Source organism: Hypomesus transpacificus, chromosome 19, assembly GCF_021917145.1.
Source record: "Hypomesus transpacificus isolate Combined female chromosome 19, fHypTra1, whole genome shotgun sequence".
In the NCBI taxonomy this organism is placed as follows: Eukaryota; Metazoa; Chordata; class Actinopteri; order Osmeriformes; family Osmeridae; genus Hypomesus; species Hypomesus transpacificus.
Window position 1 is genome coordinate 4,909,817 of NC_061078.1, and position 109,159 is coordinate 5,018,975.

Here is a 109,159-nt window from a genome sequence, read left to right on the forward strand (position 1 = left end):
ACTCGTTAGTGTAGCATGCAAGTATATGACTACAATCCCACAATTCAGTTTAAACCACAGCCAGCACACAGACGACATCTCCACCATGCAAATTTCAACGATAATATCCGTCCTTCTCCAAAGTCTATTTGGGACCAGGTGTTAGAGCTACGATCTAGGAGCCAGGGGCTAGGAGCCAGGGGCTAGGATCTAGGAGCTAGGAGGGGGTAGGAAGAGTCAGTGTGTCCTACCTGTGACCACGGCTTCCCCTGCGCACGCACGTGGAGGCAGATGAGCAGCAGCACAGCCAGACCTGGTAGCATTCTCTCATGAAGGCCAACGCCAACGAACCAAGCACTCAGTCAGTCAAGCATTCACACGCTCCACACTCATATCACAGCGCCACACACTGTCACACGCACACGCACAAAAACCTCCAGGAGCGGCTTTGTTGAGCTCAGATCCCCTGGCTGCTGCTGCTCCTCTCTCCTCTGTCGCTGAAGAGCAGTGAACGCCTGCTCTGCCTGATCTGGGAGAGAACTGTCTTGTAAAATGAGCTGGAGGAGGTGCAGCTGGGGGAAGGGGGCATGTACGGGTGTGTGTTGTGGGGGGGGGGGTTGTTGAGGAGGGAGAGAAGAGGTGGGAAGAGAGGGGTTTAAACAGACAGAGAGAGAGATTGGTAGAGAGAGACAACGGTAGGGAGACAAATAAAGAGTGAGAGAGATACTGAAAAGTACAAAAAGATAAAGTACTGTATATAACTTGAAAGTGAAACTTGTTGGCAAGGGGGAAAGGGCTTATAGTTTAAATATCATATCTTCAGAAATCAAATCAAATAGCTTCTATATGGTCAATACAGAGTATCGAGTGGGGGATGGATGAGGCCCCTCAGGATGTGACAAAAGGTCACGTTTAAGGTCACCAAAAATTATAATAATAATAAAAGGGAGTGAAGACTTTTAGATACCCACTAAGGAAAACATATTCTTGAGATCCAAGAGGACATAGAGACTGAAGTCAGCATATGGTTTTCCTATAGCTGTTTCATTGTTTCCAGAACATTACATCCTACTTCATCAAGACACTGAAGTAAGGAGTGTGCTATCTGACAGTTGGTTTTCTCCTAAAGTTTTATAGTCCTACTGAGAGCATGGGGCATTGTAGCTGGATTCGCATGAAGACAAAAGAGAGTTTTTCGACCACGCGCCTGGAGACCCCACAAGATCATATTGTGCTGTTGTCAACAGTGCAGAGAAACCACAATACATTAGACAAAGAGAGAAAGAGAAAGAAAAAGAGAGAAAAAGAAAAGAGAAACAGAGAAAAGAGACAAAGTGACAGTAAGAGTGAGCTTAAATTTGCAAGAGAGTCAATAATGAATATAGGAGGTCTCCAGTACAGTAGATAGTGTTGCTGAACCCATCCCCTCCCTTGGGCTACAGGTGCCTGACTTCACACTGTTGAGTGAATTCATATATTTTCATCAAAAAGTGTGCTCCAGTTTAGTGAAACCATCAGTGTTCTGAATGAGGCCTGGGGTTACGTAGCTTGTCTACATGAATTCAATCATTTCACCAAACACAAACTAAAAAACCATCAGGGCAAGCCAAGCCCGTCAGAAGACGAAAACTGAACAGTGAGCGTTTTCCACAGTAAACTAGTAAAGACATTATTAAATGAGAGAGCAGTCTCTCCACACCTGGAAATGGCTTGGCTTCTGCTGGCACTCGCTCCCCTCAAAACACACACACACACCCCGGGGCACATGCAATGATAGCTAGTAGCTTTCGCACCATGAAGACACCTACACAGACACACAAAACAGCTGCACACATGTCGAGTTGAAGTATTTTCAACAGCATACCCATCTCCATAGAGTCAAAGACACCAGCTAATGCACCCCCAAATTGAGGACAAAGCTCCTAATCTGAGAGTTGGCTGGGGTACCGGCCTGCAAGCTACACTGGATCAACACACACACACACACACACACTTGGGTGGGGCTGCAAGCTACACTGGAGAAACGATGTCCTCCTGTAGCGTTGTTTCCTTTAACATGGGGGTCAGCACAGCAGGCTGGGCTCCAAATGTCTGATTCCTGAAGTCTTGTCTGTCCATGCACACACACACACACACCCACGCGTGCACACACATGATATCCATGCACCACAGCAGGTGGTCTTACCATTACTGTAAAGTATGAGGATGTGTTACAAAGAGAGTCATACAATGGCTGACTGTATTCATGTTTTGCCTCTAGAAAGATTTCCAGACCATTTTGCAGACTGTGAGAGCCACACTCAGACGCCTCGTTCCGCTTCCTGTCCACTGAGATTTCTGTGTACTCCACCTGTCAAAATGTTCAACTACCATTATTTTCTTGACATACAGTACAATACATACATATCAACCCTCATTCTACCAGCATGCACATTTGGGGAAAAAAGTAATTTGAACGCTCATTGGAGTGGATTGAACATAAAGCTCCACAGGGATGGAGGAAGGAGAGTGAGTTGGGAGAAAGGAGCAAAGGCTTGATTTGAGGATCATCTGGGATACATGTTAGCATCTGCAAGGCCGGGCATGTACAGTATGGCCCATGATTGTTTCCTTGCAGGTATGTATCTGACTGGAAAGGGAGGAGCCGGAGTGGTTAATGCAGAAACCAGGGTGGGGGGGAGGGGGTTTGTGAGGGTGGGGGGCGGAGCCTGGGGAGCTGTTGAAGCCAGCTGACAGGGTGAGTGACAGGGTCATGTTAAGGGCCAGTGATACAGAGACCATAGTGGACCGTACTACACGTTTTACGGCTGGTTCATTGTGAGCCATGGGACTGTGGCTGACGACACAAGGACAGATTACGCCTCTTTGTTGGTGAACTGAAGTCCACTAGGTGCTTTGTTATAGTGAGGCTTCTTTACACACCTTCTAATGGACTGTTGTTTATGAAAGCGTTAGGAACACAGATAACGGTTTAATTTATGACTGTTTGACCCTGGGGAGCAGACCACCAACTGCTCTGACACAGTCACTTAGGCATTGACAATCTTATCTGTCACTCGCAACTAACCATAAATTCCTGACACATAGTGACCACTGACCACACAGTAAGTAGCCTTTCCTTTAGTCAACACAAACACACAGGTGATAACCTGCTCCAGCACCTTGCCCTCTGGTGAGCTGACTGACACAGAGATATTGTAGTAACCAACATATTTTGCCGTGTTCTGGGTGCGTGTCTGCTGATTGCTATTAATACCGCTGCCTGGCCCCGTACAGAGTCTCCACGTAAATCAGTCAGAGACCTGGGATACCACCGCCCTCTGACCTACAAACACTGTCTGTCTGCTGCCTGGCTCCAGAGGCAGGGGCCAGTCCTATCCCCTGCACTTCTGTATTCCTTGTTTAACATCGCTGAAAATGACAGCTCCCATCATACAAAGGAGCCCTCATTTAGCTTATCACCATCCACAGGAAACCAGCGGGTAGGTCCATGTACCGTGGAGACCCTAAGACACACAATGTGGACAGCCTACATCTTCATTTAGAAGTCTCACGGCTACCCGCACTGCAGCAGCAGCAGCTGTCCAACAGGCAGGATTATTTCAAATCGAGTTAAGCCTGCCAAGTAGTGCAAAACTAAATTGTAATACTCATGGCCATTAGTTGTACAAGGCCTCACACACCAGACAGTGTCAAACTAGAATAGACATCAGACCTTTGAGAATCCTCCAGACTATTTACATCACAATCAAAGGAAGTAAGTCACAGAGGAAGGGGAAAGCAGGAAAACTGTTCCTGTTGAAAGCGGACACTTAGACATTTTTGGCAGCATGAAAGAATCGCACGTCTCCAAAGATGGTCCAATCAGTGTGAACAGACACCTTGGATGACAAGTCCCTGGTCATCCACAGAGATTGGTGGACACCATGCTGCATGCCTCCAGCTGGGGCCTGTCGTGAGAGGAGGCCAGGTTGGGATCTCTTCGCCAGTCTGTGCCAGCCGTATTTCAGAGCTTTCATCCCTCCTTAAACCAGTCAGTCCTTCCCAACACGAGAATGCCTAAAACAGATGCAGCTGTCAAAGGAGGGGAACGGGAAAGAAAGGCGGGAGAGAAACAGTGGCTAGGAGAGAGAGGTGTGGGCGTTTGTTGGCTGTGTTAGGTTGGACTTGGGTCTGGGCCTGTGCTGAGGACTGGCAGAGGGTGGTAGGGAGCAGGCTAGCGGTCAAGCCCTGACACGAGCAGAGGGGGGACATTGTTTAGCCAACATAGCTGCCAAACCTGGCCCCTCATCCCTCACAGGAGAACAGAGAGTGGAGAGGGGGGGGGGGGGGGGGGGTGGAAAGCCGGCAGACAAACAAATGAAGGAGCTAAGGGGACTGGAAGCACATGTTACTAGCAGAGTTTTGACAGTTACTGACAGTTAATGAAATACATTCCCGGAGAAACGTTAACAGTCGTGAAGTAACTTTAATAGCTAAAGCATGGAGTGAAACTGTTCACCACGGTCCCATCAGTGTTCTTTAAAATCCAGGCATAAATTAAAGTGTGTCACGCGTTGACCACCAGGGGATATTGAGATTTTAGGGGGAATTGGTTTACCTCTACAGTAGCGCTACTGAAGCAAAGCCTTCCACCTTATCCATTCGCAGAATGCTAAGAGATCACCCTCCAGGAAGTAAACCTGGAGTCACGCACATCCAGCCCAGATACATTTCTCCAGATCTCATCCCACCATAGCCAGCAGAAAAGTGTGTGGTCAGAGATCAGGCTTTAAAAACACACACACACCCTTCTCCAGCGCACCTCCCTGGCAGAGAGCGAGCGCTCGCTGAGTCTAAATAGAACTCCCTCCATAAAGGGAGCTTTCTTTTCCGTGTCCGTCTAAGATGTGTAACAGCACTCACCATTTTTTTGGAGCCGGCTTCGGACTTTTCACTCTTTCAGTGTTACGTCTGGCACGGGGTGGGAAGCACTGCAGTCCCACAGACCGGATCCAAGCTCCTTACATTAAGTGCATGATTCATAGGTAGGACTCAGTCTGTCCACGGCTAAGACAAGAGGTAATTACGGAGAACCCTTACTGGCTTCTATCCATCAGTCACACAAAGTACAGAGTAGCTATTGGTGGACTATGGTGAAGACACATTATAGACACACATCTGCTACCAAATATCTTGAAGAGCAGAAGAATATAGAAAGGCTGCAGATAAAGACAAAGTCATACTTTCTTTCTGTTGTGTCAGTGCATATACATGGAGTCATATTGACATAACACCAAAATAACATAAACGATGCTTTCAGATATTGCTCTGTATGCCGGGCTGCCCTGTGCTTGACCTCCGCCCACATCCGCTCGGCCTTGCAGTCCAGTGTACAGCAACAGAAGAGCTGGAGCCACCAGACAAAACCACAGCTTTAAGGATTTGTCCCCTGGATATGTCTCAGATTTGTAGGGGGCCCTACAGAATTCCAGGAACTCTACACACACGGCCATCACTTACAGAGAGCAATGAGGAATGTAGAATACCATGGGTTAGGTCGAATTTTCCATTAAAAGTGGTTAAACATATCTCTTGTCTAACAATAAGTATATCCCTGTAAGACCTGGTTTAAAATTAAAATAAATACATTGAAAGACCACATTTACATTGCCAATGGATCTTAATGTCTTGCCTTGCAATGCTATTGGATAAATGTGGTCTTTCAAAAAAAGGAATTAGCAATTAAAGAGCTAAAATTGACGTAATTTTACAACAAGGGGTCTTACAATATACTACGCCTCAATGGCTCCAGAATTGTGTAATATACTGTGGCACCAGTTGCTACTGGACTGTAACATCACAGGCCATAAACGCTGGACCTGAACCAATTAATTTCATCAGTTGTGTCAAGCTAGCTAATGAAGTGTGCTAAGCTAGCTATGTCACAGTACTGAATAAGCTCATGGAGCCAAAACAGCACAGCTGGAGACAGAAAAATCTTAAAAGAGAGTACAGTCTTTGAGTGCAGAGGGAATGGGGTGCCCCTAACAGTGACCAACTGTTTAGCCCAACTACCGGTAAGCTCTAGATCACTCAGGATATAGGCTGCCTGTCTCACAGTAAGCCCAACGACTCAGCAGGTCATCCAAATATGAGAGGGCTAACTGAAATTCCAAAACCCACACCCGTGTATCTACCAAATCCTTTTTTACACACAATCTAGGGCCGCTTGTAAATGAGACGTTAAGTATTTTTTTCTTGTAATTCGATTAATTTCAACAACTCACTACTGTTTCACTTAATAAGGCCATAAACCCTGGCCGAGACTAGTAAGCCTTGAATGTCTGCATCCTTGTGGAACCATAAAAACTGAGTGACGTGTGCTGGTACTCCGGTATTGAGTTGAGGCTCTGTGTGCGTCAGAATCAGAAAGGAGAGAGGCACGCGGTGGTATCCCAGGTCAAAGGTCAAACTGGCAGTGGCTGGCTGATCAGCAAATGAAGCTCAGGGAACTAGCAGCCTTTGCCTGGTTAAGCGTGGTAGTGTGTCCGGGGCCTATGGTGAGCATAGAATAGAGCTACAGATGTAAGGTTGGGCAATATGCCAGGTGTGTGTGTGTGTGTGTTCCTAAATAAACACACCTCCTCCTACATTATACGGGCCATTTGCATGAAGGTTATGATTGCTTCCAGCACCACATCTCTTCACTCTTACACACATACACTCTTACACACATACACTCTTAAACACATACACTCTTACACACATACACTCTACCATGATGAAGCCCATGTGCTTACTTACACAGCCCACTCAGTGCAAGTCTGATTTGTGTATTGCAGGACCCAGTCACAGGAAACAGGCATGGCCTGGCCAGGCAGAACCACACTGCAGCTCCACAGTACAATACACACACAGCTACAGTAAATACATACAGTACTACAGTCCACGTTTCTGCAGAACACATATCTACAGTACAGCTCGGAGTCAGCTCACGAGGCTTCACAGAAAAAAACAGCAACACAACAGATTCAACATCGAACAAACACAGGAACTGTGTTCAGGCACTGTCCGCAAAAGCTTAGATAACAATAAAAGTTAGATTTATTTTTCCTTTCACAGCAAATGAGGGGCCAAGGTATGAGAAGCAGATGTTTCGGAGAGAGCATCCAGTCAGTTTGTGTTTTCCAGCATACTTTCTGACACAATCTCCCTGCTAGTCTGCTACTATGGGATGTGCCCCGACCTGTAGGATTTCCCTGAGAGAACACCTAGACATGAGGACTGAGGTCGTCTGTTGTCTTGGTGATGTCTCTTGTGCTGAAGCTCAGCTTCTGGGACGTGGTCAAACCAGGTTAGGGAGCTGCAGGAGACATAAGGACAAACACACGTTGGCTGCTCCAGTTCCTCCCACCTACAGGGTTAGAGTCCAATGAGAACACCCCCCCCCCCCCCCCCCCCCCCACCCCCCCCCCCCCCCCCCCCCCCCCCGCCCATGACAAATCATAATTTCAACGGTATTAGCAGTGGAAATTTAAAAAAGGCTAATATGAGATCAGAGGGAACTCTATCTTGATTAAATCTTAATATGGACTAAATCTCTGGTAGATTACAATGCATGGGAAACAAGAGTGGCAAGCAGAGGAAGATCAGTACAATCAACTGGGAGGAAAAGGGGGCTCGAAAACGTTCTTAGCGCATACTTGGACAGAGTTCATTCACAATCATGGCACTGAATCAAAAGAGAAAAAAAAACACAGTCAAATGTCTAAGATTCAAATCCAACTGAAAATACCACCATACTGTATTCCCCTCACTAATCACTTATCCAGTCAACAGCAATGTACTGGGTCACAGAAGGACTCATGTCTTTCCAAGTCTGGATACGGGTGAGGGTTTAGTGTTGTGCATCAAATATGAGGTCAAAACATACATACATCTGGCTGTCTGTCTAGCACAAATATTTTATGTCATAGAGATCCTATGTCTCAAAGAAAGAGATCCTATGTCTCAAAGAAAGAGATCCTGTCAACTTGGCACGCTGGCCTGGACACACTCTATACACTGCTGCCCCCTGCAGTACATGACCAGAACTGCATTTCTAACAAGCATCTTCCAGCATCAGTTGATATCAATGGTAAAAAGCATTGAAAACTAGAAAGTTACATGTAATGATGGTTTGGATGCCCTCAGGTGGTGAGTCCTACCTGGCACAGCCCTGCCACACACAAGGATGAGTCGTTCTGGCCACATGGGGTCCCGTCAATGACCCGGTCCGACTGCCGCACATAGAATCGAAACCCAATGGCCCGACAGTTGAGTTCACAGTGCTGGTCTCCAGGAACTGTGACATAAGGATGGAAGATAAACAGAAATCAAGAGTTTAGAGCAAGGGTGAGAAAACCCTGTTTGAATCAAGTATATTTCACATACTGTACAGAGAGAGGGAATACTGTAGGTCAAGCCATTTATCAACAACCACACATCCTCCACGCCATGAGGGGGCAGCACAGAACAAATGTCACATTCAAGAGAAAAAGTCGGTCTGAGGCCATGTCACACCATGAGACTAGGAACTGTGTAGTAGTGAGGGAAGTTTTTACCATTCTCTAAAATAAATTAATCTTCGAGTGCTTCTTTTCTTCAATTTAGTACAAAGCTGCTTCATAACCGTGCTCTGTAAAGAGCCAAACTCATGTTGTGTTTACATAACAGCAGGTTGCCCTGAGATTAGCTGTGGTGGCTAAATCACTTGTCTGAGTATATTTGCGGTATGCCATGTAATGACTTGTGGTAAAAGGTAATGCCTGTGGATAGGCAATCTTAGGGGAGCTGCACTTGCCAGAGCTAAGATAATACCTTGTAAATCCTCACAGAGCGAGGGAAGAAGGTTGCTCTGCTCCTCCAAAGTCATCAATTAGTGCCTATTAGAGCCCCTCATCTCAGTGGTGTGTAAGAGACAACAATATCCTCCAGGAATGTGTGTCTGTAGGAGTTGGCATGTCACAGAGTGAATTTCTTGTACAGTCAATCAGCTCAGATGTCCAGACATTGCTTAAACACTTGTAATTCCATTTTTGAGAGTTTGAGATAGGTATCACTGAACTGTCGCTGACCTCATAAATAAAGGCAGAGGTATTTTAACTTCATTAACTTGATGTGTTGATCTGTACATGCCAGCAACCCATGACTACAGACGGGATCAAAAAGTCAAATCTTCTGACAGACATTCATATTGGCAAACATTTCTTTTTGGGCAAAGCATCATTGAAAAGAAACAATATGGTCATTGTGTGTTTTGACTGTTGCTTGGATACCCGAGACACCTAAATCTCTCGACAGAACCCTGGCAGGTCAATAAGACAGGGATACATCACGGTGCCTCCGACAGGTGACATAGTATGGTGCTTACGTCACCACACCTAGGTGGGATGAGTTGAACGGAGGCAAGGGTAGTCACTGTCAGAGAAGACTGGGAGGGAGACAGGAGAGTAGCCCTACCTTCGTTGAAGGGTTCCCATTCGTACAGGCGCCCCATGAATGGCTGGCTGTTGTAGGAGGGAACACTGCACAGCCCGGATGTGTCTGCTCGCTGGGGGGCAGGCCTGGGATGGACACACACAAAAACACGGTGTGTGGGCGTTGAACAGACAGATAGACAGACAGGACACAGACGCACGCATAGGGAGAAAGCTAAGTAAGTCCCAGAGAAAGGGTTGTGTTTCCAGATCATGTCGAGTTGTGACTAATCAGTTGAAATGAGTCATGAGGTCATGTCTTACATTGGTGTTGCAAATCCTGTACTGGCTGTGCTCCCCAATGCAGGAGGAGGTGGGAAGGGGGTTGTAGGGTCTATCTGGGGGTGTCAGAGGTGCTGGGGCCTGGCTGGCTGGGTACCGACCCTGCCCGGCCTGGGGCTGCTGGGGCTGCTGGGGCTGCTGGGGCTGCTGGGGCTGCTGGGGGCTGCTGGGGATGGTGTGCGGAGCCCGGCTGGTACAATGGGGCCAGACTGGGTTGGTTCTGGGCTGGGGGGGCTGGGGGCTGATGGTGGGTTGGGCTGTGGATGTTGGGGTTGTTGTAGTGCTGCCAATTGGAGGACCTGTGGCCTGTGTGTCGGGAAGTGGGGTAGTTGGGGTCAGGGAGCGGAGCGCGTCTTTGTCGAGTGTGAGCGTGCCCCCCTCGGACGCCTGGCCTGTGTCCCGTCTGAAGGGAAAACTACATATGGCATCCTGCCATATCCGTACCTCCCTGGAACGATTGGCTGTCACTGCCCCTCCTAAACAAACAAGCAAAACACACACACACAAACGCTCTATGAAAGAGATATTTCTTTTTAAAGTCTTTCAGCACCATTACAAATCCTCTCCAGGAACATGACTCCTTAGAAGCGGTTGGGAGTCTGTGGCAAAAAGCACTGAGCTTTGTTGTTGTTTAGCTGCTTGGATTCCAGTACCAACATCCCCCATTACTCAACTGTCAGCGCTATTTATTTAAAGTCTTTTTAGTAGGAAGGAGGTCACAAACCTGCCAAACACAAGTCAGACTATTGACTCCATATATAACAGAATAGCGTTACCCCTATAGGGCAGTCAAACAGACCATGGGGTTCCACTGAACCACTTTTAAACTGCTCAGCATGCAGGGCCCTCAAACCAGGCCCAGACCCAGCCCACCACGTGAGGGGTACAGTACCTGCGACCAGGCGAGCTTCCCTCTCTCTCTGTGGACTCCTAAGCTCCCCTCGTCTGCTACTGTTGGAGCTGGGGGGTCTCCCTGCCTCACGATGCAGGGGAACGGAGGGGCGCAAGGCGGACACCACATGTCCCGGGGTGCTGTGGGTAGACCCCAGGTCTGGAGGGGTAGGGAGGAGGCCAGCGAGTGGGGTGTACAAGGGCAGGCATGGCCGTGTCTGCTCCTGCACCCCTCCTCCACAAGTCCGTGAGCAGGAGGTCCACGACCCCCATGCCCCCCAGGAGCCCCCGGACCCCTCCCTGCCGGCTACAGCTCCTTGGTGGGTCTCTGCCCTCTGAGGGACCTGCATCGACACACAATGTCCTGAGTTAGCATCCTAAAACACACACAGCGTGGAAAGAGGTCTCAGACACAACAGGGAAGGCAGGGATAACATCCATTGCTCAGTCAGAGGCTACCTAGACCTAACCCGCTAAAAGGACTAGAGCCAATGACCTCATGTGTTTGGAAATAGTTTTTCACCCCCCTGAGAATGAGATGGGCCTGTATTCAAGGGGGATAAAGCCCAGATTTGGCTGATAGTAGCAGTCTGTTTCTTCCAACACCCCCTATTGGCTACCTGCATTCCCCACTGTTGACTTTATCCCTCTTTGTGACTTTGAGCCAGAAACATATTAGCGGCGATCACTGCTCTCTCTGTCTGAGGACCCAGCAAGTGCCAGCCCGGTGCCAACCCACCTCCTGTGCCAAATGGCTTTGCCCGTGGACCCTCATGGAAATCCTACACTTTAAGAAGCACTTTGTCTCCATTGATGCCAACCTCTTTGAGGCTAAACACACGAAACACACCAAAGGCTTAGCTCAGCTGTCTTTGGCTTTTAGAAGATGGTAAGAGAATACATAAGCGGTGGGGGAGAGTTGGCAGAGCGCCCCCCTTCCTGTCACTCAGCAGCATGGGTCTATTCAGAGAGCCCTCAGGGCCCCGCCCCCCCACCTCCTACTGCGGCCTTTGTAACTCAACTCCACTGTCATTCCGGGGTCAGTCGAGGGTCAAACAGCTGGACTCCTGGAAACGCACGAGGCCAACCCTGACAAACTCTCTCTGAAGTGGAATGCCCATAGCCATGCCCGCCTCCGACCCTCAGTTCAACCCACAAGCTATGGTTGTAAATGTTTGGTTAATCGTTCATCTGTCTGTCCTCTGTTTTCGGTCTGCCCCCGCCCTCCCTCCCGGCCCTGCTCCTCCTCATAGCTCCGGGGATCATGGGGAGGCTTACTGACAGCTGGCATGACCCCTGTGTCTTCCCCTCTGCTACCCAGAGGGCTTTTCACTGCTGTTCCCTCGCCAGCCAACAGATTTACACTCAGGTCACATTTCCCTCAGGCATCCTCACTGACTGATTGCTTGTTAACATGCATACAGGGATAGGCTGTGTTGTACAGTACTTAGCGGCTTTGTGGTTTAACAATAACACTGTCGCTAGCAGACCCTATAAACTTTTCCGCAAAGTTAAAAAGGATTATGCTCCCTCTGGGAGCTGAGCGCTCTAACTGTCAGAGTTCAAATCGGAAGGCGCGATTATGCCTAGTTTGGGTTCGAGTTCAGTGAGCCTTGTGTCTGTGCCAACCACTGGATGAAGCTGAAAGTAGAAGTGACACTCAGCCTGCAAACACTCTGGGGAGGTCTCTCCCAGTGAGCCCAAGGACATCAAACAGACCCCACATGCTAGAACATAGACAATGTGCCCCCTGCAACCCCAACTGTCGCTCAATTCCCAGGAAAACACACATACACACACTCACACACACTAAATCAAATCATCAACTCACCTTTCTGTGGTCTGTTGCAAGCTGGCAGTCCAGTGTGTATAGCCTAAAGAGCAGGAGTATGGAGACTCTGTGTGGAGCAGAGAGAACCAGCTCTAATACACAAGGGGTTTACTCTGACATTTAAATGCAATATATAAATATGCATCTTGGGCAACATAATGAACACTTAGTAAACTGTTGTACAAACATATACTATTGAGATAATGTGTTGTGGGGTAGGATATATTGACTGTACCTGAGGCTCCAGACACACACTCCACACATGCTCCTAATGCTTCTCTAGCTTCTGCAGGGAAGATAAAAGTTGTATTTGCAGCATAAAGCATAAGTAAGCTGAGCCATGAATGATCAGCTCACAGCTACAACTAGAGCCTTAGCCCATATTAGAGTGTATCCCCACGACCCTGACTGCTGTCGACTTGACCATGTGAGTTGACCCCTGACCCCCAGGCTCGAATAAACGACTGAACTGTCCCCCCTGCCGAAACGTTACACCGCTCAGAGACAGCAGGTCTGCAGCCTCCTCCCTCACCGGTAAAATCCTCGATCTTGCGTTCTCTCTCACAAAAAAAAACCTGATGGAAACATAGGCAAGCCTTTTAAAACGCGCATCCTGACATTAAAACCAATCATTGGCACTAAGTTAGCCGCGTTCCGAGTTGTTCCGAATAGATTAATCATAAATTAAGTTAGCAATTTTCTAACTTATTAATTATAGATTGAATAATATTTTTTATGTAGATGGAAAAACCAAACTCATTCCACTCTCTACTATGGAAATGCAGTACAATTAGGAAGCAATCTTTGACGTTGTTGGGCTTGCCAACAACATTTGTTGAACATTTCTGAAGCTTATCACAACCTGGCCTGCCGGACAGATAAACAACTGTAGTGAAAAGTGAAATAAAATATTGCTGGTCGATACAATTCTGAGTAAAGGATCTTGTACCGCCACCTGTATGAAAGGGCGAACGGCTCGATTAACATTTGCTAACATTGTTAAGGGTTTGGCCGCTATTTTTTTTTACTAAGGGCTAAAGACGCAGTTGAATGAAGAATAAATAAGTGTTTTTGCTATATAGTCAATAACTGTAAATGTGTTTTTTTTATCTATTATTTTTTGCCCATGCAAATATTGGGGAAATAATGATTTATTTCCTACCTTGAAAAACTAAATGCGTATGTCAACCTGTTACTTTTTATCAAGTGTGCGATGCAATATGTCTCCTCAAAGGTATTAAGACTTCAGCCCCGTGAGATTCATAAACAAACGCACAAGGTATCCTCATAATCCGAAAGTAACTTGAAGTCCTTGAGTTAAAATGAACTCCCACCGAAACAATGAATCCGTATCAAAACTTCTGTTCATGTCCACATGCTTGACTGCCTCTGCAGAAACTGCTCACTGGTCATCATGGAAGTTATCCTATACACCGTCCACTCGACCGTCCTGCAACACAGTAACACTGGTGAATGAAGTCCATGGGAACGTCATAGAGGTAGACAGCTTGCTGCGCCCCCTGTTGTCCCTATGCCATATGCATGATATACCATGCAGCAGGGACAATGTCTGGAAGTAATGTCTTTAAGTAAGTGTGTGTGTATGTGTGTGTGTAATCCAGAGAACAGTAAACAGGCAGATGGTGGAATGTAAAGAGTAAAATAGACAAAGAAATAGTGAGAGAGAGAGAGAGAGAGAGAGGGATTGAGGTATACAGAGAGAGAGAAAAGAGAGAGCTAGAGAGTGGGACAGTAAGTGAGTGACAGAGAAAGAGAGTTATAGATAGAGTAGTGTAGGGGCTGATTTAATAAACCAAATAGACTACAGTAGCCCTACCCTGGTCTGGGACCTTCCTGTATTCAAGTTGTCCTATATAACCTCTGAAAAGCTTTGTCCTGGGTGGTCACTACCGTCCTCACCCTTCTGAAATATGGACCATGACATTTCACCATGACTACAGAGGAGGCATGCTGTTACATGCTTCCCAGCCACAAGGCTTTTTACTGCCGTCACTGAAGAGTGCCATAGGCTTAGCAACCGCAACCAACACATGCTAACACATTATCTACACAGGCTAATGATTTGTCACAGCTTAAACCATTACCAACGTCAAAGACAAAACCCAACTGCACCGGTCCATCACTCACAAGGAGTAAGGCCAGGGAATAGAAGAATAGTGTATTTACAACTTTTAACAATTATTCATTCAAATGGTTGTGTCATCATAAATAATGAACTGCAGTACAAACGAAAAAAGACTAGTTGTAATAAAGTTAAAATACTGGTCTAAAATGGGTATTCTAATTCTGGTCAGGCCTGATTTTGTGAGAGGAGAGCTGTGTGTGTCAATCAGAAGTCTCGCTCCATAAAGTAAATAAAACATATCGTCAGGAAAACCCATCCCATTTTTGTCTTTGGTTTGTACATTTGCCCAATTTGAAGGGATTCATTGGTGTTCTGCTTGGTTGGGCAAGCATACAAAGCTTGTTCATAGGCTGGTACTGTGTGTGTGTGTGTACTGTATGACACACACATCTCTTTGTGGTTGTATGTGTGTGTGTAAAGGTGCTGGCCCCCATAATCATTTCCATCGTAGCGCTTCCTTCACTGTGTCATTGTTGTCAGTCCTGTGGATGGTAATCAATGGTGGGACCATGTTGAGGTTGTCAGGATTCTGCCTTTAACCCCCATGTTTCCACAACCAAGTTCACGGGTGACCGCACTCCAATTAAAGCATCTTAATGAACTATTGTTCCGGATGACCCATTCAAACCCTACAAGACCAGGTCTGGAAAAATGAACCGCCTTGAACCGGCTCCGGGTCATCACACAAAAATGTGCATGGTCCTGTCATCAGACGACAGCTCACAATAAACAATGTGCTGAGCTCGTTCAGAAGAGAAAGCAACACTCTGCCCTGTGAGGTGGAGCCGACAGAGCCTGAGGTCCAGACTGGTGGACTGTTCAGTGGTGGCAGGTGTTTTCCTAAGCCAGCACACAGGCATGCACACAATCACAATCACTCACATTCACAAACACACACAAGCAACACTACTTATCCCCTCGGTCAACAGCTGCTTCCTAAGCTTTACACCACTTTATGGAACACCAACATTTTGTCCATCTGCTATCACTTACTCTGTTAAACACTTCACCGTAACGTCTTACGATAACCATAAACAAAAACAACATTACAGTAAAAACCTACATTACATTGAGATGTCACTGAGTGAACCTATATGGTAACCATAGCGTCTTTGCTTCTTTGGCCTAACAGCCAAACGAGTATGTTTGTTTACCGTTCTGTCACGTTGTATCTGTGTCATGCTTGCAAGTAAACAACAACACAAACCAGACTATGTGCTAGTGCTGTGGTCCATCAATACATGGAATTCTATATGAAAACCAGCACAATGGGGGACTTGCATAAGCCTTTCTGTGTATCACTCAAATGATATCATTCTGTCAGTAAGAGAACAGAACATAAATATTGCCATGGAAATGTAAAGCCTGGTGACATTTCTTTGATTAATTGAGTTCATGAATGAATGAATTGGCTGTCATAGGGTTTATTTGCTTTAAAGTATCTACAAAAGCGACTTAAATACCACATACATTGCTAGTCTTGTACTTCTCTTTGGTCTTTAGTAGAATAAAGCCTTTGTCATTAGTCTACAGTGATATTCAGGACATGTTTGAGTCATAAGTATTGCCCGACCACCCGAAGACAGAGTGTGTGTTAACTCTTGGTGATCACAATTTACATTTACATTTATGCATTTAGCAGACACTTTTACCCAAAGCGACTTCAAGAGAGAGCTTTACAAAAGAGCATAGGTCACTGATCATAACAACGAGGTAGTCCCAAACATTGCAAGCAGCCAAAACATGAAGCATACATTGTGAAAACTAAACAAGTGCCAAAGGAAGACCCATAAGAGCATGCAGTTATACAAGTTACAAATTAAAACAACATGAGCCTCAAAAAGTGCAAGACTGTACTTGTAGAAGAACAATCAACAGTAAAAAAAAACACAATTGCGTCTTCAGCACCCCTCGGCCTTTTCTAACGGCTCCTCAGAGGCTGAATCATTATTTGTGAGTGTAATAATCATTCAAAAGTGCTCCCAACTCCCGTTGATTTGAGCAGTTGGTGTTCCTTGGGGCTTTCTCTTCTCTAGCCGGTATGAAGGGATCAAGCAGATTAGAGGGCATATTCTTCCCTGACGGTTGTCCCTACATGGAATGATATTCTCAGGTCACAACATTAATTAAACCTTTTGACATGACAGATACTATGTAGGTCTGCGATACTGCAAACACCCCTGCTGTTTTGCTTGTATCCTGCAGTGTTAACAGGGAACCTTACAGAAATAGAAACTTTGTAAGAGTTTGCTTCGCGAGGACGCTCCAGTTCCCAATGTGTCTTTTCAAGATGTTTCTTGGTAGATTTCTCTGTGGTCATCCTTTGTTTTATTTTCTGAATTCAGCCGGGTCCGTCTGTCCCAGAGTTCTGAACTCTCAGAACGGACTTCACGTTAGGAATTGTAGTTCTCACGCCCTTCTGGTCTTTACGGTTGGCAGGGAACAAGTACTCTGTCAGAGTAAAAAGTCTGTCCAGCATTCAGACACAGTTACTAGTTGTAACTCATTAAGTCGTATGGGCCTCATGATGGACTTCTGCTGGTTGGTCCCTTCCCAGCTCCAGCCCTGGGAACACGGGCCCTGGCAGCATCTCTTAACACCCCACACGCCAAGAGATACTTCCTTCTTTTCTCTCTTCTTCTTCTTCTTCTCTCTCTTCTGAGCGTGCTGTCACTTGTCATGCCGATGTGTTTGTTTGCATGTCTCAGACAAGAGCTTTGGGGCGACAACCAACCTCCTGCCATTTGAGTGATTGCAAGTTGGTATGGTATTGAAATAGTTGCGCATTTTTCAGTCATTATCACGCTACCTTATCATTACCACATCTTTACTTCGCTGAGATGTGATTATTTTGCACTGTGCCTGGTAAATACAGACTGTTCCTTGACTTTTATCACTGAAATACTATTAGAACTGCGCACTTCTGATCTTTGATTTGCAACTGTACATTCTATCCGCACGATTGTATGTCACTCTGGATAACAGCGTCTGCACAATGAATGACATGTAATTAATGTCAAAATGTAAACGTACCCGTCGATAAGGGAAACAAACAAGGCACTGCCCTTTCTTGCTCTTATTAGAACTTAGCAGATATAAATCGCTCTGTACTGTGTAAATATGCAATAACAGCAAATGTCAAAAGTGTTTGACAGCTCCAGTTACTAACTGCGTTTTTACCTCTGAGTAAGGCAGTTATGGAGGAGCCAGGGCTGTGGAGAAATGACTGGGTGCCTGGAGCTTACAGTGCACTTTGAGTCCCAGTTGGGCATTTAGCATTCCAGGGAAAACCTTTGGGGTACCTCTAATACTGACCCGTCACTATTCTCTTAGACACATCCAGATTCCCTTTTCACCACTCCTCCTTAAGGCTACAGAAGGCTGCAGTTGATGTTGGACATCTTGGTAATTCTTGACTGACTGTGTGTGTGCTAGTTGGGGCCTCTTTTTTTGGGGGGGGGGTGGTGAGAGAGGGGGTGTGAGGTGAGCAGGGAGAGCTGGATGAGTGAGGTGCAGCAAGTACAGTACAGGGCTGAATTCCATTCCTAAACAAACCCTTGTTCAATATCCTTCCCAGACCTCAGACATGGCTCTGCCCACCTACTCCTTGGTGTATCTACCATGGCAATTACCCAATCCCAATCCCTATAATCAGATCTGGGAAGGGATCTGAAAAAGAGCACTTACTGTACAAGGAAATTCCTCTCCGGAATGGAACGGGCCCCAGGTACTGTATGCTCTCACTATGCCTACAGGGACATTCCAGCCCACAGGACCCTGAGCAAGCCCTGGACCTTCCTGAGCATGGCACAACATGCAGAGGGGAGAGCTCCTGTCTCATAGCATAAGCTCAGCTCCAGATCACCTGTGATGTTGTGCAGAGCTGGGAGGGAACATCAAAAGATAATGTCAAAGATAATCAAAGGAGTCGAGAGGTAGCAAGAGGGGTTAAACTGGAGGTGCTACAGTGTACTCGAGAGGTGGACCCAAATATAACTGCGCCTCCGGTTGGACTGTCAGCCTGGATAAGTGTTAGATAAGATAGCATCCTTCCCTGGGAGCACCAGAAGACTTAACATAGATGTTGTGTATTGATGCTTATTTTTTTATGAGAAAAACAAACCAAAAGATGAAAGACACCTCTGGGAGCCTCTTCCTTTGCTGTGTCGAGATAATTGCTCTTTTCCCCCTGCAGAGTCAATAAACAGCCAAATCATATATAGAAAACATTAGCGTTAGGGAATATTTTAATACTAAGGACGTTACAGAAAATAAACGGTCCTCAAAGAAAACGTGTCATTTGTGCCCTTCGTGTCACGCCAGCTTCGCACCACGCCCGCCCAGGCAAGAGAGTGTGACAGAGAGTGACATGGGAGAGGATAACGTAAGACCAAAACAAACATTCTAGTCTCAATGAGAGACCAGTTACAGTCACCTTCTGCTGGAGATGATGGTGAGGAGAGTCTTTCGTTTTGAAAGCTAACAGAAGTCATCTTAAAGTGCAGAGAGTGTTCCTTAAGGGTGGCGATTGCGCGCGCACACACACACACACACAATGGCCAGTCACAAAGTCTTTCAGCCGGTCGGGACCATTCTGAACTGCAAGACAGTTTACATGGGAACAAACTAAGAACAGACATTGATATAGTAGTCACTTCTGTGAACATGTACATTCAACCGTGAGGTTTCTGTCACGAGGGGCCTCAACGACAAGTCCATCTCCAGAAGTCCATCTCAGAAGACAGAAGTTCAGTTTCGGAAAAAACCTTCAAGACATTTCTAAAGACTTGATCGGGGAATATTGAAGTTAGAGGGGTTAACGAGAGGTTAGACGTAGTACAACGGAGGGGGAGAGTGAGACTGCGCTAGAGTTAAGTGCTCCAGATGGATCTGTATGCGGGACAGCTGTGGGTCTGCATGGAAGAGGCCTGTCTTCCTGGGCGCCCTAATCCCACCCTCCCCTACACTTGCTCTGGGAGAGCCTAGCGAGGGAGGCCTGGCGGAAGGCTGGCTGGTCCTTCATCTCCAGCACGCAGTCCCTCACCATGTCTGTGAACATTGAGGGCCACAGCTTGTGGAGGGCCTCGCCCTTCAGGTTGGTGTCAGAGGCCCTCTGGACCAGCTCACGCAGGTACTGCTCCGCCACAGCGCTGCGCTCCGATGACTCCACACCGCCCTCCTGAGGAGAGGGGAGGGCAGCGGGTGGTTACATCTCCTCCACCACGTCACACACGGTAAACCCGTTACTTTATACTACTGCTGTGTGTACTAGTGTGTGTGTGTGTGTCTGGACTGACCTCGGGACTCTCTGCGCTGCAATCTCGGCTGGGGTAGTTGAAGAGCGCTCTGCTCAGGCCCTCCCCCAGAAGCCTGCCGTTCTCTCTCAGCTCCTCAGGGCTGAGGCCCGCCCGGCGCCCACGGCCGTCCAGCAGGAACTGCAGCTGACGCTTCCTACGGAGGGGGTTGAGAGGGAGATGGAAAGAGAGAGAGAGAGAGAGAGAGAGAGAGAGAGAGAGAGGAGAGAGAGAGAGAGAGAGAGAGTGAGAGAGAGAGAGAGAGGAGGGAGAGAGAGAGAGAGGCAGGCCAAGGGTTGGGGAGAGGGAGAAATGGGGAAGGATGCAGAGATAGTAAGTAAGACGGAGGGAAAGTGGAACTGTGGGTGGTGGAGTGAACACATGGGGATTACCAGTTTCAGCTAGACCATCTAGACATCTGATAACCATGCCGAGAGCAGTGCCATTGCTCATGTAGGCATCAATATTACTTTTAACAAAGTACCACACTTCAAGCTCAGAGGCATGATAATTGCACTGACTCATGCTGCATTAAGACATTTGTCAAAACTGGATACTAAATACGATTCCAAGGAAGCCCATAAAGTAACACCTACAGAAATGACTTGGGAGTGATAAAACTGTCACAAGAACAATATCTTGATAAAAACCAGATTAGTTAGTGCCCTCGGACCCCCACCCCCACACAGCCCATGTGTTAAGCTTCATCCTTGGGAGGAGGGAAAGGTTGATACAGATGTACAGGAGAGGAGAAACATTATTAAAGGATGTTTTTACATCAGACGCTACTATCTTGTCTTTCATTATTAATCTCCTGGATTACAGCACTGCTCCAACATGTAGCTGCTGCTGCAGCCTGAACTCTAAAACAGGCATTTTGGGAGGCTGGAGGCTAAAATACCTGTTTGTGGTGAGAGAGAGAGAGAAAGAGAGAGATAGGAATAGTATGCCCAAGATGAATCCACTGACTAGGGTGTGTATCCACCAAACAGACCTGTCTTGCTATCAGTGAGAGCAAGTAAATTAAACCGAACTCATGCGGAGGTGGTTTCAGTCCTGTGTACAGTCAAAGTTAGGACCATGTGATTACATGGTCCCTTGTGGAAGTGTCCACACCTAAACACGACGGTTCCATCCATAACTCAGGGTTCTACATGTCTGGACTAGATCTTCAACCTCCCTCAGAGAACTACAATATCACATCCAAAAACGACATTCTCCAGCTCTCAGGAGGTTCTCCTGACTTCTGTGGCTGCAGTGGGAGTTTGTCAGAGAGTACTTTTTTTTTTTTTTACGAAGGGGGAAGAGTTGATACAGGCTTCATACACTGACAGATGTTTCTGAATCAAATCAACATGGAAGGGGTGGCTACTCAGTCTGGACGACATCAATACATTTGAGAAGTCTGCTCAAGGAGAAACTAGGGTTTTCATTGATCCGAAATGTCCTATTCAAAAACAGAAAGAAATGTTAAGTGCATTCCAGCCACCTGGGTGAACAACTACAGAACAATCTGCACGAATGGAGCTGAGTCATCAGATTCATGCTGAAGCCTGCGATACAGCACCTGTCCATACCCATATCGAAAATCAACACGGGGTCACGTTCATATGCAACAAACCCTTCCTGAGAGGGCAAAGCTATTTTCTTGAAACAAACAGGGATCGGACAAAATTATCTGAAGTCACTGTGATTTCACTACTGATCTGAAAACAATCATCCCCTCAGAGCTGTTGTGTGTTCTTCATCGCCGAGTGGGAGGACAGGAAGTGAACGCCAGGGCTGAGGGGCGGCGCAGGGGGGACAGGAAGTGAACGCCAGGGCTGAGGGGCGGCGCAGGGAGGACAGGAAGTGAACGCCAGGGGCTGAGGGGCGGCGCAGGGAGGACAGGAAGTGAACGCCAGGGCTGAGGGGCGGCGCAGGGAGGCAGGAGTGAACGCCAGGGCTGAGGGGCGCCGCAGGGGGACAGGAAGTGAACGCCAGGGCTGAGGGGCGGCGCAGGAGGGGGACAGGAAGTGAACGCCAGGGCTGAGGGGCGGCGCAGGGGGGACAGGAAGTGAACACCAGGGCTGAGTGGCAGCGTGTTTGCCAGTTGTCAACGTTGTTCACTCAGTGTTCTGTTAGAGCACTGGGGGCAGCCAGTCTGCAACTAGGTGGTCTCTGAGCTGCTTCAACTGCATGTTTCACTTTGCTTGGTTGTGCTTCAGTGACCATGAGCAATTTTTAGCGAAGAGCTTTTGGCTACAGGGAGGATTGTGTACAGTGTGTGTGTGTTTGTGCCAGGTATCCACCCTAACTCCCCTGGCTCCTGCATACCCGGCTTCTCTCACATACACACACACCCTCAGGCACACAAACAAATCACACACACACTTAGGCACACTTATATAGTTACACTGGCACCTTCACAAACAAATACACACACAGGCCTCGGGCACAATGTTCTGTGTGTGTCTATAGAGGTGTGTGTCGCTCACCTGGACTCCTCCAGCAGTAGAAGCAGACGACAGCGAGGGGTCTCTGTGGCAGCGATGTGGCCTAACGTCCCAAACAAACGTTCGGCAGTGATGACGTCATTCATGGTCACCTGGAGCAGACACACAAATAAATATGTTATTAAAATAAAACCAATCAAAGCATCACACATCAACTGCAACTTACGGTATGCGCTCAGTACTGGCCCCTGGCCCCTTGTCCAGCCGGACCCCCCGGACCCCAGACTGACGGCTCGCAACTAACTTTTTTCGTCACTGTCCCAGCACCGTCCCGGAGTGCCCAATTCACCATCACAAACTGAACTTGACCTCCCTTGTCCCAAAATTTTAATTCTTGTGTTTTTGCATTTTGACATTCTGACATGGGTCTAGGTTACTTGCAACACTATTTAAGTAAGCCATACAGCTTTGGGGCTCAAGTCAATGTCTGAATTTCAATGTGAATATATACACAATAGAATACACCATTTTCTTGCTTGTTAAAAAACAAAAACATTTTTGAAAATCCCCCCCCCCCCCCCGGTCCCTATACCTCCAGCCCGTTGACCCTCTGCAAGTTGAAGTGGTGCAGGCGGTAGATGAGGAAGGAGCGCCACAGCGCTAGGCTGACCACGGGGTTGCCCTCGGGGTGGATGGTCAGCTGGTCCAGACGCCTCACCTGGGCCAGCGCTGCCAGCTGGGGCAGACGGCTGAGGTTGCTCTCTAGGAAGACGAGATGCTGCAAGGAGAGGGAGGAGCACACCATCAGTCACTCCTCCTTATGAACGGTCCCAAAGGGACAAATCTCACTGGTTGTGTTCTGTGTCTCACCGCTAAATTGGGGAACTTGACTCTTATGCGTGGCAGTGTTGGCACGATGGCGTCAAAGTGGATGTAGCGGAAGGTTATGACCGTGACGGCCCCAGCTGTCTGGACCCCCCAGCCTCTCTCCAGGGCCTCCAGAGCCCCGGGGCCAAACAGGCGCAGCGTGTCACCGTCCAGCTCTGCCAGGTGGCTGTCGGAGAGAGACAGGCTCTGTACGCTGGAGCCCCCGGCCTCCAGGAGCCTGGAACACACACACACACACACACTGTCAGTTATCAAGGTAAGTGATGCCAACCATTCCAACTTATCTCCCCCTCCTGGCCGGCATTTATACCAAGCTTCACGGATGATCTGACCTCCCTAAACACGAAACCACCTTTGTTTACACACAATTGGGAAAAAAAGTGGGACATTAGGCAGACCAGATAACGGTTTAATCACCAGCAAGGCCAGTCTGAATGTCCCATTGATGTTCCAGCCCGGCCTAATTGCTTTCTATTCTCCCTGATCAGGGGTGGAAGTGCCCTTCCCTGATAAGGGAGCCGTGAGAGTGGGGAGAGGGGGCCAGTCACAGGGAGACACGATCCCCCCTCCTGAAGACCCCGGGCAGGGCCAGGCCGCTCGGCTGACACCCCGGGGGCCTGGGCATACCGGGGATCAGGTGGCTCCAGGTCGACTGCTACTCCACGCCGACCGGGGAAGTTCATAACAAACTAATCAGGGTATTCATATTTCACACCCTTTAGAATCAGGCTCTGGTTGTGCAGGGAGGAGGGGGGGGGGGGGGGGGGGTTAGGAGAAGAGAAGGAGCCAGGGGAGTGCCTCGACTAAGGACCGCAAAGTAGGTAACCCTAGAGTCTTTTTGGATGGTTACAGAGAAGAGTGAGTTATACAAGGATGAAACTAATGCTACCTTAAAGGCCACATACCAAACCTTATCCCCTCGAGGTGGTCTGTCTCTCACTATCCTGAGAGCCTTTCTGTCTCCCTGTCTCACTCTCTGCAGTACATCCTTGTGAATGGAAGCCCTCTCCTGAATGAGCTGAAAACACTCATTCACTTTACCCTCTGGGTCTCTTCGGCTGTTCCACCAGGACTGGGAGTGTGTGTGCGTCTGCACACGTGTGTGTGTGCACATACACCATCATCTGACAGTGAACGGCCCCAGTCTGCTCGGGGTTCAGCCATTAGTGGCTGTAAGTCTGGACTGTTATACAAATCTATTTCCCCTCCAGAGTTTTTAATAAGCACAGGGAGAACCTAACCCTAACCCAAATAACCCAGGCCAATAAACCCAGTTCCCAGGATAACGACGACATACAGTATCAACCTCTTCCAGGAAACGAGTGACTGACAAGAGTCCATCTCCATCAGGAGTGAAGCATCGGTCTGCCTTGGTACGGCTGCTACGTGTTGATCCAGCCTACGACCTCCGCGAGGCTTGTAAAGAACTCAACCCAACCAGACCGTGTCGCCTTTCAGCGCAGCTCACCGTCTGACACTGGGAGGGGCCAGAGTGGAATGTCAGAGTTGATCTTAGGATGTAAGGGGTTCATGTGGGGGGGCAGAGATTGGAGACTGGCATCGGGGTCTCCTCACACACACACACACACACACTCTGGGAGCCCAAGGTCGAGTGGAGGTCCTGGCCAGACAGGCAGGCGCCAGTCACTGACAGACAGGCCTAATCCCCAGGGACGACACGCCACACCTTCAAGATGGTGGCTCTGCCAATGCTGCATCAGAGACAGTCAACAGGAAAGGAGGGGATGGAGGGAGGAACCTGAGTTGCTAACTCTAGTTAAGAGTTTTGCTCTTTCTGAGATCTGGAAGCAGGCCACCACATGTCATATATTGTTTCCCCCTCATCACACGTCAGAATAGACAACCTGTGACCCCTGCCTTATCCTTGAAAGCCATGCAGGTACGATAACATGGCAAAGGAGAGAAAACCCGAGAGAGAGAGAGAGAGAGAGAGGGGGGGGGGGGGGAGAGAGAGAGAGAGAGAGAGAGAGAGAGAGAGGAGAGAGAGAGAGAGAGAGAGGGGGGGGAGGAGAGGGGGAGAGAGAGAGAGGGGGGAGATAGAGAGAGATAGGAGAAAGAGAGAGAGAGAGAGAGAGAGAGAGAGAGAGAGAGAGAGAGAGAGAGAGAAAGAGAGAGAGAGAGAGAGAGAGAGAGAGAGAGAGAGAGAGGGGGGAGGGGGGGTTTCCAAGGACCACCATGTTGAAAAATGCTCTGCCTGCAAATATGTAATGATCTGGACCCGATCCAGCCATGTCTGTCACCTCTGAAAACAGCTTAATCTTCTGGATATACAGCCTGGCGTGTATTATATGAGCCTGCACATGTCGTGCTGCAATACCTGCCACATGAACAACAAATTTATCAAGGCTGTGATGTGGGAAAAATCAAACCTATCAAAACCAGTTTTCAACCCCTTCATTTGAGTTAAGCTCTTTAGAATGACGCTGGTGTTAGGCATACTGAATTATGTCTTGTGGGTTCTTGAAATGTGTCTTCATGATGGCCTCATTCCAAAGGCTTCCACATATCTGCTTGGTGAGGATAACTTGAAGATTGATGCCTCCGCCAGTCCACCTGCTTGGCACCCCAGTATGGCTCTGGATTAAATGGATGTTATATATAGACTGTGGGCATTGCTGTCTCCACATAGTGCCCTGCCCCAATATTGGATTTCTAGGCCATAACTCTTTTCGTCTCCTGCCTCCTCCCTCATCCTCCCGATAAACAACATCAAGTAAATCCTCCATTGCTCACAAAATAAATCAAATGTGCACACACATCCCCAACCCCCCCCCCCCTGAGATTCTGAAGGACATCTCTCATGCTAGCCCAGTACAGACGTTCAGCATCCACCATGCCGAACACACTGTCAACATTCCCTCCTGTCTTTATGCTTCACTTAGTCACACCACTAACTCCAAACAGAGAAGGCATCATCTCCTTTCCCTCACCTGAGGCATGAAGTGCTTTTACCAGTCAGCCCACAGTGAAAACCCCCACTCTGAAAACAAATGAAATCCAGAACTTGAATAGGACACTGTCTTAACAGACTGCCTCAGAGCACTAATACATCAATTCTAAACTCAGGATAATTGCGTTTCAGAAGGGAGGTTTCTACCTGAGTGTACTCTTCTCCCCTGACAAGGGTTCGGAAATGATGAGGTGTATGACTTTCACAGGGCACATTCCACCAAGTTACTCTTCAATTACTCCAAAAATAGATCGATTTAATTAAAACGACAGACCTCCCTATTCATTCCCATCACAGGGAAGCAGACCAGACCAAACCCTCCAACAAACTGTTACCCAGAACATGTGTTTGGTTTGGGGCTAGCCTTCCAACAGGTGTTGTTCCTCCCATACACAGAGGACATCGTGTTGACACAACAGTGGTGTGACTATGAACCCCAGTCTCACGCTGCTGATGTTGTGCATCCATCTATCATGGGAGGTCAGCCCCAAAGAACAAGGACAAGCAGAACCAGACCCAATTGGTCGTAAGCCTGTGGAGCGAAGGCCTGAGGTTGTGTTAGGGGTACTCTCTCAGCAGGGTTAGAGATGAGGGGAGGATCAGAGGGCAGAGTGCAGTTCCTCTCACAGGGTAAACCTCCTGACCAGGGGGTCCCCTGCTGCCCCCCCCCCCCAGAGCCAGATGTGGGGGTAAAAAAAACCCAGACCCAGGACTGCCCAGGATGTGGGAACATACATAAGCCTCCGAACACCCTCTCAATCACCCTCTCTCTCTCCCTTTGTCTCTCTCTCCTTGAGGATTAAGGATGAACCGGTAGTGCACAGGAGCAGGACTATCAATTCAGCCCTTGTGAGACGTCCTGGTCCTTCACACTGGCATTGGTGAGGAGCTGAACTTCATAGGGCCTTCACACCCGGGGCAGACACCTCTAATACCCCACGTCATGGTACAGGGTGGGGACATCAATCACCTGTCCGTTCATCTATCACCTGGCCTCTCCCCACTCCCAGTGGGAGGAGGGCAACCACCTCTCTACTACTACAGTCACCAACCAGAGAAGCAGGATGGGAAGCAAAACTAAAAGAAATTCAGAACATTTTCAGAACACACACACGCACAAAGATAAAACGCTTAATTTTCAGCATATTTACTGCATCTTCAGATAAGATGCAGTAAGATAATAAGATAATACACCCAAAACGGTATATACAGGTAAATGGGTCAATCCTGTTAACCGGTGCCTTTTAATGTCCCCAGGAAAATCCTACTTCATAATTGCTGTAAAATGTTACAAATGTTTATTCTAAAAGGCTTTAATTATAGGTGTAGGTCTTCCTTATCATATAAATAACCAAAAAGTGTCTTTAAGACAATTAGTTTGTATTTTAAACCACTTTTGTATTTTGTACACATGTTAATTTTGCCATGTTTTGCCATGTCCCCATCACAAATGATCAACTCTTACAATAAATATCAGTCATTAAATAATAAAATATTCAAATTATTTGCTCATTATGTTGTAGACCAAGTTAAAATCTTTCTACTTAGACATATTTTTTATTAAAAAAAAAAAAATTTTAACCCTATTTGGGGGGATTTACTTTGTGTCCCCCAAAAAAAGTTCCACCCTGTTAGGTTGTAGTTTTTCCCTCTTAAGAAAATAGCCTACACTTCCCATGACACAAAGTTCAAGAAATTATATCATTTTCCTGTGTCAGGAATTCAACTTGGCCAACTGAAGTTAGTATGAACTTTCAGATTCATCTTTTTTTCCAAGTTTCATAATGTCAACCTGTTCGTCACAACCTTAAATTTCCACCCTGTTAGGCTACTTTGTTAAGAAAATAAATAACATTTTACAATTTCAAATATGGTTTTATATAAGAATTAAAAGGCTGTATACATGTAGGGTCTCATGCTAGCTAGATCATGATCACTCACAGAGCTAGGGCTAACATAGTTAACAAAATTCCCCCCTCTTAGGTTCCACCCTGTTAGGTGTGTACAGCTAACAGGGTGGAAAATATTGTTAGAAAATGTAGTAACATAATAAGTTGCATACAATATTTGTCATGTATTTGCAACAAGGGACATATAATGGACAAGAAAAGGTAAATATTGTTATGCCTTTACATTTTTTTAAACTTTGTGATTGTTATTCATATGTCTTAACAGGGTGGAATAATGTAATGGTCCATGTCTGAACGAAATGCCCATAATTATAGGATTTAAGTGCATGAGCTTGGCCAATATGTTTTCCAACAGTTAAACATATCTCTTTCCTGATTAAATGTTAAAAACATGAAAAATAAATAATTTTGTTTTCAGAAGTTACCAGGGTCCAAAAGGGCACCGGTTTAACAGGATTGACCCAAATGAGTTATGGGAGAGCGCATGTCTTTTTGTATTGGATCCACTGTTCAATCCACTGTCAGGTCCTAGGAGCATGGTAAATCACTTGAGTCCTCCTGGCCATGGTCTCTGTTGTGACACACCAGGTTTTAAGGGGGACCCTGTGAGGGAACGGGCATCTGACAGATTGGGCTTTCGGGACATTTTCATATCCTGGACCAGGAAGCAGCAGGGGGCGCTCATTGAAACGGGTAATCATAGCCCTGGACACGACTCCCGCTTTCATCTCAGACTGCTGCCCAATAACTCTTGGAGTTGCCTGGGCAAGACAGTCCCTCTAGTAGGTCTGGTCTGTGTAAATGTATTTTGCTTGTTAACCAACTTAAATGTGCAAACACACATGGTCACTGTGATGTCCACTCGGACATTCTAATCGGCATGCGATGCAGACTACGCACACAGACACAAAGCCTTTGGACGATCAACGGCCTGTAGAACCCATCAGTTGAACATGTGTGGAAGCAGTCAGGTATGCCCTTTGATAACAGAGTACAGAGTACCTCGGCCCTGATCTGTCTGACAGATATGAGGCCTGGGAGATTGAAACTCGATCCACAATGTGCTCCAACAGGACAGCTCTGCACAGCTCGAACGTGGTGAGAAAGAGGAAGGGACAATGAGGGGGGGGGGGGGGGGGGGGGAAGAGGGGGGGGGGAGTGTGAATTGCCTGGGATCTCGTGGGCTGGTTGGGGCGACTGGTGGAGCGCAGCCTGTTCCTCGCTGCCCCCTGTTGGTCGATCCGGGGCTGACACTGGGCTCACTCGCCTGACAACACACAACAAACAACCCTTCAGTCACAGTCAGCAACTACATTTCCCATTGTCCTTTTGGGCAATGAGGCCCAATAGCATAGTGCCTCTTACCTGGGCTCATCTGGGGAGGGCTCCAGTGCGAGGCCATTGGTCTGTGGCCGGGCTGTGGGCGGGGCTGTTCTCTGGGCTGACCTCGTCCTTGGCTCCGTTCTGGGACGGCAGCTCCAGACAGGCCCGTAGACCCTCCCACTGCTGCGCTGCATTACGAATGGCCAGACGCCTCTTCTCCTGGACGCACGCACACGCAACACGCACACACACACACACACACAGGACAGAGCAGCAGAGTAGGAGTCAGATGATAGTGCTCCTCTGCAGTCCCACAGAGGACATCTTAGGATACTGACTAGCTGTCTCCTCTCCTGGACCACAGACAAAGAGAAGCCACCTGCCTTGCTTGTGTCTGATGTGTCCTGAGACCTGAGTCCTCGTGAGGGAGACACTGCACGGTCAATGTGTTTGCAGGGCTCTACAAAAACAAATGCACAAGGACTCTGTAACGTCACAAACACTCACAAGTGTTTGCTTACTGGGAAGTCTTATTGGCAACAACAAAAGGTTGCTGTTTGGACTTCTTGTTGACTACAGCAGTGCAGGGCCATGTCCACCCTGCAGCACAGAAGAATGCTGCTCACTTCCTCGGTCTCTCTCTCTCTCTCTCTCCCCTCCCTCCCTCCCTCCCTCCCCTCCCTCCCTCCCTCTCTCTCCCCTCTGTCTCTCCCTCTCTTTCCCTGTCTCTCTCCCCTGTCTCTCTCCCCTCCTTCTCTCCACTCTCTCTCTCTCCCCCTCTCTCTCTCTCACTCTCTCTCTTTCTCTCTCACTCCTCCCTCTGTCTCCCCCTCTCTCACCCCCCTCTCTCTCCCTTCCCTCTCTCTCCCCTCCTTCTCTCCACTCTCTCTCTTCTCCCCCTCTCTCTCAACTCTCTCTCTTTCTCTCTCTCTCTCTCTCCCCCTCTCTCTCTCTCTCTCTCTCTCTCTCTCTCTCTCTCTCTTCTCCCCCTCTCTCTCTCTCCCTCTCTCTCTTTCTCTCTCCCTCTCTCTCCTCCCCCTCTCTCTCTCTCTCTCTCCCCTCTCCCCCCCCCCTCTCTCTCTCTCTCTCTCTCTCTCTCTCTCCCCTCCCCCCCCCCCCTCTCTCTCTCTCTCTCTCTCTCTCTCTCCCCTCTCCCCTCTCCCCCCCCCCCCCCCCCTCTCTCTCTCTTTGTATGTGTTTCCTTTCATCCCAGATCATCCTCCTCCCAACATCCTTCTCTCATTTCTCTCCCTCTCTATAACAGAGTTCAGTTTCGATCAGAGAAGGTATGGAATGTTGCCACTCCCAGCACACGAGAGGGGTGAAGCTGGTGTTCATGGTGCAGGATCAGCCTGTGACAGCAGCTCTCATTGAGAGCTCCATTTATCATTTCCTCAACAGGGATTAGTAAGGAGGGGGTTGCATTACACAGAGACAATGAGCTCCCAGCAGACCTCCGGCACCAGCCAGTCCACTGCTGCACTGGACAAACACGCACACGCACAGAACACACATGTGGTTTGCGGTTGTCTAGAATTAGATTAGGAACGGAATTATAATCTCTACATCACTTAGTATTCAACCATGTGAGATATTGGGTTGTTCCTGAATTGCAGTTGGTTTACAAAAAAAAACACAAAAGAAGTAATTGCAAAGTATGAGGAACTCACAGGGAGAAAAATTGAATGATGCTGATATGAATAGATCAACTGACCCTGACAAATGAGGCCATTGTTACATTATTCTTCCTGAAACTGAACTTCATAAAGACTAAAAACATTTCGGAGGTTTTGAACACCATGGACCCAGATCCGAGCCAGTGTGTGTATGGAGGCGAGGATGGTTGTCCTAGCTACTGTTCATCTAGCTGGGGGAAACCAACACTATAATACCCTCATTGATCAACACAGGCTTTGATTGTCTAATGCAGAGCAGAAGAATGAATGGCTAAATGTTAAATAGCTGAACCACCACAGTGCATTTCAAGTAGTGAAATCAACATGCGGGTGGGCCCGTGTCTAATAACCCCTCCACAAATACAGCCAGATTTGATTTGTGGAAACAGTGAAAGACCACAGCAAAGTGCTACACAGGGATGCAACTGATTTCATAAACAGCAGGAACAGTTACAGTCTCTATTGACAAGGGGTCAGTAGGGTGGAACATTATATGTGTCTGAAGTTTAGTATTTCAGCCGTATGGCCAAGCTAAGTATTTAGTGAAATACTGAATAAAAGACAGCATGATATTAGGTTTTTAATAATCGGGTTATTGGTAAAGGACAATGAACTTGGCTCATCTGTTGAATATTGTTTGGAAGTAAAGGATGTAATTAACACAAACTAAGTGAGCCAAATAGATTAGTTATATCATCCAAATAAACATGTTTCCATTTGTATGGGCTCATTAGAATGGTCCTGCAAAGGGCTAATACATATCCCAGGCTGGAAAATTACAAATAATGTCAAACATTCTAGATCTCTAAACAGTCATTTCTAATGACCGACCTGGGAGTTCCTGTCAGTGCCAGATGACTGTTTGACTATGTGATAATATACTAGCTATTAGCAATGACTTGTAACATAATATCAGATGGCCCACCAAGGGTAAAGAAAGAGATGTTTGCTTGTCTCAAAAACAAAGCATCCTGAAAGATAATTATGAGTAAATGAGACTCAAACACGGCAACCAGAGAACCGAAGCGAAAGCTCTGCATTGATGCTTGCACAGATGCTGTGAGTGTGTTGTACCTTTTGAGAGAGCTGCTTGGAATTCTCCTTTTTCTTCTCCTCCTCCTTCCGGGTCCAGCACAAACGCCATGCGTCTCTCCTCCTCCTGCAGAGCACAAGCGCCAGGCCAATCAGGGCGGGGCCCCTCTGTTCAGCACCTTTGAATTATTCAGTTTGCTGCCACCCAGCCTCTGATAATATCTGTCATGTCGTCAAGTCCTCCTCTCCTCTTTGCGGAGGATCAGCAAAAGGGGGAGAGAGAGAGAGGGAGTGAGATGCAGAGAGGGAGAGAGAGTGGACAGAGGAGAGAGAGAGAGAGAGAGAGAGAGAGAGAGAGAGAGAGAGAGAGAGAGAGAGAGAGAGAGAGAGAGAGAGAGAGAGAGAGAGAGAGAGAGAGAGAGATAGAGATCTCTCATGCCGTATCACAGGATTATCATTCTGATTCCCAGTTGCAATCTAGCAGAGCCCAGCTGTTTAGAGAAGCCAGGGTTCCCAGAATGCACTGGTGTTGCAGACATTATTTGAGGCTGGCAGTCTAGCACTAGGGGGTGTGGAGGAGGGAGGGGGGGGTCAGTCATGACTGTGAAGCCAGGCAGCAACAAATGCTTTCCCCTAACCAGTACACTCACTGACTGTTGTCATTCCCTCCACAATTCAACTTCTGTAAAGTAAAATACAAATTCAGATAATAAACAAGATACAAAATACCACAATCCAAATAATATGGTAAATAAACATTTCCAGCAAATTGAATGTTTGTTCTCTTGCTTTGTTTTCTTTCACTGTATTTAGCTGACTATAGTCTTAGCAAGAGCAGCTCTGAATATCAAGTTATTAATGCTGTTGACACATTCCCACTGTTGACACAAACCTCCCAGGAGGATCTATTGATTTCTGCCCGGAATCCTGGGTGGAGCTCCTCCACATCTGCAGTCTCTACACACACACACACACTTTCTCTTCATTCATTAATCAGATCGGACCAGCCCCAACGACAGCTGGCCGACTTACAGTCCATCTCTGAATATCTCACTACTAGTCATACGATGAGGGTGTTCATGCCCAGTCCCACATAGCACATGGAGATGGAACTACTCACATCAACCTTGCCCTACTTTACTCGCCGAAAGGGAAATTCCTCTCTAGTACAGGGAGCTAAGCTTTTGAATGCAGTGCTGGATATGTTTGGAGGGCAAGGTGTGTGGTGGGATTCCTGCTACATGCTCAGACCTGGGAGAAGCCAGCGTGGGAGCTTTTAGAAGGAGCGCACCGTGAACGGAGAGGGGGGAACGCAATGACATCATGTGACACGGACCATTAGGATTTGCCCGCATGTGAATTTCAAAGGTGGGCGTAAATGTTCCAAGTGCTGTGTGTTGTCGTGGGCACTCAGGAATGGACGTGCGGCGGTTTACAATAGGGCGTCAAATCTTTGCCTGACTACCAGGAGCCACTAAAGTCCTGAACAACATCAGGTCGGATGTCTGTCATCTGTGGAACGGAGGTCTGTAGGAAAAACATTTAGTGTCTCCCCTCTCTAACCTAGTATATTTGGCTGTGCCTACAACAGCGACAGAGAGGCAGGGCAGTCTTACGGTGATGCGCTTCATGTCCAGCTGTCGGAGTTGAAGAAGGCAGCGCAGGGTAGCCTGCTTGTACCATGTCTCCTGGGCTACGGGGGTTCCCATCCAGGGTGAGTTCAGACAGGGGAGCACGACTCTCCCAGGCAGCCTAGGTCGTCAAAACTATGCACACACGCACACACACAAACATCCACAGAAAGAAAACGGAGAACATCATCACATAGTTACTAAATGCTATCAAACTTGAGTACTTAGATGCAAGTCAACTGGGTCAACAAGTCTTGACCTGACTTTTGACTGAATTTAACCTCATAATCAAGTAGAGTATTAAAAAGGGAATAACTGACCACCAGGCTGTCTGGCAGGCATGCACGGCAAGGAGACAGGCAGGCGAGCAAGAGAGCGAGCAGGGGAAAGGGGAGTTTCTAAAGCCCACTCACCCCACTAACAAAACATGCCCATGGCTAAAGAGGCTGTAGACACAGATATTAAGCCATTGTATCTCTAGTGGTCTGAGACAGCAAGGAAGACTGTGGACTTTCTATCATGCTAATTTGCGATAATGATCGCTGGGCTGAATGATTAGCCTAGGACGTGTTATATTCTGCTGGTCTGACTTAACAATAAAAAAAATCAAACTGCTACCGTAGCCATAGCAACCATGTTGGCACCCCCACTAAGACCAATCACTGCATCATCATAAAGCTTGTTTTCATTTCTTCAAAATATGAAGGAAAAATCTGTATCAAGAAACCTGTATTTTATCGTTTGCTAGCATACCAGATAACAGGTTGGGACTTTGGGAAAGTCAAACATTGAATGATTTAAAGCTGAAACAGTGGGCTGGCAAGACCTGCCATGAGAGATCCATCCTTGAAGAGACAACAGGAGGCCTGTGGCCAAGCAGCATCACACTCAATCTCTGGACGTCACGGAACATCAACCAGGGAACTTAAAACTCAGCGCTAACTTGATTGTTTAGCTTAGCTTTACAGAGGCACAGAGGCAAAACCACACAGCACATTAGGAGAGAAGAAAGAACTCTCCAGCAACAATACAGACCCTCTACACAGTGACACACCTTTGCTTAGCAACGCTGCCATAATACTCCGGTGCAGTGCATAAAAAAAAAAATTTTTGCGTATGAGAAAGAGTAGGCCAGCCTGCTTCACCTCCCTATTATACAGAGACATCTGTCCTGTTCCTGTGGCAACAGCAGTCGCGGCAACCACAGACAGCCTAACTGAGAGAGGCAAACCTGCAGTACAGCTCACCTGCCGCTCAGAGCCAGAGGACTGCCTAGCTCAGCACTCCTTCACCCCATAGTGTGAGTGCGTGAGCTCGGATACGGAAGGCAAGGTAGGGTAGGTTCTCTGCAGAATGGAGCTCAGGCCAAGCCCGAAATGAAGCTAAGGGCGGCTGAGGCCGGTTGGGGGAGGCCGGGGGGGGGGGGGGGGGGAGGCAGGGCTCTAACCAGTCCTGTCCTACCCTGCCAGGTCCTGTTCTGTGCTGTGGAGAGGAAGGGGTTAAGCAGCCAACGCCGCTCTCTTACCTGCTGATGCTGTTGCAGCTGAGAAAGAGGCGCTGTAGGCAGGGCAGCTGATCCACCTCTGTCTGAGAGAGAGAGAGAGAGAGGGGGGGGAGAGAAAGAGAGAGAGAGAGAGGGAGAGAGAAAGAGAAGAGGGGGGGGGGGGGGGGGGGATGAAGAGGAGAGGAGTCGATGCCGAGGCAGAGAGGGAGAAAGAGGGGGCTTGAGCAGGGACAGTGTAGAGAAACAGCTAGGACGCAGACCTTCCCATCCCTCAGTCACCTTGCAGCCTCCCAGCTCCGGCACACATCCTCATCCGCCCTGCGCGCGCACACAGACACAGACAGACACACGCACACAGACAGACACACACACACTGCCGCGGCTGCACAGGGAGGGGAGGGGTGAGCCAGCAGGAGGGGAGAGGGGAAGGTAGGGAGGGAGAGAGAGAGGGCTGCGCTAATGCAGAGATCCCCATGCAGCAGAAGCTTGCTAGCTCTGCTGCTGACACACACACACACACCCAGAGACAGAGAGACTCAGCAGCAACCCCCGCAAATACAAAAGGAGGAGAACTAACGTGGGATGATGAGGATTTCAACTAGAAGATCGTTTCTCCAGCAGGGAGAAATCTGTTTTTCAACATTGGAGCGAATCAGAAGGCAGATCAATGGAGTTGCTCTGGGGCTGAGCGAGAGGGGGAGCAGCTGGCATCCTGACGAGGACACACACACACACAGAGGCAATGTCACAGCCTCGCCTGAGAGGGATGCTAGTGGAGACGCCGGGTTAAGCTTGTCTGTGTGTGTGTGTGTGTGTGTGTGTGTGTGGAGGGGGGGGTGGAGGGGGGTGGATGCAAGGGTTAGGTGTGTGTGTGTGTGTGTGTGTGTGTGTGTGTGTGTGTGTGTGTGTGAGGGCGTTAAGGGGAGTGGACAGTCCCGGGAGGGCTCTGAAAGCGCTGCGACAGTGTGAGTCTACACTGCAGCTCCCAGCTCCTCCCCGCCTCACTCACCGAGCAAGACTACACTGTCTCCGGCACACCTCAAACCCACAGAGAACTAGCTAATACAGACACTCCCATGTTTAGCTATCCATATCAGTATCTTTTGGGCCAGTCCCAAATGAGCAATGAGAGAGAGAGAGAGAGAGAGAGAGAGAGAGAGAGAGAGAGAGAGAGAGAGAGAGAGAGAGAGAGAGAGAGAAAGAGAGAGAGAGAGCTTCTGTGTGTAAAAAAAATGCATCAGGCAAATGAGGAATCTGTGTCAACCGTCAACAAATGCATATTGGGAAATATTGGGAAAATTCTGATCAACTTTTATTTCATTCAGTTCAAATACCTCGGCTGCCCTTCCCACTTCTAGAATAGCACTGCTGTGCTATTACAGTGTTGCTGCTATAGATACTTATTCGGTGTAGGTGGTGTGTGAACGTAATTGCGTCAAATTGAAAAACATTGTCGTCATTATGAAGTGAGCTAAAGATTCCTAGCCTGTTCACCCTCTCATAGCCTGTTCACCCTCTCATGGCCTGTTCACCCTCTCTTAGCCTTTTCACCCTCTCCTAGCCTGTTCACCCTCTCCTAGCCTGTTTACCCTCTCCTAGCCTGTTCACCCTCTCATAGCCTGTCTCCTCCTCTCCTAGCCTGTTCACCCTCTCCTAGCCTGTTCAACCTCTCCTAGCCTGTTTCTCCCTCTCCTAGCCTGTTCACCCTCTCCTAGCCTGTTCACCCTCTCATAGCCTGTCTCCTCCTCTCCTAGCCTGTCTCCTCCTCTCCTAGCCTGTTCTCCCTCTCCTAGCCTGTTCTCCCTCTCCTAGCCTGTTCTCCCTCTCCTAGCCTGTCTCCTCCTCTCCTAGCCTGTTCACCCTCTCATGGCCTGTTCACCCTCTCCTAGCCTGTCTCCTCCTCTCCTAGCCTGTTCTCCCTCTCCTAGCCTGTCTCCTCCTCTCCTAGCCTGTCTCCTCCTCTCCTAGCCTGTCTCCTCCTCTCCTAGCCTGTTCTCCCTCTCCTAGCCTGTTCTCCCTCTCCTAGCCTGTCTCCTCCTCTCCTAGCCTGTCTACCCTCTCTGTGGTGTTCCTGTACCCTGGTATCCAGCGACAGCCGAGTCTAAATTTAGCACCCTGTGTTCCAGACAATGATGTCATCACTGGGCTGATGTGGCGCATAAAAAAAAGCCCACCATTGTGCCATTCTCAGTCTCATTCTCATTGTTTTACTGCTGGAACCACAGCCTCAGAGCTGTCGCTCCCTTCTCCATCAGTTAGTCTGTGTCACTGCCTCCATCCCCCTGTCTGTGTGTGTGTGTGTCCTAGGGTTCACCTTTACATCACAGCGGCATCACAGCCATGCTGGTAGCTCGAGTGTACACTATTTACACACACATACACACACACAAATACACCCACACAAACACATACATGCTGAGACATGACCCTGATGCAAGTATAAGTTGGCCAACGCTCCTCTCATCACTTCTCTCAATGTTGCACGCAACAACACTACACAAAGAGAAGAAAACATTCTTCAATTCACAGGTGTAAGTGTGTGTGAGCGTGTGTTTGTGTAAGGGTGTGTGTGTGTGTGCGTGTGTGTGTGTGTGTGTCGGCTATTGCTTTGAAGAATGACCTTGAGTAAGGACAGGGGCTTTACCATGTTACGCAACATACAAAAGACACTGTCTTTATCTACAATGCAATACCGTTTCTAGATATGGAGCTGAAAGGCTTAGAACAGATCTAAAATAGAGTAATTCTACGTCATTGAGCCAAATGTTTAAGCATGTGTTAGAACTTGCTTTAAAACTGTACATCACTATATTTGTCTTTGGAAGTCCCTTCCAAAAACCCACTTTACATCCCCTGGAATGAAAACGCAAACCTTTTAAAGACACCTGAAATTGTCTTGTGTCTAGTTTGTGCCTGCAATAAGGACTTGACAGCAAATTCATTTTAATGACAGAGACTGGAGAAAAAAAGAGTCTCTGAAAAAGGACATATTTTCAACTCCTATGCCACCAATAAAACATGACATCCAATAATCAACAGTGGAAGACATCCCAAGCGTCTGAAGTGGTAACCAGAGAGATGGTGGGGGGTGTTAGATTTTCTTTGGAATAATTATGCAGTAGAGTTCTGGCAAGGAAGCTGTGTGTGTGTGCATGTATGGGGGGGTGTGCGGGGAGGGGGGGATTTGCATACAAATGAAGAACCAGTTTAGACTTGTTCATCTATTTATAACATTAACTCAAGGGGGTAAAATATCACATTTCTCTACCTCGGAGTGATAAACAAATAAGTGTGGAAGTAGGACAATGGGCTACCTTTCTCCCACTGGTGTCAACAGAAGATGAAAGAACATGTCGGAGGCTTTAATTGATGTGTTTTGCAGTGAAACACAAGACCGAAAAAATGCTAAATGATATACCAAAGCAAACATTAGAATACGGTAACAAAGCAACGGTTGTTGGTGTGTACGTGTGACAGCTAAATACGAACACAGAACACACACGGCTCTCTCGGAGAAGAACACACAGACACACACAGAGGGAGCCGTCTTCAGAGCCCACTGGTTACAGAGCCGGCAGAGCTGTTTACCATCTCAGTCCAGGTCTGAGTTAGTCCAGGCCTGAGCCGTGACATCTGCACGCTCCGTTAGAGTAAAGCCCAGAGGATCAGAACCAGTCCAGCTGCTCCTGTCCAGCCTGGATTCTCCCATGGGCCCCCTCAGACACACACACACACAACACACACACTTACCACGGCAGATATAGTGACACAATCGTCCCAGTACAACACAAACCTCTCACACACACACACACAGCACACACACACTTACCACGGCAGATATAGTGACACAATCGTCCCAGTACAACACAAACCTCTCACACACACACACACAGCACACACACACGTACCACGGCAGATGTAGTGACACAATCGTCCCAGTACAACACAAACCTCACACACCCACACACACACACTCACCACAGCAGAGATGCAGTTGCGACGCAGGTTAAGCTCCGTCAGAGAGTCCAGGCCTCGCAGATTGTCCACCCTGGAGATGTTGTTGCTGGCCAGGTTCAACACACGCAGCTCACTCAGGTGGGACACGTTCTCTATGCGGGAGATCTGGGGGAGAAGAGGAGGACACACACAGGAACAGGACTATAAACATCAGCTCTAAATATATGGCCACGACAAGGCCACAGGGGGGTATTTTAGCCTATGGTGTAGCCTTTTGAAGGTCTGGATTTTGCATTAATGAGTCAGAGAATGGGGTCAGCAGGATATTGGCTGCCCAGCCATGTCTGGGCGCAGGAGAGCTCTGGACACCTGTCCTAGTGACTTTCCCCAAAACGAGGACTTTGCCATACCAACTAAAACAACACCATAATGAGTTCCATCGCTCCAAAAGACCTCATTACAGTATAGTTACTGAAAACTGAACTATAACACATGTCAGCATCTGGTGTCCCAACACTCAACTCTTACCCCTCCCTAGGCCGGTGACTCCTGTGTGACCCCTCAGATGATTATAATTTCAGCGTGAAAACAGTGAGTCCTCTGATTGAACAAGGGTGTGGATGAAGAAAGCCTCTATGTAAGGGATGAAAAGAGGTTCAGTGGATGGTGAAATGTGAGCCTGGCTTCTTTTCTCGGGAGGGGGGGGGGGGGGGGGGCGGGGGCCCCATTTAAGAATGTAACTAGTCCAGGGCCTGGGGGGGGAATGTCCGTGGCTGTCAGTCCGTGTGTGAACCTGAGGTGTTGTGGCTACACTCTCCTCTGTAAAGAGATCGAAGTCAGCACAAAGAGTGGAGCCTTTGGTCTCCCGGGACCCCTACGATACTGAAGCTCTACTGAAGTCAAAAGGTCAAGATGTGAGACCTCAGAGAGACTCATGTGGTGAGCCTGATGCAAAGATTCATTAAACCAGGCTCACTGAGGCTGTGGATGAGTAGATGTTAATGGGGTCGATTTTCGATGAAGTGAAGCATACTGGTTCAAGGACAGGGGTTGAGCACTTGGTTTCGTTTAGTTAAGGGAGCCTTTATTTCAGTTTGACAGTGCACAGAAGACAGAGTGTTCTTTACACTGAAAAACATTGCGAGTGGTATTGCAAAGTCTGTCAGTGTCATCACGCCTCAGTTTCCAGCCAACGGCATCAGAGTGCTTTGTCATCATAGCTGTCTGTGGCTATCTTGTCCAGCTGCCAGTGAGTGTGCAGGTGGCAGCTTAGTTGTAACATCCTGACAATGGCTCCAGTGCATTAAGGTCGGTCCAAACCGTCTTTTTAAGGCTGTTGTTTTTGGACAGTGACCAGAGAGACAGTCAGGGGAAGATTAACACACCTTCTGTTATGACGGCTGATAAACAGAGTGAGGTCATGTTCCACTGAAGCCTGAAGCTGGGGCTTCACTTTGGTGGCCTCATACAATTCTGCAAAGTTATAGTTCCACATTAGCACCAATGGAGAGCTGAAACACCCCATTTGTCTCCACGAAAACTGCTGACAATGATAGGAAAAGTGCCTGGGTGAACAGACGGAGCATTCGCCTGGTTGGGTAAACTTTACCTTCGAAATAATCTTCTCGTCATTAAGGAAACTAAGTATGACCACAGGTCCAGTCTACAGTGATCTTTTTTTCGCCAAACACAGTAACATCTTCCCTCGTCATCCATGACCCATCTTTTGTCAGACCTTGATTAAATCTAAGAATATCTAAACGGCTAAAATTACAGATAACCGTAGGTACTTTCCAATGGGGCAGGTCAGGCATCTAAGATATGTTTGGGTGTTTTCCACTTTGAAAGTCATCAGATTCATCTTTATTGAGATCCCAGGCTTCTAAGAAAGGTATATTGTCTGTACTGAATTACAGGGACAGGATCCAGTTGTGAGCACCTTTGCTCAATCAAAGTGGGTAATATTATACCCCAGTGTCAAAAATACCAAGCTGCATGCTAGAAGAGTTGGATTCGTTTGCATATTTCAATCAAGAAATCAAAATGTACATGTAAAGTGGAAAACATGATATAAATTATTTTTACAATAAATATTATAAAGTGACCCAAAGATTCAGTCAAGGGCAGTTCAATGTGGCTTGAATCTCCTAGACACACTCCCACAGAGAATATCCTCTGAATATTTTCAATGAACTGGAAATATGACAACATCCTGACCCAAAATGAATGTCCCCTCAGGGTAACTGGGGGAGGCAAGAGGCTGAGCACCAGACAGAGTAAGAGAAAACCAAATCCTGTTTGTGGTCACTGGTGCCTTTGACACTGCTGTGCAATGGGAAGTGAGAATGTAGAAGGGAGGGGTGGAGAGAGAAGATAGGGGGAGGATGGGAAAGATAGAGGCCCATGTTCTCCAACAAAAGGTTGCTGGGTAGATCAAAAGAACAACTGTGCAATGATTGTGAACCAGCAACATGAAGAGAGCAGATCTGTGGATTCAGTGAGATGTCTTGCTGGGGTTCAGGTTAAACCCTCTCTGAGGGACACTGCGTGGGAGAGTTGTTGGCAGATTTTAGGAGGATGGCTTTTCACTCAGTCTTCACTTCACTACCACTGATTACTGTTATCTTCTCATGCTTTTAACGTCATGTGACAATGGCAACAGCCAGACTGAGACAAATATTTGGCAACAGAGCAGACTGACAAATAGTATTGCCCCCTTTTCAGGTTAGGCTAGCTGTGTCTCCGCTTCATCAAGTTACACTGTAAAAACATTAGAAATAGCGTAAGTGTGCTTGTTAAAGAAATCATTTAAAATGTAGGGAACACAGTCAGGTAAAAGAGCTGGACATGGACGTGGGACTAAACTGTAAACATGGTTTGGAACGTTTCTGCTCCGATATTCTTCCATTTGAATGGAGAATTATGAGAAAGATCTCGTTACAGCAAGCCTCCACAATACACACAATGACATGTCATCACTCACTGCTAAAGAACCCACTTCATCTGTGTGACTCAACCACCTCCACTACACCTCCAAACACCTCCACCTACCGAAAGTCTACGAAGACAAGCTCTCTTCGTGCCACATCCAAATGTATAGTATGTAATGTTCCACTTTGCGGCCCACTTGCATAGCTCAAACACATCAGTTCCCTTAATTTGCGCTTACCACACATGTTTAACAACACAGGAGCCGAATAGTTTGCTTTCACTGCAAAATGTGTTTGCACAATCAAAGACGACAGTGTCCATCATCGCTACTGTAAGCAAACATTGTAAAGAGAGGTAACCTGCATAACTACCACGGCCAGGCCAGGTCTACAACTTCCGGTGAGGTTAGAAACTTGACTTTTAATAACCAGAACAGGAAGATAATTGGGTACATTATAATGTAGCTAAATATTGTTGGCTAGCTAACGTTACTGCTCAAATCCTGGATAACTAGCTAGGGCCAACGGCCAAGAGGTTGAGAATCGCTGGTCTAGATAAAGCTCAGTTCCCACCAGAGAAACAAGTCGTCGGGAGACAGACGAGGAAAGCCACTGACAGCTTGGGGAGAATGACCCTGGATCGGCCATCTCAGTCTTGGCACAGTGAGCGGACAGAAAAAATTGAGGAGACTGGAACCAGCTTGCAACACAAGCTAATGTGCTTGTCACTCCCCTGCCGCCAAGCCGGTCTAAGCCTGCCGGTTTTAATAGAGTAGATGCCTCTGACGTAGCAGAGTACCCAGCAAGTAAGCAGCAGAGCGGAGGAGGCCACTAAGGCTCCCACTGACACTCACAGTCAGATATCACAGCCTCCAAACAGTCACAGTATGGGCACACGGAAAACATAGTTGGGCACATTTGGTGCTCAGCTTTACGTGGGCGTGCGCTGTCCAACGCTGTATTGATGCTATACCTGATTGCCATGTAGGTCCAGCACGTCAAGTTGGTTCAGGTTCTCCAGACTGCACATCCTCTGGATTCTGGGGGGAAAACACACAAACACACATACTTAGCAATTGTATTTCCTCAACCTGTTACAGAATGTTATTATGGCAGCTGGAATGTGATCTGCCAGCTGAAGGGGTGCCAGGCGCTGAGGAAGTGATTGGCATGGAGCTGTAGCTGCATGTCTTTCTTCACTAATGGGAGATTTACTGTGATCCCATGTCCTCCTATCCAACTCTGTCTGTATGGCTCTTTATCAAGGAGTCACCGCCCCTAGGAAATGCCAACTGAAACCTAAATCCGCGGTATGCCAGGCATGAAAGGTACCACAGACGGCTCTGATAGCCATTCTAAAAAGACAAATGTCATGTTTTACAGAGCCTGACACAAAGCCAGAGCAGTGCTATGATATTCCTATGGCATCTTGCCCTATGATTTGTGATTTTAATCTTCTCCTAGGTGACCTTTGAAAGTAATATGATGTGAAACAAACAAAGAAAGGCATAGTTGGGGACTGAAATTGGGCACCTACAGGAAAACATTTATCAAAAGGCTCTGGCGTTTAGCTACGCAGTGGCAGTGATATCACACAGTAGTTTTTAAAAAGGCAGGATGCCCTTGCAGTAACATCATTCTAGAAGTAAACCAAACGGTACATCAAAGACATTTTGAACCTTCTAGTACATTTTGTATTGTTGATTAACCGGGCGTGAATATGACAAACCTGTTTTTGCCAAGAATAAGAACCCGAAGAGAGCTCAGGACTGAGATACCGGTCATCTCAGAGATGCGGTTGTCATAGAGGTCTAAGAAGACCAGGCACTGAAGATGTGACAGATTCTGAACACGAGTGATGAAATTGTGCTGCAAGTTGAGTAGTTGTAGCTTATCCATACCCTCTAGTAGAGGGCACTTATCCAGACCACGTCTAATTAAACATAAAAAAATTATTAATATGAACGGATTAGTATTTGTAATGCATTGGCATGTTTTCGTACTGAAATTGAATGGAACAATGTTGCCCAGTTCAGTGGAACTAGGTAGTCCATCGTAAGGCACTTTGCTGCCATCTTTTGGTGAGCAAACTCACCAAAAAAACCCATTTTGTTTAACCTTTTTAACCCTTTTTATCCCCTAGTATTGATAAATTGCCCTTTTATGATTACAGGATAAAATGTAATGGGTAAAACTACCTGTCCAAATCTAGTCGCTCTGGACTCGAAGCACAGTCGTCACGGGAATGAAAGGCGATGGGAAATCCAGGAGAAGAACTTTTGTGATGTGTCTCAACATCACCTGTAAACGAAAACGACACATTCTGCAACCAATCGCATTCTTTAAGCCCATCATTCGAGCAAGCGAAAAGTGTGATAACACTGCAAGATGAGGGTACCTGCAGTATCAGTTGCTGGATGGCTCAGAAGTAATGCACTATAGGAGTAGCTAGCTCCAGCACTGTGGGTAGCTCTCCGAGGCTTCACTCTGGTCCCCAGCTCCCCAGTCATCTCACCAGGCACAGCAGCCGCAGGAGGTAGGAGAGTCCGCTCAGGACCCCCAACCTCATTGACAAAGGCCACAGGTGTGTGGTGAAGTCTACCATGTGCATTAAACTTACTCTCTAGAGAAAAAAAGAAAACACAAGGGCGAGATGGACATGGTGCAATTTTGTATAAGATAAGCTGTTGAAGTTGTCACTGTTTTGTTCGACGAAACTTAATACCTTGTTTTAATGGACTTGTTCTCAGGGCGTCCATGTTTATTTCTTTGGAGGTGTCTTTAGACAACCGTATGTTAAGCTGTTAAATGTAGGTTAACAGATCATCTGGATTAAAAATGTTTTTGAATTGATTATGATTGATACGGTATAATCTACTGTATTTGACATCCAAACATACACTTCAAACATGTACTCACCGGCCTCGCATATCTATCCGGAATCATAGACTTCACTCCTGCAAGGTGCAGTTTATAGGTGTTGACCTGTGAGGAATGTAAGAGGACTGTGTTAGAAAAGTAGATGGTACACATATTCACCAAGCAACCTACAAAAAGTACACACAAAGAATGTTCTTTCTGACAGTCCTGTTGTTTTTGCTGATGTTTGCTGATGTTCTGTAGTCCAGACAGCCAGTGAGACTCATCCTTATGACAAATGATGCATTGATTGACAAGTCCAAGCGACAAGCTAAAGACGTTAACTCCACTAGAAAGAATAGCTAATTGTAACATTATGAGCACATCTTACCGTGGGGGCGAGAAACCTGCCAGATGTGTTGGCTTGATGTTTTTGAGAACGCATTTTCAATTCGACCAACAAAGCAAGGGTGTCTGGCTACTGTAGCTAGCTCTGGACTAGCTAACTAGACGTTGGTGCATGTCTTGCGCTATGCAATTACATTTGCACTCTAAACGTTATGTAGCTGGTTTGGCTAACGCTTCTGTTTCTGTTAACGTTGTAAACTGACTAATGTTAAGCTTTGTGTCCATTTAAGGTTGAAGCTTAATGGATTGCTGCTTGGTTGCTAGCTTGTCTTTTGTTCATGACTTTATTCGTTAGGTAATACACACTTCCTTAGCAACGTCCACACATCTTTGTTTCTATGGTAACGACAACATTTCTTTCTAAGTTACATCCCTATCCAGTCTCCATGACGGATCCCGACCTTACTGTTACTTGCTTCTATCTTAACATTTCAGATTTTTTTTTATTTGGTTATTGCATTGAGTTTTATATAATATGGCTTTTGTTTCAACCCAAAAACAGACACGTTCTCATACAGTGCCCTCCAAAAGTATTGGAACAGTGAGGCCAATTCCTTTATTTTTGCTGTAGACTGAAAACATTTGGGCTTGACATCAAACGATGAATGTGAAACCAGAGATCAACGTTTCAGCTTTTATTTCCAGGTATTTACATCAGGATCTGATGCACAAATTAGAAAATATCACCTTTTTGTTCGAACCCACCCATTTGTCACGTGAGCAAAAGTATTGGAACATATGACTGACAGGTGTGTTTTGTTGCCCAGGTGTGTCCTATTACATACATTATTCAATCAATAAATACCACTGAATGTCTACACTCAGGTTCAGATTGGGTAAGATAGGTTTTGTCTATGCAGACTGTATTCAGAGGTGAAAACAACATGAAAACCGGAGCGCTGTCTTTGGGTGAAAAACAAGCAATTGTGAGTCTTAGAGAAGATGGAAAATCAATCAGAGCCATTGCAGAAACATTGGCCATAGCCAGTACAACCATTTGGAATGTCCTGAAGAAGAAGAAAACTACTGGTGTACTAAGTAACAGACGTCGAACAGGTAGACCAAGGAAAACATCAGCAGTTGATGACAGAAACATTGTGAGAGCTGTAAAGAAAGACCCTAAAACAACTGTTAGTGAGATCAGCAACAACCTCCAGATGGCAGGAGTGAAGGTATCACTATCTACTGTTCGCAGAAGACTTCATGAACAAAAGTACAAGGGCTACACCAGAAGATGCAAACCACTCATTAGCAAGAAGAATAGGAAGGCCAGGCTGGAATTTGCCAAAAAGTACAGAGATGAACCTCAAAAATTCTGGGACAAAGTTTTATGGACTGATGAGACAAAGATTAATTTTTACCAAAGTGATGGAAAGGCTAAAGTTTGGAGAAAGAAAGGAACTGCTCATGATCCCAAACACACAAGCTCATCTGTGAAACACGGTGGAGGTAATGTCATGGCTTGGGCTTGCATGGCTTCTTCTAGGACGGGCTCATTAATCTTCATTGAGGATGTAACACATGATGGCAGCAGCAAAATGAACTCGGAAGTCTACAGAAACATTTTGTCTGCCAATTTAAGGAAAGATGCAACCAAACTGATTGGCAGAGCCTTCATCATGCAGCAAGATAACGACCCAAAACACACTGCCAAAACAACAAAGGAGTTCATCAGGGGCAAGAAATGGAAGGTATTAGACTGGCCAAGTCAATCTCCAGACTTAAACCCTATAGAGCATGCATTTTACCTGCTTAAGAGGAGACTGAAGGGAGGAACCCCACAAAACAAACAACAACTGAAAGAGGCTGCAGTGAAAGCCTGGGAAAGCATCAAAAAGGAAGAATGCAAAAGTTTGGTGACGTCAATGGGTCACAGACTTGCTGCAGTTATTGAAAGCAAAGGATTTGCAACTAAATATTAAGTCTTATTCACTTAAATATGTTTTAAGTATATCTGTTCCAATACTTTTGCTCACATGACAAATGGGTGGATTCAAACAAAATGTGATATTTTCTTAGTTGTGCATCAGATCCTGATGTAAATACCTGGAAATAAAAGCTGAAACGTTGATCTCTGGTCTCACGTTCATTATTTGATGTCAAGCCCAAATGTTTTCAGTCTACAGCAAAAATAAAGGAATTCGCCTCACTGTTCCAATACTTTTGGAGGGCACTGTATATCCTGTTGTAACTTGTTACTCATTTCCATTCCTGATTTGTTTGACCAGACAAGTTTTCTTTCTGAAAATGTCAATTTCTCTGTGTGACTTTGTCCACACAGGGAATCTTTATTTATCTAACTTTTGTAGGCCTACTCATGTGGTGTGTCGATATGGAACATCCAGTGCTGAGAAAGAGGGCCCTTAGATTGTTACATTTATTACATTCCGGTCAAAGAATGGGAATTCTTTATTTTGTGCCGCTACTTAATTTTTTTAATGATTTCAAAACAAATGTCCTTGTTAAACTTGAACACTAACTAGTCTGTGAAAAAGCACACAATATGTTTCATCTGACTGAATGACTACAGGCCCGTCGCCCTGACGTCTGTGGTCATGAAGTCCTTTGAGAGACTGGTGTTGTCCCGCCTGAAGGTCATCACAGGCCCCCTGCTGCACCCTCTGCAGTTTGCCTACCAGGCTAATAGGTCAGTGGATGATGCAGTAAACATGGGACTGCACTTTATCCTGCAACACCTCGACTCCCCAGGGACGTATGCAAGGATACTGTTTGTGCTCGGCGTTCAACACCATCATCCCAGAAGTCCTCCTCACCAAACTCACCCAGCTCACTGTGCCTGCCTCCACCTGTCAGTGGATTACAAACTTCCTGACAGACAGGAAGCAGCAGGTGAGGCTGGGAGAAATTACATCCAGCATCCGGACAGTCAGCACTGGTGCCCCCCAGGGATGCATGCGCTCCCCACTGCTCTTCTCTCTGTACACAAACGACTGCACCTTGGGAGACCCGTCTGTTCAGCTCCTGAAATTTGCAGACAACACAACAATCATCGGCCTCATCCGAGATGGAGATGAGTCTGCTTACAGTAGGGAAGTTGGTCAGCTGGCCCTGTGGTGCAGTCACTACAACCGGGAGTTGAACTCGCTCAAAACTGTGGAGATGATAGCGGACTTCAGGAGGAGCCCCCCATCACTGCCCCCGCTCGCCATACTGAACAGCACTGTGTCTGCTGTGGAATCCTTCAGGTTTCTGGGTTACACAATCTCCCAGAACCTGAAGTGGGAACCAAACATTAAAACAGTCATCAGAAGGGCCCAGCAGAGGATGTAATTCCTGTGCCAACTCAGGAAGTACAACCTGCCTCAGGAGTGGCTGATCCAGTTTTACACTGCAGTCATTGAGTCTGTTCTCTGCACATCCATCACTGTCTGGTTTGGATCGGCCACTAAACTGGACAGGAACAGACTACAACGGACAGTCAGGTCTGCAGAAATGATTATTGGTGCCGACCTGCCCACCATCCAGGACCTGTACACCTCCAGAGCCAGGAAACGGGCAGGGAAAATCATTACAGACTCCTCACACTCTGGACATAATCTGTTCCAACTCCTCCCCTCTGGCAGGTGCTACAGATGTCTGTACACCAAAACCACCAGAGACAGGAATAGTTTTTTCCCCCTTGCTGTCACTCTAATGAACAGTTGACAAATTATTATATTTTATTATTATATTATACATTATATGTATTTATTTTATCCTAAACTGTTGTGTTATGCTGCAAATTTTCCAGTTTATGTATATTGAGAGCAATCAAACCCAGGAAAAATTCCTTGTATGTGAAAATGTACTTGGCCAATAAACATGATTCTGATCCAAGTATTTAACATAATCCATACCTTCTGCTTTTTTTTTTTTTACTCTACAACGAGTTATATCAGCTCAGGTCAATGAGGTCTAGTGGCAATAAATAGCAAATAGAAGTTCAAACTTGTAATGTTCACAAGAACTTAAGTTAAAAAATGATCTAACACAACATTAAATGATAATATATGTATTATCATGGATTCATAATCAGCTATAATGGGGCTATCATTTTTGACCAGTAAAATAAAACACAACAGGAGTGTTGATTCAACAATGATTCAAAAACATCAGCAGCAGTACTGGTTCATCATGTCCAAAAAAAATTATCTGCTTTAATGGCTCACAAGGACCTGTGATTTGATGTGATTTAAGCAGCAGTCTCTCAGATTGAATTGATGAGTGCTTGCGCCAAGAGTAGGCTACTCTCACTCACTCATCAAAGGGGCTTCCCACACACTGCTCATCGAAAGGATCCTCTATTCATGCAGCTGACACATATTTGCGGGACCTGGCTGGCGTGATGATCAATTACTTGTTTGACAAGTACATAATAGAATAATTCTATGTGAATTCCAGCATTTATCCAAATCCAGTGTTACTCGTGTTTCCATTATATTATGTAATACAAATGAATTTCCTTAATGCACAAAATAAATGCAGTAAGGATCAATGGAATACCACCTTCAGTCTATCCAAAACAATGTTGGCTCTATGGTTTTATTATAAACTAGCATTCAAGTCTGTTTCCTTAGCACTCCACTCCACTAATCCTACGGTGGATTAAAGTATGGTATTTCACACATTGGTCTTAAAAAAAATCCAGATAAGACACTGGGATCAATGTAATTTGTCTGTTGTAATGTATTATGCATGGGGACTTGGCCAGCCAGAACTCTCCTGGGCACAGTGGGTCTATAAATATCCTGTCTGACTCAGATAGAGAGAGTGGCGTGGAGCAAAGAGGTAAACTGCAGCTCTCATCGGTTAATCAAAGAGTATAAGTTACGGTGGCTTCTTGTGTTCCAAAAAATACTGTGTTTGCAAAAATGAACCAGTGTCTTCGATGTCAGCATTATGAACATGCAGCAGCCTATTATTGTAAAATTGTGCATGTAGTTTTCCAAGAAAAACAAGTACTATCAGACCAAAGACATAAATCCACACAATATGGATGTGAAACGTGCATCTCCATTACCTTGGAACAACTTACCTTCACAACTATGAGTACATCTATATTTACATTTAGTCATTTGGCAGACGCTCTTATCCAGAGCGACTTACAGTAAGTACAGGGACATTCCCCCGAGGCAAGTAGGGTGAAGTGCCTTGCCCAAGGACACAACGTCATTTGACACGGCCGGGAATCGAACTGGCGACCTTCAGATTAATAGCCCGATTTCCTAACCGCTCAGCCACCTGACTCCCAGTAACAAAGATGTACTGCTAAAAATTGTGGTGGAGGTGACCAAAATCCATGAAAATTGTTGATAATGTTACTTCCATCCCACATACACAACACAACAGTGTTTGGTATAAATATACTAAACTTGAACTATTGAAATGTATTTGATTTGGAATTGTCCAATAATCTACTGTTATTTTCCATCGATGCGAGAAAAAAACACACCAACAGTAGAAACACTGATTACAGAAATATTTCAACCATTGAAGAAAAATTTTCATTTTTTACGACAAAATCAATTACAACTTTGACCACATGTACAGTCTGAATCAGTACTAATGTGAGCCAAGAAAAATATTGGCACTGAAATTGTACATGTTGTACAGTGTGGTTAGTGCAAGTACAAAGTGGACACACATTGTAAATTTACATTGTAAAATGTGAAGACAGTTCAATGTAAGAAATACATCTACTCCTGGATAACTTTGCTCAAGCAGCAATACCTGGTCAGGCCTAACTTAAGTTTGCATGTCTATGTAGCTTTGGGGCCTTCAACTGATTGATGAGGTCAGAGGCTTGCTCAGGGAGGTAAATGGTGTGTACACATCAACAGGGGTGAGGCCAGACTGTGGTGCAGAGTGACTCAGTGATCAGTCCCCCAGCTGTGTTACACTTGCCAACAAACAGGGAGGAGCACCATGCAGCCATCTCAGAATTGGCAACAGACAGTGTTGTGAGTGAGTTGCAGCCAGGATTTAGGATATCATTAGGCAACACCTATTAGGAGTGTGGAGATTTGCAGATTAATATACTGTAAACTATTTATATCCTACTGAACTTACAAGAGAAATGATTCATCCCCCCCCCCCCCCCCCCCCCCCCCCCCCCCCCCAATCAGACACATAGCCTATAAACATCGACAAATAGTCAAGATAAGCTTTTAATGACGCGTCATGTCACCCGTTCGTTTATTTTCGTCCTTCTCTCACAGCAAATCCTTGGACAGCCGCTGCAGTCTCATCGCTAAAAGCCTATTATCCAATTTGCGGTTTTAAAATATGGGTCGGCCTCGGTGATTGGTGCACTGCAATTTCCCAATTGTAAAACAGCACGTGAATTCACACTTTTATTTCCTCTATATAGACACGTGCGATTTGTCAGCCATTCCAACTAGATAAAGGCTAGTAACAAAACGAAAGACAAGAAAAAACATGCACGCTTTAGTGAATGTATTTCTTCGCTGTCTATCTTTCCTCTTTCCTCCCCCCTGGCTTCAGCTTGGGTTTTGCTGTTGGGTTGGGGATGAGTGCGGAGAGATGCCATGGCCCAATCCCGGAGCTCGTTTCAAAAGCAGAAAGCCTCTTACATATCAGGAAGTAACAACACAAGACGGCTCCATCCCCTCGGTCTCCCCAGCTCCTGATTGCGTCTCGCTAGCTGCTGCAAGCCCCACGACACCTCGGGGTTCTCCGTGGGGTAGAATTTGGGAGCTTTGGCAAGCTGTGGAGCGCATCATCGGGGCTCCCTTGACCATCCACCATCGCTGGTGCCAAAAACGTCGAGGTTTATGTACGGCATATTCTGTCGCTTTTAATTCAAGCACCAAGAATCAAACATTCCAGGAAAGCTCTACAGTAGCTGAGGAAGCGAACGGTTCGGACGGAAACGCGTTCTCTACGGGTAAAATGAGTGCGACCATGGAGTTTCCGAACCCAATTCAATCTATATCAGATTCGTCGGGCGGACAAGAGATGGATGAGGTGATTACGGTGGATCAACACCTGCAGGAAATGGGGACTCAAGTCACAATCACAGTGGCTATTCAAGCAGCTGAGGACGAAGAACCAGAGGAGGAGGTGTCCTCCAACCATTTAGATTTCCTTGGTGGCAGCTGTAGTGAAGACGAAATTGGAAGACACGATAAATCCAGGTAACGTTTTTGCTCGCTGTCTAATGGCATGTCAAGTTTACTTTCAAGCTTGTTGTAAAACTGTGCACGGACCCATCCAATGTGGTTTGGTAATGTTGCATAGTGGGGGAACAACATTCCACTAGTCATTCAGATGTCATTCTGCAATTTGACTGTATAACCACCTGTTTGACCGGCGTTGTAGCCTAATCCTTGTGACGTAAAAGCCAAAGAAAGACCTGACCGATAAAGGATGGCACCTCCAGACAGTGCTCTTGGCTAATTCCCCTGCGTCATGCAACAACGTGTCCTGGCTCGTAGTCTGCAATACCAATGATTTAATGTATTGATTTGGTCAGTTTAGAGACCAAATGTCTATTCTTAACGAATCACCCAGCCAACTGTAGCAGTTTAAGTAGGAGCTTGTTGAAACTGTAGTGTTCACCATCAGAGCAATATTTGTATTGCAGTTTTACAAAAAATCAACAACAAAAAAACTTGAAATAATACGAGCAACCCGTTGGACAGTTCTGGAAAGGACAGCCTAGCATGTCAGATTGGTCTAGATGAGGCATGTGAGTAGGATTTGTTGTGATAAGGCATGTTTAGTTATTCTAAGGATTTCCTGTCCCTTCAGCTTCTTTTTTCCCTAGATGCGTCTTGACTGTATATGGGGGTAGTAACGCATGTTGTGATCGTTATTGAGGGTGTGGGAGGCTGAAGGAGGGTGGATGAGTCATCCACATAATTTCATTCAGACCTTTTAGTCTACTCGCTGGCATACCTGTGCTTTATGCATCTTGCCTTCTATCAATAAAAAATGATTAAAACCATTTTCTCAATCAGGCTATAATTCTCTTTACCATTTGATTCTGAAACATGGTGGGTTTGGTCATCAGCCATGTCCTGTGTGGGAGGCAGAGCCTGTGAAGATCAGTGACTCTGCACTCTTCAGATTGGGAGGTCTCAGCAGCTCTGCCAGTGTTGGTGGGACACGTTGAGGTTCTGGGCACCGAGTCAGTGTGACGATGGCCATGCTGTGGTTGCTCTACCTGTCATCTGCTCTCTGTAGAGAGAAAATCTCAATCTTGCAGAAAGAGTAGGAGGGGGAAGCTCTGGTTTATTTCCCTCTACCATGTTGCTATGGCGGAGGCTGCTTCCACTATGCTGTCAAAACAGTCCTGTTATGCTCCTCGATTTTCTTTGTGTTCATGAAGCTGGCATGTTCTTGTCTCCTTACAGTGGTGCTGGCACAAGTGGCGGGGAGCTAGAAGAGGAGAGCTGGCAGCCTCCAGACCCAGAGCTTACCCAGAAACTGGTGGCACAGATTGAGTACTACTTGTCTGACGAAAACCTGGAGCATGACGCCTTCCTGCTCAAGCATGTCCGACGTAACAAGCTAGGTTTTGTCAGCGTCAAGTTGCTCACCTCTTTCAAGAAGGTAAAATTCCCTCTTCTGCATTTCCGGTTTTCTGAGCATGTCATCCCATGCTCTGGGGAGAGGGGGCCTTATGGGGCCTAGTATTGGCTGGACGGCTGTTCCAAGTGTCAACATGGCAAGCCGTTGGAGGATGTAGTGCAATTCTCACATTGAAAAGCAACAGCTGGTGTGACAGACTCATGCATACCCATTGATTTGGTTGGTTTTCTTTTCCATTTACTCTGCCAATGAACTGTTTCTATCCACCTTCCTTTCTTGTTTTCTGTTCACAGCTGCAGTCAGAATATTTTGAATGTTTCAATCTCTGATGAAGGAAGTAGCTACAACAAAATAAATGGTTTACGAGCTAAAAGTGCTTTGATGCTGCTACCAGTTAATGGATCTTTCTGGGCTTGAATTTCATGTTGGATCTCACTATTTTCAGAACGTGTGCTTGCATGGTTTCAGAATCAGGAAGTTGGGGCTAGGAGGAAGTCTCATCGTACAGGATGCTGTGAGTAATACTGATTACTCTACAGATTTTTTTTTAAACAGTGTCATTTTCCCTCAGGTCAAGCACTTGACAAGAGACTGGAGAACAACTGCTTATGCACTGAGGCACTCCACCCTGCTCGAGCTGAACGATGAGGGTCGTAAAGTGCGGCGCAGATTGTCTGTCCCTGTATTTGCCAGTGAGTCTTTGCCGAGTCGCATGCTGCTGCTCAGCGAGCTACAGAGTTGGCCAGAGCTGGCTGTGCTGGAAGGTGGGGCCGGAGACTGCAGCGAGGGAGGAGCCACCCAACAGGAACAACTGATGAAGCTGTTGCTGAAGGCGTTTGGAGTGTACGGTGCCATTGCCTCCGTGAGGGTTCTGAAGCCTGGCAAAGATCTGCCGGCTGACCTGAAGAAGCTGAGCGGGCGCTACATGCAGCTGGGCACGGAGGAGTGTGCCATTGTGGAGTTTGAGGAAGTGGAGGCAGCAGTGAAAGCCAATGAAGTGGTAGGCAGTGAGGAGGGGGTGGGCTCTCTCGGTCTGAAGGTGGTTTTGATTGGCACTAAGCCGCCTAAGAAGAAGGTGCCCAAAGACCGGCAGCGCGAGGAGGGCGGAATGCGTAAGAGCCGCTCGCTCAACAGCCGAGTACGAGAGCTGCAGTACCACGGAGATGACTCTGCCTGTAGCTCGTCAGAAACTGAGAGCAACCCCACGTCCCCAAGACTGGCACGCAAGTCTCGCTCCTACAACAAGCTGAGCCCCACTAGCGGCATCATCGGCCCCTTCCAAAACAATCACCTGAGCCCGGCCGTGTCCCCGCGAACCAGTCCCTGGTCCAGTCCTCGTGCCAGCCCCTGTTCTCAACGCAAATCCCACAAATCTCCTCTGGCCAGTGAAGGCAGACTGAGCCCCGAGCCTGGGCGGCGTTGGGCAGACTACTCCTCAGACAGCAGCCTGACTCCCTCGGGTAGTCCCTGGGTACAGAGGCGTAGGCAGGTGGCCTCCCAGGAGAGCAGCCCTGTGGGGAGCCCCATGTTGGGCCGCAAGATCCAGAATGCAGATGGGCTGCCGCCAGGCGTCATGAGGTTACCGCGGGGGCCAGACGGAACGCGTGGCTTCCACTGTGTCACGACTGGTGAAAGAGGCAAGACTGCAGCTACCCAAACTGGATGAAGAGGGGTCCCTCACCCCCCGTACGCCACCCTGCATTCTCACAGCAGTATGGAGATGAGATTTGACCCAGTATTTGGCCACCACATGCTTCACGCACCAACATATGAATGACTGACTTTCTTCTTTAGTTTTTTTTGTAATTGATGCTTTGTAATTTTCTAGATTTGTTAGGTTTCATGGACATCTAGTTTGACCATTTGAAGGTTCATTTTGAGTTAATATGTGAATTAATATTTCTTTAAAGGGAAATATGCCAGGTATTGTACTCATCTCCATCTGCTATCTAGAGACATTTTACATTGGATGGGTGGATGTGGACTTGAGTATCATTTAATTTGATTGGAAAGTGTCTTCTGTCTTGGAAGTGTGTGTGTGTAAAATCATCACATTTTGTCTCTGAATGGTGTAAATGTATAAATGGTGTGATCAGTGAAATGGGCACATGGAGTTGATATTAAGATATCCCCATATGCCTTATGCTATATTGTCTGTTGTAATTATGTTACATGCTCTTGAAACTGTGGCCATAATCTCCCCTGCCATAAGGTTGAAACAATCATACATGGAAAAGGATTTAATTTTTGAATTTTTGCCTTTGTTTTAAATTATTCATTCCTTCTCAATGCCTTGGCAGTACATTAACCTAAGCTTCCAAAGTGAATGGGGATTCTCTCCCAACTCCTGCAAAAGATGATCTCCAATTTGGTGGGTCACTCTTCCTTGGCTGGTATCTGTTCCTATCAGTGTAGTGCGCTGGTAGCTGGGTCTGAGGGGTGCACTGATCAGGTAGGAGTGTGTTGATGCTTGACACCTCCTGGCTTCTTTACATTTGAGCTGGACCATGTACAGTGCATTTCTTATTGTACAAATAAATCACTAAAATTGCTTTTGGTATGATTTAGTGTCAAGTTTTTAAGACAATTGTATGATTATAATTGGTGCTGTTTCACCACGGTGAGTGGCCTGTTAGTCATAGAGATATCATTGACTACATTCCACTATGCAATACTGTTCTCACATTTGAGATTTACTATACAGATTGGAGTCTCATAAGGAGAATTTAGAGATGTTCTGTCGGCGCTCTGTGAAAACGGGTAAGAGTTTGGCAGAAGAGTAGGATGTGATCATAGACACATTATTATTCAGGTCAATTACATTTCAGGATGTAATTGGTGCAACTGTGCAAGATCGTTCTCGGATGTTACTAAGCAACCATACTGATTTGCTCTTTTCACATCCTAGTGACAAGACCCATCAACATATTACATTTAATTTCTATGATGGTATAGGCTTAACTTTTAATGAGTGACCATTTTGTCAGCGACTGCTGTTTCCAAGAAATTCTATGAATGAACTAATTGTACTTGCGTAATACAAGAATGAATGGTCTTTTGTCCCTTCACTCCCTATTTGCAATTTAAATAATTTTAGGGCTCCATTTACTTAAGTGGAGGCTGTACTCATGTTTTAGATGCTTCCCTCAAACACACCTGATTCAAATGAATGGGTCGTTATCAAGTCCATTTATTTGAATCAGGTGTGTTGGAGCATGGAAATATCTAAAACATGCAGGGCAGGGGGTCCCGAGGACCAGGATTGAGAACCACTCATTCACCTGTGGCATTTTTTAAAAGCTTTAACAGGCTAATACCCAATTCTGTAACATGACATTAGTAATAGTTGGACACAACTTTTCCAACGGTAAATCTTCATAGTTATTCACTGATCCGCATAAAGGCTGAGTAGTAAGATTGACAATTACATATTTTTATGTGGTAAGTTATGGCAAGGTAAGACTTTGTGAAAAATCCCCACAACTCAAACAATCTGTTTGAAGACCAGTGTCGCTACAGCACTTTTAACAGGTATGGAAGCAGTGTAATGGAGAAGTTGGTGTATCAGTGTACAATAGATCTGATGATACCACTGTCACACATTCAAAGTAGAGATGGAAGAATGTAGAGGGTCTGATGACTCCCGTACGTTTGCCAAACTGCTGAGTCTGGAGGAGGTATAACGAGTGGGTGGTGTGGGATCAGAGGATGTGTTGTGGATTCAGTGCCAATGAATTTGCTACATAGCATGGAGACTAGCCAAGCCTTAGAACTTACACACACACAGTTTTGTTTTTGTAAAGGGTAAATTATGTGGAGGTTTAAAATTTACAAAGAAGTGTCTTCCATAACTGTATGGAATTGTATAGTCCCTAAGATCTAGCACTGCATAGTCCCAGGATAAGGCAGGGCTTCTAGTGTGAAAAGGAGCAGGCACCTGTGAAAATTATCGTCAGCTCAGAATGTAGGGGTGTATTCTAGGTCACTCAGAGTAAATTGTATTCAATTTTATATTGAAGACAGCAACGAACTGCACTGTTGTTGAACAACAAAATCAATTAAAGGCAGCAAATATTTTAGGACATTAAGTTATATTTACAACCTTTTTAAAAACAAAATATACAGTATTCAAGCAAAAAGAACAAATGTCAGTAAATTTGACATTTTCAGAAGATGGAACCCCAAAACGTTTGTTCTCAACATTCTCAGCAGCTATGTCATACAACATACCACCAGGGATACGCTATGCATGGAACAAAAACATGGCTGCAACATCAACAAGCCTTGTTGCATGAACAGGTTTAGGAACATTACAACATGTGCACAGCACACCATGTCTGGGCATGCAGATAGTGTCATCTATACTGTGTAATCCTGAAATCTGACAGATTACTGATAATGTATAGAAAAAAACCTTTTTAGTCATAAATCCAGATACAATGTGCAATGGAAATCAACTTTTTCAATACAAATGTTCTTTCCCGGTGAGCACCCATTCTTACAAAAGGGCATAGTGAAGAACCGTAAAATGATATATGTCCATCCATCTCCCATCTTGGATAATTGGAAGAACACTGGATTTTAATCTGCACAGCATTTAACTATAATTGGAAAATTCTCTCTCCACTGGGACCAAACATATTCTCCAGATTTGTGTCTTTCCAGAATTGTCTGGTAGCCATGGTTACACCTTAACCACCTATGCTTTAATATGCAATGAGGAAGCTGGTGCCACAAGGGCCCAAACTCACATTTTGCCTGTGCAGACCACTTGTCACCAAAAGCCAACCTCCACTTCACATTTTAACCTCTCACTGTCTTTAACCAACATAAGCCATCACCAAAGAACTTAACCTCCAGTTAGTGTACAGTACAGAACATTGGAGGATGAGTGAGCTGGAATATGACACGTGCAGGTTGTGACGTATTTGACGAGGCATACGCCGCAGCGTTTCTAGCAGATGGGACAGGAGGGCTGTGGGAGATTGGGCAGGCAGACGTGCTAATGGGGTGGCATCTTGGACGGTTAAAGAGTCAGGCAGTCTCAACCGGAGAGGGCACTGTGTAATCATCCCGTCTTGCCTCTGCAACTCTGGAGCCCCGTGGCTCATATGTAGAGGGAGCCGTCTGCCGGTCCCACGTAGCCCACCCCTATGAGCAGCACGTCGATCAGGGTCCAGATCCCCAGGCCCCCGAAGCTGAAGAGCTTTCCCAGGCCTTCTCTCCACTGGCCCAGATAGAAGCGGTCGGCACCAAACCCACCTAGCGTGATGCTGCAAAGGGAGACAAAGCTTTCATCTTTTGTACATGCCATTTTAATAAAGACGTCAATATTACTGTGGATATATTACTGTTGAGGAAAGGGATGTGAACCCTAAAATCATACATTTCCATTAGTTTCTTGGAGGAAGTTCAATCACATTAGGACAGTTACCTGAGAGCCAGCGCTGTAGACCACTTGTATCCTCCAGTCCAGTTGCAGTAAAGACGTTTCTGGAATTTCCTTTTACCTGTGCCCATAGAAATGACCAATTAGCAAACCACACATGCCAGTTTCAAGCTGTTATCATAACTAACAATACTAATACTACTTTCTATGATTTCACTTTCTATGTATTCATTTAGTCAATTTTGAGACCAAAAATCTATTTTGCAAGTAATACCAGCCCATGTGTATAAGAATTTACCATACCTATGCAATGCACATGGTCTACAACATTGCAGGTGGTATTGTAGCGCTGGCGAGGACAGGAGACTGTCATACAACTGGTGGAGGTGTTACATCTGTACTGTGAAGCATCCAGCTGCCAGCAGAACTGACATGTGACTGTGAGGCTAAAATTGGTTTGCTGCTGCTGATCAGCCTCCCCCTTTAGATAAAAGAAATACACATTAACACAATTTAATACACACTTTCTCTGTCATGGTTTGATGTTTGTTTGTATTGCCACCACAGCAGACACTTGTAATCACAGAGACCCCATTGTCCCACTGGTATTCTTCATTTCACAGAGAGTGGGGTTAGAGATAAACTGTGCCACAAAGCAAACTCACTATGCAGTGGACACCTCTCTTGGGCTTGCAACTGAAAGAAGCAGGCTTGCCATAACTGCAGTTGTGGTGATAGCTACAGCTAATGCAGTGAGCTGGCAGTTTGCTGCATAGACCTCCACTGGGGCACTTAGAAGCATAACTGTCCATGCCTGTGGGGGAGGCTAAAAAAAAAATATGATCAATGAAAGGCACAACATTAATATACATGCAAACACTGATGGAGGTTCCCTTACAAACCCAGCATAGACATCTCCAATCATATACCAACAAACAAGCACAAAATTGTGAAACTAAGGGCACTCTCTCACCAGAGGCTGCAGCAGGGACCAGAGGGCTGGAGATGACAGCGCTGTACTGGGCATCACGACTGTAGGGGGGGTCTTGACCCACATGTGGAGAGGTCATATACCCTAAAAACACAGATTTGCTGACATAAGCAAGGCTAACATTTAGGCATAGCTTGCTAAAAAGCAATTTTTCCGTTTACATGACATTAACACATGTTATGTTACAAAGGGAAGCTGTTATGGTTTATTTTGTAACTTTACGTTGTAGTTGGCTGACTGGTTGTATTTTGATTGTTCTGTTTTGTGCGACAATGTACTAGTCTTCACTTAATACAGAGCCAACTAGTGTAGCTAATACAGCTAGGTTAAATATGTATAACCTTGCATTGTAGCTAGGCTATCAGTCTGAGTAAGATGGGACAAACAAACAAGCTGGCAACGGCGTTGCTTGCAAATACACTGCTAGGTAGTACCCCATCATTTCAATCTCACTAACCTCTAATGTCTGTGTATTGACAGTTGGGAATAACTTGCTAACTACGTCGTTAAGTTAGCATGTTGGCTGCTAGACTGCTTACAGTACAAGCCACTGCACTGGATGAGCTAGCTTAGGGCTAACACTAGCTGGCTAACGGGAGCGTACAAGGCTAGCTAATCAGAAAGAAAGACAACGTTCCCAACGATTCGTATGTGGTGTTGCATATCTCACCATTTACATTTTGTACAAAGACATCCGTGAACAAAAGTATGAAGATTCCGTGGGCTTTCAAGCATCGTCCCTTTTCTCCTCTGAAAATCTGAATGCTCGTAGTCATTGTGCCTGATGCTGGCTGACTAGCTATCAAACCATCAGTTACTTCCGCTTAATTTAAAACGCATTTATGCTCCACCCACAAAACACAGGCTACAGACCGCGAGTAGTTCGTCCCTGATTGAACATTTATAAAGGGTTTGACGCTTAATCATGAGACATTACACGAAGCAAGTCAGTTTCATTGACCTGTAATTTCACAAGTTTTGAACAAACAGTACAATGCAAGATATGCTCCTTGATCAGATATGTGTCAATGGAATCGGTTTGATTAATTTAAGTTACTTTCTTGGTCTGAGGTTGCATTCGTTTTTTCTTGAAAATTGAAATAGTCGCAGAATAACAGTATGAACGTTTACACTTGACATTTACATAAAAATGCAGATTGTCAAAACATCCTCATAAATTAGTCACACTTAGAACATTACACTTTTATTCTTCAGATTCTTGTTGTAAATCAGACCTTAAAAGAAAATGTCCTTCTGACAGTCCATTTAACTTCACTAAGACTTTTCTCATAGCAACAAACTATTCCTTCCACATATTTCTCTGTAATTCCGTGAACCAATAAGATACTTAAATCTTGATCCAAAAAGAGATCTGAACCCTAAAAACGAATCTCATATCAGTATATTACCTTTACTTCAATAAATCTGAGCCTTCGCCATACCATCCCATTTTAGACTGCACCATAAATACATTACATTTCCCACACTAGGCTATGTTTGAGCAAAACAATCAGATATTTGTATCACATGTCCTCCTATGTCCATGAAGTCATCTTCAGAACTCCTCCTCAGCATTTCGGCAGAGTGTCTGTTTGAGCAGAGTGAGGCGGGCCAGGACTTCTTTGACAGCAAGTTCTCCATGGACTTTGTTGTCTCTCGTACGCACGTTCACACTGTGAGTCATCTTCTCCTTCTCACCGACCACTGCCAAGACACCAAGCACAGCAGTTCAGCCAAATCACACCACACACAGCTACCCTCACACATTTCCTTCTTGTACAACAATCCCAGTGCTGAAATGCTGATGATTAACCACAGTGGGTTTAGCAACTGGAAACATTTAGCATTTGCTATTCAATCTAGCCCCTCAAATAAATAACAATGATAATCCAGCTACATTAATTTTCTCTTACCGAGAATGAAGTTGTACTGGGCCAACTGGGCATTGCGGATCTTTTTATTAAGAAGGCAGCTGGAATCAAGATCAGCGTCGGCCATGAAGCCAGCTTCCACAAACTGCTTGCACACCTGAGGGAAAGGAATATAAATGACTGTGATCCAATCATCGAGAACTACAGTATGAAGACAGAAAGGTTTGAGGTGGGCTTACCTCCTTGACGTATTTTTCACAGGAGGGGTTGACAGGCACAAACATCACCTGGCGTGGAGAAAGCCACAGGGGCCTGATGGAGAGAGATGTCTCAATGTAAACAACGATCAAACAACATCACACGGGATGCCTCTGCTAGCTGGGGTTTCTGCTCACAAACCTGCACATATTCACTGGTTCTGAATGAACACAAACGTACCATTTCCCAGCATAGTTCTCAGTGAGGATGGCAATCATCCTCTCCACTGATCCAAGGATGGCTCGATGGATGATAACAGGCCTGTCCTTGTCATCCCCATCCTTCCTAAAGGTTACAAATTAAACATATAGTTATGAAAACAGATCAGTTAAGAAACATTGGCACACTACATCACCAAACAGCCACCACCAACCTCACTATAATAATCAACAGTGCCAGTTGAGGTTAAAAACAATCCCTAATCAGCGCAATTGTCGAACATAGCTTAGTAGCTCTCCATATTACTCAGCATTAGGAGTAGGACTCAGTGTTGGTGTACAGCTAAGAAATCTTATTCAACATGGATTACAGTGTAATCTTAGCTCCTATACAGGAAACAGACTCAGCACTGTCCCTAGTTTTATTGGGTGACTCACCCCACAAAGGTCAGGTTGAAGCGGATGGGAAGCTGGAAGTCCAGCTGAATGGTTGCACATTGATGATAGCGCCCGATAGCATCTTTGATCTTAATGTCAATCTGAAATGAAGAGAAAAAAAGCAGTGTTTGACAGAGTTCAAGACCTTATTTCATTGAAGGGTGTTGATGGAGAGGGGGAAAGAAAGCTAATCACACAAACCTTAGGTCCGTAAAAAGCCCCGTCTCCTGGGTTCAGTTTCCATGGCTCCCCAAACTCGTTCAGGCTGTTCTCCAATTGCTTGCAATCACAGGGATATGTTAACATGCAATTTCTACCTTCTGTGGAGATAGTTATTTTTGATGAGTTAAATTGGTCTCCTTTATGTAGGACTTTCTATTTTATCTTCCAAATAACAAAGATAAAGGACACGAAAATGATCGAATCCCATTATGTGTGTCATGGTCAAAATGTTTTACCATAACTAATTGAAAAGGCTTCTACATCCCTAAGTTACCTTCTCAGCCTCATTCCACACAGCAATGTCCCCTAGATATTTCTCAGGGCGTGTGGAGAGGAACAGTTGGAAGGAGAAGCCGAAGACGTTGTACACGCAGCGCAGGAAGTCCAGACAGCCCTTCATCTCAAGCTCTATCTACACAAGGGAACGGTTCAGGGGGTCGCACAGGCACGGTGGCATTTACATACAGGTAGAGTATAACATCACCCCTATAACCCAAACACCTGTGTTTAAAAGTCAGCACTCTTCCTTTAAATGTCCCCCAGTCACCTGTTCCATGGTGCAGAAGATGTGAGCGTCGTCCTGTTGGAAGCGCCTCACCCTGGTAAGGCCTGTGAGGGCTCCTGAGAGCTCGTTCCTGTGGAGCACCCCGAAGTCAGCCAACCGGAGGGGAAGCTCCCTCCAGGAGCGCGGCTTGTGGGAGAACATCAGGCTGGAGGAGCAGCACAGAGAGACCAAGGAGGAAGAAGGGCACAGGAACAAAATAAAGAGGGATTAACAATCAAATCTGATTACACAAAAGCCTCATGAGTGTAATTCCTTGTTGTGAAGTATATAACAGTAAACCACAGCTTTCTTGTCCAGCATCCCTCTAATAAGATTGAACACAATGTGATTTCCCAGCAAAAAAATAAAAGGAAGGACACCAAGATGTCTTGCCCATACCAGTGTCCTGGGCAGTTCATGGGTTTGAGTGCAAAGATGTCCTGTTCCACGGGGAAGGAGAACATGTTCTCGCTGTAGTGCTGCCAGTGGCCAGACGTCTCCCACAGCTTGCTGTTGTAGATGTTGGGGGTGGCCACCTCCTGGAAGCCACGTCTGCAGTACTCCTCCTATACAGCCCAGGCGCCGCACACCAGGAGCCAATCAAATTCTTATGTTGGTGCTTAAAGTTTTTTTTTAAATGCACAGTGAGAAACTGAGGTTTGTTTCAGGACAGTGATAAGACATTGCGGAGCTACTTCAAATAGTTAGTATGTGTCTGCCGACAAGGTCTACACACTCATGTAGTCCATCAGAGTATGGTGGGAGTTGGATGGTCTTCCATGAACAGTATGATATCCGAGTATCAAGTGAGTGTCGAGTGGACAGATGCTTGGAAGGCAGACGTGTCTTACCCTTATGAACTCTGTCAAGGTGCTGTAGACATGGGCTCCACGGGGGAGGAAGAAACAACTTCCAGGACTCAGATCGTGGAAGAAGAACAGCTCCTGTTCCTGCACAGCACATTCAAACACGCGGCTTTAATGACTTCACAGATATTCAGCCACTTCTGTTGCTAATGGTGAGACAGATCTTGCACTTCGCAGGGAGCGATACACTCAGGGCCCGCCAGGAAGTCTGTCCAATGAATGACAGGCACCCACGGACAGCGACCGACTCGGCAAAAGGGCAAGGGCTTTTAATGGACTGGACTGGGAGCTCGCCACATAACGCCACCTTTCAACATGACATGCCATTTTGTCACCTCTTTCCCTCTGAGTTGAAAACAATGAAAAGAAAGTGCTTCTTTCCAGGTTTAATTTAGAGCTGGATATGTTCTAACCAGTTCTGACAGGGGGGGCTGCCGTCTGTGTCTCCCACTGAGAAAATAGATGGAGTCAGCCTGGGGACCAGCTGGAGCGCCTGCATGACTCACTGCTGCCTAACGCAGATCTGTAGAAACACAGCGCCCCCAACTGGGTGGACCCAGCAACACATGTAGAACTCGGCTCTAAATGGCAGCAGGATTGTATTGTGTTTACATAACTTTTGATATTTACATTTAGTCATTTAGCAGACGCTCTTATCCAGAGCGACTTACAGTAAGTACAGGGACATTCCCCCGAGGCAAGTAGGGTGAAGTGCCTTGCCCAAGGACACATCACCTCACAGGTCGACACTTCCAGACCAGAGCAAACGTTTTCCCCATCGCTCAACGAGAGACAGGGGGACGCACCTTGCCAATCTTGCGGTGGTCTCGGTTCTTGGCCTCCTCCTGAAAGCGCTCCCACTCCTTCAGCATCTTGGTGTCAGGGAAGGAGATGCCGTAGATACGCTGCAGAGACTCCATGTCCGCACGACCTTCCCAGTAGGTGGAAGAGTTCTGTGGACAAATGAAAAGCTTGTGAGCTCTCCTATGGGCGTCAGAAGGCCATGGGGTGTCCCTGTAGTTCTTCACGCACCTTGTAGATCTTCATGGCCTTGATCTTCCCAGTGTGCCTGACATGGGGCCCTCGACACAGGTCAATCAGAGGGCCGCATCTGAAGGAGTGCATCATGTTTTGCATTACAATTACAGTGTCTCATTGTATTTAATATCTAAGGAAGCATGTATTATGAAGCATCAACTCACATCTTCTCTTTTACAAAGTCATGTTCTGCTATCCTGCTTACCTGTATACAGTTGTAGTTGGGGTCGTAACTTTCTCATTGAGAATGCGACACTTGAATTTGTTGTACTACGAGAAAAATGTTAAGAGCAGGAATACAATGTTACTAGGTGCTCATGTGAATTACAATAGGAATGTGTGGAGTGAGAGGGCTCACCTTGAACATCTTCAGCAGTGTCTCCTTGCTGATCTCTAGTCTCTCAAAAGGCTGCTTCTCCTTCACCACAGCCTTGCACAGTGTCTCCAAATCCCCAAACTCAGTACTGGACACTCCCCTGAAAGAAAACAAACAAACACCAATCAACATAGGCAGCACACCAACACAGTCACTGGGCCACTTAAATATACCCCCTTCTTATTTACATTTAGTCATTTAGCAGACGCTCTTATCCAGAGCGACTTACAGTAAGTACAGGGACATTCCCCCGAGGCAAGTAGGGTGAAGTGGCTTGCCCAAGGACACAACATCATGTGGCATGGCGGGGAATCGATCCGGCAACCTTCTGATTACTAGCCCGACTCCCTCTCCGCTCAGCCATCTGACTCCCTTTTATGTTTAAGACAGCCTGTCAGCAGTCATTACCAAGCATGGAGAAGTGCTCACCGTTGTCCGTCAAGGAACATGTCATAGTAGAATCCATTCTCTATGGGTGGTCCATAACAAAGACAGCCTCCATAGTAGTTCTCCATGGCTTCCCCAAGAATATGAGCACTGGAGTGCCAGTACACCTGAAACAAGCATCTCATTAAAACCTCAAAGAGCTGAGTCAGATTAATACAGGGGGGTATGGTGGCCCGGAGGGATCAGACTCACAGCTTGAGCGTCGTCATTGTCAAAGCGCAGGATCTCCAGTGAGCAGTCCTTCTCCAAGGGCCTGTCCAGGTCCCACAGGACCCCATTTACTCGAGAGATCACAGCATTGTCAGCGAGGCCCTGACTGGGGGAGGAACAAGTGCCATGACACCCTCATACTCTTACTCAGAAAATGACCACATTTCTCAGAACAGCCTTGTCTGACGCCTCATTAGATATATCCCCTTTCATGTCTTTGAAAACTAAAAATCGGGGCCTACCTGATGCCACACGCCAGCTGATAGGGTGTAGTGATCCAGGACTGGGCCTGGACATTCTGCCCATCTGGCAGCTGGACAGTGATAGCCTGGCTGTCTGCAACTCTCCTTGCCAGCAAGGAATCACTCTCCTTCTTCAGCTCCTCATAGAGATGCATGCGTTCAGAAATGAACCCAGGCAAAGACTTTGGGTGGAAAGACAGACACCAGAGATTGAAAGAATAGCTCTGTGTGGGCTGTTGTAGCACAACTGTGAAGATAAGCTTGGCCATGTGGATGTCATCAATTGGAGGGTAATGTTCTAGCAAGCAAGCAGTCATAGCAGGCAAGAAGGCTGTATAAATGATCATTACGCCTACCTCTTTCACTCCACCACCTCCGTGGCCGTTATCTTGCTTCTCCTTTTTCTTTTTTTTCTCCACTGGCTTGGCCTGCGCCGGTTCCTGAGTGGAGTAGTAACACAAGCAGTGTGACACATCACAGAAAGTCATCAACAAAAGGAACAGATATAACTGAAAGAAGCACAAGCGGAATACATTGGGTGATGAACACAATCTATTTCTAGATACTGACACTGAAACTTAGCCGGGGGTCATACTCTCCCTGGCTTGCACCCACCTCCAACAACTCAGTGCTATCTTCCCATGGCTAAATATTAGCTCTCGCTGCTAAATAAATTCAGCTATTATAAAACCCAGTTAACAGCACACAACATTGATGACCAAACAGACCTTATGTTCAGCACGGTTCTTTGGTGGTTGTTTATTGTCTGGTTTATTTTCGTGGCTTTTGACAATGTCCCTCTTGCCCTGCTGAGCTTCCAGCTCGAGCTCATTCTCAAGACCCCGGCGAAGGTGTACGAGCCGGTATTTTAGTTTCTCATTTTCGCTCCGCAAGTCTTCGAGCTCTGAAGAACTGGCAAGAGTGCCGCCGCCGTTCAAACCGTCACGAAGACCACTAATCTCTCGAGTGAGGATCTTAATTTGTTCTTCCTGGGAAGCCAAACGTGCTTTCATGTTCTCCGCCATCTTTAAATTCCATTTCATCATACATGTCCGGCTCCGATTCAGCGCCCCCTGTGTAAATAAAGAGATTATAATCTGCACAAAGTAACTGCTGGGTGAATGTATCAACAGTCAGTATATATATGCACCTTTAAAAAAACAGTTTCTTCACATTTCTTTATTATTTTTAAGTGTAAAAGTACCATCAGTACATGAGATGTCGAGATTTGAGAGCAGTTAGAAACATGCAATACGTTGTCTAATAGCTAGAGGGCAGCACAACCTTTGGCCTCCACTGTAGAAATGGGTCAGCTGATCATTAACAACATGCTCGTTGGATGTAAACATTCAATTTCCACTGTGTTTCTAATAGATACATGAAGGTAACCACTTTTCAAATCTGTGCATAATTCCGGTATTCATTATGCATCAATGTTGTCAAACTACATGTATATAGCGTTAGGCAGATTTTGCTTAGACAACAGGTTATGTTGCATGCAACGTACAGTATAGCTAGCTAGTAGTCGGCTATTAGCTAGACGCTAGTCGTTTATGGGAACTGGAGGAGTTGACGGTAGGTTTGCATGCAGGCATTGCTATAGCGAGCTAGCCATCTGATTTACTTCTAGAAAGTCAGATTATGCCATGTTTGTGACAACACTGCACTGAATAAGAGAGTAACAAACTCGTAGTGACTTAACTGTGGCGAACGTCCTGTTACAGAAACGTCCCGTACACAGTGACTTTTGCATGCAGCTGTCAGAATGGCCTCGAGTTTCGCCCCACCGAAGCTGGCCGACTTCATTCTCACAGAACGACTGGGGAGTGGTACCTATGCGACAGTCTACAAAGCCTACAGCAAGGTCGGTCACTCTCGGCCCTCAGCCAACTCCATAATGTCACAATATTCAGCCATTACAGTTATGTTAATTTCAGGAAGTGAGGTGTGTGTGTGTGTGTGTGTGTGTGTTTGCTTGCAGGGGGACAGTCGAGAAGTAGTGGCTGTGAAGGTAGTTAGTAAAAAGAGTCTGAACAAGGCATCAATGGAAAACCTGCTGACAGAGATAGAGATTCTGAAGACTGTGCGCCACCCACACATAGTGCAGTTAAAGGACTTCCAGGTAGACCACTGGTCAAAACTGTTTTGGGAAAATAAACTGATCTACACTTCCAAAACCATTGCTGAAAAACAATTATAAGATGAACCTCTCCACCCTCCTCCCACTTTCCCCATTCTCTCCTTTCTCTCACTTCCCCTCTTTCTCTGGACAGTGGGACAGTGAGAACATCTATCTGATCTTGGAGTGGTGTTCAGGAGGGGACCTGTCCCGCTTCATCCGAAGTCGGCGTCTATTACCCGAGAGGGTGGCTCGCCGTTTCCTGCAGCAGATAGGTGAGGCCCACCACCAGCACCCAGGCTGGACTCATGCGGGCCTGTATTCTATCTTCATAGCTCTGTTTCATCTATTTACTGCAGTGTTAGACAGAATGTGGGTGTAAGTGGTTAACTTGACTAAGAGTTCCAAGGAGATGTGACACAATTGAGGCCATTTGAGGATGGTCTCTATAGACAATAATCTATTTTTTTCTACCCCTCGTTTGAAAACCAAACACAGCCTGCGCCCTCCAGTTCCTCCATGAGCGAAATATCTCCCATCTGGACCTGAAACCCCAGAACATTCTGCTCTGTGGTTCGGTCCTCAAATTAGCAGGTACACTGAAACCAGTTCACACTGTATCTGTGCCCACATATCTATCCATATTAGCTTTCACAGACAGCTTGTTTGCATGTGGTTTTGGTTTGAGATGTCAGAAATGTGTCAGATGTCTTTGCTGTGAATCTAAACCATGTCAGTATGCTCACAATGCTGCACTCTGTTGGAATTCTTTTTGTATTGCTACCACTGTAAACAAAGGACGATATGGCTTTGAGATGTTAATAATACTGCACTGTAATGTTATATATCTGATATGTGTCAGTTATTGCTGTTTACAGTATTATTGTTCACTGCCTAAAATGTTTAACTACGCAGCTTACGTATTTGCCCATAACCATTATGATGTTCATATCCTCTCATGTGTGTGTAGATTTTGGCTTTGCCCAGTACATGTCTCCCTGGGATGAGCAGAGTGTGCTTAGGGGCTCTCCTCTCTACATGGCACCAGAGATGGTGTGTCGACAGCAGTATGACTCCAGAGTGGACCTCTGGTCTGTGGGAGTCATCCTATACGGTAAGGTCAGCCTCCCCAAAGTAATACCATACTTTCAATCAATTACATGAAGGACAATACCTAAAACCTTGTTTGTTTGTGATGTGTTCATTTTGTAGAGGCTCTGTTTGGTCGTGCTCCTTTTGCCTCCAAGTCCTACACTGAATTAGAGGAGAAGATTCGCAGTAACAAGCCCGTCGAGGTGAGGTATAAAGACTGATGGATAGGAGGCCTGGGGGGTTGTGTTACAATGGAAGATAAGGATTTCAGAATGGCTGTGCTGTTTCTCTTCAAAATATTGCATACCACTGAGTGGCGCCCTTGTCCATTTGTTGGTTCTTCCCTGTGAAAATGAAGGGCAAACTTGACTGAAGTTGGTTGCCGGAGTGGTTTATGTCGTGTGTGTGTTTCAGCTCCCTGCTGGTGGCAGAGTGTCCAGAGACTGCCGAGATCTGCTACAGCGGCTACTGGAGAGAGATCCAGATGCCCGTCTCACCTTCTCACAGTTCTTTTCTCACCCATTTGTGGACTTGGAGCACATGCCCAGTGCCGATAGTTTGGGGAAAGCGGTGAGAGAGAGAAACGGTTACTCCAGGGTCGGGAGGAATGTAACTAAATCAGGCTGTTATTTCCCAGAATTCCCTGTGTCCTTTTGCAGAAAGCGCTGGTCCTCCAGGCTGTCCAGAAAGACCAAGCAGGGGAGAGGTCCGCGGCCCTGTCTCTCTACTGCAGCTCTCTGGAGCACTTTGTCCCAGCCATTCACTGTAAGACACCACCAGCCCCTCTCACTGCCAAACATCTCAGCCCGCCATTTCAACTGTTCCCTCCCTAAACTTCAACCCAAAACAAATCCTTTTTCTTCCTCACAGACGAGACAGACCGACTGCGCAAAGACGCCCTGAGGCAAAAGGTAGGCCGAGAACACGACGACTATTCACATTTGGAGAACGTCTCTACTGTTCGCTTCTCCCCCCCCTCCCCGTTTTTTCTTTCACATGCTAACTCCAAAGGAAATGATTTCAGCTCAATGAATTCCATATGGTGTGGATGAACAGCACATGGGGAGGCTGCTGTAATTGGATTAGAGAGGGTGAATGTAAGAGCTGTGCTCCGCAGGTCAGTCAGTATGTATCCAGAGCCGAGGAGCTGAAAGCCCTGGTGGCCACAGACAACAGACTGAGCTTTGAGAAGGCCAAGAACACCAGGGACATCCTCAGAGGTACAGGAACATTCACCTCTGAACCCACTAGAAATATACGTATGCACATATACTGTATATATATCATTTTTTTACATATATTTTTGTTGCATTACCTTCCAACACAAGCTGTGGAAAAAGCACCCATGTTTGTCAAGGCCTATAGTGTTTGTGAAGTTTGTATAGATATCATTGGTGTAATAACGCAGTTCCACCTGAACTTGTGAGTAGGCTATCTCTGCACCTATCCAGCTCTCCCCCATCTGAGTTAATGGCTTGGAGGAAGTTTGTCGGGGACATAAGGACTTACCCCGCCTATCTCTTTCTCTTCCACAGAGATGTCTCGAGACCAACCCCGTCTGCTGGCTGCCCTGGAGCTAGCCTCTGCTGCCATAGCTAAGGTGAGCTGAGGTACCTGGGTAATGTAGGCTAGCCTTTGCTGCCATATCTAATGTAAGCTGGTGTACCTGGGTAATGTAGGCTAGCCTCTGCCGCCATTGCTAACGTAAACGTGGGTACCTGGGTATTGTAGGCTTGCTTCTACTGCCATAGCCTCTACTGCCAAGGAAAACTAAGAGCGGGATTTGTCTCTAGCAGTGTCTGTGGTGGTCTACAAGCACAGTCACAGATGTCTCTTTACCTCAGGAGGAGAGGGGGCTGGATGACCATGACACTCTGGATTTGTACCAGCAGAGTCTAGGAGAACTGCTGCTAGCTCTAGCAGGTAAGCCTGTCTAAAGACCACAGTAATAGTCAAGTCACAGAATGCAAGAGCATTCATTATATCTCATGCAGCTCTGGTACAGACTTGTATAAATACAGATCTGCTTGCCAAGGGGGGAGACGATCAAGAAAGTGCCAGCATTCAGGGACCATGACGTCAGAGGTGTGTGTTTGTGTGTGTGCCCGCGCACACATAGATGTGTGTGTGTGTGGAGACTCTGACTCTGGCCTGGTATACATTAGCTCTGGCTCCACATGACCTCATCTGGTAGAGGGTCCTAATAGAGGAGGAGGTGGTGGGGGAGGGGTTAGAGAAGGTGGGCAGAAATGAGGGAGAGGAGGTTGAAGGTTAAGATGAGAATGGATTGGAAGGGGAAAAGTAGAAAGAGTTATTGCAGAAAGGTGGTGGGGGATAAAATGAGGAGAAGGAAGGGGGATAAGGGGAGGAGGAGTCTAAAGGGGAGCCAGATGTGTGTGTGTGTGCGTGCGTGCGTGTGTGTGTGTGTGTGTGTGTGTGTGTGTGTGTGTGTGTGTGTGTGTGTGTGTGTGTGAGAGAGGAAGAGAGAGAGTGCAGGGGATGCGCCCGGTGCCAGGGCCCTGTGTGTGGTACTGAGCACTAGCATCTGGTTCCCATTCAGACACACACTGTTCATTTCTCAGTGTTATCACACTCTGGAAACAAATAAAAACCATTATCTCTGTAATAGAGGGACTGCTCCGAGCATCTCCCCTTGGATCAGCAGGCTCAGGACCGTGGCACGGCAGTGAGCAGCGCAGAGGATTATGGGAAGGGTTGGGAGGTGGAGGGGGGTGTAACTTTGCCCTTTTGTCTGGCAGTGGCCTCTTGTTGCTCATGTTCCCAGCATGCTTAGCTGGTCGGGAGAGAGAGAGAGGGAGAGATTCTTTCGTTCTCTTTTCTCTCTCCCCCTCTTCCCTCACATTCTCTCTCTCTTTCCCTCTGTTTTTCTCTCCTGAGGCTGACTAATTGAGAGAAAGACTGTCCCACTTCAGTGTTCTCCCCCTGAACTCCCTACGGCTAATCAAAAGCAAAGCTGCAGCTGTAAATTATCTCTCCTGTGCAAACACCATGATTGGGAAAAAAAGTAATCAATCTCTCTCTCTCTCCCACCCCCCACCCCCAGCCGAGGCGCAGGGCCGAAGGAGAGATTTGCTCCACAGTGAGGTGAGGAAATGCCGGGAGGGGATAAACGGGGTGGTACGGGTAGGGGATGCTGGGGAGGAGTTGTGGTTCAGTGCTCACTGCAAGAGCGTACATATATCACCTTCCACCGGGCCTGAACCCCCCACCCTCCCTATCTTTGACCCAGAACAGGCCTGGCTACTGTATATCTCAGACACAACAGCCAGGAGCCAGCCGTCACATGTGGACCTTCAGCTGAGTAGGCGCTAATAACATAATACATCACTGAGACTGCAGCTGCAAGCACACACACTATGTCATCCTCCCATTAAACTGGAATACTTCTTTAAATCATCAGGTAGCGATGTTACAGCTATAATACTGTACTATATCATACTCTGTGATACTCTGTTAAACTCTGTAAATTGATAGCAAGATCTACTCAGAACTTATATAATCATCCTGATTTACCACTGGAAAACATACTCATTGTCTTAAGCTCTAGTACTATAGTTCTTTCTCGTTTTGGTCGTCTGTTTTGGCAGTAACTCGGCCAACAAAACACAACAATGTTTCAACAACAAACCCGAAAGAGACAAAGAGAGAGAGAGAGAGACAGAGAGAGAGAAACAGCGAGAGAGAGAGAGAGAGAAAGAAAGAAAGAGAGAGAGATTTCAGAAAGCCCTGAGGGCATAGACCTCCCTATTTGAAGTTTTATGGGCGCTTGGCTTAAGTAAATTCAGATGCGGCTGTAATAATCTAACGCTGTGCTGGGGAGGCCTGGCCAATCGAAAGCATGTGTGTGGGTAAGAACCCACGAGAGGCGAGCGGCACAGCTAGCTAGGACTGGCCTCCATGTGTGTGTGTGTGTGTGTGTGTGTGTGTGTGTGTGTGTGTGTGTGTTAGTTCAGAAATTTGACGTTGAGCTCCGTTCAGCCTCCCTCTTCTCAGGGCCCTAATTCCCGGTTCAATAGCATAGCCTCATAGAATGTGAGAGCCTCAGCCTTGATCTAACTGGTGGGTTAATACTGTGCTATTATGACTGTAATCCATGGCGGGGGTAATTGGGTTGTATTACAGCCTTGGTTCTGTGGTTAATGGGGTATTAAAGGTTGGAGTCGAGGTTGATGCTGCGTTGCCATTATTAGTTTACCACAGCAATTTTTTGTCTTTTAAAGCGAGGGAGGTTATGGGGACCTATCAACCTCGCTCTAACCTCCTCTTCATCATCATCCCTTTATCAGCCCTGTGGTTCTGACGGAGAAGGACAGGAGACCATGTGGTCTACACACTAAACGTGTCTCTCTTTTCAGATTAAAAGCCTCATGTCCAGAGCTGAATACCTCAAAGAGCAAATGAAGGTAGGGCTAGTTCGGTTAGGGTTGCCCGCTTTAAATCCTGAATTCAAGCGTGTTGGTTTGATCTGCTGTTTGTATCTGTCCTGCAGATGCTGGAGACCCAGAAAGATGTATCACTGGACCGGGAGCCCCTTTCAGAGTCTGTGAGAAGTTGTAAGTATAGTACATGTGTGTGTGTGTGTGTCCTATACACACACCCCCACCTTCCCTCCTCTCACTTTAGTGAGGCCAGTAGCCATACACACCAGTAGATAGAGTATATACGAGGGGTTAAGTGTGAAATGGCCGTCTGAAGCCATAATGAAATTTCCCTCCAGCATAGTTTTTTTTCCACTAGTAAAATGTGAGCTCCTCTCTTACCAAGCTGTGGAGCCCCTGGGAACGCCTGGCTCTCTGGTTTCATGTCTCAGTAGCTCTGGGCAGATCTGACCTTTGGCCTCTAGTAAAACCCACCTTGTGAAAGTGAGTCTTGGTTTTAGCCAAGAGCAAGTTCCATCCCCCTAACTCACATATCTCACTTTGTAAGAGCTTGGCTGAGATGGTAGATAGTTGATATGTAAAGCCAGACAATATCCTGTTTTTAGTTAGACATTCCAGAGGAATTATAAGTGCATGGCGCGTTATATGAATGTTCTGGAAAGTTCTGTTTTTCTGAAGGTACAGCACTGCTGTTATTGGAGCTCACCCAGACAGGGCGGCAGGCAGACATGTCTCGCTGGCGTTTCTCCACTTGCAGCTGGAGGGTCATGGCAGCGTCCAAGACTGTCTGCTGACCTTACACTAACGAAGATGTCATGTCTGACTGAGGCCTATTACAATCTCTTTCTCAGACTTAACATCATTCACACACACTGACGTAATACAACATACACTTAGACACACACACACAGGTATAGTAGTCCACACACACAAAACTAACCCAGGGTTAGTTCAGGGTTCAACCAAGCCTATATGATAATATACAGTAACATGCCAGTCTGTTTCTGCTCTTCTTCCCTCCTCTTCCTCAGCATGTTGCGTTCAGTGAGCTGGCCTCCGTAACCATGGGCACCAGAGGGGTCATCCAGCATGGAAGGCAGACCCCTGCAGGCCAGGGCCAAGTAATTATAGAGATTCAGCATTAATTTCAAACCTGCAAACAAAATGTTTTCTTTGAGGAAGGAAGTCATCTGGCCAACTTATTATCAGTCCAGTTACCTCACCCCCCCCCCCCCCCCCCCTCATCACAATGTACTGTAGTGTCCCCTCAAAGCCCTCCTGCCAAACCATTCATATTGATAGCAGGGCAGCCTGTATGATAATGCTGAACTGTTATGTAAAGCTGGGACAGTGTCATGGTGTAATGTTTGTGAGGGTGAGAGTACGAGGGCTGACTGACATTTGGAAGCTAGACCCCAGAACAAAGGGACTGCTAGTCAGATTCATCACATCATTAGTGTTTAGCAGATGACTGTCAGGCTTCACACTCTAAGAGCACAGTCTTTGTTGTGATCTACTTCTATCTCTCTTTCTCTCTCAAACACACATGTTCATGCTTGATCTGTATTTCTTACCCCCACACACACATACAGTACTTCCATGCTCTCACACACACACACACACACACACCCCAAGTCGCTTTGCTGTGGCCTGACCACAGCCTCACCACGCTCACTCCACTGATGGGGCAGTCCCTACCACTATGAGGAGAAACTGGAGAGGTGTGGCTTCTGCCTTATTTACACAAGCCCTGCATTTACTTTGGTTTGGCACGGTTCAGGATCCAAGCATACAGTAGCATACAGTCAAGACGGGCCTTTAGCAAACTCGTTTACAGCTTTTGTGAATATTGACATTTTTTGTGGTAGCTGAATAATAACTTATGTTGCAGGTCTCTCGGATGTTTTATCAAGATGTATCGTGCATGAATCAGCTGCTGTATAAGGGACATTTCTGTATAAAACAAATAAGTGGTCGTATCCAACAGCAACCAGGAAATACCTGACTAAGGAGGGAGGGAGGAAAAAACATGTCCAAATTGAGGGCTCACATATGTGAATTTGTTGAATTGTTTTATATGGATATGAGGTTTTTTATAAACTAATTTATTAAATGGATGATCTGAAGGAAGAAATGTGATAAAAAATTCTACAAATCATTTCTCCATTGCCTGCTGTTTTTTCTTAGAGTGCTTGTTATCTACATTATCTCAAATTCATCACCAGTGAGAAGCAGCCACTTGCACTTTAATGAAGCTATATGAATCTCTGCCCTCCATCTTGGTGGCCTCATCTGACCATCTGTAAGGAACTGTAACAGCTGGCCCATCTCCATAAGCCCAGAGAGAGACAGGGATCTGAGGACATTCCATACTTCTAACAGAGAAAGGGGGGAAGGCTTTTAGGAGTGTCAGAAGAGATGGGAGGGATGGGAAGAATGTCACAGTTCCATATTTTAACCCCAGGCTCCCCATTTTTTGGTGTCAACCTACCGCATTGTTGTTTTAATTGGCAGACATTTGACTGCAGCTACTTCGAGAGCACTTGCAGCCTTTCTGCCTCCAGGGTCACACGCTCACAGTCAATGGGACGGTGGTGGAGCTGCATTGACTTCAGCTTTAGTTATAAAGAGGGGTTGTGTGTTCTGTGTGTGTTATTGGGGGGGTTGGGGTATCCTCAAGGAACTGTCCACCCTCGACACCCGGAGAGGATAGGTTGCCACCATGAATGAAACATTCTACAGATGGGGTGACAACACTGACAAAACTAGCCCCTAAATCCTTGTATCTTGGTTGTCACTGCTAATGGGGGAAGGAGGGAAAGGGAGGGAGGAGAGCGCAGGGCAGAGGTTTGTTTCAGAGAAACGTTGAATAAAGATAATTTAGAAATTGGGCTCCAGCACACTGCAGCCTCTGTAAACCCCACCCCCCACTCACCCAAGGCTCCCCTACTTGTGTTTGTTTTGATTTTGTTCCCAGAAGCTGAGTGGAAGGGTTGGGGTTTTTGGGCGGGGGGGGGGGGAGGGGGGTGACTGTGTTGGAGAACTTTTGAGATGCATGGCAGTGGTTAGACATTTTGGTCAACCACACCCTTTACTTTAAAATCTGCTTAGGTTAAATCATGTTTTTCCTAAATTAATACAAGTCTCAATTCGCATTGTTTGAATAGTTGAATAAAATAGTGTGTTATCGGGTATGAGGTATCTAATGACGTGAATATGTACTTAAGTAAATAAAATAACTTACAAGTTGTTTGTACTTAAGATTTTAATTTATGAGGGTACTTAGAAAGTAATTCGCAAGGACTTGGTGAACATTATATGCAAGTGAAGCTCTTAAATACTAGTTAAAGAGTCAACTGTGACACCAACTTCTATTTACATACAAATATGTGGGTATCGTTTACTGCGTCTGTCTCTCTAAAAACACAGTGCTGAGTGCTGGGAAAGGTAACTTAAACCTAGAATTTGTCAACCGTGCACAGTTCTGCCCTTTCAGTCAAATTAAGACGTATTGTGTAGCGAGACACTTAAAATTCCTTCCCAGGTTTCAGTTACACAGTGCTTAATCCCTAAAGTATTCCACAATGAGGGCATTATGAAAACTACACACATACCAGTCAGAAGGCTACCTCAGCAGATGTTGATGTCTATCCAATCTCTGTGGTCTTTAAGTATCATTTATCTCACAACCAGATTTATGCAGAGTATGTAATTTCAAGTAAACACTCCCATTTGAAATGTTGGAAGACTTAGTAGTAAGGCTTTATCAAGTTACCAAGGAATTGGTTTGTGTTGTGTTGTAAATAGTATATCGTTTGGTTCACCTGTTCTAAATGAAGCATACATTACTTTAAAATAGTTGTACTATAAATGTATTATACATTGCCTTTATTATATGCAAGTCTCTTGTTCTTTTGTGTAATTCAAACACTTGTTTAGATGAAAAATCAACATACCTTTACAATTGAAGACAATGTAAGATACTGCCATTGATTTTATGAGTAGACTATGGGATTGATTAAGACGTCAACATATTTGCTCTTTAGTCCACACTATCTTTGCATTTATTACTTAAAATATGTAGGTAAAACATATATTTGTCATTGAGATTTTATAATTTAACATACACCAACAGAACTACTACATTTTATAACTGACCGACAGTTACGTGATAGGTCAAATAACACTGACGGAGACATTCATTACAAAAACAAAGATAAGTTTGAAAAACCTTCAAGTTGCGTACTGCAAAGACAAAACATGGAACGATTGAAAAGACAAACGGAGCATTGTAAAGAAAAAAAAATGAACATACACATTTTTTTTACTCTGCATTATTCTGTCCAGTAAGGAATCTGTTGATAATTTATATTATCCAGCATGTATACTTTACTCAAGTTTTGTGACGTATTTCAAGGGCAAATATAATTCAGTCAAGTCTTCATAAGAATGCGTCTCCTTCATATATCCACATAAGTCTGTCATAAATTCACATTCACCTTATGGTTATGAGTGAAAAAAGAGGGATAGCTGTTTTTTGGAGGGGGTGGAGGGCTCTATGGAGACCTTCCATATAAAACAATCCTGGATGAGGGATGGGTCATGGGTAGGGGACCAGGGGGGGCGTCTTAAGAGACACTTCAGTTAAATTAACTACTTGATCCCAAACCCTTGTATGTCTCCTGGAGGTTCCCACCAAATATTTGAAGTGTGATGGCTTCAACAATGCAGAGGACCCTGGAACTGAAGGGAGAGCAAACAGAGACTGGACCGGTCCAATGTTTATCTTTAGTCTTAATAGAGCCACACTCCAAGGACCATTGAGACGAAACAAAACAAATAGAGTGTTGTAAAGGGAACCCTCAAGTTTAATAGGTGTAATGTTTCCCAAAAAGGAGTCAAGTTGGGTTCACTTCCCCTCAAACAACCGTCCAAAGAAATATTTAGACCTATTGGGGGATGGTTTTCTGTTCTGTTCTATTTCTGTTCTATTGTTCTGTTGTTGTGAACTATTATCTTGAGGGTTCAAAGTTCACACTTTGATTCTAATCATGCCCTGTTACATGGGCTGCACACCATGATTGAGGCTCAAATCAGTCAGCAACATTCCACCAAAATGGAGACTGGCAAAGAGTCACTGGTCTTTATGGTGTACAAAAACTTGTTTGCTCTTCTTGGCAGCAGCAATTTTACCCCGGTCTCAATATAGTATCCGTGCAAGAGTAAAGTACACTAGGGCCATGGAGATTGACAATTTGGAAGCAGAGTCTTTCTCGTACTGCTCAATCTCCTCTCTACCAAGTTTTGTATCATAGTCTTCATCTTCATACACATCGTCCTTATCAGCTTGGTCTGAAATGACGCTGTGGTCTCCAATGGAGCAAAGTTTGCTCATGTTCTCCTTCACAACTTCACAGAATGGCCGCTCAACGCCGTCACACACGCAGCGGTTGAGGAGCATGCCATTTGGTATGAAGAGCATCTGTTGAATGGTGGCCTTGCACTTTGACGAGCATTTCCTGCCATTGAACAGTTGTCCACAGTATGACAAGTAGGCAGTTAGGGAGGTGTGGCAGCTGCTGTCCTCCTCACACCGCTGACGGGCCTCTGTGCATCCGATCCCACCAGCATCTCCTGGATACCTCCGGGGAAGGCACGGCTCGATCGCCCTCTTCGTGTTGATGCACTCGGCGTCCTGTCCACAGTCGCAGGTCTCCAGGTCTGGCCCACTACGAGTGTAATTCAGTCGTATCAGAGCGTTGATGCAGTGGCTGGGGCATTGTCTCCTGGTCCCTCGAAGGTTTCCTTCGCACGCGGCTACATACTGACTGTATGCAAGCTCACATTCGGGCTCGTCGTGGCATCGGAACAAAGCTTGCCAACATATTAACTGGGCATCTAGTACTACAAACACCCACAACAGTAGCACCCCAGCGCTATGCCAACTCTTCATACTTGATTAGAAGTTTAGTTCGGCGAAACGCACCTATTTCTCCAGGTCGAACAGGGCATTAGATTGGTCAAAAAGTAATTAGACTTAACTAAAAAACACTTTCGAGTGGCGTGATCATAGTGATATAAATGTATAGGTTAGCAAATATATTTTCCAAGCCGTAGATAGATGCTGTACAGTTGGCTAGGCACTGACAGAAACCTGCATCAGCCCAACTGTCTGAAAAGTATGAGAAACAATGTTGCAATCCTTAGCATTGAAACAGCGCCACTTAGAATCTACCGTTTCCACGACAGACGTATTCTTATTCCATAAATGTGGTGTCGATGAAGAAAACAAGAGAACAAACACATGCAACCCTCGGCTGTTGCCTAAATTGTGACGCATTCTATCCCAAAAGTTTCTGTCGTATAGTTTGCCTTGGATTGGCATGCACGTCGTGTTAGCATTCGTTTTCAAAACATCTTCAACTTCGGTGCATGTCTTGTTTTTGTGTATTCCATATCCTGCTTTAGTTGAATTACGGCTCCACTGTCGTATTTTCTCCCGCTATGTGTCTTTGTCCCTCTCATGCGCTTCACGCTTCGTTAAACATTTCTCCACAACTCCCCTCCTCCTACCGAAAAGAAAGGAAAGTTTTCCTTCCCCCCTCTCCCATTTACAATTCTGGTCAACGATTGGTCGTCATTGAGGAGTCAGTCTGGGACTCATTTCTATAGCAACGTAGTTTTTGGCAATCTTCATGGCATATACAGGATAAATAAAATGTTTATAAATTTCATGAAACTCACGACCTGTGTGGTCTCTCTCTCCTATTACAAAACACGCCAAAGCCTGGGGCAGTGGTGGGGGCTCACGAGCCCCAGTGCAGTCGACAGAACGCATTCCATAGCAAGAACCTCACATCTGCAACCTACCGCTCCAATTTTAAGTGCAAAAAAACAAATCTGTTCCCTTTTAATTAGGAACCGAGGAGAGAAACCTCTATAAAAACCGTAGCACTGTGAGGGTTTCACCTAAAACTTTTACTAATTGTCGCGCGCAGTTTCTCCTCTCCCTCTTGTTCTTTATTCTAGTGAGTTTTTAAGCCTTGATTGATAGCAGAGAAAGGAAGAGAATGGTATTTTCTGGCCCGTTTCACCCCAATTGTGCAAGATTGGCCATGCAGTGGCCCAGTGTCTTTCTGGTCTGAAGATTGTTCACGCCCTGTAGCCTATCAATGGACAAGGGTTTCAGCATCAATATATTTTACAGCTCTCTCCTTTCACTCCGCACTTGAAAACTACCAATAGCTCAGGCTTCCCCGCTATTGAAATGGTAACTAACTTGATTTGAAAAAAACACCCGGGCCGTCTACGTTTTTTTTTCTCCAACAAAGTAGTCTAGGTCTCCTGGAACACTGCTGGTCTTGGACATTAGGACCAGATGGCTGCATAACACAATAGGAAGTAACTGCAGGTTTTACTGTCTTGTGGCTGGACACCTAATAAATCATTGTAATGTCATGATGATGATAATGACACGATTACATGATAATGCAATGATACTAATGACAATGATAACAGTCTAAACATTCAGTGGAATACAAATTACAATTGTAATTGCCATTCTTGTGTAAATAGCCACCAATCTCCAAATATATATATTTGTATATTATAATGAAAATCATAATAGACATACCCATTATAGTAATGACGACATTCCTAACCATACACATTCAAAATATGGGCTGTATTTCAGTCACAATTCTACCATGCAAATGCAAACACAACCAAGTTTTTATCAGCATAACTGTCCGATTTAGCTAAATCTGTAGCCTCAGAATGATGACATTTGCTGACTTCTTAAATCACTTAATGTTAGACGTCTATTATGTATGTCGCCACCTGGTGTTCAAAACCACACTACCAGTCTCAATCAGGCCACTACGTGGCCACTCCTCTGTGCTGAGCTTTCTTTCCCTGTATTTACAACCCCCACACCTGCTCAGACAAGACAGAAATACAACACAGAAACGTGAAGCACAATTCATAAAAACCTGTTTATTGAAGTTTCAACAGTCAGTCCAAAATCAATCAAATAAGGTTCATACAGCGCTGAACGACAACAACGATGCACTGTCAAATAAATTACAAAATAAAGAGGATGACGAAAACCATGTTTGTGTCTCATTCCTGAAATCATTATGGCCACCCTCATTTTGCTTTTGACAAGGCAACTAAAAAAGGATATATTTCAGTGAACAACGTGACAAATCATTGACTCTTGACACACAAAGATAAGGTTAGTGGGCTCATTGAATTTTTGTGTATCTCATGTCTCTTTAAACACACATGGAAGCACACTGCAGCTATCAGGTCAAATAAGCCACAGGTGCAGGTAACCGTACTCCCATTCCACATAGCAAATACCGCAATCTACAAACGGGCTGTTTTAACTATCACACAACATGAACACTGGTAATGAACAATAGTGTAAACTGTAACACAGAATTGACAACCCCACTGCTGGCCTATCTTTACCTAATTTGACTTAGAAGACAACAAGTCAGACAAATACCAAGTACATGTTCATACACAGGAGCGTGTGCTGCTTTACACTGTGTTCAGCATGCTCAGCCGAAGGATGACGTTTTTAAAAGACAGCACTTGACACATCATAGCAGCTACATGACACTAAACCACCAGCACAAAACGGCACCACTGAAATGGAGAGGGCAAGGGGACCAAATGGAGAGATGAGGACAGGTCAAAGGTCACTATGTGTGGGTAGGCCTGAGGATGTTCAGCTGAGACCTGGATACTGAATGAAAGCCTGTCAGGCTGACAGCACAAATACATTTATATGTAGCCTATATCTCAGAAACACCTAGTATCATACTGTATATGTTCTGAGAACATAGTTCTACGACATCTTACACAAACTCTAAAAATAGTCATATGGAATGCATGTGTTCCATTTTCTAAATGGTGGCAGTGTTGTTTTTGTAAGGGACTTTGGCATTCTATGTAAAGCATAATAAGAGGTTACACTGTTTATGACTCCCTCCATATCTTTATCCCATTGGCCTGTACACACAGCAAGACACGCATGTATATTTACTGTACACCTATGTCTATGAGTGTGTGTTGTCACTATTTAACATCAACACCCACAACAGCACATGTTCATGGAGCATATATCATGATGTCATAGATCATGTGAGGTACAGAGAAAATAGGGAGGGAGGGCGGGCGGGAGGGTGGGAGGGAGGGAGGGAGGGCGGGATGTAGGGGGATGGACCTGGCATCCCCATCACATCACATGAGATTGCACTTCTCGGCTGAGTTTTTCAGGTCCTCCAGCGTGGCTTGGGCCTTGTCCTTCAGCTGGTCTAAATCAACGTTCTGGATGTTGGTCAGCTGACCCAGCACAGACTGTTTGCTCTCTTCCTCCTGGTTGTCCTCGGCGATCATCTTAGCCAGCTCTGTGGGCAGCTCCACGTCATCCCCCGCCTGCTGGATCTGGGTCTCATCCAGCTCGTTCTGTCACACACACACACACACACAAACACACATGCATGCACACACATACACACACACACACAGAAACACACGCGCACACACACACACACACACACAACAAGTGAGTGCAAGAGCAGATCAACAGAGGGAAGATGATGGGATAGAGGCACGGTAACAGAATTAAAGAACAAGTTCAAGTAGTCCTCTAAATTTGAATACACATTCCAATGGTCAAAGGAAGTGGCAGAATAAGGAAGAATGACATCACGCTATAGTACAAGTTTACCTTTGAGAGTTTGTATTTATCTCGGAAGTGACTTCTGACTGTTGCCCTCTCAGCCTTCTTCTGAGCAAAGCTAGCATCTCGTTCTTGTCTGGGAAATGGAGAGATAATGCTGTTAGGTTATCTAATTGAATTAAATTAGATAAAATCGTTTAAATAGTCTATGAAAACAACATCAGGATAGTGTCCATACACAGATGTGGCATCTGAGACGTTTCCACATTCTTAAAATAAAACATCCTTCATTCCAGTCTTCCTGTTGTAAGACCCAAACAATGTGCTAAAGTGTCCCATTTTAAATGACCTTATGTCATATTATTCATACAGTTGTCATCAGACATGAGCATGATGTATTTAATTTAACCTGACTGCATCCTATCCAGACAAACCGGAAGGAGCCGGTGCTGGCCAGCTCTGATCCGCTCTGCTTTGATTCCAGAGTCTAGGCCAACAGAAAGTGGATGAGCAGCAGCAGCACTCCAGGATAGAGAGTGAGGAAGGGTTGAAAAAGAAAGATGGAGGGAATGAGATATAGCAAAAGAGAGGAAGAGGGTACAAATTGGAGTAGGAAAAGAGAATGAGATAAACAAGGGGCAAGTAAATGGGTTGGAGAAAAGGGAGCGGGAAAGATTGAAAAAGAAAGAGAAAGGGCGGAAGAGGAGGGCGAGAGAAAGGAAGGGATGGCGGCTGTAGGAAGGCTGGGATCCTGATGAGACCCAGATGTTGTATGCGCCACTTCTACACTGAGGGACCTCAGTCCTCCGGGACAGAGAGTGCTACTGAGTGACTGGCAGGCTAGTTTACTGACTGATTGACTGTCTGACTGAGAGGCTTGTTCCCTGACTGACTGTCTGACTAGCTAGCTACCACTAACCTACTTCAGCAGCTGCCAACCCAAACAACCCATCCATGGGGGCGGGGATCACACCACGCTGTTAATATGCATGAGCACACACACACACGCACACACACGCACACACGCACATCACCGCACACACACACACACACACAGACACACACACACACAGCTCCTGAACCCACTGCCTTGTACTATCATACATCATCAATTCTGGCAAACACCCTTACTGACAGTCCATGGCTGTAGCCAGAGGAACTGGGACAAACCCACTCTGAGATCCACCACTGGAAGACCCACACTTACAGTTCATTACTTGATATATTAGACAGGCTTTCTCTCCACAATTCTATCTCCATGTATCCTCAATTTTGGGTAATGATTGTCCTGGAGATGGCAAATTTGATGGTTTACACTCATTTGATGATTTTGATTACAGCCATGTCCCATATCATTTTCCCAATGTACATTGTGATGGACACATTTTTGATGCACACATAGTAGCGTCCAGTAGAGGGCAGACAAAACAATGAACTGTATTATTGCTGTACAGTTGCACCCTCCTGTGTTCTAGTCAACATGATGGAATTGCTCCCTTTTTTTTGTTCCTCATATTTCTATGAATTTAGGGGTATTTTTTGTGGTTCTCCTCTACCATCAAGGACATTAGCCATTCACAGAAACCAATTACACTGTAATAATATGATGAAAGTGACACACAATTACCAAAACATGTCACAAGCACAGACGCTGTGAGCGAAGGTGACATTTGGTGACTAGTCTGATCACATCAACTGCAGGGGGCTATATAAAAATGTGACACCATGACACGCACAAGCTTCGTGGACTGAGAACCATACTGAGATTGTCTATATGAAAGGGCTTCCAGATCTTCCTAGTGGGATGTGGATGAGCCCCAGCTGGCTATGTATCAACATCAGCATACAAAACCACATTCCTGAAGCAAACTGTTGCTGGTAGCCAATGGGAGAGATCTGATAGCATTGTGAGGACATCAGAGAATCACACTAGCCAATGCATGAGCGATGTCACAGTAATTCATGCTACTCCTCTCTTCCAATCAATTTTCTATTGAGCAATATGGTCCTCTGACTGATCTATGACAGCAGTCTTATACAGACACTCACACCCATTGAAGGTCAGTGCATGGGCGTATCGGGAGGGGGGGGGATGAGTCTGTGGTTAGTGACATTGGGGGTGATGTTTTAACCCCCAAACTATACTCCCACCCTACCCTCACCTTCCCAACCCCTAGGAGCATTTACATTTACATTTTTCAAACACTCTTCAATCAAGAGTGAGTAACAGTAAGTACAGGGACATTACAGGGTTGCCCAAGGACACAACATCATTTGGCACGGTCAGGAATCGAACTGGCAACCTTCAGAATACTAGCCCCATTCCCTAACCGCTCGGCCACCTGATTCCCTAGGGAGACGCACAAACACATTAACCTAGCTCACCAAGGATATTACATGAGATCACAAACACGATCATGGACCGGCTCCATCCGTTTATTTAAAGGCAAATCTTTTAACGAATACGATGCAAGCAAGAAGACCTATGAATAATAGCCTACCTATACACAGCTAATTATAATCTAAACTGCTGCAAGTAGGCACCATATAATAATGTGTACGCACACTTTTACTTGGCTCACTTGCTCCATCATGCAGAATTTAAGTAAGCTACATGAGTGAGAGAAGCAGCTGTAGTTAAACTCGCGCTGTTGATGGCACTGGTGCGTAAAGCATGGTGCACAGATGGCTGAAAAAAGCACGCGCTGTACATGCTTAGATGGGGAATTGACTTTAATGCGACCAATTTCAGCAGTAGCCTACCTTATTGACATATTTCCCCAAATAAAATACATTAACATTTCGTCTTACTTTTCTTCTTCTAACTGTTGTTGGTATTGTTCAAACTCCTCCTGGGTCATCCCGTTCGCCGCGGCGTCTGATTTCTCTGCTTCTGGTTTTTCTTCATTTCCCCCCGTGAGGTTTTTCAGCTGGCCTCCCACCATGTGCTTCACCATAAAAGCCATCTTTCTGCCTTCAAGAGACCACAGTACCTGGGTCGAAAATTGGATCTTTACGCGCTCTGGATTAGCGCGGAGTAGGCTAATTCAACGGTTATTCAACGGTTATCTTCCGGAGAAGATACTGAAGTGTCAAACTGTCTGAAAGTATTAAAGCGGTCGATAAAGTGATTTAAACGATACAAAACGACACGATCAAGTGTTTTTGATTTTCAGTAAAAAAAATCTAGATGTTTAATTCCCAACGCTCCAGTGTCCCCGTACGAGCTAGCAGAAAACGTGTTTCAGCACCAGTGCCAATGGACAGCTCCGCGCCGATGGGAAGGGTAACAAGAAAGAACGAGGCTGCACAAATATGTGAGTCAACAAGTTTGACTCTCAACTCTACCAATCGTGCATTCCCTTCCTCAACCTCCACTCCCTCTGCCCAATCCCATAGACCGCTGGATTAAGTGTGCGCTAGCATGATGCGCCCAGACATCACACATGGGATCCCGTGATTCGCCGTTTAATTATAACTCAGTATTGATTCAGACAAGCGCTGCTTTTATATTCAATAGGGACTTCAGCAGGGACATATCCACTCAACGAACCAGTCTTGGAACTCTTTTGCCAGTATTTTCTTAATTTGAATGTTTTTGTGTCAAATGCATTTTTCACTGTGATTCTTCAGTTGGCTAATTCACAGTGTAATTTCTAGTAGTTACAGTAAAGCATGGTGCACTGGATTCATCCGTCAATCTCTTACACCTTCGTTTATTAAAATTATATATTATATTTAATTAGTTTTAATGTGGACAGGGTATATAGGATTCCCTATAGTAGCCTACATATAAAAACTCGATGAGGCGGTGGAAGGCAGTTGTCTGCTACTCAGAGAGAGAGGGAGCGCTCGCGCCGGCAGACTGGTGTGTAATTGCATTTTAAGGGAAGGCTGCACAAACCTCAATAAACAGTCGCCCACGCGCCTCCAACAACGGCTAGCCTCTTATGCTTATATTACCCACAGAGCCCGTTTGCTTTAAGCAGCTCACCCGCCCTTGAATTACAACTGTTTGATCCTTAACCTTCACATCATCCGTTGCGCCTATCCAAAGTATGGCGCTACATTAAGGAAATGGTGTCCCAACCAATAGACTAGAGAAATATGTCTATACCATGGAAAAACATTTGAATAATTCAGGTGAATATCTGCATGGCCAATGCTGAAAACTCCCCCCTACTTTACAGCCCAAAAAGTACCATCACAACTCATGAAACCCACTAAGTTACTAGTGAAAGTAGTATTTTAAGGGTGCAATGGGAAGTCCAAGTCAGATGGATAGCCACTATGTTAATGATATGGATATTCAGGGTTAGAAAAGGGCCATACATTTACAGAGACCCCTCTCTCTATTTTCATCATGAAAGGCAAAGAAACAGACAGTAACGTTCTCAGGCAGCATGAGCTGCATCTAAAGTCAACAGCATTAGTATCCTGACGTGAGCAGCACGTCTGACTGCTGGAGTGGCCTACTTTCCTGTGGGATCATGTCTCAGTCCTCTCTGTCACAGGCTTACCAGGGCCTACCTGGCTAGCTTCAAATCCCCCTCCATGCTTTAAAGCTTGCTCTACATCAAATAAATTGAATTGTAACTTTGCTGAATGAGGATACGTATTAGGGTCTGGAGTGTTATCTATCTAATTGGATCTCCACTCCCATGAGGCCCGCTCTTGTATATTGGCTGTCAACAAAAACCTGAGCAAATATCTTCATCATAGAAGTTAGACTGAAAGGGAAAAGGGACGTCAAAATAGGAAGACGGACAATCATTAACTCTCTCCGCTCTCCCAATCTTTCTTTATCCCTCTATTTCTCCTTCCCTTCTTCTCTTTTTCTCTGTCTCTCGCTCCCTCCTTATATCTCTCCCGCTAACTCCTTCTGTCACCCCTCCTCCACTATTTCTCTCTATCTCTTTCTCTGAATCATCACCAACCAGCTCAGACGATCATTTTGAAAATATAAAATGATAATAAAATACTATCAAATTTTACATAACTTAAAGCAGAAATGTACAATTGTGAAAAAATGGAAGCTTGAAGACTTCCTCATGTGTTACTGATTCCCACACTTCTTGTGCTCTGGGCAGTTCACAGAAACATCACCAACACTCTGAAAATGACCATTGAGGCTAAATGCAGGAAACACACATGCTGCATGAATGAGTGCAAACCCCTTACACACCCTCTTATATAATGAGCATGCATGGATGCACTCTTCACACACTGACCCTGACAGTGTGGGAATGGATGGGCGGGGAGGAGGGTTGGCCCTACCTCAGTACGGCCCAGCCCAACCCATCTCAGTCCACTTCAGATTGGTCTATTTGTGTGTCTGTGTGACAGTTTGTGCAGCAGCTGTGGAGCTACTTGGCCACATGAGTCAAGTCAAATGTGGAGCAGCTGTCAAGTATACTGTACTTCTGGAGGAGCTGTGTAAAGGAACAGAAAATGAAGCTCTGGCTCTGGCAGCTGATCTCCATGCACAGCTCTATCAGTCTGGCTGGAAGTCATGCAGTCCCACGACTATTCATGTTTGGCTGGGGTCCATGAATTCAGGGCTACTTGGGTGCGGACTGATGTGGAAGCCCTCGGACACAGGTGAGGTTCAGGGTTCCACAGATGGTGGGCAGAAGACAGAGTGAGCGCTGTCATCTGATCCACGGCGTCATCCTCAAGCAATGGATGGTGTCTGAGAGGCCCAAAATAGCTATACATGATACCTTTACGGTACTGCTTGAATAAAAAGACTATTTCTCCTACTTTCCTTTCCAATCTGTTCAACATTTTCTGAAGATAAAATGTTTTTAGAGCATATGAATGTGTTACATTGAATGTGGCATTGTGTAAAAGGCTAGTGGCACACCCCTTAGGTAGTCCTCTAGGTGCTAAACTCCACTCTCAGCTTTGATGACAACTGTCTTCTCCACTCGCATCAGACTAGTCATTATGTGGCCTTGGAGGGCCAGAACTCAAAATGGTGGACGGTGCAAGCCGTTCCTCTAAAAGTGCTGCCTTGATCTGAAATGACAGATTGGGTGCTTTCTGTGTAGATGAACACATGCTTTCCCCTTGTAAATCAGGATGGATTACACACATTACCTTTCCTTCCAAGGAATATTCAGCTTTGGAAAATGAAGAAGAGAACCCTGGTGTTGACACTACTCTGCCTGTAGACACTGAGCATGCTCTTCCTGTTAGGTGCTACCAGGTTATATGTGAAATATGTGGAGGAGGAGCATAAGGTGTGTTATGTAAAACAACACAGAACTGGTCCATATCAGTAAGTTCACGCCATATATTGACTCCTCTCGTTTTCCTTAAAATCAAATCTCTCTCCCTCCTTCTCTCCTTCCTTCTCTCTCTCCTTATCTCCTTGTGCGTGTCTCCTTATCCCACCCTGTCTCTTGCCTGATGTCGAGTAGAAGCCTGAGAGTACTGGTACACAATAGGCCAGTGCTGGCTGTGGTCAAATGGAATGCGATGAGCGGAAGATTCTCTTTTCATCTGAATGACTGCAAACAAACGGCAGTCAGAGGGTGAATGGAGAGAGAGAGGTTAAACAGGGCTGGCTGGGAAGGATGGGTGGAGGAGAAATGGGGAGAGTAGGAGAGGATTGGATTGGTGGGAATGCACGGGGCGAGAGGGAGAGAAAGTGAAGGTCAGAGGAGGAGAGCAAGGCCTTGAGCAGTCATCGCATTAGCATAACTCTCTGGAGAAGGTTACCCAATCGTAGGAAAGCTTTCCATATCTGTGTGCAACATCTATGGTTTAGATTACACTGAGTTTTGTACTGACAAACTATTCTGACACCAAGGGAAAACAAGATTCAGGGTCTTGGCACTGGCCCTGTTTGAGATGTAATCCCACATAAGCAGTATTACAGTTAAGTTGAACACTGGACTTCAAATGGAACACATTGAGTTCAATGAAAATCGGCCATCCATCCACTTCTCCATCATCTCCATCTCTCGTGTGCTGTCATCTGGTTCCCACCCTCTGGCCCACCCCTAGGCTCTCCGTCTGCTTCCTGTGTCACCAGAGCCCCCCCCCCCCCCATCACCCTCTTACGTAAAAACTAGCCAGAGTGCAGTACGTGACCCCCCCATGTCTGGCGACAATGGCCGCCCCTTTCCTTACCGCTGCCCCCCCCTCCCGCTGACTCCAACTTGCATGCAGGGCTCCTGCTTCCTTCGTGTCTGTCACAAAGGCGGTGACTGTGCCTTCTAAAAGTGACATGTTCCTCGCTTGAGTCATGGCAGAGCATCCACCCATTCACACACAGTCAGATGATACACACTGTTCAGGCATGCTTACATCATATGACAAGAGTGTCCTTAGATGGCAGCGTTGGGCCCCCTTCTCTCTGTTCAGAGAGAGGAAGAGGGAGGAAAAAGCGAGAGACCAGAGGAAGATAAGAAGAGGGTGGAGAGAAAGAGAGATTGCCTTTGCCTTGGGTCTGAGAATAATTCTCTGTCTTCAGGAAACTCTGTCTCCTCTTCCTCTCTGCCACACTGACCCCTGAGCCTGCAGCCTCAACCAAATCTTAAATGGGGCGTGTTAGTAGTTGGAGCTAATATTGTGTGTGTGTGTGTGTGTGTGGGGGGGGGGGGGGGGCATGTGTGTGTGCTTTGCTACACAACGACTACTGCTCGTCCATTCACTGGGCTTAATTCTCGGGCTGAAATGCTAGGAGCACTCATGCACACACATTCCCAGCGGACGCATTCACACTGAGTGCAACTGAACTACCACAAACATTGGGCCATGTGGAGTCTGCTTCATCAACATGTGAGGAAGGACTGCATACACACACACACACACACACATTTACCTCTGATGACCTCATCTGATCTCTGTCCATGCGACGCCTGTTGAGGACTGCCCTCAATTAGGTCACACATGCACTCATGCGCATGCACATTCACACGCGCACAGTCATAGACGCTTACACACACGTGCACACGAACCCCGCGCCAACAGAAATGCTCACACACAAACCCTTGCTAGACAGAGTGTGTTTCTGAGTGAAAAGCAGTGGAGAGTCCTGCTTTGCCTTTCGGAGCCGGGGAGGCGGGATGAGAGTCTGCAGAGCTTCAGCCGGGCGCCCTCATCCTGTCACTTCCAGCCCTCCTCCGCCTCCTCAGGTTCCTGGGCCTGGAGACACACGTGCACGCTCCCACACACACGCACGCACAAACAGGCATGCAGGCCCCACGCAATACGTGCGTGCTCGCACTTAAAAAACAAGGAAACACATTTCAAAATGCACACATGCATACACACGCATGCTAGCCAGTGTGTACATACAGAGCAAAGGATCTCTTCCGCACTACTGTCGTCCTCGTCCTAAAGAAATGCTTCTTTTTAGGCTAGACATGGGTTCAATAGAGGAGGGGGGTCCACCCAGATGATCTGGACTTCCTTATAACCTAAATCCTCCCTTCTCCCTTGGGAGACATCCTGCTCATGTCCATAACTGGAGCCTCCCTCCTCTTCTCCTTCTCTCCCTCTCCTGCTCCCTCCTCTTCCCACCTCCCTATGACCCCTCTTCGTGAATCCCTCGCTTTCTAAACTGTTCATTTCAGTCCAATCAGAACGTGCATGCTAGGTGAAGGCTAGGTGAGCTCCAAACAGGGGCCGTCCAAGTGTGTGTGTGTGTGTGTGGTGTCAGGACTGTATACAGAAGCCTTCAAACTACCGGTTGTACTGGACAAGCTCTTGGATTTATGTGACAGGCTGCCTGGAGAAGTTAGCATCGTGGCCTGTGCGTCAGGTCACCAGCACTGTGATGGAGTCGCCCGTCCCCTACCCACTCATCATACGCACACACCACACACAGACACACGTGACCACCCACCTCCATCGGACTTCCGACACTTGGGAAAGAACACCGTTGGCACAGCAGCCCCAAGACCACACTACCTGCCACCCCCCCTCCCTACCCTACGCCACCCACCCCCCCCAAAACGCGACATCACATGCAACACCACTGTAGGAAGACGGTGTCCATGCACAGACCACCCCAACCACTCTATCTCTCACCTGTATCAAGCCCAACCTGCCTGTCTGGAACAACCCAGATAAGAGTAAAAGCATTTTGATTGCCCCGTGGTACCACATTTCCCTTTCTCCAAAGCAATGGGCTTCACCTCTATGGGACCCTGATGGTGGCGCTTCTCCACAATCCCCTGCTTCTTCTGGCCCTCTGCCCGCCCTCAAAGTACCCTTTAAGGCATCACACACACACACACACTAGCCAGGAGACTGTCAGGACGGGGATGATTGACAGGCTTCACAACCAATCTCATCACAGCTCTGTTAAGATGGCGCCTCCGCCACTCGCTAGCATGTTTCTGTCACGCATGCCAAAGGTCCCGTCAGTTTCAGCCTCTCCAGGCTAGGAAAGGCTCTCTCTCCTACCATACCCCCCCCCCCCTCTCCAACTCCCTCCACCTCCCTGCACAATGCCAACACAAAGACCACCCGTGATACGCAACTGTAGGAAAAGGTTTTTGTTAGCTTAACATCCTTCTTTTCCCAAGACTTTCGGCCTTAGCTCTCCTGTAGTGAGAGGAAAGAGAGAGGGGAATACATGATTCAGGCACGTTCACAGTCACCTCTGTCTGCACAGGGTCCTAGGCTAGTGAATAAAGTAACCTGAGGATGTTTGCCTAGCTACCTATGAGAGGCCAGGGGTCCTTTCTGTTAGCTGACCCAAAGGTCACATGGTGTAGAAGCAGCAGCTTTCCTTCAATACAATTCTCCAAAGCTCTGTCTGTCACCCTGACACTGCATACTCACACACATACCCATAAATAAGCACAGACACAAACACATCTATACTTGAACCGGAAGCAGAGCAGTCCACAGTCTGCTGTGTTGCACTATGCTAAGCTTAGCAGGCCACACACTAACGTACACTGATATACATCTGTATGGTCAAATGTCTACACATTCTGCCCCTACTCCACTCCTCTCCCTGTGTTTCAGGAAGAACATGTCCTCACCAACAGCTTGCTGCGCTGAGGCTATGGAATTATATATGTCTCTCTGCATGTGAGTTGCCACAACGCATCATCTTAATGAATGTGAATGTGAATGTGCTCGGAGCCGCAAGTCATTCCTGCCCACGGACGCCACACAGGCTGTTACATCACTCTCTCTCTTTCTCTCTCTCTCTCTCTTTCCATCACACACACACACACACACACACACACAGACAGACAGCTATTTTGGAAACATGTTTGTGTGTTTGTATGTGAGGATTCATCTCTCTAACCCCCCCGACCCTCTCTGTACCCGTGTCAGGGTTGAGACTGGCTCGTGTACAAAGCCATTTTCTGACCTCTGGCTGCATCTGTCAGCACTGGACTGAGGGCAGTGGGGGGGTTGGGGGCCCACTCTGACTCAGACTGTGCCCTCCCTAGGCTGGCACAGGGAGTGGGGGGGGAGGGGGGTGTACAGTAGCCTGGGGCGGCCTCAGACTGTGGAACACTGAGACCCAGAGGGACCTGAGTGTACCAAGGTTCACGTAGCCTTCATCTGCCACTAATGTTGGCTGAAATGTATTGTTAGCAAACACGGAGATGTGCATGTATAGGTATGGTTGTTCAAAGACAGCTGTTTAACACGCACTCATTCAAAGACAAACAAATAAGCACACAAACGTGTTGTTTGGAGAGTAAGGCGTGCTTCTTTACACAAAGGCGTCTGTTAACATACAGGCTGTTATTTCAAATCTGGCAGGCATAAGATGAACCTCTGGTGTTACTCACGGTTGGCTGCAGCCTTCCATGTGTCATGAGTGTTTACAATATTTTCTCCGCTGAGTCTGTATGTGGGATGCCCAAGGTACGTTTCAAACAATAGCATCTACCACAATCCAAAAGAGGACATGCCATCATTTGGTCAATTACGACAGTTAACACAGCATTATACAGACAAAACACATGGCATTTTCTTTGTCTACTACACAACAATAATGAAATAGAAGGTTACAGGCTAATCACTTGATGAGATCAGCTGAAATAGGCATTTTTTCATGTTCGGTATGGTTGTGTCAAGAACAACGCAGGGTGTGAGGAGAGATATAGAAGCTGTCTGCTCAGAAAGCCTATCATCAGACTGGTGCTCATGAAGGCAACGTGAGAAAACACACACACACATACACACATAAACAAGCCCAGGCTTGCTAATCCAGTCCTCAGTGTTAATGTCTCTGACTCATGCAGAGTCATTAAAGCATCTCCTTCCTCTGCCTGCGGCCCACTGCTGCAGCCGGCGGCTCTTAGACCCATCTCATCCTCGTCCTCCACGTCCTGCTACACCTCAGTCTCTGACGGCTTCATCACTCCGTCGGCAGGGCCTGAACTGGAGGGAGATTTAGAGGGCAACAGGAACCGGGATATGAGGGTGGGGCGGGCGAAGAGGGGGTGGCGAGGGAGCAATGGTGGTTCCCGCTCGGAGAGATGTGTATTGGCACCGCCGCCACACCCCCCCCCGTTCCATGCCTCTCAAACAGACAGACAGTGGGCAAGGGGCGGGAGCCTGGGAGTGGGAGGTGGGGGGTTGGGGGATGGCGGTGGGTGGTGGGGAAATGTCACGGAGCCGAATGCAAATGTGGCCTGACAAGCGGTGCAGAAAACATGTTCTCTCTGACTCGGGGAACCTTGATATTTCACAAAGTCAAACGAACATGTCCCCGAGGGCTCCAAAAGGGTTATTTAAAGAGGGACCCTGAAAAACAGCCGTCCCAGGTTGCGTCACTGGATAGGGTTTGTTCGGGCTGTTTTCGCCCTCATTTCCTCCTCGCACCCTATCCCTCACCTCATCCTCTCTTGTATCTGTCAATCCCTCCTCTCCACTCCCCCTATCTCCCCCATCTCTTCTTTTCCTCTCCTCTGTATCATTCGTTCTCTTCTCTCCTTTCTGGGGCCGGGGAACGGCGCTGTTTGCAGGTCATCAGGAGTCCGGGATAAGGCAGGGCTGTTGACTCAGTCTCTGCCTCAGAGCTGCGCGCTGGTTCCTCTGCGTCACGTCATCCTGCCTCGAGTTTGCCATGCTGAGCAGCAATGACGCGCTGCTCGTCTGCGGCGCGCCACGGTCTCTCCAGTCCCTGATCCGCCGTGCTCTGCGTCATCTCCTGAGCTATTTCACTGGGCTTCGCTAGTAGTACGAGTGCACATACATAATGCATGGCTCTGGCTATGTCATGCTCTGTGTGTTTTTGATTCCGTTCTCTCTTTGAAGACCTTGTCAAGCCATTGATCCCAGTCACCCTCTGCTGGGGTGACATTAAAGGCACGCCGCTTGCATGCGTGAGAACCGTGGAAGGGCGGGTCGATGAAAAGCTGCTGTTTCTGCAAGGTCACTTCGGGCTGGAAATCATACCTAGCACAAACACAAGTCAGCCTGACACTGAATATAATTACTGTAAAATTTAGGGGTTAAGTCTTCCAGGGGATTCAAAAATGCTAAATACGTATGTTTAATTTAGCAGCTGTGGCTGGCAGACTTACGGACACACACGCACACACACGCACACACACACACACACACACACTCACTGGGGCCATACTGACACCCATGTCTGCAGAGCTAGTTCTGCTGTCTACACGCATGGGCCCAAATAGAAGCTAATTGCAGGGGAGTCACCAGACGAAGCAACAACTTTATCGGGTGCTGCTGCTCACTGGAGTGACAAGAGAGAAGAGTGTGTGTGTGTGTGTGTATGTACTCGTGTTGGAGGGGGAATTATCAGGAAGAGAAAAACAGATACAGAAATAAAGATGTGTGTGTGTTTGGGGTGGGTGGGTGGGGGTGGGGTTTACAGACGAGGTTGCTGCTGGCCTTGTCAGCGCCCATCAACACCCCCTCCTGTCACCAGAATCAACCAAAGAGAAGTGTGCAACATCCTGTTGTGACTGGAATAATCACCTATTGGACCACAGGGTTGCCCATTTGTTCTGAAAACATCCCTCTACTTGTGCACCACTTACAGCTCATCATCTTAAGTTAACTTCACCAGTTGTGCAGGTTGAAAAAGGGTTGATGCATGGCTGTCATCTGGACTAGTGGATCAGGTGGCAAGCTGGACCGATTCCTTCATTGCTCACACCTGTCAACTCTCTTCAGATCACCAGGAGTTAGGGCCTTCCCACTCAGGACTGCTGACTTGGTACAGGCTATAAGTCTTCCGTACTCGCAGCGTGACCAGGTGATCTTATTGTACTAGGCAACCACAGCATGTCGAATTAACTGTCGAATGGCTGTCATGGTGCCACAGAGCTGCAGCTCATCTGTGCTGACACACACGCACACGCACCCGCGCGCACACACACACACGTAGGTGCATCTGTAAAGCCACCCACTCAGAATGGCCATAGAGAGGACAATAAACGTGTTATGTCCATTAAACCAACCCATCAGCATCCTCTAGGATTTGGCCACAAACTGTTGGCGTAATCAGATTAATTCAACGGGTTTAATTTGGAGCTGTCAAGAGTTTGTATGTATTTTCTCTGGAGACACGTCAGCAGTAGGCATCCGTAACTTATTAAAAGCTGATTAAATCCTGATTAAGATGATTCCCTCCTCTGCCCTGTGCTGGCGGGTAACACGGAGCCCTGTGCGACTGTCAGGATTATGGCGTTTCACTGTGAAAGTGTGAGTGAACGACTGAAGTATCCGGAACAGTCCTAGAGTGAACTATCGCCCTTCCTGGGCAGGATGACGTCACGCTGATACTTAACCAACAGAGAGATGCGAGAGGGCCGTCTCCGGTTTATGTATGGTGCTCCTGGGATCACTGAGCGTGTGCGTACAAGCTACTATCATCACCAAGCCAGGATTCGAGCTGTTGTGTCTCCATCTCCCTCCGTAAGCAGACTGCTCACCGTCTGGCCCCAACACACAAACGCCCCCTAGCAGCGATCGACTGAACTCACCGTAAATGTTCATCTTCCTTTGAACCGTGGGTAAGAAATAATTTGCTCTTTTATGCAGCCACATAAAACAGATTAAATATAACCCCCACGCTTTCTGCCTCCCACCCACGCTCCATACAGGGTGGCCATGATCGTTCCTGAGTTGGAGTGACGGTCCACAGTGCAGTGATGGTCACTGACAGCAGCACACTCCTAGCCATGAGAACAAGCGCTTACGCAACCCATCCATTGTTATTGCCTTGTCAGCGCCGTTTAACATAAGAATCACACCAAGGGTAGGCTGCTGTGCATAACTGTTAGTATACTGGTAGCAACAGGTGATTGGCGAGGGCCAACCATTATTCATACTAACAGTCCGCTACGGCAGGGACGGTAAAACAAAGTATTCGAGACAGAGACAGTATAATTTACTGGAAATGATGGGATTTTTACCAACAAAAAGACACAGAAATAAAGTGTGTCACCCGAAGTGTGTCACCCCTAAAGTCCTTAAAGCGGTTGTATCGGATCATGGCTAGCTGTGCTTATTCCAGGATGTGTCACATACAGTATGCTGTTTGCAGAATGTTACTGGAGACAGGGGGAGACAGAAAGAGAGAAGGGGACTAAGAGAGAAGGCTGGAAGAGTGAGAGAGGCAAGAATGGATGACCAGGGACAAAAACAAAATGTAAGTGAGGGAACAATGTGGTGCTGTTTTTGTCCACAGGAAGCAGCTCAGCATGTGAAGAAACTTCACACCTTTAAGACACCTCTCTGACACTATTGCTATATCAGAACGTAACACTCTCACAATATGCGTGTCGTCAGCAGCACTGCAAAGCTATTTATACTGGTCTCCATCTGTGAGGTGACAGACCCAAGATTGAGGAAGAAGTCAAGTGTAGAAGACTCGACGTGTATATAAGCTAACTGGTTCAGAGGTCAGTGTGAGAGCTGTGTTGTTGTAAACATGCCTCTAATGCGCATGCACTCATGCACACACTAACCCAGGCATTTTGAGGGAGACCCCGTCCCATCCTGGTGATGTCACAAAGCGCCTGTTTTTCTCAGATGGAATGATTTATTTGTAATCATGGTAGCATTATAATAAAACAATGAACATTGAAAGCACTGACAGTTTAAACCAAGGCCACTCACATGGCATGCACAACCCTGCAGTCACAGCAAGACGGAACATTCTACATCGCATCAACACTCCGTTTTCTGTTTCCCTCTTCTCGGCTTCTAAAAGTCCCCCCTTCCTCTTTCCAATAGACTACCCCCCCCCCCACCCCCACAAGTCTTTTTTTATTTTCTTATATGAATTTGTTGTTCTTTTATTAATTTTTTGTTCCTTTAAATATATTTAATATAAAACAAGCCAACAGATGATGAATCTACCATGTTGTGACCAACACCCCCCCACACACAATCCTCTGCTCCTGTGTTCTGTTGGTTTGCTTGGAGAGAGGAGAGCAGCTGGAGAGATGAGCACGTTTACTGGGAGTGCTTCCCCTCTCTCTCTCTCTCTCTCTCTCTCTCTCTTTTTCAGTTTCTCTTGTAGGGAATGCAGAGAGGGACGAAAAATAAACTTGTTCCAAAAGGTGACGGCACATTAAACCCCCATTCTTGCCCTCCTAACCAGAAATACAACAACAATAAAAAAAAAAAAATGATTTTTTTTCTCTCTTAAAAAAAGTAATAAAAAAAACGAAACAAACACAAAGTGAGGAGTCCCGAGTTGGAGGAGGAGTGTGCTGGAGGCTGAGTCAGGAGCCTGGTCTACTGGAGGCACTTTGGCACAGAGCAACGGCCCCACACACACCAGAGGACAGGCGGAGAGATGGAGGGGATGAAAGCATGCAGAAGTGATGCGGGGAGAAAGAGAGGATGAGATAGGTAGGAGAGAGAGAGAGAGAGAGAGGGACATTTGACAAACGTGGAGGAAAAGACCAGCCTTCACTCCTTTATTGTCCCAGTTTTTGGGGGGAGGAAGAAAAAAAAGCGAGGGATCTTCGGAGGAGAGGACGATCGAGCCACTGCAGAAATGGTGGGATGAACAGGTTGACGTGGGGGGGGGGGGGGGAAGGGGGGGGGGGGGGGGAACGAGAGATGAGACGAGGAAGCGGGGGAGAAGCGGCTCTACAACACGTCCAGTTAAAGGTCTCTTCATCTCGGTGGAGGAGGGAGAGAGGAGGGGGGGTTTGAGTCAGGAAGAGAGGGAGGGGGCTCAGCACAGGGCCCCTTAGACTCAGGTGTGGGGGTGGAAGGAGTGGTGGGGTTGTGATCCAGAAGTAAGCGAGCCAGTTAGGCAGTCAGTCGGACAGTCAGTCGGACACAGGCGTGGCCAGCTCCAGTTGACCCCCCCCCCTTCCTCTCTGCCCCTCCCCTCTCCCTCCAGGCAGGGCTGTGATAGGCTGCGTGTCCTGTCCGTCAGGCTCACAGGTAGAGCTCCTTGGATCTGATATGATGCAGCTTCTCCCGCAGCATGCGGAAGGAGGGTCGCACAGCGGCGTCCAGGGTCCAGCACTGCTTCATCAGGTCATACACCACGGGGGGGCAGCCGTCCGGGGCGTCCATCTTGTAGCCCTTCTCCACACGAGGCACCACCTCCTTCAGGGGCTGGGTGTGTGTGTGTGCGCGCGCACGTGGATGTTTGTGTATTTTGGTGTGTATGGGAGGGGGGAGGGCAGAGACATGGTTAGAATACCAGTTGAGAGATCAAAAATACAGTCAATACTGCCCTCTGCTTGTTACAGGAGGAATGGGCAACCGGTGAGTCAAGCAGCAACTGTGATTTACTTACAATTCTGGGGTAAGGCACACGGCCAAAGGAGTAGATCTCCCATAGCAGGATACCATAGCTCCACACATCTGACTTGGTGGAAAACCTCTGGAAAAAGGAAGCTCTGGTCAAAACCCACATGGAGACACATCTTGGCGGATGCCAAGATTCTTGAAGATGCTTCCTTTTCTTTCCTGAATCCCCCTCTCCCTCCGTCTGTCCGTTCCTGCCCCCCTCACCTTCTCTCTCAGGGCCTCTGGGGAGGTCCACTTGACGGGCAGCTTGGCCGTGTCCTGTGTGGACGACGCCTCTTTGGTCAGGCCAAAGTCGCTGACCTTGGCGATGTTGTCATCGGAAACCAGCACGTTGCGCGCTGCCAGGTCTCGGTGGACAAAGTTGGCGGCCTCCAGGTAGTCCATGGCTTCACACACATCACTGGGAGGGTGCAGGGAGGAGGAAGAGAGACACAGAGAGAGAGGGGAAACACATTCACAGAATGAACGATATTTTGGATATTTAACACATTTCTAAAATGACTACATTGAAAAATGCATTAACATCTGACGGCATCAACAAACAATGTCTTACAGTGAGAATTTCAGTAAGCAGTCCCCATCCAGCACAGTTCGGCCTCGAGACCGCAAGTAGTCCACTAGACTGCCCTGTAGAGGAGGGAGAAAGCGAGGGAAAATGGGCGAGGGAGGGAGGGAAAGGGAGAGCTGTCAGTCTCCACCATGGCCACAGGCTCCATCCCTCCATACCGGGCTGTGCGCTGTGCAGTGTGTCTGACCTTGGCCATGTACTCGGTGACGATGTACAGGCTGCCCCTCTCCTCCAGAATCACCCCCAGCAGCTGGACCAGGTTGTTGTGTCTCAGCTGCCTGCAGGACAATGTCACACACAGGGTTCAGGGAGAAACGCATGCGCACGCACGCACGCACACACACACACACACACACACTGTAAGGAGTGTGGCGTGGAGCCTTACGTCATGACGGAGGCCTCTGCGATGAAGGCCTGTGCTGTGGCGTCGTGTTTGATGCACTTCACCGCTACCTTGGTACCCCTGTAGTCCCCGACCATCACATCTGGAACACACACACACACACACTGTCGAATCACACTTCTGCACTGAAGATGGCAGTAAAGTCAAGTCAATATGCAGTTTGACACACGCGTGTGGCCACTAATTCACATCATGAGATATGAAGAAGCATGAGCCAAGCACTGGTCAGCAGGCATGCTCACCTCCAAACTCCCCTTTACCAATGGTCTGCAGAAGCTTGAGCTCCTTCCTGTTCAGGGCCCAGCCACCTGGGGGAACACATGGAGGGACGGGAGAGAGAGAGGCAGAGAGAGAGACAGAGAGAGAGACAGAGAGAGAGACAGAGAGAAAGAGAGAGAGACAGAGGGTCAGTAGTTTCACCAGGCCCACCTTCCTCTCCCCACACAGACCAGAACATTTGCCCTTAGCCAAAGTAACTAATAAGTATTTAAATGAATTCCCGATCAAAGTCATTAGTGTCAGGTTTACTCAGAGGTTTGGACTGTGTGTGAGAGAGAGTGTGAGTGTGAGAGAGAGTGAGGGTGAGAGAGTGAGAGAGAGAGTGAGCGAGAGAGCGAGAGAGTGAGAGAGTGAGAGAGTGAGTGAGTGAGAGAGTGTGTGTGTGTGTCCTTACTCCTGGAGAACTCATCCTGGGCCGCCACTGTCCCCTCCATCACTTTGGGCTTGATGAGTCTCGTACAGAGTCCGTCTGCGTCTTTGGTGTAATGCTGCAACCAGGAACAGGAGGACCAAACACAGAGAGAGAGAGAGAGACACAGAGAGAGAGAGAGAGAGAGAGAGAGAGAGAGAGAGAGAGAGAGAGAGAGAGAGAGACACATAGATAGTGAGCGAGGTGAGTCGATGTGTCAGCCCTGCTGCTCAGCAGCAGAGCAGGAGGAGGCCGCCCGTGAGCCCTGGGAGGTCTGGGAGAGGGCTTTGGGAGAACACACGGCAGGACGAGCGTCCCAGGTGGCCAGTGGGAGTGGTTAACACAGCTGACCTCTTCCACTTGAAGGAGCACGGGCGCCAACTTGTCTCCCTGGCAATTATACAACGCGAGTAACGTTTCCTTCCACCAGGGGGCAGCATGGTGCAGGAAGCACCACCTCAGTGCCTGTATGAGGCGTCAGTGTGCGGAGTGCTCTAGCTAGGGGATGTTGTACATGTGAACACATGTCCCACTTCAAGGCCAGGCACAACAGTGCTCCAGCTAACACAGTTCAGGGGCCCCCAGTCAACCTAGCTTTGTTGATTTAGCATTTCAGCATTGAGAAAATCATTAGAACTGAGGTATGTATGAGTCAAAGGAGGGTTTTCCTTGGCATGCTGAGGAAGGAAACTTCCATATGGTTGTGAAGCTGTAAGAACAGGAGTAGGTGACGCGTGTGTGTGTGTACACGCAAAATAATCCCTTAAAAGGCTTCAGAGGCTGTTTGATTGTCATTGTGTGGTTCGTACCGCAAATCCCACTGGCTGCCAGTCTATTGATTGTGGAGCAGTACCTGTGTGTGATGTGTGATGTGGTCATTGCCACAACAATAACGAGCCATGGTTCTGTGTGTGACTGTTTCCACCAAAATGCTCAGTATGTGTGTGTGTGGATCTATATGTAGGCTGCAGTGACAGGCCATTTAGAGGCTCGGGGTGGAAAGAGAACAGACAAGAAAAATACACAAGAATTTAAGGAATTCAGTCACAGGCGCTATTATCGAGAGCGGGAGGGAGGGAGGGGAGGAGGGGGAGAGAGAGAGAGAGAGAGAGAGTGAGGGAGCGAAGGAGGGAGGAAGAGGGCGAGCCAAGCCGAACACTCAAGGGAACATCACCAGAGAGAGAACATGAAAGATAGAAAGAAAGGAGGAGGGAGAGAACGGAAGGCGGGGTGAGCTGAGCCAAGACCAGGAGTGTGAACAAGAGAGGGAGTAAGAGGAGAGGGGAGAGGAAAGAAGGGAGAGAGAGGAGGAGGGAGGAGAGAGAGTAGAGGGGAGAGAGAGTAGAGGGGAGAGAGAGGAGGAGGGAGGAGAGAGAGTAGAGGGGAGAGAGAGTAGAGGGGAGAGAGAGGAGGAGGGAGGAGAGAGAGTAGAGGGGAGAGAGAGGAGAGAGAGGAGGAGAGGGGAGAGAGAGTAGAGGGGAGAGAGAGGAGAGGGGAGAGAGAGTAGAGGGGAGAGAGAGTAGAGGGGAGAGAGAGGAGAGGGGAGAGAGAGGAGGAGGGAGGAGAGAGAGTAGAGGGGAGAGAGAGTAGAGGGGAGAGAGAGGAGAGGGGAGAGAGAGGAGGAGGGAGGAGAGAGAGAGTAGAGGGGAGAGAGAGTAGAGGGGAGAGAGAGGAGAGGGGAGAGAGAGGAGGAGGGAGGAGAGAGAGAGTAGAGGGGAGAGAGAGTAGAGGGGAGAGAGAGGAGAGGGGAGAGAGAGGAGAGGGGAGAGACAGGAGGAGGGAGGAGAGAGAGTAGAGGGGAGAGAGAGTAGAGGGGAGAGAGAGTAGAGGGGAGAGAGAGGAGAGGGGAGAGAGAGGAGGGAGGAGAGAGAGAGTAGAGGGGAGAGAGAGTAGAGGGGAGAGAGAGGAGAGGGGAGAGAGAGTAGAGGGGAGAGAGAGGAGAGGGGAGAGAGAGGAGGAGGGAGGAGAGAGAGTAGAGGGGAGAGAGAGTAGAGGGGAGAGAGAGGAGAGGGGAGAGAGAGGAGAGGGGAGAGAGAGGAGGAGGGAGGAGAGGGGAGAGAGAGGAGAGAGATGAGGAGAGGGGAGAGAGGAGGAGAGGGGAGAGAGGAGAGAGAGAGGAGAACAGGAGGAGAGAGTAGAGGAGAGAGAGAGGAGAGGGGAGAGAGTAGAGGGGGAGAGAAGAGAAGGCAGGAGACTGGAGAGAGAAATGTGGCTGATAGTGTGACGTTATAATAAGAGGCTATTCAGTTCCACCCTGCTCCTGGGCCAGCTATCCAGTCCACAGTAATGAGAGAGATAAAGAGAGAGATAAAGAGAGAGAGGCCTAGTTGAGCTGTGGTGGCCAACTATCTCGCAAATCTCTCCTCTCTGATCTGTCTTCAGCATAAAATACCTCTCTCCAATCTCCAGTCGCCAACACACGCTCTCCCCTGTGTGTATGTGAGGAAGTTGGGGTTTCAAGGGAGCTAGAGAGAGAACCTTGTGTGTGTGTGTGCTGGTGTGTCCGCCCCCCCCCCCCCCCCTCCCCTCCCTGTGTGAGTAAATGACATCCTGGAGCGGACCTCCTCACCTCCACTAACTGCATGAGGTTCTCAAAGTACTCCTCTTCGTCGATGGTGAGCTTGCCGTTGTGGTAGATGATGCGGTAGTGCTCCACCTTGCCGTCGCAGCTCACACACAGGGTGTAGTCCCCGGGGTAGTTGGTGCTCTCCCTCACCAGGAACAGCCCCGTCTCCGGGGGGTAGAGGAGACGCTCCGCCTGCTCCCGCGGGATCTTCCCATGGAACCATCTGGAGGGACGGAGGGAGACAAAGAGGGAGAGAGAGTCAGGGCCTCGGCGAGTACGTAGCCTAAGCTAAGGTCGGCCCCTTGGTGACGACTCCAGATGTGCCTCAGCACAGCCCAGCGAGCTGGCACTCACAGGCCTGGCACTCACAGGCCTGCGTGGAAAGCAGAAGTAGGGCCAGGTGTCTCCACAGAGAGGCAGTTTCAGAGGGCAGGGGAACACCAGAGGGTTTCCAGTCGGTTCCACTTAAGCTGTGTGTGTGTGTGTGTGTGTGTGTGTGTGGGGCATCTGAAACAGCCATTTAGAAGCACCTTGGACCTTAACAACAGGAAACAATGTGCACGCACATAAACCCTGACATGACACACTCACACACACACACAAAGTGGGGGCTGAGTCGGAAACGAACACACAGGCAGCAGCAATAACAGGAACATGGTCTGAGGCGAGACGCTGGGCCCAGCAGACCCCTGACAGGAGAGTGAGAGCTACCACAGCTGACCCCTTCAGACAGTTAACACACTCCCACACTGCTAAACACACACTCACCTCCAAGTACAGCCTATAAACTCCGGCCTTGGCAGACGGCCAGACAAGCTGCAGGTCACAGCAGGACTTTACCAAACTCACCAGCTCTCATGGGAAGCTGTCCAGCTGTGGCTCACTGTTCAACATCTCACCTCCCTCAGCCCCGTCTCTGCTCCATATCATTCTACTGCGGTTGACCCTCGGTGCACTAGGACCCAGCGGGCCGGCCACAGGAGGAGGGCATCCAGACCTACAGGCCCTTTGTGCCCTGGTGACTACTGGGTCATCAAGGTGCTCTAGTCTAACTGATGAAGCCTCATTCCCTATCCCCTCCCCCTCTCCGTCTCCCTCTCCGTCTCCCTCTCCGGCTCCCTCTCCGGCTCCCTCTCCGGCTCCCTCTCCGGCTCCCTCTCCGGCTCCTCCCCTTCCCTCCATTGCACAGACAGAGTAGGCAGGCAGTCAGGGAGGAAAACAGGAGGCAGGCAGGCAGAAAGACACACACACACACAGACAGAACAGGCTCCAGTGCAAAGCAGCTTAATGCAGCTGGAGGTGATTAGATCAGCGAGAGAGAGCAGCTTCTCCATGGACGGCAGGATCCTTAACTCCCATTAATCTGAGTGTGTCAGACCCAAGATAACACACACACACACTCTCTCTGTTCGAGAGGGCGAGATAGTTGGTAAACAATCCATTGGACTGTTGACAGCAGGGCTTATGTCGCTTAGTGTGTAGCCTAGTGTGTAACATCAGGTGTAGTTTTGTGCCTCTACTCCTAATCCAATAAGATGACTGGAATGGAGAGGGAAACACATCTTATTGACAGTGCTGAGGAAAACTAATTTGAGGACAGCACTGTAGGGACAGAGCATGGCAATCTTTTCTCCTCCACTGTCTCTCCCGCCTGTCTTTCCTCTTTCGCTCTTTCAGTGTCTTTCTTTCTCCCTTTCTAGTACTCCAGCAGGAGCAGGATTGTCTCGTTGTACTGTTGACCAGCAGGGGGCAGTGGAGAGTGGTCAGCATGGAGCATCTATCCATCTAGAGCCTTGAGAGGGTCTGGGGAGCTGGACAGAGCCAGAGAGGACCTCCAAGTACGACATCTGCAAGTCAGCCACGAGGAGAAAACCCTAGCCAACCTAGCCATCATGGATATATGTGAGTGAGATGAGTGAGTGAGAGAGAGAAAGAGAGAGACAGCCTCTAAGGCCGGCCTTTGTCAGCCGCTCAGTGTAATGGCGGCTGTTTGCTCCGCATCACCTGTGGGGGGACGTTTGCATAAGTCCCTCGTTTGACTTTCCTCTTTTGAAATAGCATCATCAGAGAGGCCGATTCAAATTAGGCCTAAGCTTAGACACTCAGAGACAGAGAGAGACAGAGAGAACCAGATAGAAAGAGAGAGAGAGATCTAGGGAGAGATAAGAGGGCAAGCGAGACCCAAGAGAGGGAGAGCGAGAGACATGGAGAGAGAGTTGGGGTTTGTCCCCAGCGCTGCAGTAGCAGCGTACTCACGGCATGAGGCTCAGCTTCCCTCCAGACTTGACCCCTTCCCTCTTCTGGACGTAGTTAGCAGGGATGGTGCCCACTCGGCCCACTGTGTTTTTAGCTTTGTACCAGTTTGGATCCTGGAACGGTCGCGGAAAAAAAAACGTCATGGTTAAATACTGTCGTTTGGAATCACCAGAAATAATACATTTGTGTGAATGGTTTGTGTGTTGACTGGTGATAAATTATTACATTTGTTTATTAAACTGCTGGTTGTGCAACAAATTCCCCCCTTTGGAATAGTAACGATTACCTTGACATTGACTTACAAGTAAAAGAAACACAAAAACATGTATTTTATGTTGCTAATCAGTATGAAATGACAACATGACTAATAGAAACACGGGGAAAAAAACAAAACATGAACGCGTTCCCTATGGTAACCGTGACGGCAGAATGCTCGACGTACCCTAGTGACAGCTATGATGGTGAGCACATCTCCTTTACAGAAAGGCAGGTCCTCTTCATTGGTGGACTGGAAGTTGTACTTTGCTACACACTCTGTGCCTGGCGACCAGGCGGCCTGGGGGGGGGGGGGGAGGGTGGGGGGGGGGTTGATGTCACAAACCCATTCCTAGCGCAAGTACTCAATTACAGATTCAGAGTTTACACAATAGGAGCGTGAGTGACACATGAATTAGTGTAGCATCTTTGATTCCTTTCCGTTCTTTCTGTATAGGATTCAAGCCCTACATTTATCCTGGCCTGGCATGCAGTGTGGTGTCTCTGGTGATCGTATAGTAGCTCCTAACAGTAGCAGTGTGGTGTCTCTGGTGATCGTATAGTAGCTCCTAACAGTAGCAGTGTGGTGTCTCTCTGGTGATCGTATAGTAGCTCCTAACAGTAGCAGTGTGGTGTCTCTGGTGATCGTATAGTAGCTCCTAACAGTAGCAGTGTGGTGTCTCTGGTGATGGTATCGTAGCTCCTAACAGTAGCAGTGTGTGTCTCTGGTGATAGTATACTAGCTCCTAACAGTAGCAGTGTGGTGTCTCTGGTGATAGTATAGTAGCTCCTAACAGTAGCAGTGTGGTGTCTCTGGTGATAGTATAGTAGCTCCTAACAGTAGCAGTGTGGTGTCTCTGGTGATAGTATACTAGCTCCTAACAGTAGCAGTGTGGTGTCTCTGGTGATAGTATAGTAGCTCCTAACAGTAGCAGTGTGGTGTCTCTGGTGATAGTATAGTAGCTCCTAACAGTAGCAGTGTGGTGTCTCTGGTGATGGTATAGTAGCTCCTAACAGTAGCAGTGTGGTGTCTCTGGTGATGGTATCGTAGCTCCTATGTGACAGCAGCAGCTGTGGCAGCAGAGATGAAAGGACAGGGAGAGTGCAGAGCAGCAGGTAGCTGTGGGGGAGCAGCCTTCCCATCACCTCAGCGCTCTGTTCCTGAAGCACTGCAGTGTGCTGTGTGTGTGTGTGTGTGTGTGTGTGTGTGTGTGTGTGTGTGGAAACACGTGGCGTGTGTGTATGGGAGAGTGAAAGGTGTGAGAGAGGACGGTGTGTGAGAGCTCCTTTTACCTGGATCCCAGACATGGTGAAGG

General features: G+C 46.9%; 9 protein-coding genes and 1 long non-coding RNA gene across 15 annotated transcripts in view; 2 read left to right on the forward strand and 8 right to left on the reverse strand.

Moving 5' to 3' along the window:
• Positions 1 to 310, reverse strand: part of LOC124482007 (leucine-rich repeat-containing protein 49-like) — a 13,258-nt gene extending 12,948 nt beyond the window's left edge. The window contains exon 1 of the mRNA XM_047042329.1: positions 231 to 310. Within this exon, the coding sequence (XP_046898285.1) occupies positions 231 to 310 (80 nt within the window). The remainder of the gene's footprint in view (positions 1 to 230) is intronic.
• Positions 311 to 10,954: 10,644 nt separating this feature from the next.
• Positions 10,955 to 13,893, reverse strand: LOC124481968. The gene is made up of 4 exons (XR_006957707.1): positions 13,646 to 13,893; positions 12,719 to 12,769; positions 12,484 to 12,550; positions 10,955 to 10,996 (listed from the first exon to the last, which is right to left on the reverse strand). It is a non-coding gene; the product is annotated as an uncharacterized LOC124481968 (long non-coding RNA).
• A 4,485-nt stretch (positions 13,894 to 18,378) lies between these two features.
• Positions 18,379 to 45,716, reverse strand: LOC124482008 (leucine-rich repeat-containing protein 49). Its single transcript, XM_047042330.1, is given in 24 exon segments — positions 18,379 to 18,512; positions 19,595 to 19,808; positions 19,927 to 20,080; positions 22,401 to 22,510; positions 22,951 to 23,136; positions 23,229 to 23,463; positions 23,874 to 23,887; positions 29,313 to 29,394; positions 29,493 to 29,536; positions 29,538 to 29,669; positions 32,201 to 32,257; positions 32,259 to 32,285; positions 33,775 to 33,858; positions 33,860 to 33,886; positions 33,888 to 33,924; positions 35,315 to 35,376; positions 39,272 to 39,415; positions 43,154 to 43,220; positions 43,910 to 44,113; positions 44,379 to 44,481; positions 44,579 to 44,803; positions 44,906 to 44,981; positions 45,100 to 45,165; positions 45,431 to 45,716. Coding segments are annotated over 24 exon segments (2,538 nt in total). The 5' UTR covers positions 45,485 to 45,716.
• Positions 45,717 to 51,870: 6,154 nt separating this feature from the next.
• larp6a (La ribonucleoprotein 6, translational regulator a) lies at positions 51,871 to 56,555 on the forward strand. The gene is made up of 3 exons (XM_047041743.1): positions 51,871 to 52,604; positions 53,826 to 54,024; positions 54,575 to 56,555. Exons 1-3 carry the CDS (start codon positions 51,886 to 51,888, stop codon positions 55,667 to 55,669), a joined length of 2,013 nt encoding a protein of 670 aa, XP_046897699.1. The 5' UTR covers positions 51,871 to 51,885; the 3' UTR covers positions 55,670 to 56,555.
• Positions 56,556 to 58,051: 1,496 nt separating this feature from the next.
• On the reverse strand, positions 58,052 to 61,201 carry tm2d3 (TM2 domain containing 3). 2 transcript variants are annotated; one of them, XM_047041917.1, is made up of 6 exons: positions 61,061 to 61,125; positions 60,366 to 60,467; positions 60,058 to 60,218; positions 59,696 to 59,873; positions 59,438 to 59,513; positions 58,052 to 59,276 (listed from the first exon to the last, which is right to left on the reverse strand). In XM_047041917.1, the coding sequence occupies exons 1-6, from the start codon at positions 61,116 to 61,118 to the stop codon at positions 59,111 to 59,113; spliced, it is 741 nt and encodes a 246-aa protein (XP_046897873.1). In that variant the 5' UTR covers positions 61,119 to 61,125; the 3' UTR covers positions 58,052 to 59,110. The 2 variants fall into 2 exon arrangements, with proteins under 2 accessions (XP_046897873.1, XP_046897872.1); XM_047041916.1 differs by having other exon boundaries at positions 58,053 to 59,276; positions 61,054 to 61,201.
• A 129-nt stretch (positions 61,202 to 61,330) lies between these two features.
• tars3 (threonyl-tRNA synthetase 3) lies at positions 61,331 to 68,111 on the reverse strand. Its single transcript, XM_047042028.1, has 19 exons — positions 67,782 to 68,111; positions 67,410 to 67,493; positions 67,054 to 67,235; positions 66,794 to 66,917; positions 66,584 to 66,708; positions 66,137 to 66,254; positions 65,984 to 66,048; positions 65,773 to 65,851; positions 65,547 to 65,693; positions 64,726 to 64,824; positions 64,274 to 64,440; positions 63,878 to 64,040; positions 63,605 to 63,742; positions 63,310 to 63,387; positions 63,109 to 63,209; positions 62,693 to 62,797; positions 62,494 to 62,566; positions 62,297 to 62,411; positions 61,331 to 62,087 (listed from the first exon to the last, which is right to left on the reverse strand). The coding sequence occupies exons 1-19, from the start codon at positions 68,097 to 68,099 to the stop codon at positions 61,939 to 61,941; spliced, it is 2,430 nt and encodes an 809-aa protein (XP_046897984.1). The 5' UTR covers positions 68,100 to 68,111; the 3' UTR covers positions 61,331 to 61,938.
• Positions 68,112 to 68,350: 239 nt separating this feature from the next.
• On the forward strand, positions 68,351 to 76,794 carry ulk3 (unc-51 like kinase 3). 5 transcript variants are annotated; one of them, XM_047042032.1, is made up of 17 exons: positions 68,351 to 68,437; positions 68,778 to 68,917; positions 69,035 to 69,175; positions 69,327 to 69,447; positions 69,671 to 69,766; positions 70,143 to 70,286; positions 70,385 to 70,467; positions 70,679 to 70,834; positions 70,924 to 71,029; positions 71,135 to 71,175; positions 71,382 to 71,484; positions 71,800 to 71,864; positions 72,058 to 72,187; positions 73,329 to 73,369; positions 74,641 to 74,688; positions 74,775 to 74,838; positions 75,696 to 76,794. In XM_047042032.1, exons 2-17 carry the CDS (start codon positions 68,819 to 68,821, stop codon positions 75,710 to 75,712), a joined length of 1,455 nt encoding a protein of 484 aa, XP_046897988.1. In that variant the 5' UTR covers positions 68,351 to 68,437; positions 68,778 to 68,818; the 3' UTR covers positions 75,713 to 76,794. The 5 variants fall into 5 exon arrangements, with proteins under 5 accessions (XP_046897988.1, XP_046897985.1, XP_046897986.1 ...); XM_047042029.1 differs by having other exon boundaries at positions 74,775 to 76,794; XM_047042030.1 differs by having other exon boundaries at positions 72,061 to 72,187; positions 74,775 to 76,794.
• Positions 76,795 to 79,644: 2,850 nt separating this feature from the next.
• Positions 79,645 to 81,742, reverse strand: si:ch1073-459b3.2 (growth arrest-specific protein 1). The gene has a single exon (XM_047041742.1). The coding sequence runs from the start codon at positions 80,615 to 80,617 to the stop codon at positions 79,865 to 79,867; it is 753 nt and encodes a 250-aa protein (XP_046897698.1). The 5' UTR covers positions 80,618 to 81,742; the 3' UTR covers positions 79,645 to 79,864.
• Positions 81,743 to 83,887: 2,145 nt separating this feature from the next.
• cplx3b (complexin 3b) lies at positions 83,888 to 87,333 on the reverse strand. The gene is made up of 3 exons (XM_047042548.1): positions 87,170 to 87,333; positions 84,407 to 84,494; positions 83,888 to 84,141 (listed from the first exon to the last, which is right to left on the reverse strand). Exons 1-3 carry the CDS (start codon positions 87,322 to 87,324, stop codon positions 83,917 to 83,919), a joined length of 468 nt encoding a protein of 155 aa, XP_046898504.1. The 5' UTR covers positions 87,325 to 87,333; the 3' UTR covers positions 83,888 to 83,916.
• Positions 87,334 to 99,581: 12,248 nt separating this feature from the next.
• LOC124481947 (tyrosine-protein kinase CSK) lies at positions 99,582 to 109,153 on the reverse strand. The gene is made up of 12 exons (XM_047042246.1): positions 109,137 to 109,153; positions 108,031 to 108,144; positions 107,589 to 107,701; positions 105,336 to 105,555; positions 102,752 to 102,845; positions 102,321 to 102,386; positions 102,061 to 102,160; positions 101,863 to 101,953; positions 101,661 to 101,734; positions 101,312 to 101,507; positions 101,094 to 101,180; positions 99,582 to 100,909 (listed from the first exon to the last, which is right to left on the reverse strand). The coding sequence occupies exons 1-12, from the start codon at positions 109,149 to 109,151 to the stop codon at positions 100,727 to 100,729; spliced, it is 1,353 nt and encodes a 450-aa protein (XP_046898202.1). The 5' UTR covers positions 109,152 to 109,153; the 3' UTR covers positions 99,582 to 100,726.
• Between the last annotated feature and the right edge of the window lie 6 nt (positions 109,154 to 109,159).

Excerpts from the sequence above, each read along its gene's own strand:
- si:ch1073-459b3.2 (XM_047041742.1), bottom strand. The coding sequence starts at position 80,617 with ATGAAGAGTTGGCATAGCGCTGGGGTGCTACTGTTGTGGGTGTTTGTA.
- cplx3b (XM_047042548.1), bottom strand. The coding sequence starts at position 87,324 with ATGGCTTTTATGGTGAAGCACATGGTGGGAGGCCAGCTGAAAAACCTC. Across the intron at positions 84,495-87,169 it reads CAACAGTTAGAAGAAGAAAA|ACAAGAACGAGATGCTAGCT; the intron begins GTAAGACGAAAT and ends TCCATTTCCCAG. Across the intron at positions 84,142-84,406 it reads ATAAATACAAACTCTCAAAG|AACGAGCTGGATGAGACCCA; the intron begins GTAAACTTGTAC and ends TGTGTGTGACAG.
- ulk3 (XM_047042029.1), top strand. The coding sequence starts at position 68,819 with ATGGCCTCGAGTTTCGCCCCACCGAAGCTGGCCGACTTCATTCTCACA. Across the intron at positions 70,287-70,384 it reads TGTGGGAGTCATCCTATACG|AGGCTCTGTTTGGTCGTGCT; the intron begins GTAAGGTCAGCC and ends TTCATTTTGTAG. Across the intron at positions 72,188-73,328 it reads ACTGCTGCTAGCTCTAGCAG|CCGAGGCGCAGGGCCGAAGG; the intron begins GTAAGCCTGTCT and ends CCCCACCCCCAG.
- tars3 (XM_047042028.1), bottom strand. The coding sequence starts at position 68,099 with ATGATGAAATGGAATTTAAAGATGGCGGAGAACATGAAAGCACGTTTG. Across the intron at positions 67,494-67,781 it reads AGAACCGTGCTGAACATAAG|GAACCGGCGCAGGCCAAGCC; the intron begins GTCTGTTTGGTC and ends TACTCCACTCAG. Across the intron at positions 66,709-66,793 it reads ACAATGACGACGCTCAAGCT|GTGTACTGGCACTCCAGTGC; the intron begins GTGAGTCTGATC and ends TGCTTGTTTCAG.
- tm2d3 (XM_047041916.1), bottom strand. The coding sequence starts at position 61,159 with ATGACTACGAGCATTCAGATTTTCAGAGGAGAAAAGGGACGATGCTTG. Across the intron at positions 60,219-60,365 it reads GGTCCCTGCTGCAGCCTCTG|CCTCCCCCACAGGCATGGAC; the intron begins GTGAGAGAGTGC and ends TTTTTTTTTTAG. Across the intron at positions 59,874-60,057 it reads AGAGAGGTGTCCACTGCATA|GGGGAGGCTGATCAGCAGCA; the intron begins GTGAGTTTGCTT and ends TTTTATCTAAAG.
- LOC124481947 (XM_047042246.1), bottom strand. Across the intron at positions 105,556-107,588 it reads GGGAAGCTGAGCCTCATGCC|ATGGTTCCATGGGAAGATCC; the intron begins GTGAGTACGCTG and ends CCGTCCCTCCAG. Across the intron at positions 102,846-105,335 it reads ACCTCATGCAGTTAGTGGAG|CATTACACCAAAGACGCAGA; the intron begins GTGAGGAGGTCC and ends TCCTGGTTGCAG.
- larp6a (XM_047041743.1), top strand. The coding sequence starts at position 51,886 with ATGCACGCTTTAGTGAATGTATTTCTTCGCTGTCTATCTTTCCTCTTT. Across the intron at positions 52,605-53,825 it reads GGAAGACACGATAAATCCAG|TGGTGCTGGCACAAGTGGCG; the intron begins GTAACGTTTTTG and ends GTCTCCTTACAG. Across the intron at positions 54,025-54,574 it reads TGCTCACCTCTTTCAAGAAG|GTCAAGCACTTGACAAGAGA; the intron begins GTAAAATTCCCT and ends ATTTTCCCTCAG.